This window comes from Salminus brasiliensis, chromosome 8 (genome assembly GCF_030463535.1).
Source record: "Salminus brasiliensis chromosome 8, fSalBra1.hap2, whole genome shotgun sequence".
NCBI lineage: Eukaryota > Metazoa > Chordata > Actinopteri > Characiformes > Bryconidae > Salminus > Salminus brasiliensis.
This window is the reverse complement of record NC_132885.1, coordinates 34,803,312-34,925,207: the sequence shown is the minus strand read 5'-3', so window position 1 is coordinate 34,925,207 and position 121,896 is coordinate 34,803,312. Positions and strand designations below refer to the sequence as shown.

The 121,896-nt window shown below is 39.7% G+C and overlaps 3 protein-coding genes across 5 annotated transcripts; all 3 read right to left on the bottom strand.

Moving 5' to 3' along the window:
- Positions 1-3,750: 3,750 nt before the first annotated feature.
- On the bottom strand, positions 3,751-25,987 carry LOC140560723 (high-affinity choline transporter 1-like). 2 transcript variants are annotated; one of them, XM_072685237.1, is made up of 8 exons: positions 25,215-25,423; positions 23,350-23,463; positions 22,791-22,946; positions 19,262-19,410; positions 10,809-10,952; positions 10,156-10,309; positions 6,742-6,959; positions 3,751-5,652 (listed from the first exon to the last, which is right to left on the bottom strand). In XM_072685237.1, the coding sequence occupies exons 1-8, from the start codon at positions 25,396-25,398 to the stop codon at positions 5,008-5,010; spliced, it is 1,764 nt and encodes a 587-aa protein (XP_072541338.1). In that variant the 5' UTR covers positions 25,399-25,423; the 3' UTR covers positions 3,751-5,007. The 2 variants fall into 2 exon arrangements, with proteins under 2 accessions (XP_072541338.1, XP_072541339.1); XM_072685238.1 differs by lacking the exons at positions 23,350-23,463; positions 25,215-25,423 and adding an exon at positions 25,954-25,987.
- Positions 25,988-32,695: 6,708 nt separating this feature from the next.
- On the bottom strand, positions 32,696-33,722 carry LOC140560722 (claudin-14-like). The gene has a single exon (XM_072685236.1). The coding sequence runs from the start codon at positions 33,644-33,646 to the stop codon at positions 32,984-32,986; it is 663 nt and encodes a 220-aa protein (XP_072541337.1). The 5' UTR covers positions 33,647-33,722; the 3' UTR covers positions 32,696-32,983.
- A 7,724-nt stretch (positions 33,723-41,446) lies between these two features.
- LOC140561310 (uncharacterized) lies at positions 41,447-64,723 on the bottom strand. Of its 2 annotated transcripts, none has more exons than XM_072686438.1 (17): positions 64,539-64,723; positions 64,198-64,280; positions 62,257-62,314; positions 58,577-58,662; positions 58,186-58,247; positions 57,087-57,216; positions 56,686-56,750; positions 56,418-56,575; positions 56,147-56,256; positions 54,456-54,553; positions 53,625-53,644; positions 53,091-53,222; positions 50,829-51,058; positions 48,724-49,737; positions 46,783-46,944; positions 42,472-42,538; positions 41,447-41,846 (listed from the first exon to the last, which is right to left on the bottom strand). In XM_072686438.1, exons 1-17 carry the CDS (start codon positions 64,666-64,668, stop codon positions 41,671-41,673), a joined length of 2,781 nt encoding a protein of 926 aa, XP_072542539.1. In that variant the 5' UTR covers positions 64,669-64,723; the 3' UTR covers positions 41,447-41,670. The 2 variants fall into 2 exon arrangements, with proteins under 2 accessions (XP_072542539.1, XP_072542540.1); XM_072686439.1 differs by having other exon boundaries at positions 64,625-64,722.
- Positions 64,724-121,896: the final 57,173 nt, after the last annotated feature.

Below are 121,896 nucleotides of genomic sequence, written 5' to 3'. Positions count from 1 at the left end.
TGGCGATATGCCTCTAGAGATGATCTTGCTTGAAAGGCTTGTCACAACCTTACCTTGCGGTGGAAGGGCCCTGAGACGAATGACTGGAGTCAATAACTTGCACAAACTCTCAATTCCTCAGTGTCAGGTTGGCAAATTAAAGTTCATAACCTCAGGAAATATATGACCACAGTATTGAACACAAGGTATAATGTTACTCTTTTGGTTGAAAAAAGCTGTTGGATATGAATATCTATTCATTTCTATGATTATAATCACAATAGTCACTGCAAACATATTTTATATTATATTTAATTATGTGTTTTCAACACATTAATAAACTTGCTATAATTTACAAAGTTAAATAGTTTTTAAAAATCCTGGGTTGTTTTAGCATAATCTATACTCCTCCACACATTTTTGCCTGATTTGAGAACTACCCCATATTTGGCAAAACACACTGTCCCACTTTTCAAAACATACTTCCTGAACAGGACAATATAAATTCTTATCATAACAAATATATAGGATATTGTCACCATATTTCATGCTATATATTTTGTCAGAAACATATCATAAACAGAACCTGCTAAGAAGAAATTAGCAAGAAATGTATACCCTTTAATATTAATTATGTCTTATGTCAAACGTATGTGGTGATTGATCTTAAAGATGTCAGATATGCCAAAGAAATAGAGAAAATCTGTACCTTCATTTCAGACATTTTCTTCCTCAGTGCACTGCTTCTGTCAGGTTGAAAAATTGATACGGATACAAATAGCACCAATCTGACTGAACAAAGTTTCAGTTTCTGTGTTAGAATAAATAAATACTATTTAATTTAATAGCAGGTAGTCAAATTGTGGTGAACAATTTGATATTTTACTTTGATATTTTTTGGATTCTGCACGATCTATGTCTATGCTTTATCTCTGTTTTGAGATTACTCCACCCTAAGATTGGATATATTATCACATTTTTTAAACCTCTATAAATAAAGCTGAAGGTCTACACTTTATTCAGATCTTAAAAGCATCATTTTAATTTCCTCTGAGGTTGTATACAGAAGCAAAATTGCAAAAAAAATGCTTATGTTCCTGACTCTGTATATACAGAAATGCTTTTCTTTTTTTCTCTTAATAGTTATTTGAATCACAAACACACTACTATCTACATTTATAGAAAGGGGTCAAACACTGGGTCAGCCATACTACAGTGTCTCTGAACTACATATAATTCAAATGCTCTGTCCAGGGAGACATTAGTAGGATAGGTAGGTAGTAGGAAATAGTATGAGCAGATCAAATGGCTTTAAGGACAAAACCATGTTCATTTACCTTTCAGTTCCGTTCAGTACCTAAACACAGTAAGTGATCAAGACACTTATGCATAGTTTATAGGAGTGCACTGCACCATAATCAACTTCACCTTAAAAAAACAATAACCAATAAGGGTTATCACCTAGACAATTATACCATGTGGTAATTAAATGAGTGAGAAAGAAACAACTGAGCAGGACCTCTTCACTTAAACACTTCCTCCTGCTGTCTCCACACATTTCCTGCATCCTGTGCAAACGGTCTGTTCAGCTTTTAGTCGCAGCAGCTTCTACACATAAATCTAAGTGTAATTTATACTGTTTTCTGCACCCACTCTTCCTAATAAACTCTGAGGCTGTCACCTGTGGGCAGTGGAACTGACTCAGGCTCAACTACTCAACCAACTCTTCACTTCAGGATTGATGGTGAACATTCAAGATTTTTCAGATAAGATAGTTGTTGGATCCGCTGGGGAATCGCAGTCTGTTGACTGAGATCTTAGGTTTGGACTCAATGTGGTAATGTTGGGTGTGTTGCTTGTAAATTGAATCTCATCAAATAAATAGGGCATAAGTAAAGAAATATGGTGAAATATGTATGAATATGTTTAAAATCATGTATAGTTTGGCCTGTTTCTGTGTGAGTCTTGTATTGTTTTATTTAGTAATCTCCTGCGAGTACATCTGCCTCTGTTTCCAAGCGTGACAAAACTGTGACAGAAGACCAGAACCAAAAATGGACGTAGCGGATAATCACTGGGCCAGATGTGCCCTTAGACAAACCTCCCTTCCGGGCCCCCGTATTGGGTATGTATGGAAGAAGATGGAGCCCTCCTCCACCCGAGGCCGCAGGAGACTGCGAAGGCGGGGTTCCTGGGTCTCTCCCTCATTTGAAGGCTTTCCCCTATGGAATGGGGGAAATTCCAGGACACCTATAATTACAGCTTTCTCGGCACCAGGCGCCAGAGATCCCTCGTACTGATGGAGACCGGATCTGCTTCTTGACCAATGGCAACCTTTTAAAACCCTAAAGTAACCAACATATCTTATGGCCAAGAGGGCCATCATGGAGCCAAGGAAAACTACCTTTTTGGCAAGAAGAATCTATCTTTTTACATTTTTTTCTTAACTTTATTAACAAGTTGCTATTTAGTTTATTGGCTTTGTACTATTACATGTTTATAAAGTTACTGGTCTAAAGTATAACTGTTTGTTTTACCCATTGTTGAGAGTAACAACCTTTGGGTCTGTGTGGGACACGCACATGCACAGACACACACCCCCCCCCCCACACACACACACATAGTGAAACAAACTAGGGTTCATGTAAATGGTACTTGTTCTCAAGTCTATTTAGTATTACATTGTTTCTTTTTCTTTTGGTGAAATTCTAGCTTGTGTATGTTTGACCAAATGAAGACACCTGTTTATTTGTCTAAACCGGCAAACACTTTCCTTTCCCTGGTAATAAGAGACCAGATATTCATTACCTTACCTAAGTGGGTAATACAATATAACATACTAAGTGAATGTAAGCTCTGTCTGAAGTTGCGAATCTATCATTGCATATCAAATGTATTAAGGTGAGTCATTTGAGAACATAAGTTAGTTAATACCTTAAATAATTTGAACTTAGGATATTTGATATGGGAAGATACAAGCTCCCCTTTCACTCAAACATGCCCCTTTTCTACGGTAGGGACGACCCCAACCAGACACATAAATAGACACCTCAAGAAGAATTGCTCCCACAGTTGATTTATTCACACCAACCTGCTTGCATATTGTAGATTCACTCTTCCTAGCCTGGTGCAGGTCTACAATTTTCTTCCTGGTGTCCTTCGACAGCTCTTTGGTCCTGGCCATGGTTAAGTTTGGAGTCTGACTGTTGGTGCCATTAATACAGGTAACAAGTGGAGGACAGAAGAACTTCTTAAAGATGTAGTTACAGGTCTGTGAGAGCCAGAAATCTTGTTTGTTTGTGGGTGACCAAATACTTACTTTTCCACCATAATTTACAAATAAATTCTTTATAAATCCTACAATGCGATTTCCTGGATTTTTTTTTTCTCATTTTGTCTGTCATAGTTGACGTGTACCTATGCAGTATAACATACAATAGAAGACAAGCTGTGCAAACAGTATAAACAAGGGGAAAAAACAGAAATGATGCAGAAAATAAGAAAGAATATAGATTACTATAGGCCGTATACATAACTGTATAACACATAGATAACTCTAAGTATATTATCCATCCAAGTGTACAATATAAGGAAATTAAGGCAATTGTAAAACCAACTATTTAATATCAAGATCAACATCAACACAGTTGCAGAAGTGTGACAATGCAAATATCATCTAGTGGACATACACACATTTATTTTAAAAAAAGACCTAGTCGATCACTGCTCTTTTTCTGATAAATTGTAGTAACACTTTATTTTGTAGTATACTATGATGTTTAATATGTACATATTAGCATTAGCATAAATGTAAATAACAGTAGTCAACAATGGCTTGTACATATTTTGTAACATATTAAAGAACAACTAAGTACCTCATATTCGGCCCATTATTTATTATGTATTCATATATGCAACTAGTGAAGTACAGTGAGGTGAAAAAATATTTCCCTCTTTCCCAATTTCTTCTATTTCTTCTAAGTTTGTAACATCTTTAATGGATATGATACTTTAACAACTGCCTTGTGTATTTACATGTTATATTAAAATTATTTGGATGGATCTGAAACATTTAAATGTAAAAAAGAGAAGGAAAATTGAGAAATACTTTTTCACAGCACTGTATGTACCATATACTACATATTTATCTATTTAATTCTATAAATTCTGAGCAATTATTGCACTGTTGCAGCCTGTCCTGCTGTGTATAGGTAGACATAGTGTTGAATATGTATTCTTATCTATTAAATACTTATATAAAGTGTTACAAATGTCTCCTCTTGACAGAAATAATGTCTAAAGCAACCAGTCAATATTGCACACAACTACAGAAATTATATACCTCCAGCAGGCTAAATGGGCTTCTACATTCGACTGGCTTGTACACATTAATATCATAATACACAATACAAATGTTTCCCCATTTTAGAGCAAAACTCTTTTTATTCTATTGAAAAGCTCTGTATACTATAGAGATTAAATGATTAAACACAATGTAAACTGATGCTGTGTTTATAATAATGCTTCTTATGATGTTTAATGTTACAGTTTTTTTTTATTTTAAGCTAGGTTTTGGGTGTAATATAACAAACCCAAAGACTTGCATACCTGGGCCTTGTAAAATAAGTTTAATCTAGTAGTCTAATTTATTAAGACCATACATTTGCAATCAACTATTTATGTCTCTATTACATATATCTATAAAGTCTACTCAGTCATTATAAAATGTGAATGGGTTTGCTAAATTAATGCACAGCATATATTTACTATTAAATTACTCATTAAACAAGTACTGCAATTCTATATAGAGTACAATGGCTAATGGTATCAAAATATTATTTAACCTACATATCCTTGTTGTATATTGCACTTAGTTTACTTAGTTTGCAAGTTTGCTCTTGCAGTTTTGCATCAACAGCTTACATTTGAGTATTAAAAAGTAATTCCTCGTGGTACTGATTTAGAAGACAAAAGGGGAAAAAATCACTAAACCAGCCATGGATTTAAGGAACAGAGAATAGGTCTTTACTAATGTTCATTATTTGAATCTGGACTGATCTCACCATCACTAAGTGGCTCTGTGTTCATGAACATGTCTGCCAATGAGGATCCAATCATTGGCCTAACTGGGGCCATCTCTGCTAGGATAATGTTGTCACTTCCAACAAGGGTTGTCTTGTCCATTATCTCCCTGCTATGCTTGGAAACTACAGCGTCCAGAAAGTCATACTTGGGGGAAAGCATACCACTTTCAAAAAGATACTTGGTCATGTAAGAGCAGAGAGCATTGCCAGAGAGAGAGGCCAACATGGCGATTGTCTTAAAGGGAAACTTCTGTATCACAACATGCTCCACTTCTTTTGTCATATGGTGCACTTTCTCTTCTTGCATCCAACCTGGGTAGTAGATAAAAGGTGGCAGTTTAAGGTAGGGTTCCCCTCCACCAATGCGAAGAAGGAGGCCAAATACATAGCCAGCTACTGAGCCATAGGTATTTGTCCCCTTGATGAAGAGCACACTAATCAGCTGGGGAAAGATGATAACATAGACCAGGTCAGAGCTCAGGTACCACAGTCCATACACCGTTCCTGTCAGGAGAGCCATGGCAGTCGCCAAAGCGCCAAATACAAAGATAGTGATTCTCATCACCCAGACGATCTCCTGATCAGATGCCTGCAGAGAGCCACAAAAAGCAATGACAAATGTAGTGCACAGTTCTCTACAGTAATGTGTAGGCAGAAGAGTACCCAGATAGTTGTTGATAGTGTAAATATTATTCATAGTAATACATTACAATCCTTGATAATATCTGATTTTCTCCAAATTACTTCAGTGCAGTATTAAATAAATAAATGTCTAACAAAAGACACAACAAAAATGTTTTTAAAACTAGCCGTAATAAGCACTGTTGCAGTGGTGGTATACAGGTAAAAGATACTTTAAGCTTTGTACATCAAATACATAATGATATGACAAAAAAAACTCATTTTAATATCTCATACTTTATTTTATGGTTAATGTTGTGCATGGCAAGCTACTGTTAATTATCCACTACTTTAGTAATCCCTTTGCATTTACTCTGATTTGCAGCTATTAACACAGCTGAAGTATCTTTGCTTTTAAAAATACAAATTATGGAAAAATAAATCAAATTAAAGTCCAGTGGAGGCTTTGCTGGGGAAGTATTTTTCGTGCCCAGTTCAAAAGTATAACTGTTGATGCTATATGTTTTATTATAGTATTATTACAGTAATGGTCATGTATCTCTAGATTTTACGTCTATAAAACATTGTATTATGTGCAAAGATTTCTGCACATTTCACTTTAAAAGGCTCTATAGAGAACTGTCCATTGATGATGCACAAGTAGTTCTTCTGTGGTATTTTTCCCCAAAGATGCAAAATGTTGGCACCTTTATTTTTAAGAGTGGCGCTCTTAAGGAATGCCTACTTTCATCAGCCATTTTTGTAGCTCTACCTAACTAGTGTCCAGTTAGACACTTGTTGCCCATGTTAAAATCCAATGGACAATATGTATAAGACACCATGGTCTCATTGCCTAATAAAACTAACAAATGATGTCTGGAATTTCAAATGTGACTGTAGTCTAAAATGAGTCTGTAATTGTACACCTACACAGTGGTAGGTGTACAGATGGTCATTTGAGCTTCTTAACATTGAGAAGAAATGCAAGGTTTCTAATAAAGTGTGTGGCAAGTGAAGCAGAAAAAATATTGGATGCTGTCGTTCATGTAATCCTTACCGACTGACGGAAGGCAAGTTGGTAGATATTCCGTGCAAACATGGAACTGGCTGAAAGGATGGAGGAGTCTGCTGATGACATCACAGCAGCAGACACTGCCCCCAAGCCAAAGAAGGAGACAAATGGCGGACAGAGGTGTTGAAGTACAATGGGCAGAATCATGTCTGATTCATCTTTCTCCATTGGCGGTACAGAGCCATAGGATGTCTGGTTCCAGTCTGTCTCAAAGAAGATATAAGTCTATACATTACAGAATATTAAATATCGTCTGATATGCTGATGATCCACTAAATTAGAAGAATATTTCCTTCTACTCCTGCTACATATAAATATACAGACCATTTTTAATGCACTTGATTTATCTGGCCACATGACTATGGTGACCCTGAATTGGAAAAATCACAAATCACATCACATAGAACAGTGAGCAAATAAAAAATAACCCCTTTTAAAAAGGAGCAACAATAAATAAAACCAAACACACAAATAAAAAGGACAAAATGAAAAAAGGAAAAAAAAGATGACCCCCCCCCCCCCCCCCATTTAAAAAAAGGAGCAATGTTAAGTTTAACCAAATGACAGTGAAAAAAAAAATGGACTGCCACTTAAGGAAAGGTATTTAAAAATATAACACATACCAAAAAAATTTACAACTTTAATAATAGGGAGATGTTTCTCCCCCCAAAAAAACAACACTATGTTGTGTCCAAAACTGAGCCTGTTTACTATATGGAGCACTACCTTGGAGGTTTTGCCATTTTGTAGTGGTGTCCGAAAAACAATAATAACAATCTTAAAATGCACAGAAATAAGTAGTTTACAAACAACATATACTAGCAGACATGGAATATCCAGATTTCATTGCATTGTTTGGTTTGAAAACTTGCATACAACATGCTCTCGCACAGCAGTGAGTTCATACACGAGGTGTCTGAAATTAAGCTTGTTTGACTTAACCTAGCAGTGCGCAGACTGATCACCGCCCAGTGCGGTAGGATGTATGCCTGTTAGTTTGTGCCACACAGTGACATAAACCATTATAATCTGGCAATTGCAAGACAGTTGCAGGTTTCAAAGCCAGTCGCTGCAATTGCTCTTCACAAGTTCTGAGAGATGACTTGAGGATGCCAGCACTTATTTCCTCATTGACACCTATGATTTTGCTTTATTTTCATTCTAAAATGTAAATCTTCGTTATCATCTGATGTGTATTATATTTTGTTTTTAAAAAGCTCTCTCTTAAAAACCTAATATGTATGTTATCTTGCTACAGGTGTGCATTAAGACCACGGTTTCATGTTATATGCATCATAATAAACATGGACAAACCCTTATCCTATGAAAACTAGGCTGAAGAATGGTGTGTAAACAATATAAGAACGCAACTGCAATGGTTTTTGGAATATTTGATTTATATTGATGTACTTCTGCAGATAAAGGCCTACATAATAAATAGTAAGAACTACAGGGTATACAAAAAGCTCTATACAGGGTATACAAAAAGCCAACTTTTAGGCCGTTAACCATGACGTCAGCCACCAAGACGATTCCCAGGCTGGCACCCCGAACCTCACCTCAGCCTTTTGCCAGTCCTGGGCCTAACACTATGTTTGTCCCTATGTCTGTCCCCGTTCTGGTTCCAGTCTCTGTGTATGTCCCTGTGCCTGTTTCTGGGTTTGGTTCTGTCCCTATACCAGTCACTGTGTTCCCGTCCCCGGTACTGTCTTGGTTCCTGTTTCTACATCCAGTCTTGTCCAGTCTCCCATCATGTCCCTTGTCCAGTTTCCAGTCCAGTCTTGTGTCCAGTCCCCAGTCCAGTCCTGTGTCCAGCCTCCTGTCCAGTCTTTGTTTATACCCAATGTTCAGTCTCCTGCTGCTCTCCAGTTCAGTCTTGCGTCTAGTCCTTGGTCCAGTCTCCTGGTTCTCCTCGTGTCTGGCCCCCAGTTCAGTTTCCTGTCCATGTCCCTGTTCCATCGCCTGTCTGTTCCCTTCTTTGTCAGCCACATGCTTTTCTGGCCTTTTGCCAGCTCCTGGGGGGGTTGGATTTATGCGCCCCGGGAGTTGCGCATTCAGATGGGGGCGCTACTGTCATCCCTGCCTCTGTTTTGTGTCACCATGTGCTCTGTTTGTTTCTTGTCTGTTCTAGCACCTCCTGTTCATTAGTGTTCCTTCTTGTTAGTCCCAGATGTTCCTCGTTTGTCCCTGTGTTCCTCGTTTGTCCCTCATAAGTACCCCTCTGTTTCAGCCTTCCTTTGTCTGGTCTTGTACATGATCATGTCAGTATGTGTTTATGGCAGTTTACAGTGTTTCAACTTGACCTGTTTTGTTTTGTTCAGTTTCTGTTTATTAGTTTCAGTGTTTGGTTTGTTTCCTTGTTTGTATCTTTTTGTGTTTTGCTTAGTTTTGTCTTGATTAATTTGACAATGTCTTGTTTTTTGTAAATGTATTATTTAAAACTTTTCATTGTGTGTATCAGCTCCCAACTCCTCCCAGTCACAGGTTTGTTGTGTTTGCCATTTTGATTGTCACGTTCAGGTTCTGTTTCTTGTTTTAGCCCTAGTTGCTGCTCACGTTTTTCATACTCCTTGTGTTTATGCTCTTTTTGGTTAATAAACCCTCTTGCTTTGATCTCCATCTCTGCAAGTGTTTATCCCTCTTGGTCTGGCCGTACACGCCATGAATTCTCAGCCGAATACCTCTGAACAGCGGAGATGGAGCCCGCTAGTTCCCCCTGCCCTGAAATATGACTGATTTCTCTATTATACCTGATTTTGTATAATACATTTGACCAAAACATAGCTAACATTACCAAGACAGCTTTTTTGACACTTGTTTTGATTTATCTTAGCAAGGCTAATGGATATTTCAATAATTCATAATTGTTTTAAGGGGATATTCAATATTTTTTGGCATTGGGCAAATGCTATTTTTTAAGCTTTAGACAAAACAAATACTAGTTGGAAAGCTTATAGACATTAACAGGGTAAATATTACAGCTTATGCTTATATTTACCTTATGTGATCTGGGTGAGCTAATGGATTATGTAGACACCCAAAACTAGAGATAGTAAATTTCTAAATTTTTAATACCTTGATTAACTGAAATACTTACTACTAATCATCCTTAATTGACCTTATTTAAGGCTGAATGTGGGCTTTAACATGGCCTTTATGTTTACAGTTACACATGTGGAGGAATGAAACTGTTTTAAACAGGCTTAAACTGGCATTATTGTTGTACTGAAAAAAAAAATACTGACATTACTGCATCACACAGTTTTTAAAGATTTGAACTTTCATGCTGCAAATTTCCTGTTCCGTCAAATTTGCCACTAAAGAGGAAATCAAGATTCATCAGACCAGGCTACTTTTAGCAATCTTTTTCGAAGTGCAATCTAGCTTCATATATTTTACCTGTAGATGCTCCTATAGCTCCAATCAAGACAGAAGGAACGGCCATAATGAGGCAGCCGAAGGCAGCCAGGAAGGAGAGGACCTGGGCATAAGTAGCTGAAGATGCAGAAAGAACACGCTGAAAATAGACCTGCCAGGGAATCCCCCCCAACACCTATAAAAGCACAAAATCACCATAATAAATACAAATAACTAAAACAGATACAGATTTTAAAAATATCATAGACAAAGAAAATAAATAATAGCATTAATATTGTAGACAGGTGTGTAAGACCATACCATGAAGCTCAATATGACAAGTTTATAAGTTAAAGAGTTTATCATTTGATAATTTTTGAATTTGATAAAGCCTTTTGTGCACACAGCTTTGTTTTGTGGGAAATCAAACCTTTACATTTTCGCTGTGTATTAGTTGTTTAAGCAATAGAACACAAGAGGGAATGTGTGGCATCATACAATTTTAGTGTGAAAAGGCCATCCTTTTACCACAAATATTAGCTCGATTAGAACATTTCTTAACCATCAGATTGGTTGTAAGAACTCGGAACTATGTCGGAACTAACTGTCGTATAAACTTTATTTTGACAGGAAAAAATTAATAATCTCCACGTGAGCTACATTGATATCAACAAAAAGGTCCTCAGAGCACTTACTAGAAGGCAAAAGTTATCTGCCCACATCCAGCTGTCTGAAGGTTCAATTTTTCCCAGCCATGGTGTCTGAAACACTTTTTTTACTGCTGTGACTCCTATATCTGACACAGCAGGGTTGACCAAAGCAAAAGGTACACTGATCCACTACAAAAGAGGGAAAGAAACAGTGTTATACAACATTTTTAAAACGCAACATTTAAAAATGCAACATTTCAACATCATTCAACAGTTTAACCAATTGCCAAAACATTATATTGCATTTTGCAAAATATTAATTGTTCTACATCTTTTTATAATCTTTGGGCACTATATTTGCTCAATAAATACTATATAGTACAATAATACTAGAAACTATAAGTGCATTTCTTGAAGGAAATATCAGGGCTCGCAAAGCAAAAAAATTAAAAAGGTGAAATAAAAAAGCAGTTAAAGAATTATATGTTCTTTAAAATAGACAGACATATAGATGGTTGCTAGACAAGACCAAGGAAATGGTTGTTGACTACAGGAAAACAAGACACGACCACTTTCCGCTCAGCATCAATGGCTCCTCTGTGGAGATCGGTAAGAGCACCAAGTTCCTTGGTGTCCATTTAGCGGAGAACCTCAACTGGTCCCTAAACACCAGCTCTTCAGCCAAGAAAGCCCAGCAGCATCTCTACTTCCTCCGGAAGCTGAAAAAGGCCCATCTCCCTCCACCCATCCTCACCCTCTATTACAGAGGGACCATAAAGAGCATCCTGAGCAGCTGCATTACTGCCTGGTTTGAGACCTGCACAGTCTCTGACCGCAAGACCCTCCAACATATTGTGAGGACAGCTGAAAGGATTATCTGAGTCTCTCTCCCCTCCGTCATGGACATTTACACTGCAAACAGCATTGTAGATGACTCCATCCACCTCAGAAGGTACCTCAGCATCCGGTCCAACACGACCAGACTCTGCAATAGCTTCTTCCCCCAAGCCATCAGACTTCTCAACTCCAGAGACTGAACTGAGGGTTTTTTCTGTTCCATACACACACACACACACTCTCTCAGACTCTCAGGAAGCATTCTGCACTAACAACTTTACTACCTCTCTGGATTCAATATTTATTGCACACTGCATAATTTGCACAATACCCATAAATCATTTATTATTCTTTGTCTGTATTGTGTTGTATTGTCTGTCTGCACTTGTACTGTGTTGCACTTGTGTTCTGTATGCACTGTGTCTATGTTGCACCATGGTCCTGGAGGAACGTTATGTTTCACCGTGTACTCTGTATGTAGTTGAAATGACAATAAAAACCCACTTGACTTGACTTGACTATGGTGTTGCATTTGGGTTTTTATGATATTTTAAGTGGTTGCTATGGTATCCCTGGTGGTTGCTAAATGTCCACATTCTTCTTCTGAAGTCACATCCCTTTCTTTCACCAGGATTGTTTTTAAAGTCAGATATTTATATTAGACACAAATGGAAATGGAAAACAATTCCACTTGCCTATGCCTTTGTCACATTTGCACTTTGTGTTATCATATTGTGTTGTTTTGTTACCATCATCACAAACATCACATAATTGATCTCCCTCTACAGGTAAAGGGGGTGTTCCAAGACCTTTAATGGACTACCAGGCCTTTGGGTAGGGGTGGAGGGCAGCAGCTGAGACAGACATTGACCATGTGGTGCACCTAAGCAGTGTGTAAGCAATGTCAAGCCAACAAAGATACTCCATGAAATACTTTTTTTTATTAATAGTAAATCAATTAAACAAAAAATAAAAGTATCAGTATTAACTCAACATATGCCTGGAAACTCTCTTACTGTCCATCTGTCTATCCATCTCTCTTTTTAGCTTTTTATCTATCTATCTATATACCTAGAGCATACATTGATTTTGGCATTGCTGGGGACAGCACTCCACAGCAGTTTCCACAGGTTCCCCTGAAATCTGGTTTTTTTTTGCATTTAGGATAGGCTTCTAACCACAAATTCATGTCATCTACAGATTTGTTTATAGACATGGTAGCCAGCACACTCATACGTTTTGTTTCCATCAGTATGTTCCTGTGATAATAATTGCACAATTTTGATTATGTTATAACACCAGAGTTAACTTTCTGTTCGTTATGACAAAACACATAAACAAGTAAACATTCCTAATAAAAAAAAACAATGCTATTCATTTGGGTTTTTTGGTCTATGCTGAGTTCAGTTATCATTCGACTTTACCTGCGACCCTGCCTCTCCACTTTCCTCTGCCTGAGTAATAACACAGTTCGGTAGTTTTTGTCACCTGACAAAATAACAGATGAAAAACAGGCTTTGTTGAGTATTATTATTACCAGAATTGTTGCATTGTTGCAGTATTGTAACATTACACATTAGCAACTGAGATTTACACTTTAACTTAATAAAATAGCTCCTAATGTCCACCATTCCTTTTGCCTGCCATCTTTACTAACATCCTATTCCAAAATTAGGCCAAAAGTTTGCCAAACATACACATAGACACGTACATTCTAACATTAAGAGTTGCCACATGTTCTATCTAATAGCCAAGTTAGCAAGAAACAACAAAGCAAATCCTTTAATAATATGGGTTAGGAAGGTGGGACTCATAGAAGAGAACCGTTTGTGTAACAAATACATTGACTAGACACTAATGAACATATTTGAATTTGAGTATCTATCCATCTATAGCTCTATCTATCTATATATCTATCCATCTATCTATCTCTCCACAGCTCTTTATAAACCCTCTATTACACGGCACGCTCCACACCACATACTTCACACACAGACTATACACCACTTCCACACCACACAAGCAACACTTACTCCACTGTACACAAAAAAGTGCATACACACACACACACACACACACACACAAACCACATGTTCCACACCACAAACATAATACATCAAAAGCATACTAACCATCAGGAATAACTTAGCAACTACCTAGCAACACCTTTAGCAACAACCTAGAATACCTTAGCAACAGTGGTGGCTCAGCGGTTAGAGCTCCGGGCTGTCGATAACAGGGTTGTGGGTTCGATTCCCGGGCTCGGCAAGCTGCCACTGTTGGGCCCTTGAGCAAGGCCCTTTACCCTCTCTGCTTCCCGGGCGCTGGAGTTGGCTGCCCACCGCTCTGGGTGTGTGTGTGTACTCACTGCCCCTAACACGTGTGTGTGTGTGTGTGTGAGTGTGTGTTCACTACCAGATGGGTTAAATGCGGAGGACACATTTCGCTGTACACTGTACAGTGACAAATACCTTTACCTTTAACCTGTGATACCTGAACAACCACCTAGAAACCACTAAGCAACTGCATTGCAACCACCTTGTAGAACAACCACTTAGAATACATGCTCACAAACCACATACACTTTGACAAGCCAACTTAAAGTTCATTAACAAACTTTACCTTAGGTTTTGCTTGGCAAGCACTGGTATTTCTTTCAGAAAATGCTTCAGAAAATGCTTGTCTAGTTATTATCAATATGTTTTATGCAAAAAGTTAAGATTTCAAGTAAGTGAAATATTCACTCAACTATTTACATCATTTATTTAAAGAAGTCCAGTATTGTTTGCAGTCATCATTTAAAGTCTTGGTTTATCTAATTACTGTTTCATTGAGGTAAATCAGCTGTGTTGGTGGTGGTGTGATGGTTTGGGATTTACACTATTCACACTGGATTTGGTTTCAGGCTTCTGTTCGATGTCCCATACATAATTAGCACAAAAGATACATTTAGATGTAGTGCACAGTTACATTCAATAGACATTCATCTATATTCAATTTAGACTTCAGTTGTATTCAATACATATTCAGTTGAATGTTAGTTGTCATCGACCATCAAAGTAAAGTGATTCCTGTTTTTTAAACAAAGATTGTTGTTACTTTCTACTGCATTTAATTGCTACTACTGCTACTTAACTACAAATATAATGAATAGTTACAGTTATACACTTATTGGACTGTCAAACATTCTACAGAGATGCAAACTCAGACTCGTCCATCGGATTGCTAGACGGAGAAGCGTGATTTGTCACTCTAGAGAACACGTCTCCACTGCTCTAGAGTCAAGTGGCAGCATGCTTTACACCACTGCATCCAACACTCTGCATTGCGTTTGTAAGCCTTGGATGCAGCTGCTCGGCCATGGAAACCCATTCCATGAATGTACAGTTGTGTTAACATTTCACTGACAATGTGTTAGAACATGTTCATCTTGAAGACGAGTTCGTTTAGAATCAGGTACTACAGGTACAAATCAAATTACTCAATTTAGTTAAATTCTCATAAATTCTTGATGAAATCATCTCAGGGATCATGTTTTGTCTGGTCAAAATTGGGTTATAGGGATCTATCTAACTTTGACCGGACATATAAAAGACATGAAAACATACAATCAATGAAGGTGCTCGCATTCAAGTGGCAAAACATAATGAAACAGACAAACAAAACAGGGACTTTGTAAACCGCCTTAATAATATGACTTTCTTGCTTGGCCGGCAGGAGCTACACACGTGGACAAAATTGTTGGTAACTGTCACGCCCGACTTCATGAGGCGGAACGTTATTTCGTTTTAGTGTGTGTGGACAGACTCTTTAGTTTAACGGACACTCTTTTGTGAACGGACTTTTATGTTGATATAGTCTGTTTGGTTTCTGTCTTGAGTTTTGGTTCACACTTTGTTAATGTGTTTCACCTGTGGGCTAACATATTTAAGGAGGGCTAGCGCAAGCAGCCAGTGCAGAGGATTAGCTCCATAGTTCCCTAACGTGTTAGTTCCCGGGAACTGCTGGACCAAAAACGATCTTGCCATCACCTTTGAGAACTCACTGGTCACTCCTTCTACAGAAGCTCGAAGCCTTGGTGTAGTCATGGATGATCAGTTATCGTTCTCAAGTCATGCTGCAAATGTAACTCGGTCCTGCAGATTCCTCCTGTACAACATCCGGAGAATTCGACCCTTCCTCTCCAGAGAGGCCACCCAGGTGCTTGTTCAGTCTCTCGTCACTTCCAGACTTGACTACTGCAACTCTCGTCTGGCTGGTCTTCCTCTGCAAACCATCAAGCCCCTGCAACTCATCCAGAATGCAGCGGCACCGGTCGTCTTCAATGTCCCTAAATTCAGCCATGTCACTCCACTGCTGCGTTCTCTTCACTGGCTTCCTGTAGCTGCCCGCATCAGATTCAAAACCCTGACGCTGGCCTACAAAGCCAAGAACGGACCAGCCCCTCCATACTTGATGGCAATGGTCAAAAGCCAATCTGTACCTAGAGCCCTTCGAGCTTCAAGTACGGCTCGGCTCGACCCGCCATCCCTCAAAATCCGCGGAAGGCAAGCGTCCAGGCTTTTTTCCGTCCTGGCACCGAAGTGGTGGAACGAGCTTCCCCTGGGTGTCCGAACTGCCGAGTCGCTCGCTGTCTTTAAACGCAGACTGAAGACCCACCTCTTCACAGAATACTTGGACGAATAGAGTACTATGGTCACCTTATTGTCTTGTGTTTAGTAATGTCTAAGCTTAGAGGTATCTTTTGAATTATTAGTCTATTCTAACTAGCTGAGGTTTTTCTAAATAGCAAAGCACTTTGTAAGTCGCTCTGGATAAGAGCATCTGCTAAATGTTATAAATGTAAATGTAAATGTAACGACTTTAGGTTCTGTAGACCTTAGTGTTTACTCCGACGGTGTCCCTTGTGGTATCGGAGGCACCGTGGTTCAGCGTGGATCCGTTGGGTATGCCGATAGCCTCATAGCTTAGAGACTAACCTCTTTAGCTTAGGGTAACCTGGTTAGCTACCATCCGGCTTAGACTTTCAGCTCTCTGCAGTCTACTAATCGACAGGTTCTGGAAGGGTTCGTTCAGGGGACTTAGCCTTGCTCCCGTAGCTTCAGGTAGGAAGCTACGTCTCGGTCTTTGGTATAAAGACAGCCTCTAAGAATCCCCAGTATTCATGGGACTTATCCTTGCTCCCGTAGCCTCTGGTAGGAAGCTACGTCTCGGTCTTTGGTTTAAAGACAGCCTCTAAAGATCCCCGGTACTCAGGAGAGTAAGCCCTCGCACTCATTCAGCTCTGTCGTTCAGGTTCGGTAGCGGTTCCCTCAGCTCTGGAGTCTCGTAAGTTCTGAAGCGCCTGACAAGCGCGTATTTGTGTTGATGTCCCTGTTTTCACTCAGGCACGGCCTGTTGGTTTTGGTTAGCGGTTTCTCTTGCTCAGACCTCTCCCTCAAGCCTAGCCCTCGTCTCGAGTCAGCCCCAGGTGTGCTCTTTTCATTTGTCCAGTTCATTTGTCACTGTTTCGTTCAGTATTATCCCTGGTTAACGGTTGCTGCTTTTGTTTCTGTTCTGCCCTGTTTATTATGAATAAACTCTCTCGCTTTGGTCCATCCCCTGCAAGTGTTCACCCTCTTTGAGTCAGTCCCAGCGGATCATGACAGTACCCCTCGGTTAATGAAAGAAAAACCCACAATGGTCACAGAAATAACTTGAATCTGACAAAAGTAATAATAATTAAAAATTCTATGAAAATGAACAAGTGAAAATCCGACATTAATTTTGAACCATGCTTCAACAGAATTATTTTTAGAAATAAACTCATGAAACAGGCCTGGACAGAAATGATTGTATCTTTAACTTAATATTTTGTTGCACAAACTTTTGAGGCAATCACTGCAATCAAACAATTCCTGTAACTGTCAATGAGACTTCTGTACCTCTCAGCAGGTATTTTGGCCCACTCCTCATGAGCAAACTGCTCCAGTTGTCTCAGGTTTGAAGGGTGCCTTTTCCAGAAGGCATGTTTCAGCTTCTTCCAAAGATACTCAATAGAATTTAGGTCAGAGCTCATTGAAGGCCACTCTCCCAGACGCTTTGGGGCTTGTCAACATGTAGTTTGGCAAATTCCAGTCTGGCTTTTTTATGATTTGTTTTCAACAATGGTGTCCTCCAAGGTCGTCTCAAGTCCACTTTGGCTCAAACAACGATGGATGGTGCGATTTGACACTGATGTTTCTTGAGTTTGAAGTTTACCTGTAATCTCTTTAAATGTTTTTCTGGGCTCTTATTACCATTTGTATCATCCGTCTCTTTGATTTGTCATCAATTTTCCTCCTGCAGCCACGTCCAGGGAGGTTGGCTACAGTCCCATGGATCTTAAATTTCTGAATAATATGTGCAACTGTTCACAGGAACATCAAGCTGCTTGGAGATGGTCTTATAACTTTTCCTTCGCTTCCTCTGGTCCATGTTGAGTGTGGTACACACCATGTCACCAAACAGCACAGTGACTACCTGTAGCCCTACTGTAGGCCTACTGATTATAAGATTGTAGACACCTGTGATGCTAATTAGTGGACACACCTTGATTTTACATGTCCCTTTGGTCACATTATTTTCAGGGGTATGATCATTTTTGTCCAGATTTTCATTTTCATAGAATTTTAATTTATTATTACTTTTGTCAGATTCAAGTTAATTTTGTTGTCCATATTCCAACAAGGGGAATTACAGGGAGTTCGGAGAAACATTATCTAAAGATGATATATATATATATATATATATATATATATATATATATATATATATATATATATATATATATATTCTAAGCAGCCTGGCTCTGCTGGCCATTGAGATGACACTGGTCAAGTCCCTGGAAAAGACAGCTACTTGGTATGACAGGATCACAGGCCATTTTCTTGAAAAGAAATGGAGGGCAGAATTGATGTATAAATAAAATGGCGAATTTTATGATGAGTTTCCCCTCTTTGGAAGAGCAGCAGCCGCAACTGCTATCACGGTACCATGCTTAGCTCCTGAAAGCGACCCATTCTTTCACAAATGTTTGTAGAAGCAGTCTGCATGCCTAGGTGCTTGGTTTTATACGCCTGTGGCCATTTAATTCATTGGAACACCTAAATTCAGTGATTTGGATGGGTGGGTGAATATAGTGTAACTACTATAAATGTAAAGACATTTAAGTCAGGGATTACTAACATTTAGCATTAGTACAAAGCCTACAAACTTTGCTAATTTATTGTCATATACTATGTGACAATGTTGAGGGGCAAAGGGTGCGTGATCTTCTGAACGTGAAGATCGAAATACGAAGCGGAAATCTCTCTAAATGGCTACGTGTTTCTCACTAAGCCCTGTCTCTGCACACTTGTTATTGGCCCCTAATGTTTGTTTTTAACTGCGCAGAAAAGGTGGGAAACCAGCATACAGATAGTTGATACAGATAGGTTTGTTTGTTTTTTGTAAAGGAGTTTAGATTTAGTGTAGTCATGTAAAACTGGATCATGGCTGTTTTTCAAAGACAGAAACATAAACCTATACAAATGTACCTGGAGTTGGGAAATAAAAGAAAAATGTAGGAAATGGGCCCTTGATCACCTTCCTTTTTTATAATATAAATAGTGCTTACATTAAGAATCTCCTTCAATACTCACCAGGCCCACGAAAATGCAGAAGAGTTGAACCACATCCGTGTAAGCCACAGAGTAAAGCCCACCTACCAGTGTGTAGAAGATAGCGATAAGGGCTGAAATCATTACAGACATGTTGATTTTGATGTCCACTATCACACTTAAGGTAGCACCTATTAAAGAACAGTAAGACTAGAATAAGGATGGGAAACAACAATGGCAAAATATAGAAAAAGTACATAACTGTTATATTATATCTGTTCTACAGTTTCAAGTACTTGGCCTGATCACTTTTGCACAATAGCATGCTATAAATTAGACCTTGAATATGAACAAATATAGAGCAGTATCTGTCCCTTTAAAGCAACACTATGTGGTATTTTTACCTTAAAATAAAAGCGCAGCACATTGCTAACTGCAATATGTTACCTTAGAGAAATGGCAGGAAAACGGTGCATAACTTGAGTTATATTTGAGTAAAAAACTCAAACCTTATTCTAAAATGGAGACTCGACTTTCAAAGGCCTGTAAATCCGACCAGAATACACTGATTTCTATTTTTTTGCAAGGAAAACGCTGATTGAAGAATTATATAATAATCTATTAATCAATTAGTGTGCACAGACAATGTATGAAATATATCTAATAATATATCTAGTAATATATAAGAAAATCATGGTGAATGTATATGAGACATATTAGTAAAATGTACATTAATAAACAATGGTTCCACTAAAAGATTAATACAAAGTAAGAGTGTACCAGCAAAGATTACCTGGGGACAATGGTTGAACAAGCAGGACCTGGGAGTTTGACACCTCTCACCAGGTTTTATTCATCTTAAATATTATCATCATAAAACTAGCATTGAACTAACATGGTCTGATGCATTGTTAAACTAACATCTGAATTACAGCCATTTTCCAAAACTATCGCATTTTGTTGTAATACATTTATTCTCAAATATGGGGAATTATTAAAAGAGATCTAAATTCATAGGTACATATACACAGTAAAGATGCACTTGGACATACATCTTTTTTAAACCAAAAACTAGGACTAGAAATTTTAATTGGACAATGTCATATATGTTTATTAATTGATGTACATTTTCAGCTTTCTGACATAATTAATTATGATTGCATCTTCCATCATCGAAGTCACCAGGAACTAAGCTTTTAACCACGGTTTAATCTTCACAACGTGGTTGCAAATGTTCGGTAAAACTATGGTTAAAACAGACAACACAGACAAAATGCCTTTAGGCAGAGCAGCCTCGGACCAAATGGCCTCCAAGCTCCAATCCAACTGTATGGAACTGTATGAGGGGAAACAATTTGCAATGCTTGCTTACGTTTTCTTTCATTTGAGGGAACGACTTGTAATTTGTGCTCACGATCTTCTTAATTCGCTTCCTGGTCCTTGTATGTGCAACACTTGGCAAAAAAAAGAAGATTCTGATTCTGGTTTGAGACTATGTCCAATGATGAGTTTATTAGATTTGAGTAATCAAATCTAGTATGAAATTAATTAACAGATATTTTGTTACATGACATACATTTCTTTTACTTTTATAATTAGAACATATCTAGATTGAGGACCATTTTCAAGACTGTGGAATACATGACAGATCTAACCCTTGGATAACCAATGAAATATCCTCCTTGCTGAATGCTCTTAATAATGAGATCTTTTACATTGGAATTTTACATACCAAAAGTATCTTACTTAGCCCAAATTGTAGAATCATTGGAGAATGTTAAGACGTTTCTTCATGTAAACTCAGCCCTGTCAGACTACCAATCTGGTTTTAGAGAAAAGCATAGCACAATCTCTACCACTTCACTCATTCTGATGATCTCTTAACTGTCATTAAAATAAAGGAACATTGTACAGTGATCTTTATTGATCTCTCTAAAGCATTTGATACAGTTGTTCATTCTCTATGTTTAAAAAACTTACAAACAACTGCTACAGACTGGATCAGCAATTACCTCTATCATAGAAAGCAGTGTGTGGCCCTGGGACAAAGGAAGACGTACTACCAATTACTAAGGGTGTCCCTCAAGGATCAGTTCTCTGGCCAAAATAATTGAATATCTACAGTATGATAATGATGACTGTAAAATACATTTATATGTTGTTATAATTTTGTACTGCTACACTGGAAAAAAAACTGCAGTACATTTTAATGCCTTTTTATAAAAATGGGGAAAAACTGCTTTTCGCTACAGTGTACAATCAAGCTGGAATTTGGGAATATGGAAAACTTTAAATTTCTACTCACTGGTTTCAGCTCAAGATTTTAAACTCTTAGTCTTTAACCACCTCTACAGCCTGTGATTGTTGTAATGTTCGCACTTCACTTCTATCAAATAACACTGAATTCTGGTCCAGATTACCTTAAAGGGGACACTACAGCACATTTAACATGTTAAAAACACATTTTGAAGTCTACAAATAAACTATTGTTGACCTTTTGACATACAAATGGATATATATTTTTCATTGCAGTATTCCAGGCAAATTTGTAAAAGTAAGTTGTCAGATCACCTCCTTTTGGCAGTTTGTAGGTAAATAATTAACAAAAAAAATCTTTAAAATTATTATTATTTCTTAAAAAAAAATCTTACTCAACATGGCTTTCCTGTATCAATCAATCATTTCAGCCTTGGCATTTCTAACCTAACATGCTATAACCTATCAGCAATTGGTCTGATCATCAAACACTTTCAAGCACTTCCAATAATGTTATGTTAGAAACTGAACTCCATTTTCATGATTATCAAAATTGGTCGTGAAACAGTCTGTGGACTCTAAACATAAATAATTATTAAAAACATCATGACCTATAGTCAGAGCATGGATGAAGGGTTTGGAACAAATTGATGTGACCTGCCTTATTCTGACTTAAAGAGCTATACATTACAACTGAATTTGAAACTTTTGTAGACAATGACAATTCAGAATATAGTCCCACACTGAGACTATATTCGGAATTTATTTTCTATTACTCAGTAATATGACAATGAAAACTCAAGGTAACAGTTTCCAGCTGTCTTTTCCCCCTATCATAACAGGGTTAACAAGTAGATGTGGTCAATTTCTATAATGATTTGTTTTGAAATATATATGCATTGAAGTAAAATCAAACATTTAATATTTATCTGTGGTTTCATTATGTATTGATTACCTCATTTTAAGATAAACCATTTTATCTCATTTGATGCTTTGTCTCTGATTTAATTGATCAATCTTAGGAATCGTAGCTCATTTCTTACTATTACTTTTTTATATTTAGTTTTATATCTTAATATCTTGTTTTATTTATGATGTTGCAAGCACCTTCTTCAAATCTCACCAAAAACCTTAACATCTGTAAAATACTTCTTTATGTTTCAGTCTGCCACTGCACACAACTGGAACAAAGTTCAAAAACATTTACATTGGAATCCTGTATCTCAATTTCTAATTTTAGCATCTGCTGTTTCCTAGGCTACCATTGTAAATAAAAATTGCTTCTTAAAGACATGCCTGGATAAGATTTACTTACCCAAGGCTGACAAAATGGCTGCTGACCAGAAAATCTCTCCCATTAAGGCTGGAATAAAGAGAAGACCACCCATTCTCTTCCCATAGAGCTGCTGGAATGGGTCCAGCATTGTCACATAACCCTTAGAGCGCATAGGCTTGGCAAAAAACAGGCCACCTGAAGAAAAGACAGGAGAACTTAAACACAAAAAATGCCAGTTTAAACCCAAAAACATATTCTAAAAGAGTAGCATGATGCCAGGTCAGCAGTGCAGTGGACGAAGACCTAAATCCCTAGAAATCTAAACTGATTTCCACTGAAGCGCTTTTGTCTGATTGTATTACATTTTACCGGCAATGTAGACAACGAAAAAAAATCTACACTATAACTATAAAAACTATAAAACATTTTTAACAGAATTTACATTACATAACTAACTACATTACATAACTAATATTACAACTAAGACAAATGTCTTTTCATTTTGTAAAGACACAATTTCAGAGATTTCTAATGGAATCAGGTAGATCATGAAGTAATTTAAGCAAAATACTGATCAACATTTTTAAAAGACTCGTACCTACTACCAAGCTCAGTGCATAACCAAATGGTGCCTGTGCCCAGGCCAAGCCATAGTTGGGCAAATATACATATTCTGCTGTTCCATTGATGTAGCCACCCCCCACCCATGTGGCTAGAAAAAGCCAGAAAAACATGAGGTCAATAAAAAACAAAACAAAACAAAAAAACATCAAATTGACATTTTCACAATTCACAATATTAATCATAATATTAGTTTTTACAATACATTGAGGTATACAAACAAGTTGCAATGTAATAAAATCACCAACACCCGCAAAACAATGTTGCCACATTTTCAAAAGGCTATGAAAAGGACACCAATTTCATTACTTTAAGATTGGAAAAAACAAGCTGTTTAAAACAATATACTTAAGTACAATAGAGTAAAAAATATCAGACAATTGGTCAACATTAATAAATCTAATATAAGGGCATAATGGGTTGAAATTAATTCAGCTTTTTGTGACTATGTAGTCATTAAATATAGTCATATGCAACGTTTGGGCACCACGGTCAACCTGTTTTGTTGATTTTAATTTTCTAATTGAAAATAATTTTACCAATCTTCTACAGAGAACATACGTCTGCACTTTTAATTGCATTAAATTGGTATTGAATTTCACTGTTTATGTGTCTAATTTCAACTAATGTGAAACAAATATTAATATAAATATGCAATGCACCAACATTATGGCACACTTTGTATGTCCTTCCTTCCATGTGATAAGTTCAGCAACTAACTAGAAATTATAATATGAAGAACTGCATCCATATTTAAACCAAGTCATCACTGATCCCACGGGCTAATGTTTTTCTTAGCATGTATTTTTTCACTGCTCCAGAAATTAATAATTGAAGACTTCCTCAAAGAAAATGCTACAGCCTTGGGGTCTATTTGCCTCTAAACATCAAAGACATTTCATTCTGAGATACTACTTAATTAATTATTTTAATGAGCTGCTTTTAAAGGGTCAAAATACATTGTTTAGCATTAGCTTATGGTCTGTAACATTGTTAGAGCTCATACACTCTGCTATAAATTGTTGCTCATTTGGGCATAGTACTCTTAAGAGTGGAACACAGCATTACCTTTGTAAGAATCTATGCTTGAAATATATATAATGTCTGAAATGTGTCATTTAATAATGGTAAAATGTTATCTATTATTCTGCACAGAAACAGCTACAAACAAGGTTTTTTTTATACTAGCTAACATATATTTAGCTACATTCTGACTAAATAAATATTATACATTGTATTGTTATTTTAGATTAGATTCACTCCATTCATGTATGTAGCTAAGTAATGTATCTTCAGTTTAATGCTAATGTCCACTTCTACTGTACCAACAGACAAAGACAAAATCTTGAAAAAAAAGGGTTCTTTGGACCAATGCAATAAATGCCCAAGAAACAAATTATTTTAAGTTATGTGAGAAAACAGAAATAATTGACGTTAAGTAGGGGAAATGTGATTTTACCAAATACTTCACTGAAGGGCACGTTTGTGAGGTTGCATGACACGCACACATGCCATTCATGACAACTGACAAAACATTTATAAAGCATTATTTTAAAAAGACTGCTTTTGTCCGTTTTTTTATGTTATTTCACATCAGCAGTAAATTACAATATATGTACAAATGTTTGTGGACACCCATTCTATGAAACGCATGTGTCCCAATATTTTTGTCCAGATAGTTTATGACAACTGGCGCTTGTAGGAATAAGCCTTTATAATGATCTACATAGGTTTATGTCATTTGTCCTTAAAGGTTTACGTAGGTGGCTTGCAGCCTTATTAACGCTGCCTTTCAGTAGCGTGTCAACAAAGGATTCCTACGGGCGACTACAGAAAACTCACCGGTCATGGTAAATCCTCCAACAAACAGTCCAATGTCCCGTCCACCCACCATAATGGATTCACTTCGGTCTGAACCTCCTTTCACCCCGGAGTTTTTGTTTTTCCACGCGGCCCATATCCCAACGAACAGGATGATCACGTAAAAGATTACAATCGCCAGCAGACCTTCCACATGCAGCGGCATCTTTTCAGCGTCAGATTCAGTCAGACTCAGCTGTAAACCTCAAGCGGATAGACGCTGATAAAAAGTAGCCTACTGGTTCACGCCATGATGATTTCGAAGAATGTGGAAAAACCTGCATTGATATATTGATTAAAATATAACGCCCCATAAACGTCTTGAGTTTTCAATGTATTCTGGACAAGCGACAAAACGGCATTGGACGTTTAAGCATTCGACCTAATCAATAAAGTGTACAAGGTGCGTTTTGATAAATGAAACTGCAAGCGATGTTTCGGGCAAAGAGATAATAAATGGACACACTGTTTAGCCTTATTTGACTAAATAACGGCTACGCCAACTATTGGATTTCTGATACAAATGTACTTTTTCCTACAAATACAAATCTCGTATTCCTCTGACATAGACACATTCATTTAAATGAAACAAAACCAAAACAAGTATTTCAAATGTTTAAAAGGTTAAACATTAGAAAATTGCCTTTTAAAACGCCTGGACACCATGAAATGACCCTTGAATCTACCAGAGAAGACGATGGAAAAGCTGAGGCTACAAAACCTGGCAGTGTTCCTGTCCGCCGATACCCAAGACAATTTTCTCCCACCTGCATTCCGACAGGCCACGCCCCCAACGATAGTATTGGCGAGGTGTTTACGTTCAAGTGGCACAACTCTCCAACTCTAGCGCAGCGATCAAGGATATTTGTTCGAATACGGGTGTTTAAAAAATGCGAGACAACTGCTTAAGCTGAAACACACATTTAACACCACCGATCTTAATGAGGTGTAATGACACAAACTTGCACACTGAAATGCTTTGGTCGTTTTTCAAGAAACATACAGACAGACAATTTGGATTTGGGTAATCAATTACTAAAGGCATTCTTAACATTAGGATGGGCGGACTGCACAATATATATATATATTTTTTTTTTGCTGAAAGTTTTGAACAAATTTTTATTTTAGCCATTTGCTCAAATATTATGATTTCAGATAATATATACTTTAAGAAGAAAAATGATTGCAGTCCATACGTGTTTATGTGCCTGTTGTTTGCGCAGTGCGCAGCATATCTTACACAGAGTAGTTGTATTAAGCTTTCGTGGGTGTCTAAGCACCAGCTTAAAACCTTCAGCAAATGAACTCGAAAGCGAAGGGGTATTCCGTGCTCTTGTTGCCACCTTGTGGAGATATCAGTTCTTTTACAAAAATTAGTACACTGGCAGTCAAAAAACGGATCAAATACCGTTTTGTATGCATCACCATTACACACCATTAAAAATTAGATGTAAAACAACAGACTAAGAGCTTTGTTATGCTAAATTGCTAAATAGATTGGCTACGCTAAACTGATCCAAGATGTGAGTGTGTGAGTAACTGGGCATGTGTGTGTTGTCCTGCAATAGACTGGTGCTCTGTCCAGGGTGTATTTTTGCCCAAAATATAATTATTTAGTATTCCTATACTAAGAGATATCGGTAATATAGTCATTTTATATGCAATTACTTTACTTAAACCATTGCCATTACATTGTGTGTGTTATCCAATGAATAAAATGATCAATGATGCTTATCTACAAATCTGTAATACTCTGGTGCTTTCGAATTTATGCAAAAAAATAAACATATATAAAACAATGAGCATATATTTTGGCCCCAAACTCCCTACTGTTGAAATTCCATTGACAATTCTATACTTACATTTCCAAATGCTTAAAAGTAATTAATTACAGATATGAAATAAAAGTTCATTTCAAGAATTTGCTTTTGGTAGTTGTTCATGGTAACTCTTTATATGTGGTGATGCAAATGAAGAAGGCCACCATTAGGCTTAAAAAAAAAAGAAAGATAGCAAGATAGCAGAGACTAGAGACTTCAGCAACACCTGTACAATGGAACACAACAAACACAACGGAAGTCTAGTCAAGACTACTTTCAAGGAGGTATAATTTCCAATTTCCATTTCCACATTTTGCTGCCAATGAAACTGGGCCACTAGTGATTATTAGTCATGTAAATGCTGTTAAAAGTAACATGATTTTAGACTCCTTTTTTTTTTACTTGAGACAGGATTTCCTTCCAAGTCTTAAATTATTTCTTTGTTTTGTTATATTTGTTGTTATTATGCTAGTGTGGTTGTAATTCCTAAATGGTTAATACAATACTTGTTAAATCCCTCAAATTAAAGCTAAACACCAGTGTGGTGGTGTACAGACATAAATTATGTCACCGTCCAAATACTTAAGGGCATCACTGTGCATTCTAAATTCTGCAATGGCCAAGACCAAGTATTTTGTTTTTTCTATAAACTTAAGCGTTTGCGTTTTGGCACAAAAGACGAATCTAAGACAATAAACTTATTTTTCCTAATATTTACATCTAGATGTGTTAAACAACTTAAATGATTAACACATGCCCAACAGGTGCTTCCTGATGCTTAAATGTGTTAGCTAGTTTGACAGTTTAAGATTGTTTTAAAAAGATATGTTTCATATGTGAATACTGCATTGTTCTAAAAGATAAACTAACATAAAGACCAGAGGCTCGTCTTTGACAAAATAGTACATTTTTAAGCTGACAAAACAGGGGGAAACTATCATGGTCATTGTAGAAGCATTAGGAATACCCAATACAACCAAGTAGAAGTACAAGAATTACTGAACAAGAAAGAAACAACAGGTTTGCTAACAACACACTTTAAACAGGACAACCAATTAAAACATATGGAGTTAATTTTGTGCCAAACATTTTATGTAAAATAATAAAACCTGCAAGCCAAATGTTTAAATCAAAATGAAAAAGTATATGTTGTAAAAGCAAAATTTAAAAATACATTAAACATGTACAATTTAAATATACCTGACTATTACTCTTTGAAGTTATGTAATACTCATTTTGGTTTGTATTGTGTCTGTCTGTGCTTTCATTGGTTCTTTTTTTTTTTTAATATTTTGTTCCTTTTCCTTATTTTGCTACCGAGTTTTGGCCCATTTTAACGAAGCGGTGGCTTCAAGGAGAAGGCGTTCATTTTGAACCTCTATTGGTCAAGTCTTTTTGAAGTGTCTGAAACCTCTGAAACCTCTGAAACCTCGCAACGCCTACACCGCCTTCTTTGCGTGTCGTGCGTTCTCTAACATGGCGGAACGAACGGGTACACAGCAGCAGAAAAACTGCAATTCTGAATTTAAATTTGACAATACTGTAAGTAATTGCTGAATTGTTTGCAGATGCATTGTCTTATAGCTCATGCCTAAGTGTTTCACTCTAGTTTAAGTTTAAACGGCTCACATTAGGTAGGTGTGTTAAAGGTTGTAGTCACGTTAATAATAATAATTCATTTTCTTGTTCATTTTGAATGGGCGCGTTTGCTCATATCACTAATCAAACACGGAATTTCGTAATGAGAAATACTATTGTGTACACCTACATTTTTCTCTCCACTGACCATATAGGTTCACTTCGTAGTTTGTAATTACAGTGATCACGTATTTGCATGGGGGATCATCTCTGCACAACCGTGACATGGGATTGGCGTGTTTGTATGTGGAAGTAAGCAGTATTGCTGCAACTTCCAAACACTACGCACACGCACTTTCCACTCTATTGTCGCATCGAGTTCGTTGGTCCACTTTGTAACCTATATGTTTAATTATAGACTAATAGCTCGGCAGGGACAAAACTACAGCAGCACTGCTATATGATACACTACGCGCCTGCCACTATCATGTCAGTGTCACTGCTGAGTTGAGAATCTACGTACCTGCTTTGTCTTGTGGCGGTCCTGGGCATTGATAAAGTGGGTAAAGGCTATCAGAAAGACCACCGTCTGTAATTATAAACTACAATTTGCAGCTATAAGGTCAGTGGATCTCATAATTTAAGTGGCTACGACCAATAATCCTTACTAATAACCACCTCAGCATCTACAACCAATTTAGCAATTAGCCACAATACTACTGTAAAATGCAGAAATGTTAGAATGTTAGAATGTTAGGCGTCATGGGCGTGGCTAGGGTTTTAGACGCGGTGTCAGAGCACCCGTCATTCCAAAATCAGTTGCTCATGAGAGATTCGAGATGAACGTCTTTTTCACCCACGTAAATAAAATGTCTCAGAGAATAAGAAGAGAAAAATAATATTTTGACAGCAGAAAGTTAGAGGTCATACTACAATATGCAAGCCAAACAGCAGTAAGAATCAGAAGGTCAGTTTGGAATTTGCAAATAGAAGACACAAATGTTAAACCTCTACCAAAGCAATGGTAAGGCCAATGTGCGGAGAAAGAAAGAATCCACTCATGATCCAAAGCAGCAAATCAGTCATGCACATGTCTTTGCCATGTTTGAACACATCTAGAAGTAAATATCTGGAACTAAAAACTAAAATTGTGATCTCAGAGTGTGACATAAAAATGAAAAATGTAAATCAAACGTATGCAATTATGAAGTAATGTTGCCTCGGGTGACATCTTACCTGTATAAAGTGTGAGATTTCATCTTGTGAAGCTGGACACTGGCCATCTTGCTAATCGCAAGGCGACATGAATTATGAGTTCGAGCAGGGCATGATAGTGTGTGCCAGTTAAATGGGACATTCCATTGTGTGGGCAGTTTACATTCCTCAATACACAGTGTCATGTGTGTACCAGGAATACATCACAGAATGCATTAACACCCACAGTGGACTGCTCAGTGGCCACCATGGGTGGTTTATGATGATCGTGATTGGCAGCGTCTGGCTACAATTGTACATAAAAACAGACAACTCTGACAGAAGCTTTCATTTGATATGAGAACAGAACACCAGAGTGCCTCTGTTAAAACCATACAACTAGACACACCGTGTCACTTCAGCTCATTAGGTTGCTAACTGGTCCCTGGAGAACTGGCAACATGTGCCATCGTCTAAAGTGTCACAGTACCAATCATTTTAAGCACAGACCACATAAAGCTAACTGGACATGTAGCACCACACGTTCTGATGAATGGTGAGGCCTGCACATCAAGTATTTATGGAATGTGGTGGAAAGAACCATTCGTACATGAGATCCTGCACCTACATATACTACCGAGTTGTGGGTGGCTGTCCAGATGACATGGTTCAACATCCCTCTAGACGTTTTCTTTTCACTTGTGAAATCAATGGCAAATTAAGTTGCTGCACTTCGCTGGGCTTGAGGGGGTCCAACACAATACTAGTTTCTGTCCCATGTCTATTGGCATGTCAATGTATATTTAAATGTACAGTGCATGCAAAATGTGTTACTGTTACTGTGAAGAGCTAAGCAAGTAAAAAGGAACCTGATTTCCAAAAGACAAAGTTCAAGATGATTTCTTTAATAAAAAGGTTTTATTTTATTTTAAGATTTTTTATTATTTACAGTTTAAACATAACAAAAAGGAAAATGACCTGCTGCAAATGTTTGGGCACCCTGCATAGAGGTGTGTTGTTTTTTGTAATTGTAATTCTGCACCCTTTTTTCTCCAAGCACTTGTATCTAAGTGGCCAAAACGTTCTACTGTAATATTATCATTCCACAGTGATAAATCAGTCCTAATGCTATATTTTGAATTGACAATGTAGAAAAGCTTCCTCTGATGATCAAAATTGATTCAGATCTATCATTTGACCAACATATCTTATATTACTAAGACAGCTTTACTACATATTTGGAACATTAACAAACTAAGAAATGCTTTATCTATGTATGATGCAGAAACATTTGTACATGCTTTTATTACCTTACCTTATTACCATACCTTAATGCAGGCACCTCAGTAAACTAATTCAAAATGCTCTAGCCAGGGGTACCAGGGCCCTGCATTAGCTTCCAGTTAAATTCTGTTTTTATTAATAGAAAATTCTGCTTTTAACATGCAGCTCTACACAGCCTGCAAGATCTCATTTTGTATTATGAATCTTCGCAATTACTTCGATCACAGAGTGCTGGCTTCTTACTAGTTCCCAGAATTCAAAAAGCTTCAGTAGTTACACTCTGATAATGTTCACATTCGCTGTACATCATAAATCCAAATTCAATTCTATGTCTGTACCTTTTCAGAGTTAATGACTGCCCACTTATCCAATGGAGGGCTAACCACTGGGCTCCACTGCTACTGCATCAGCTGCCCACCCTCCTGCCCTTTCTATCTGCCTAATGACTACGTTGAAGTTTACATAGACTCAAACTATTTGCTATTATCATTATTATTACCACCAGTACTTTCATCAGTTTACCATGATTATATCAGCACACCTGAGCATAAGAACAGTCTAATGTGGTGGTATTAACAGTCATTAACTATATATTGTTAAAAGACTCACCGCTGGGGTCCCCTCTATCTGTGTCAGACCAGGCTCCCCCACCACCCGTGCAAGACCAGCTGCACACCCTCCTGCCACTGCTACCTGTCTAATGACCTTGTTATAATCTACATGGACTCTTAACTATCTGACACTACTAATAGTACCACCATTACCTATCATTACTCTCATTACTCTTCCCATCACTGCTATGATTCCATTAGGTTATAGTACACCATGATTATAATAGACTTATTAAGATTATGTTGCACACCTAAGCAGTACAATGGTGTTAATGGTTCTGTGACTTTTATCAATAATTTATAAATAGATGGGTCCCCCTTGTGAGTCTTGATTCCTCACAATGTTTCTTTCTCCAGCTCTGAGGGAGTTTTTCCTTGCCATTGTTTGCCTTTGGCTTGCTCACTGGGGGGCTTAAGTTTTTCTGTCTTCTTGATTTCGTGTTATTTTACTGATTACTGATTCTGTAAAGCCGCTTTGTGACAACAGTTGTAAAAAGTCCTATACAAATAAATTTGATTTTATTTGATTTGGTACGGTTTCCCAGGGGTTCTTCCTCCAGCTCTTAAGTAATTTAATTGCTGGCACAATGACATTTGAGTCAGAGTATTTATAAAGCTTTGAAATTTGCATTACCTAATAATGACTATAAACATTCCCATAGACGTCACCCCAAAAAAGCTATTTAATAAAAGAGATTTTGGTAAACATTATCTGAGAACTCAAATATCCTGGGGTGCCCAAACATTTGCTTGATGCTTCTTTCTTTTTCTGTTAGTGTAAAATTGCACAAAACAAATTACATACACCATCATACAGTTGCTTAAAAACTTAAAACTAAAACTTTAAAACTAAAAAGTATTCATCTTTTAGGGAAAGGAAATGTATTTTGTAGATCAAACATTTCCATATTTAACTACTATATTTCAATATATGCTTTAGGTAAAAATAATTTGCTATATTTTAATGGTATGAGTAGGTCTGGGCTAATGTTTTTGTTTAATTATGTAAATGTTATTGTAGTATTACAAAAGTACCTGTATGCTGTCCTGCACGTCATTGGCACAAATGGGAAATACACTGATTTTAGAATCACATTAAGCCTTTGGCCTCACATTGGTTCCTAATTTGTGGGGAAGAACTCAAAATGCAAACTTAAAACTCAGCACAAGTGTCTAAAAGTTAATAAAAAGGTGCCTTGATTCATTTCACATTTCAAAGCCTTCATCCATCTTCACCCACATTTCCCTTAAACATACTCACTCGTCACACATTGTGGGATGAGTGTGCTTGGTAAGTCAGAGACAAATGCTGTTGGTCATTAAGAGCTAATGGTTTTCGGGGAGAACCATTTGTCGTGTCACCACAAGTTGCACATAGCACCCCACCACCAAAAATGCTAAAAATAGCAGAGGCAAAGCCAATGTACACACACAGGCCGACCCCATAGTTCATCCCACTGGTGGAAAACAGATCATAGGCACTGTTAATTATATTGATGATTGTCCAGCACACAGTAATGAGGCAGAAAAGGCCACCAGAGACAAAACAGACTCCTCCAGTCATAGCAAGAACATCCTTGGAGCGTGATTGGTGAAGGCAACGGGTGCACTTCATCCCAATAGCAGAGATAATGGTGCCAATGGTAGAGATAGCAGAGGAAAGCACCATGAGGGCCCGGGCAACCTGCAAATCCTGGGGCAAAGAAAGCATTGACCGATTTACCTCACATTGGTAGATGCCAGTGGTGTGGCTAACACACTCCATCCACAAGCCTTTCATGTATGATGTGGCAGTGATAAGGTTGGAGGTGAAGTAGGCCGTATGTCGCCAATGAGGGAGTGCCGTGGCTACCAGTGTTCCAGTCAACCCCAGAAGACCCATGAAGTATGCCAAGAGTTGAGCTGCCATGCTAGCTGTTGCTGCCATTTAAAGGTTTAGAGACTTAAATGAAGATAAACAATATAAAATAGACACTTAAGTGGTGTTATAAATACTGCCAGCTTCAAAAGTATTCCCAAAATTAGAGTTCCTTGTTGATCAGGCTTGTCCCCGTCACTGCCTGCATGTGAGTGTGACTAATGTGGCCAGCTTTGTGTCCTCTTGTGAATGCTTAACAGCTTCCCCTTTACAGCTACACAAACCCTGAAGGGTAAGGGAAAAATAGAACATTTAAACACAAATAGAAAATATTTTTGGACACACTGCTCTACAAAAAACATAGATAATAACAGATGCAGTTATTCAGTGGTTGTTTCTAACAGCATAGTCTAATACATCTAATACATTTTGTTTCACCTAAAACACATTTCAACATTCAGCTCCCTCAACTCTTACTATTAACATAAGCCAGAATCATGCTAGAATGGTATCGTAAAAATGTTCCTAAAAGGTTTATTAAGAATAGTGCTATTCATGTGCTAGTGATATTCATTATTTTCTATATAACTGCCTACAAATGGTTTTCTACCAATCCAAAAAGCACTTTAAAAAAAGAACAAAACACTGTAAGGATATATAGGACCACTGCCTTTCTTAAAGAACCCTTGAAAAGGTTTTTTAAAAGGTGTGTATTCATTCCAGTCAAGAAAACTAAATGCTTTATTCGGTTACCTCAAGATTTACCACTGATTCATAGGCCTTCAGTTTTGTTTAGGTGCTTCACAGAACAGAATCAAAAAGATTCTGTGGCTTGTCTTGATCATTTCAGAGCTGACCTGTCTTGTGCTTTTGGGTCAGCAGAGGCATGGAGGGCATGGAGACTTTACTGTGCAAACTAAAACCTCAGTGCCTGCTGCCACCAAATCTTGTTTGTCTTGTTCAGTCACTTGAGGGTTTTTGACCACCTGCCTTTTTTGGCAGCTGGTGATGGTTTCCTCTTTTTACTAGGTAGTGTAGTCTGTGTTCCATTAATGTTGACCTTGCGGACTATGCTTTCAACTGTACCTCTAACATTTTGTGCCTTTGCCATCTGTTTGTATCATATTCCTTGTTTGTGCAAGGCAATGATCTTTTCATTGAATTTGCCATACAGCTTTCTTGCCATATTTCTAACATACCAGTCAACAAACCCCTAGTACAGGTATTTGATGCGTTTTGTCTCAAGCACATCTGATGCAACTAATGATGCCCTTGGCCTGCAAATATGCGCTCTAATGAGGGATTGAACAATTCTGAAACTACAGTAGTCTGTTGATCTATTTAAAATTGTTCTTGTTTGATTGGTTTATCGCAAACAGCTGAAAGTTTGGACATTTTGTTAATGAACCTAATTTGCAGTTTTAATTGCAGCTGTATATGTCGCAAGCATAGATGATATTCATATTGGAAAGGTTAATAGAATGAATTGAAAAGCAATCTATACTGAAGTGTACAAATGACGTTCAAAAGGAGAATTTGCAGTGTAATCTGCTGATACTAGTACTAGGTCAAAAGGTCACTATTGCATACAGTTTTTTAAGCATTACTGAAATATTGCATATTTACTAACATTGCATATTAAAGTGTTATTTATTAATTTATTACAGTAATAGCTGAGAGAAAAGTATAGAGCTAAATGTAGTTTAATGTAGTTGAAACCCCACCATGCCTAGATCATCAAACTCTTGCCTAACTCTATTTTTCCAAATTGATTTATATAGTGTGATGACTGAAGCATACATTTTGCATGACAATCAGCAGCACCAAAGATGTGTTAAATAAATGTATGAACATTCACTAAATGTACAGTAGGGTTTAATATCCAGACCATCAGGATATTTCAGAGCCCTTGCAAGTTCTTCCCTCAAATGTTGAGACTGCATTCTTGTTTTGGGTGTTGAAGCCTTATGCTGTGAAAGTCTCAATACAAGCCTTGCAGTGAAAGACAGAACACAAATATCCTATTGTGTCCAGCTGAAAAGATGGCAGAACAGAAAGGCTTGTGTTCAAGACATGGAATGAATTGTAAATGAGAAGTAGTTCTAATGCTTCCGCTAATGCATTGTAAATTTTACTGTTCCTAAATTACTCAAACAATAGTTGAATCCAAACAAGACCAAATATGTTCAATTAACAATTAAGACCGAATTGAATTTGTAGAAAGACACAAAATCTTACCTGAAATCCTTTGCTCAAAAAGGATGTAAATACAACTGGCCCACCTCTCAATGTTTCAACTGCACAGTGCAGCCACTTCTCTGGCTGTGGTCAGTGCAGAGCACTTTCCGCCTGCCTTTGCATATAAACAGGTCATTGTACTGGCTGTGTGCAGTGCTTCGTTAGCACATCACTTACAGGCATTTCCTGAGTTGTCACGATCAGCTGGATGAAGTACGCCAACATGGTAATGACTGAAACAAAGGACCTGTTCCACAGGCCCAGGCACAAAGACCTAACAATGCAGGTCACTGCCCTGTACCAAACAATGCTGTACTGCTTAGATTGTCTTAAGATGTGTTTCCAGGTTTTTTTCCTTTCTCCAAATAGTGCGGAGTAACATAGTATGTATAGTATGGTAACATACTGATTGTGTGCTCACAGGTGTACCATGCTTTCAACTGACACTTTCTACAAGAAATATATTTAGTAATTATAACTATAATTATAGAACTGTAGAAAGTGATATTGCATACTATCACAGGACACTAAATTTTATTTAAAAAATAATAATGCTGACTGGATCATAAATGACCATAGCACCAGGAGACATAGGAAAGGAGGTGCCTATCTGATAGATTTTAAAACATAGGTGATCAGGTTTTTGTGTATTATTTCACTTGTAACATTTTGGTTGTGGCAGGCAGGGACTTTATAAGGGCTAAAGCAATACTTGTCAGGACAGGCAGAGGTCAGGAGACAGGCAGGCAAGTATAAGTGATTTCACAAAGAACATGCCAAACTGAGGTGCTTAAGAGGAGTCCTTATCAGTCCTATAATGAACAGCACTTGTGTGCTGGAGATAAGCCTCAGGTAATGGGCAGAGCTTAGCATTGGAGCACATAACTTGTGAGAACTGTGATCACAAGACCAGCAGAGGGAGACCTTACACTTGATATGTACTGGGTGAGTAGTGTATGCGGAAAGGGGATGGGCTGGGCCCTATGTGCAACCACAATTTTAAAGTGCAGGATTTTGTCATTATCCTGTAATATTTCACTTGATACATAGTAGAACAAGTGAGTACTGTTAATAGGGCAGTTAACAACAAGTTAAAGAGTGGGAAATGGTAACCCTCCAAACTGGAATGAGGTGGTTGGTGTGGCGCAACAGATAACACCACTACCTGCCACTGGGTTACATCACCATGTGGGAGACCAGGGTTTGATTCCCGGTCTGGGTGACTATGCTGCGCTACACCAATAAGAGTCCCTGGGCAAGACTCCTAACACTACATTGGCCCTCCTCTGTAACATGAGTAACCTTGTAAGTCGCTCTGGATAAGAGCGTCAGCTAAATGCCATAAATGTACAGGATGTGTTTTGGCGTGCAAAAGTAGTCTTATTGCGAGGGCCTACTGGCATGACGTATCAAGTATATAAAAGTGCACCAGATGTCTTGAGGTTTTTATGACAGACATGGCTATAGTGTGGAAAAAAGGGATTATCCCAAAGGTGGGATAAAGGTCAGAGGGTTTACTCATTCCAAAAGAGGAGGATTCTGTGACTATAGTGCAGTTTTGTCCTATACGTTTGCTTAATGTTAAGGGTAAGCTTTTCTTTAATGTGCTGGCACAGGTCTTGCAGCATACCTGAAAGCTTAAAAACTAATTGATACTTCAGTGCAAAAGGCAGGGATTTCAGGTTTTCTGACCACTACCTAATCATGTTTGAAGTAGTCTCAAACCACGATATCCACCTGCTGCCTCACTTTATTAGGAAACTCACCATTACAAACAACAGCTAGTGCATTCATTAATAACTTTCCAGATTTAACCATCTCATCCTTTAGATCTTGAGCATGTAACAGATGATCTGCTGACTGTGCTCCACACTTGCAGCAACTAAGATCAAACTAATTAGGGAGAAAAAGCTAGCACCTTGGTATAACAACCATGCGTATACACTAAAAACAGATCACGCATAGCAATGAACGTCAGTGGTGACATTCAAAATTAGAATCTCTCAAGGGTCAATCCTGGGCCTGCGACTATTTACTGTTTAAATGCTGCCGCTGGACAAAATAATCCATAACCATAAGACCATTGCTTCTAGCTTTACAAGCTTTACAATTTTCTTTTGCTTAATCCAGAAAAATACAGAGGGCTAATTTATTAATCAAAAATGCAAATATTGCTGTAAATTTAGCACTGTTAAAAACCCAGGAGTTGATTTTGACTCTGTCCTCTCATTTGATGCACACATCTGCTATGTAGTTAAAACAACCTTTTTCCACCTACATAATATTGCCAAACTGCACAGTATATAGATCACAATTGAATTGCTGTAATGCCCTTCTGTTTGGAAGTTCAAGCAAATCATAGTTTTAGTAATCATAATCTAGTTCAAAATGCAGCTGCTAGAGTTTCTCTCGTCCCTGCACTGGTTACCAGTTCAATTCCACATTGATTATAAAACATTCCCTCTGACTTGGACATCACTGAACAGTTTGTCCCCACAATATCTTGGTGAACGTCCTAAATCATACAACCCATCATGTACACTTTGTTCGCAGGACGCTGTCCTTCAACAGCTGCCCTGTTCTGGGGTCTTGCATTGATTTATCCTCACCTCACTGCATGACTATACTTGTGACTGTTTATCTGCATGGACTTTATCATCTCACTCACATTTTTAACTTATATGGCCTGACTGTACATTTACTTTTTTTTCTTTGATTCAGCATTGTTGTTTTTTTGTTTTACTTATTATTGTGCTATCCCTCAAGTTCCTCTCAAAGTTTCTTCTAGTAGATCCAAGGGAGTTTTTCCTTGTCACTGATGCCACTAGTATGCTCAAAAGAGGCTCGGACTTGGATCTCTGTAAAGCTGCTTTGTGACAACATTTGTTGTGAAAAGTGCTATATAAATACATTTAAATTGAACTGAATTGAAAGGCCCAGATGCTCAACCTCACCACATTAACATATAAAACATACATGCATGGAAGCACAATCATATTTATGCACACATACTCAGAAATGACCAGGAATGCATGCGCGCGCGCACACACACACACACACACACACACACACACACACACACACAGTATGAACATGGTCGGGATGTTGGATGATGGCCAGCCCAATTCATCCCTAAAGTACTGGATGGAGCACATCCGCCCTCTGGTAAGCCCATCTATTGACCCTCTCCAGTTTGCCTACCAGCCTGGCATCTTCTACACAGAGCTCTTTCCCACCTGGAGAAGCCTAGGAGCACAAACTGGATGCTTGACTATCTCACCAACCAACCACAGTATGTGAGGGCATGGGACTGTGTCTCTGATATGGTGGTCAGCAGCACAGGGGCCCCTCAAGGAATGGTCTTGGCACCGTTCCTCTTCACACTGTACACTGCTGATTTCATGTACAGCTCACCTGTCACCTCACGAAGTTCTCTGATGACTCTGCAATCGTCTGCCTCATAACTAACTCATTCAGGACTTTGTGGACTGGTGTCTGCAGAACCACCTTCAGATAAACACAGGAAAGAGCAAAGAACTGGTGGTGGATTTCCATAGGTGCAGACCCCCCTCTCTATCAGTGAACATCCAGGGTATAGACATGGAGAGAGTGGACTCTTATAAATACCTGGGTGTTCATCTAAACAACAAACTGGACTGGTCAGTTAACACTGCTGCACTCTACAAGAAGGGTCAGAGCAGACTCTATCTAAGGAGTGAAGTGCACTATCTGCTAAGTTATACCCACGACTCTCGTTCCAGCTAGGCGACCCGCTGCCACGCAGCATTTCCAGCTCTTGCCAAGTAGCTGGTTCCCCAGCTATACCCCTGGTCTGAGGTCTGTTTGTTTTCACCCACTTGTTTGCCATGTTCTGGTTGTGTTGATCACGGTGTTCACGTTTATGTCTTTTAGCTGCTGCATCTGGTACCCCCTGCCACCTGTCTCAGACCATCTGTCTGTCCTTCTGCCACTGCTACCTGCCTAATGACCATGTTAAAACTGACATGGACGCTTATCTGACACTATTATTATTATTACCACCTATTGCTATTATTAATCAATTTGGTTAACTGGTTGATTAAGTTACTAATTACTATGTTTTAATAAATTAAATAGTATAACCAGTATGTTTATGTTTTTTTACTTTACTTTTGTGGGTGGGGTGTTAGAAATCCAGCATACAAGAGGCAGATTCAAGAGTCAGGAAACTGAATCTTTAGCGTTGGAGTTTTATTCACGCGCAGACAGGATGAAGGTGAGGACAAAGAAAAGGAGTTTAGGGAGGGGTAGGAGGGATGAAGGTGAGGGTACTTGGAGTATCAACATCAGGGAATATTATTTGATGTCTTTGTTTCAGAGAGTGAATTTGCTGAAAGGTGGGTTCAGCAATTGCACAGGCTTATGTAGACCCTGGGTTATCACTGTAAACTGAAATGTACTTTTACCCTAAAGGGAAGCAACATTTTGCACTATTCCTCAAGCGTGTGTTTTAAGGCTTTGTAGGTGCTGTTCATTGTGTATAAAGATTTTGTAATGTAACTACTTTTTTTTAATAAATATGAAGAGGCATTCTTGGCCCATAAAACTCAGTTGACTGTGTTTGTCCCACTAAATGCTTTTACCACATTCTCATTTATTATACATTTATATTTGGAGGTATAGTGTGGCCAACCATTTTTATTCTCAAAATAAAAAAATCTCAACATCTTGTATTATATGGGATGTATCTTGTTTAATTGCCACAAGTTTCCACAGCTTTCTGCCCCCAATGTCCATAATAATTTATCTTTAACCTAAATAATGTATATTTTGCATTCTTATTCTAACTTTCATTGAGATGGAATTTAAACTTACACAATTCTTGAAATATTTTATTTGATTACATGCTTGAAAGCTCTTTTTCTAATTTAGACATTTCTGTCTCAAGCAGCTGTATTCTAATAATTGTTTCTATTTTTCTTTCTAAAGAGGTGGGCTATAATCTCTTTTAACGAATGCCTTTGAGAATTCCCAGAGTGTTGAGATTATTGGTACTTCCTACTTTGTTTCTTTGTAGTGACATCCCTGTAACCTGGCTTTTGTCAGAAATAGCATTCATCACATCATTAAAATCTCTTGCCAATATTATACTTTTATACTTTTTTTTTTAAACTCCATACAGTTTGCCCATATTGTCCTTGAACTCCATGACCAAAACTAAATTAATATTAATGAGAATTACCCCGTTTTGTTTAGTAAAGGAACTATGGAAAACCATTTCCATCTTTTCTCTCTTAAATGTAGCTGCCTCCCCAGCTGTCGAATGAGTCCTCTGCAGAAACAATATCAGTGAGTACTTATTTAACATGTAATTTTCACATCCATTGCAGCTACAAGCCACTTAAAGACCATAAAAACAATAGACTATGAAAGACACGGAGCTTCAAAAAAATGTAATTTTTCAAAGTCACAAAAGACAATTACAAAACCTAACTGTGTTGAAATACTAACACATAGGTTTTACTCGAAACATAATGACGGATGAAGTCTGGAGTGAATAATTAGGTCTAACCTGTATTGAGAATTGATTGGCAGCTTTTGTACAGAAACACCATCTTTCATTCCAGTAAATTGCAACTTTATCCATTTAAATTACTTTAAAAAGGTTTTAATGTTGCATATAGATACCAAGGTGTGCATTAGTCCAAATTGACAAGGAGTATCAAAACAGAACAATCACAATCAGAAAATCCTATTTTTAACATAACATAAAAAGCTTCTTTTTAGTGAAAGAAGCTTTCAAAATGTTGCTTAGTCAAAAGAATAACTGCAGATATAAACATTAACAAAGAAGGATTCAAATTAGCTCTGACTCTTCAGAAGAAATCTGCAGCCGTTGCTCTCTTCTTTAGTGCAGTTTTTTTCAGACTGACAGACGGAGATGACATGGGTGACTTCAGCACACTGGATGTGGGTTTTTTTTGGGGGTCAAAAGCCACACGGGACGAGCCAACAGGACTTACCAATAAACTCTGGTCTGTTTTCCGGAATTCTGCGAGAGAAAAAGTCAAACGTCAATACAGTATCTAAGGCTGGTGTGTTAAGGGTCACAGAGCACAAGAAAGGGGCTACAACAGCTGCACTCTTGATATCAAGCCACTCCTAAAAGTAATAGTAAAGTGACAAATGAGCTAAGGAGAAAAGGTGCTGAAAGTACTGTTTCCCAGTCCTATTTTCAGATTAAAGTTTATTTTGCTCTTTTGAGAAAGAGTGGAAAGGCACATAATCCAATGTGTCTGAAGTCCAGTGTGAGGTTTTCACAGTTTGTAACAGTTCGGGTGCCATGCTGGTAACATTCCACTGTGTTTTTTTTCCACATAGCCATCTACCTGAGGGTCTTAATCAAAGTAACCTTGGTTCGGGAACATTCTTTGCTGTGTCAGAAGGTGATTGCCTCCATGCCACACTGATGTAATTTGTGACAAAGGAGCCCCAAGTGCATTTAACTTTTAGATTGAAAACACAGTGCTAATGTAGGTACTAGCAACCGAAGCTTGTGCCCTACAATTTCAAACTGTACCAACCACAAACGAGATAAGCGAAAGCATGTGTAAACTAGATTTTTCTCCAGAATTAGGGGAGAAATGAAAGGTAATAATCAGTTTAACGGAACTTACCAGCGGTTTTGTTGTTCTTGAGCCCAAAAGTGACTTTTTTAGTGTCTGACTTTGGAGTCCGCAATGTCTGTGCAAGAAAAGACAGACTGGTTATATGCACACTGCTCCAAAAAAATAAAGGGAACACTGTAACACAATATAACAAGTAAATCAAACTTCTGTAAAATCAAATTGTCCACTTAGGAAGCAACACTGACAATTTCACATGCTGTTGTGGAAATGGAATAGACAACAGGTGGAAATTATTGGCAATTAGCACGACACACTCAATAAAGGAGTGGTTCTGCAGGTGGGGACCACAGACCACTTCTCAGTACCTATGCTTTCTGGCTGATGTTTTGATCACTTTTGAATGTTGGTGGTGCTTTCACACTCGTGGTAGTATGAGACGGACTCTACAAACCACAAAAGCAACTCAGGTAGTGCAGCTCATCCAGGATGGCACAATGAGAGCTGTGGCAAGAAGGTTTGCTGTGTCTGTCAGTACACCAGGAGATGTGGAGGAGGCCGTAGGAGGGCAACAACCCAGCAGCAGGACTGCCAGAGCCCTGCAAAATGACCTCCAGCAGGCCACAAATGTGCATGTGTCTGCACAAACGGTTAGAAACGGACTCCATGAGGATAGTATGAGGGCACAACGTCCACAGATGGGGGTTGTGCCCACAGCCCAACACCATGCAGGACGCTTGGCAATTGCCAGAGAACACCAGGATTGGTAAATTCGCTACTAGCGCCCTATGCTCTTCACAGATGAAAGCAGGTTCACACTGAGCACGTGACAAGAGTCTGGAGACGCCGTAGAGAGCGATCTGCTGCCTGCAACATCCTTCAGCATGACCGGTTTGGCAGTGAGTCAGTAATGGTGTGGGGTGGCATTTCTTTGGAGGGCCGCACAGCCCTCCATGTGCTTCCCAGAGGTAGCCTGACTGCCATTAGGTCCTCAGACCCCTTGTGAGACCATATGCTGGTGCGGTTGGCCCTGGGTTCCTCCTAATGCAGGACAATGCTAGATCACATGTGGCTGGAGTGTGTCATCAGTTCCTGCAAGATGAAGGCATTGAAGCTATGGACTGGCCCGCCCATTCCCCAGATCTGAATCAGATTGAGCACATCTGGGACATCATGTCTCGCTCCATCCACCAACGTCACGTTGCACCACAGACTGTCCAAGAGTTGGCGGATGCTTTAGTCCAGGTCTGGGAGGAGATCCTCATCAGGAGCATGGCGTTGAAGGGAGGTCATACAGGCACGTGGAGGCCACACACACACACACACACACACACACACAATACTGAGCCTCATTTTTACTTGTTTTAAGGACATTACATCAAAGTTGGATCAACCGGTAGTGTGTTTTTCCACTTTAATTTTGGGTGTGACTCCAAATCCAGGCCTCCATTGGTTAATAAATTAGATTTCCATTGATGATTTTTGTGTGATTTTGTTGTCAGCACATTCAACTTTGTACAGAACAGTGTTCAATGAGAATATTTAATTCATTCAGATCTAGGATGTGTTATTTGAGTGTTCCCTTTATTTTTTTGAGCAGTGTATTTAAAAAAAAGAAGAAAAAAGTCTCATTTTTAAACTTAAGACAAAAAAAAGTTACATAGCAGTCTAACAGTAAATGTTTCATTGTCAAACAACAATTTGTTCTTCTGAACATTTTGTTTAACAATTTGTTCTTTTGCATCCAACTAATGATTTTCTGAATGTGTAGCCAGGAGCTGCTGATTTTAATTTCAGCATTTGCCAGAGGAAAAGATACCTGACAGATAGAAACATGCCAGTGGACTGTTTTCCAACCACATGATTGGACAGCTTTAAAAAAAAAAAAAAAAAAAAAAAAAAAAAACGTCCAAAACGTAATGGAACAATCACATTACGTTACTTAAATATAGACACGTTTCAACTACATTGGAAATAGTCTCAGACAGTCCTTGAGGTGTCTGCATGCATGTGTGCTAGCCAACTATTGCTAGCAACACAGCGCTAATCGTTGGTGTTTTTTTTTGTTTTTTTCTAACACGTCCAACAGATCTCTTTTTGTGTTGCTGTACCAATTAAAACAAATTTTAAATGGTAGACTGAATGAAGCAGCATGTCAACCAGTACTACTGATAAGATACATTATCGAGTAGGTAGTTGCACTTTGTATGTTTAAAATTAGTGGGATGATGCCCCCACTCACACATTCCAGCACCCAGCCCCCCTGCTCCGACCTGTCCTTCACAACAACCCAGGTGAGAAATGAGCTGAGGAAGATCAAGCCTAAGAAAGCTACAGGTCCTGATGGAATCAGTGCCAGGCTCCTCAAGTCCTGCGCTGATCAGCTGTGCAGGGTAGTTGAGCATATGTTCAACCTGAGCCTGAAACTGGAAAGAGTACCACAGCTGTGGAAAACATCTTGTGTGGTACCTGTGCCCAAAACACAGCACCCAAAGGACCTAAACAGCTACAGGCCGGTGGCACTGACTTCCCATCTGATGAAGTCACTGGAGAGGCTGGTCCTCAACCACATCCGCCCTCTGGTGAGCCCATCCATGGACCCTCTTCAGTTCGCCTACCAGCCTGGTGTCGGGGTGGATGATGCTGTCATCTATCTTCTACACAGAGCTCTTTCTCACCTGGAGAAACCCGGCAGCACTGTGAGGATCACCTTCTTCGATTTCTCCAGTGCTTTTAACACCATACAGCCAGGGCTTCTAAAGGACAAGTTGGGACATTGTGGAGTGGACAGTCACCTATCAAACTGGATACTCGACTACCTCACCAACCGACCCCAGTATGTGAGGGCACGGGACTGTGTCTCTGACTTGGTGGTCAGCAGCACAGGAGCCCCTCAAGGAACGGTCTTGGCACCGTTCCTCTTCACCCTGTACACTGCTGACTTCATGTACAGCTCACCGACCTGTCACCTCCAGAAGTTCTCTGATGACTCAGCGATCGTCAGCCTCATATCCAATGAGGAGGACAGCGAGTACAGAGAACTTATTCAGGACTTTGTGGACTGGTGTCTGCAGAACCATCTGCAGATAAACGCTGGAAAAAACAAAGAACTGGTGGTGGATTTCCGCAGGTGCAGACACCCCCCTCCATCAGTGAACATCCGGGGTATGAACATCGAGAGTGTGGACTCTTATAAATACCTGGGTGTTCATCTGAACAACAAACTGGACTGGTCAGTCAACACTGCAGCTCTCTACAAGAAAGGCCAGAGCAGACTCTACCTGCTGAGGAGATTGAGGTCCTTTGGAGTGCAGGGAGCGCTCCTGAGGACGTTCTTCGACACAGTGGTGGCATCTGCCATCTTTTATGGAGTGGTCTGCTGGGGCAGTAGCATCTCGACGGCAGATAAGAAGAGACTGGACAAACTCATAAAGAGGGCCGGCTCTGTCCTGGGGTGCTTCTTAGACCCAGTGCAGGTGGTGGGAGACAGGAGGATGACAACCAAGCTGGCATCCATGCTGGAGAACAGCTCCCACCCCATGCATGAGACTCTGGCAGCACTGGGCAGCTCCTTTAGCGACAGGCTGCTTCATCCCAAGTGTGTGAAGGAGCGGTATCGCAGGTCCTTCCTTCCTGCTGCCGTCAGACTACACAACCAGCACTGCTCCCAGCGGACCACATACACACACACTTAACCACATACACACACACTTAACTACACACACACACATGTTCATGTTCAGGGAATACTATGTGCAATATCCCACCCCCATGTGCAATTAAGAGTCTTTTACTGTAAATAATATTGTTTATTGCTTTTTTAATTCTTATCTTTATTGTGTGTATATAGTGTAAATTATTTATTTATCTAAATTTTTGTAACTGAGTGTCCTGCTATCCCTTTCTGCTGTCACACTGAATTTCCCCACTGCGGGACTAATAAAGGACTATCTTATCTTATCTTATCTAATCCATACACTGCCTGTATAAAGTTGGGTGGGACCTTCTGTAGAGGCTTTACAAAATGCTCAATAAATGTTTTCTTTTGCTGTAACTTGATAAATTATACTGAAGGAACTGATAAAAGCCCTATGTAAAGGTAAAAATCGACTGATATTGCAATTTCAAAATTTAAAGGTTCAAAAGGTGGTTTTAAAATATTTTCTTCAGAGCAAGGAACAGAGTCAATAAACATGAGGCTGAAGCAAAATATACCCTACTGTCAAACAGATGACGTTTATGCTCGCTTATCAAACCTTTGCATAGCTATTTTATTTAAACATGCTTGTGTACTCCCTACATCGTCCAAATTTCAAAATGCAGCTTTTCCTGTCAGCGTTCTAAAAATGCCATAAAAGGTACCTTTAGACTTGACAGAGGTGCACTGGGACAGCCTTTAGGTTTAACTTTACAGAAGAGTGGCATGGGAGCTTTTGTTTGACCCTGAAAGGAGGCGAAGTCAGATTCGGAGGAGGCCTTCTTCGTCTTCTTTTTGGGCATTACAGAAGTGAGAATCTCAAGACCCTGAAGTAGAAACAAAATGGAAAATCAGAATTTCAAGTTAATATCTGAAGTCAAGAGCTCAGAAAGATTTACAATATTAACTAGAGCTGCGCTTTACAGACAAAATTCCTTATTTTCTTAGCATATTGCTAAAATAGCAAATTATGTTAAAACACATTTGTGAATGACATGTTTAAAAACTACACTGCATTACTATAACCCATTATTGGATTACACAAACCATATAATACCCAATTCTGATAATGGCTTGCTGTGGCAGTTGCGTGCATATTGTTGTGGACCACAAGGATATTTTCTTCATCATCATAATCCAAAATCTTGTGGTCAATTTGATCTAACAAGCTGTCAGCTAGACAGCTAACAATTGCCTAGTTAGACATTCTGGGCTAAGTCCAACTTCACCGGTGTGCGGACTCTCGCAAACGCAGCTCCAGCAGAGTTAAACTGGACCGTCGCCACTCTCTGTGACAAACAGAGCTGAGCGCTGGGTCTATCATTTGATGGAAACTTGAATATGTCATAATTAAGTGTGTGTAAACCCACAATGAGAAATAACCGTTAGTCTTGTTCCCTTCAAGTTTTTTTTTTCCCCCTCAGCTGCACATTTATGATTTCAAGTTGTGTTTACAGATTTAAGCGGAACTTACAGGGTTGTTCAGCGAGGTAAACCGATTTTTTTTCCGTGATGATATTCATTCAATTAAATCTAATTTTAATTAAAAGTTTGTCTCAAACTATTTAAGCTCAGAACATAGAGATTTGAAAAATGTGACCATCTACATCTGATCATTTATACCACTGCACTACATCACTGGAACAGAGACCCAGTAGAGATCAAGAGAGGTTTACACTTGTTTAATTTGCATATTCTGATGCTCACTATTTAAGAACAAAGATTTGTTAATGCAAATGACAGCAATATTAAAGACTACTGAAGGCCACTTTATCTTTGATTCAAATGCAATAATAAACTCAACTTTCAAAAATCTTGTGACATTTACAACCAGTCATTGGGAGTAACAAAGGCAAAATGAGACAGGTTCTGTTACATTAACACAATAGAAATTTGACACATCAGACCTGTCAACATCTGCCTCAACAGCCTTCTCTATTTAAGGCACAAGCTGACTGGCTCTTTTTGTGGTTTTTTTTTTTTTTTTTTAAACCTATCAAAATGTCAACTAACAATACTTGCGCATGATTCAGTTTTAATCAAATTTCTTATACTGTGTGCAAACATCCTACAATGTGTATTTCTCAAACATATTTTCAGTAACTTGCAATTGAAAAGTTCATATGGCAGTTGTGTTTGATTTGGTTGTAACTGCCTGTATATCCTTCTACAACTGGCGTCTGTCCGTCCATCCATCTCTGTACATCTGTCTACAACTTTCTATTACAGACACTGCACACTCCACAACACACATACTGCCAATTCCACACCATAAACTCCACACACAGCTCACATAGCAACTACCTAAACACCTCAGCAACCACAAGATACCATAGCAACCACCTGGCAACAGTTGTAAATATTGACAATATAAAATAGTCTGGACTGTGAATAGGTCAAAAGGATAAAGACTGGATTATTTCACACTCAACACCATAGGATAACCTGGAAATATTTCCTAAAATCCAAGAATTGTTGGAAGAGGTGAATCAGACTCAAATGTCTTGTAATGTGGGTCAGGTACTAAAGGTCTTCTCTGAAACAGCAATAATGTTTAGTCCTAGTACACATATGTATTCAAAACAGTAGATTTTAGCATCACCCACCTCCTTTACTGTCTGTCCATTTATCAGAGATGTTTGTGCTTCGTCTGCCTGCATCTTCCTCTTCTTTTTACCTTTTGTCAGCGGGGTATAGTCAGTTTCTGGGGTTTCTGCTTTAGCTTTCTGCTTCTGTTTACTAGTCTTCATCACCAGTTTCTCTGTGGTATCTGCAGACTGACTTTCCTCATTCACATCTTTGGTTAGATGTACCAACTGCCTTTTTTGTTTCTTTTGAGTTTTCTTTTTGGGTGTGCATGTTGTATAAGCATCATCTGCTTCCAACTTCCTTTCAGATTCAAATTTGGGTTCCCACTTCTCATGGTTGGATCCAAAGACAGCATTGTGTGCATCGCCTTTACCTGTGGGTTCATCAATAGCCACCTCAGGTTTTTTGACCTCTACTTTTACTAGAGTATTTATATGTACTGCCATTTCTTTCACTTTTCGCCTTTTGTCCTTTTTCTTCATTGTGGGAGGGATGGCATCCGATTGCTGCTTGACAATGGTGTCTGAAGCAATACCCGTTTGATCACTTGAATGGCTTTCCTCTTGTATTCTGACAATTTTTATATTATCTGCCTCAGGTTTCTCTTCATCTATAGCCTTTATCTTTTTCCTCGAAACAGCACCTTCAGGCCATCCTGTAACACGTGGGCTGGTTTCAAATATGACAGTTACTTTATCAACTGTTGCACAGTCTTGTTTTTGTTTCTTCTTCACTGGAGTGAAAGCATTGATGTTCCTTTTAATGTGTTTTTTACTCTTCTTCACGCTTTTTTCCCAACCACTAGGTGCGGCAGTGGTTTGTTGTGTTTCACTGTCCACCTTTTCTATTGTCTCAGGATCAAGGCATTTTCTGACTTCTTTATTTATGTTTGTGTGCTCTTCATCTGTGCCCTCTGAATAAGCGTCACATTTCTCAGCTGCTTCTTCTACAATCCTCTGCAAGTTGAACTTTTTGCTTTTTCTCTTCCTTCTGGCACCAGGCTCCAATTCACTTTGTAAGTCATTGTAATCCTGGGAATTAGAAATAGGCCATGTTCTTGTTATCATGATAAAATTGTCACAATATGTATGTAGTGCTCAGTAGTTTCTATAATGTAATGTAGAACAGAATGAATGTGAACCAAAGTAACTGTATAGACTTACAGTTTTAAATCTGGTATTTTGCAACATGGTCATTTTTTTTCAAGGTCAGTAATATATGTTAGCCAGTACGTGAACATTTATTTCCTTTAGTCAAAGGGGTGCAAATTGTTCAAAGTGTTGGGCCCATGAGGTTAATCGAAGCCTGATTACCATGGTATTACAGAGAAATGCATCCCATTCCACAATGCACTATGCTTTGCTGTGTATGGTGCGGCATACATGCAGACCGGTCAAAGCCCATGCAACCCCTGTCCACCACTGAAAACGCCTACAATGGAGAGCATGCATTGGACATGGACCTTGGAGCAATGGAAGAAGGTCCCACGGTCTGTGGATTTTCTTTCACATTATGTGGATGGCTAGGCTCAGCTCACCCATAGGTTGTCCTGGAACAGTTATGATCTGTAGCAAATCCATCTCACAAATGCTTAAAGGATTTGCTGCTTCATTGGTTCTAAATACTACAGGACATCTTTAGAAGTTTGTAGAGTGATCGGCTTTGGTGGCACATGTGCCAACAGCATTTTAGGGCAGTCAATGTTTTGGCTCATTATACACACCCAAGCCAGCACTTCAACCACATGGTAAACTAGCTTCTGTCTTACAACACCTTGCATGTACTGCTATAAAATAAAATATGCTTTTAGACAAAAATATTTCAAATTCTGACTTGGTTTGTTTCTCTATAACAGCACTTCACACCAAAATGACTATGAATGACTGTGCAATGTAACAGTTTAATATTAAGGTGTAATATTTAAAAATCTGGAATTAAAACTTGAAGTAAAATCAAGGTTTGGTAACTTAAATGGAATAAGGTACCGTTAGTGTATTCCTGATGGAACCACACCAGCGGAAAGATTTGTCCTCTGTATAATAAGTTTTTTTGACATTATATTTTTGTGCATTATGAAAGAAGTAGTATCAATTTTATATTTTGTTATATACATCACCCTTACCTGGAATTGTGATTGGCTCTTAGTATCTACAGCCAATTGTTCCCGCTTATTCTTCCCTTTTAAGATACCTCCTGCTTCCACTGGAGTATCTAGTGTAGACCGTGTTGTTTCTGTGGACCTTTCGGCATCTGCTTCTGGAGCTTGGTCATCTTTCTTCTTTTTTTTGATGTTTTCTGATGATAGTTCTTCAACCTGGTCTGGTTTACTCAGTGTCTGCACATCTTCACAAGCTGTTGTAAGCATGTCACAAGTGCAGAGAGGACACAACAATATCATCATATTACTGCGATTTCCACCAACACAAAAGACTCAAAAAACAAAAAAAGACCAGATCAGATGATCAAATGATCATTTAAAAGAAAGGGGTGAAAAAAAAAAAAAAAATCCAATGAGTCCAGAATGTCACATTACATAAATTGCCTAGCATCCTGCTGGTAATCATGCATATTTATATTGCTCCAGTCAGTATCTGCAAATATCTTTAATACCTGGCTAATGCTGTGCATTGTTCCAACATGCTTCAAACAGCCTGCCTCAATGACCTTTGCCAAATAGCCTCATATCAGTTGTGACGAAGTGCTTTGAAAAGCTGGTCAGAGAGACCTCTTCACTGGTAAAAATCCATGGATCCACAATAGCCAGAACAACTCAGATGATACAATCGCACATCTACTCCACTAGGAGCAAAATGTATATATATATATATATATATAGATAGATAAATAGATAGATAGAGATAGATACAGTGTTGGGGGGGGGGTATTTAGTCAATTGTGCAAGTTCTCCCACTTAAAAAGATGAGAGGCCTGTAATTGACATCATAGGTGGACCTCAACTATGAGAGACAAAATGAGAAAAAAATAAATCAGAAATTGTCTCACATTGTCTGATTTTTAAAGAATTTATTTGCAAATAATGGTGGAAAATAAGTATTTGGTCAATAACAAAAGTTCATCTCAATACTTAATGTTATATATCCTTTGTTGGCAATGACCGAGGTCAAACGTTTACTGTAAGTCTTCAAGGTTGGCACACACCGTTGCTGGTATATTGGCCCATTCCTCAATGCAGATCTCCTCTAGAGCAGTGATGTTTTGGGGCTGTCGGCGGGCAACACAGACTTTCAACTCCCTTCAAAGGTTTTTTATGGGGTTGAGATCTGGAGACTGGCTAGGCCACTCCAGGACCTTGAAATGCTTCTTACAAAGCCACTTCTTTGTTGCCCTGGCAGTGTGCTTGGGATCATTGTCATGCTAAAAGACCCAGCCACGTTTCATCTTTAATGCCCTTGCTGATGGAAGGGACTGATGCCGGAACATCCAAATGACGGTAGCCTTTGTAACGTTGGTCCCAGATTTCTGCAGGTCATTCACTAGCTCCCCCTGTGTGGTTCTGGGATTTTTGCTCACCGTTTTTGTGATCATTTTGACCCCACGGGCTGAGATCTTGCGTGGAGCCCCTAATCGAGGGAGATTAGCAGTGGTCTTGTAGGTCTCCCATTTTCTGATTATTGCTCCCACAGTAGATTTCTTCACACCAAGCTGCTTGCCTATTGCAGATTCAGTCTTCCCAGCCTGGTGCAGGTCTACAATTTTGTTTCTGGTGTCCTTCGACAGCTCTTTGGTCTTCACCATAGTGGAGTTTGGAGTGTGACTGAGGTTGTGGGCAGGCGTCTTTTATACTGTTAACGAGTTCAAACAGGTGCCATTAATACAGGTAATGAGTGGAGGACAGAGAAGCCTCTTAAAGAAGAAGTTACAGGTCTGTGACAGCCCAAAATCTTGCCTGTTTGTAGGTGACCAAATACTTATTTTCCACCATTATTCGCAAATAAATTCTTTAAAAATCAGACAGTGATTTTCAGAATTTTTTTCTCTCATTTTGTCTCTCATAGTTGAGGTCTACCTATGATGTCAATTACAGGCCTCGTTTTTTTTTTTTAAGTGGGAGAACTTGCACAATTGGTGATATATATATATATATATATATATATATATATATATATATATATATATATATATATATATATATATATATATAGTCACACACACACACACACACACACACACACACCCCCAACAGGCAATTGGTTAAAGCATTTTACTGCTAGTTGTACCATGCATGACTATGTACGTGACAAAGATTTTGATTTGATTTTTAGTCATGCAACATATTTTTGTCTGTTACATAACCATTCATTACTACTCCTTACAGTAACATGGAGTATGTAGAAATCAGGTGCCAAAAATGGTACACAACTACCTTTACACTTCTTGGCAGAAGACTTATCATTTGCCTGGGCCTCATTTCTTCTCTTCTTTTTGCTCTTATTTAATGACCAATCCTTATGCTTCACTGCAGTGTCATCACCGCAATCATCCTGAGGGAAGATACCTACGCAAAATGGCAGAAGACACCAAGCATAACTATCTTTTCAGTTGCATGTGATTTAAGACATTATCACTATTCCCCCCCCTCTCTCTTCACCACATTGTGACAAACATGAAAACTTTTAATCAGACAAACATCTTTTCAAACATAGTTTGTTACATGGCACATTGTTGACTAATGACTATACAGTCAACTCTGAATTCTCAAACATAATTGTAAATTCATCATTCAATTTTTTTTAATTACAAACACTGGAACCTTTAAGTAACAAACTTAAAATAAGCCACTCAAACCCCAAACCATCAGCTTCAGAGCCAAAACTGTAAAGTGACCAATTGTATTCATTCTACAGAAAAAACTGAATAAACAGAATTAATGTATCCTGTTAAATTTAAAATGTCTTACCTCCACTTAAGTCACGGAATCTGCATTGGAAAACGTAAGATCACAGGGACAGAGAGAAAAAAAATAAGCAATATGTCAAATAGATGATTTTCTGAATAAATACGTGTCTGGTATTTTGGTAACTCTTTACTGAAGGGCAGCATTTATAACACTACAAGGCGCCTCCAAGCCATAACTGACAAGTGACACAGAGGCATAATACACTTATTCCAAGTGGTGTTAGATGTAAAAATTACATAGAAATACAAAAATGTGTTTTTGGAAGACAAATGTTTATGTAGGTTTCCCTGCATTTCTAGCCTCAATGGGTGTTCCACCTAGAACGTGGCCAGGACTACATGCTACGAGACTCTAGACAGACACAAAATAAATAATAACACATCCTGGAGCATCTTACAATTATGCTATATTTAACCCAAACAAAATCTATAGCAGCAGATGTAGCTTAAAATTCACACTAAGAAAGCTGTTTATTGAAGAAAAAAAAAAAAAAATCAATTGCCAATTAGTTAGCAGATACCAAATTGGACACATTCACCAAATCAGTTTTATCTGAACAGTACTTATTGGTGCTCAGTGGTCGGTGCTTTAAGCTAGCTGCAGCAGTCTTCCCATACACAGATATAAAACCATTACATTTTACATTAATAGTCTCTTATAGCTCAAATTAAGTGTTCGGGTAAAATTTAGCTTTTTGATTGTTCAGGTTTAAGTTAAAGAATAGATACAATAGAACACTACATTCCACTTGCTATTCGGCTGCATTTATCAGAATTAATTTAATTAATTAAAAAGAAAACTTTCAGAACCATTTCGAAGGTTGGTACTTACGTCTTTACCAGCTTATACATTTTAGTGCGATTGAAGTTAGGTGTCCTCTGGCGACTGCCCAATTCAAAGAGTCGATCTGCTATTGCTCCATAGTCAAACTGCAACAGAACAATGTCACAACAATACAGTTTTCAAAATAATAGCAGTGTGTTTAAAAACATTAGTAAAGCAGAAAATCTTGTGTCTGCATTTGTCTTTACAAAAAAATATGTACTCTTCTTTTAGGATTTAGCATTCCTGTGAATCACTAACCTAATATTTAGTTGAATAACCACAGTTATTTATAACTGCTTCACATCTGTGTTGCAGAATCAACCAACTTCTGGCACCTGTCGACTGGTCTTCCAGCCCAGAATGCTTTGACTACATCCCGCAATTCATTTGCATTTCTTGGTTTTTCTTCAGAAACGACATCTTTGATGTCACCCCACAAGTTTTCTATCGGATTAAGGTCCGGGGATTGGGCTGGCCACTCCATAACCTCAATTTTGTTGGACTGGAACCAAGATTTTGCTCGTTTACTGGTGTGTTTAGGGTCGTTGTCTTGTTGAAACACCCATTTCAAGGGCATCTCCTCTTCAGCGTAAGGCAACATGACCTGTTCAAGTATTCTGATATATGCAAACTGGTCCATGATCCCTGGTATGCGGTAAATAGGCCCAGCACCATAGTAAGAGAAACATGCCCATATCATGATGCTTGCACCACTATGCTTCACTGTCTTCAGAGTGTACTGTGGCTTGAATTCAGAGTTTGGGGGTCGTCTGACAAACTGTCTGCGGCCCTTGGACCCAAAAAGAACAATTTTACTTTCATAAGTTCACAACATATTTTTCCATTTCTCTTTAGGCCAGTGGAGATGTCTTTGTACATGATGTACATGTCTTTTTTTTAACAGTGGGACTTTGCAGGGACTTCTTGCTAATAGATTAGCTTCACACAGGCGTCTTCTAACGGTCACAGTACTCACAGGTAACTTGAGACTGTCTTTGATCATCCTGGAGCTGATCATTGGTTGAGCCTTTGCCATTCTGGCTATTCTTCGATCCATTCGAATGGTAGTCTTGCATTTTCTTCCACGTCTCTCTGGTTTTGCTCTTCATTTTAAAGCATTGGAGATCATTTTGGCTGAACAACCTATTATTGTCTGCACTTCTTTATAAGTTTTACCCTCTCCAATCAACTTTTTAATCAAAGTTCGCTGTTCTTCTGAACAATGTCTTGAACGACCCATATTTCTCAGGCTTTCAAAGAGAAAAGCATGTACAGCATGTGCTGGCTTCACCCTTAAATAAGGGCCGCCTGATTCACACCCGTTTCCTCACAGAATGATTGACCTCACTAATTGAACTCCACACTGCTATTATTTTGAACACACCCCTTCCAATTAATTATTCAAATACACAGACTCAACAGCATGCATATCATGAATGCGGAGTCTGTTGGTTTTCTAAGAATCTACTGCACCAACTGGTACATTGTTTGTCATGTGGTAATATAATTTATACCAAAAACAGTGATTATCTGGTTAGTCATATTGGACTGTTATTATTTTGAACACAACTGTACATTTCTTTTTATATCTTAATGCTTTAGTACAGCACACAGACAGGAGGAGGAGGGGGGGGGGGGGAGGCGGAGAGGAAAAAAAAAACAAAAAAAACATCCTTCACTCAGTCAATTGTACTCACTTGGAGAACAGGACCAAAGTCATCACTTGTATTCTCCTCAGGATACACATTATCCATGTCAAGAAGTTCATCTTCACTGCCCTCGTCACATTTCTCTACTTTTGGAATGCCTGGAGAACATTGATATATGATATGATTTCTCACTCATGGCTAATTGTAGCAATTGAGGCAGCATTGTGAACTTTCAACCCTAATCTTGTATGTTTATAAGCAGTACATCAACAGCTTGACCATCTCTGTACCTTATAAAATGTTTCGCTTTTTGGTTCACCTTTCTCTATACTTATCTCCTCTTCCTCGGATGCTTGACCCGAGTCGGAGTCTTCTTTTCCGTGACTCAACTCTTTCATCAGATCCTGTACAGCATAGGAGGCATGGTCCAATATGGTGGAAAAGATGTGTTTCGAGATATAAATCAACAATGAGTGACTAAAACAGAAAAAAAAAACATTGAGACAAATTGGTAAAAGCAGGTAACAGAGGGGAAGGATATAAAACACATTGTTTACTTTAAAGCTAAAACTGTTCAGGGAACTCACTCTCTGGTTTCACCCATTGTTCTGCAGAAAGGGTCAATGAAAGTCAAGTTCTGCTCAGCTGTTAACTAAAGGAGAAAGGTATCTTCATTAGCTCATAAAGGTTTTGTTGTCTTTCTTTCATGTAGTTAACTAAATACACGTCATCGGAATACCATTATGGACACTCGCATATCAATATTATTAAGAATGCACATACATATTAGCTACATTGGCCTCAGTGCAAAACTAAATATGCAAACTTTTCTTGACTACATGGATCCAAAAGGGAAAAAAAATGTAAAATTCTCTTTTAATTAACCACCAGTAAAAAGTGCTACACCATATAAATGAGCAAATTATAGTGAGATCAACCACAGTTACAAACGCCAGATTACCCCACAAAACTGGCAGCCATCTCTTACCTCTGCAGAACCCACATGGGCTAACTCAGTCATGTACAGCTCAAGGATGTGCAACATCAAGCCGTCTGGAACATGTCTGGTGCTTTGCAAGAGCTGTGCTGTGAACACTGCTAAAAAATGACTGATCAGACTATAAAGGAAAAAGAAAGCATGAGATTACCATTGCTAAAATAACCCATTTAAAAATAATTAAACACCCAAACTAATACTAGTGCTGCACAACATATTTTTTGTTAATCACGGTCAACATGTAATAAGTAAATGCATTATGCATTACTGTGAAATAACATTTTTGCGCACTGTTCAAACGTTTAACAATTTCTTGCCTTTTGTGGTTTGTGATTACCAGGTGTGTAATTGCTTCAGTGCAATTAGTGCAGGTATATGAGAGCATCTATTCTGGGTTCTGTGCTTTTGATCACGATTAGTCTGCTTTGGCTGTTTGACAACAAGAAGAGTTGAACTAATGCAAGTCAAGGAAACCATTATATGACTAATATTATTTTGAAAAAAAAGGAAAAAAGGGACTAGATGCTAAAGACAGCAAAAACACAGAACCAAATAGATTTCACTATATTTCACTGCACTGTTTACATTCCCTCGTTCAGGCACATGATGAAAAGTAAATGAAAAGTGATGGTCAACCATCAATAAGGCCACCAATAATGTCTTAGTATCAAATGTTCTCCATAAAAGAATATTTATTTTCTATATGGGTCTGTAAAATCATTTATTATATAGAATTAATTATTCTTATTGTGATGCCTTTTGGTGCACCAGCAGCCATTATGGCTTCCCAGTAAGAATACTAACCAGCATTTTTACAGACAAGTAAAAAAAAATATGGTAGTGGACATGTTTTTAAAACTGCAAAACAGTTAAATCAGCAGCTTATGTGGAGGTCATTGTTTGAGCAGCATGACACTGTTGTTCTAATACTACACACTGCTACACACCAGTCACTTCTGCACATCATGCACAGTGATGCACAGCAACACTTGAAATACCAGTGTGTAATTAATTTATTTTATATTTATTTCTTTATTTTCATTATTTTTATACATTGCATGCCTTGAGTCATTAGAACAGTAAACATTACCTGGACTCCCAATTTCTCCTCTTGAGAATCTCAAAGACTTGTCTGAATACAAAACGAACCAGCTTTTTATGGAGTGGCAAGAAGAAAAAGAACAGATATTTAAAACCTAACACACAGTCACATCTATTTGAGATTCAGCACAGTTTTAGGGCAAGTGTGTGATTTCCACATGGACAAGGCTTAATGCAGAGTAATACATTTCCATTCTTTCTTTATACTAGCCTGTGTAAAACGTAGTAAACTTGGGATACCCAATGTATATCAACTGGCTGTATCAGTACAGGGTAAACTACTTTCTTTATAAGAAACCGTAGCTCAGTTTTTTGTAGCTTGTGACACAAATTTTAATAAGTTACATCAAGAACAGCTGAAAGTTTGTTTTCGGACTGACCTGGAAGTATTTATCCATACGAAGTCTGTCAATGCCATTCCATTCTCTCTTCAGAGTCTGAAGAAATGTTTCAAAATAAAGAAACTCTATACAGAAAATGAAACACACAGATGTGCCAAATCATTTGAAGTGAATAACACAGATTCCATTAGCCCAAAAACACTGATCAATCCACCTCTTATGTTCACTGTTTTTACAATTTTCAATGTACATTTTACTTGTTAACACACAACAGAATGTTCCAACTTCCTTAAGAGAGACTAAACACAGTGGAACACATTTTAAGCACTACTGTCTGTTACACAATACACTATGGTCCACACTTAACTGATATGACCTATAATGTTTACTAGAAATCAGACTTTAGAGCAGACTGTAGAGCCTCAAAACCCAAAATTCAGTACATTGATCCAGAAGTGCTGGTGTTGATGTTCTCAAACAAATTTCTTGCCAAGATTTTTAAGGTTTGAGTCCCACACAACACATATGCAGACATGATACCCATGACATCAAACAGCTTGACTCACTCTATCCTACCAGCACCCTCAACCAGTCATCAACTTCTCAGGGAGCAACTTGTCCTAAGGTGCAAGGACACTGTAAATTGCCACTTGCTACAGCTTTATTTATTAGGGAGCCAAGCACCAAAGGTTTTTGCTCGGGTTTGTATTATTTTTAATCAGCTAAAACTGATTGTGGAGCCCAAACCAAATGTTGAGGTGAGGTATAGCCTCGCAGGCCCATAAAAAGACACAAAAAGTGGCACTATAGAGCAATGTTTGTAACTTTGTAGTCATGTCTATTTTTTTAAAAATGCATGATTTTTCCCTCATTGTGTAAAAAAAATAAGCACTAGTCCTAATAATCTAATCAAGTCAAAATGGGTCTTGACAACCTATAGAGCCTGGAGGTAAATGATCAAAACTGTTGACATTTTAACCATTTGTGGTGCCAACACATTGATCAGATGGCTACATAAAAGGCCTTTGAGTGCTACTGTCAAGGTTTGTAAAAATTAGGCAGAATGATTCAAAGTTACATTAAGGACACCGGCCAAGTTTGAGCCAGACCAGCCATTAGAAGGCCCTGCAGAGCCCAATTACCTACCCGTCATATTGACACCTTGTGTATTTAAATTAAATGGACAGAAGACAAATCATATCAACTCAGAATGTTACACACATTCTGCAAGTATTCACCCACCTAGGCATTTTTTGGTGTTTTGTTATCTTACAATCTGAAATTGATTATTTGACTGCTTGCATCATTTAATTTACAGAACATGCTTACAATATCTCATTTTTATTTTATATTTTCATTGCGAAGCAAACAACAAATAGGACAAAAATAAAATAAAAATAAATAAAAATATTATAAAATAAATTAGCCCTAGGCCTAATGATTAACACCTCAGTGTACACTAGAGATTCATTTAATTGTTTACGTTAGCAGGCCTATATATAATGCTTTTGTTTTTTGTTTTTTTTTTTTAAAGTAGGGCACACTTTGTTTTGGAAAAACTGTCTAGTCTAAGGACATTTTACTTTGTATGCTGTAGCTAATTTAATAGAGGATGTAAATGAAATAAGTAACCAATATAACTGTGTAAGTAACAATATACTGTGTGAGTGAGTGAGAGAGAGCAGGTGGGGAGGGACTGTGAGCAGAGTAAAGCAGATAAGCTGAGCAGAGCACAGACTCACTGAGAAAACAGAATAAAGGTGCTGTACAAGATTTAGACTTGACCAATCAAATATCAATATAAACGATATAGCCTCACTCCATATGCTGCTCTGTTTAAATGCTGATATATTTTAAATATCAATACATCACTACAGCGCACCATTACCTACTTATGCCTACATTACCTACTAATAATCACTGGCCTCGCTATTTCAAACTTCAATACATAGACAGCTATAAAAACATACAAGACATATAAGGAGTATATTGTTGACTGCCAAGGTGAAACCAGATCGGCCATGTCGTGTAATTTTGAGAAGTACGTAGGCAGATTAAGAACGTTAGAAACTTAAATATATCAGATCATTTTTGGACAGCAAGAGTTTCCTCTCTGTACACCTCAAGTGAAATCAAACTTGTGTAGTCTCTTTCTGATGGTAGATGCTGCACTTGATCATCAACTGCGGCAAGAGTTACCTGTAGGTCCTGTGATGTGGATTGTTTGGGCCTTCTTTACGCAACTTGCAGCCTGTTGTTTAGCTGAACTTGCTAGGACGACCTATTTTAGCCACGTTGGCCATGTTTGCTAACATGTTTTACTTGTAAATGTTTTTCCGCCCAGACAGTAAAAGTGCTAAATCTCACACTGGTGGGTTGTGGGTTTGATACCCAGACTTGGCAAGTTGCCACTGCTGGGCCCTTCACCCTCTCTGCTCCCTGGAGTTGGTTGCCTTACCACTTGACAGGACTTACCATTTGAATCGTGTCACAGTAACTTGGGATTTGCTTGAGAATTAAAAGATTAGAACTTGCACATGTGGCTTACTCCCACCTCTGGTTTCTAGCCTATTTACAACAGAACATATGTAACTTATTTTGATCTTCTGTGTTCTGGGCAGGCTACAGCTCACACTTTTTTTTATTGCATTTAAATAGTGCTGTGGCACTAGAGTCCGGTCTCAAGACCATAAATGAGTAGTCTTAACCTTATTTGGAAGTGGTTTTGGCTCTGTCCTGAAATTTTTTGTAGAAACCAACTTGTTCAACATGTATGTCTGAGGTAACATTAAATTAGAAACGTACCAAATATACATATTTAATTTAACAATGTGCTTAGCAGCTGAACTGTTTACTTTCTGCATTAAAGCAACCAAACACCAGACAATGGACCAACTGAATAATGCCGTTCAGCGTTATGTAGTGTAATACAGCAGATATAAAACAAAGAAGGAAACTGGACATTTGTTTATAACATTTGAAAGAAGCTTACTACCCTTGTAGCTCAATGTGTTTACAGGTATAAAAGACCAGCAGCCAGTTGCACCAGTTAAACATGTTAGATCGTAAGTTAGGGAGCAAAGCATCGCCTAAACCATGCGTTGAATGTAGTAAGTTTAAACCTAACAGTGTATAGATTTTCAGTTGCACCACAAACATTTAAGGTGCATCTTAACCAAAACTAAATAAATGTTATATTGACTAAGCAGTGAAGTCACTCATTTTTAAGTAACTTTTCTGCTTTTTATATGATAAAAAAAAAATCTAAATTTGAGCATGCCCTAGACAACACAACATGAAACTATATTTAAACTTGTAACTTGCTTGATACAAAATGACATATCTACCAGAGGTAGACTTTATCGACACAATATCGTCGATCGTACTCCAATCTTGGATTCACTGGGCATTATTAATATAACATGTTGGATTATCATTGCAGAATTTGGGTAAAAATGCATTTAACATCACAATATAATACACTGCAGGACAACAAAATCTCAATTTTTTTTCATTATCCTAAGGCCCTAATATGCAAGTAATAGTGTACGTGTGTACATATTTCACACACACACACACACACACACACACACTTTTTAATATGACATTAGTAAATGCTTAATCTGAGGCACACATTTCATATTAAAACATGTATATACATGTCAATATGTCTAAAACCAGTAGACAGGGCTTTAAGCAAAACCAAAAATAGTACTTACGGTGGTCAATTGTGTGGAAGCTATGGATCAGACAAGATACTCTAGCTGAAAGCTCCTCCTGAGAACAAACATGAACACATAATTTAAAGTTAAAATAAAAAATGTTGGTTTGCTCAAAATAAAAATCCTATTTTTCTTCTGTCAAAATGTTTCTCTAACACGTTTGCCTATTTCTAAAAAAAATCAAAAATGCAGATTTTTAGTTACATCATTATTAGTGTTAAAAGTTGTCATACATGTTAAAAGTTGTTGTTACATGCAGGGTATAAAGTATTTTTTAACACTCTAATTGCATGAGCATTGCGTCCACAAAACTAATCACAATCACCACTCAGCAAAAAAGACCTTCCTTCCTTCCAAATATCCTGTTTGACTGGAACATCATGGTACAAAAGGAAAATGAGTAATGGTTTCTGATTTAGCAGGGCTGCATTGGTAACTGGTTTAACACTAACGGTTATTTTTTAACAACACTGTCTTATTTATTTGTGTATTTTGCTAAACTGCCATGGTGTCATCAACTGTTTAGATTATCTTGGCTATTTATGTATGTAGTGGCAATGTGGACGATACAGCAAGTTACCCGTATTATGTTGTCAGTACATTGGCACATCATTCTATACCTATAAATCCCATCCTTGTAGTATCATACTGATGAGTGCCAATGAGCCGATTTTTGCTGAGGGGAGCATCTCATTCTTTTGTTCATCGCCATCTACTCTACATATTTACTTCTATTCCTATCTTGTGTTTAAACCCCTGCAGTAATCAGGACAGACAGGCAGGGCAGGGGGTCACTTGTTTATTTAAAAAAATAAATAATTTTGTGGGGACTACAGCTGTTGTAGAGATTCAGTTGTACACCTTAACGAACAAACAGATTGATAATGTCTACCTAGAAAATTAAGCACAGAAAACAGTCATTGGTGTGCAAATGTGCTGCATTTGAACAGAACAAATATAAATTGAGAATGAAATGTGTTATGAAAGCTGTTGTGTGGATTACTCACAAAAAGACACTGTTACAACAATTAACAGATAATTGACCATACTACAAAGTTGTTAACCTGCCAAAATGTTCAGACAACAATGCCTTAACTTTAAGGAACTACACTTACATACCAAGCAGACAATGTTGTGAGCACAAAAACAATAGGTTGTCATGACACTGTACACTGTAACGGTGTTTGCTAGGTTACGTTTGCTGTTGACTGTTGCAGTTCATCAGTCAAAATGTAAACCAATCCTGCACTCATGAAACGATCAGGGGCTTTATAGTTTAATTTCAGAAGTGTTCACAAGTATTCTACTGATGTATATACTAAAACAAGACAGCAATAACAGCATCCTAACTTGTAGCAGTCAGATTGTATGCATTTGTATGCAGTTTTTAATAGATTACAATTTACACAAACTGTCCCAAGGACCTTTCAGTTTTGTTTTGGCATGGTATCTCATTAATTTGCTTCTGCAGTTTGCGTTACCAAAAATTATGAAATATGTCTTTTAATACTTTCATTGTATTGAACACAAACAAATACCACTAAGACAAAAAAGACCACCTGATGTGAACAAAATTACAAAGCGCAGACAATACTTTTGACCGTTTATACTGCTAGGAAAATGAATACTGTATATTACATAGTAACATGATACATATGATTACATGGGTGAATATCCAGCTAAAATGGCGAACCTGTAATTTGTATGTTTAACTACTCCTGAATTTGATCAGCATATAGTGGACGCATTTATGCAATCAGTAAAACACTTCATTTACTTTACTATACCTGAAGAAAATCAGATCACCAGCGTGGCTGATGAGATGCAATTTTACATTTTTAGTGGCGGGCACGTGGCTTCAATACGACGGCTGACGAAGATTTTCAACTTGAAGACTGTCAGTTCTCCAAATAGCTAATCTTACGAGTATTAACTCACCTGCAAATCTGGCTTATCCTGCATCCACAAAGAATAGAAAAGTCCTTTCCATATTTTCAATAAGTCATCACTCGTGAAACCACCTTGGGGGAAAAAAAACTCTGTTAAGCATTACTTCAAGAAGATACGGGGTTGATCAGATAACCTTTAATAGATCGATTAGCGAATTTATCTAACTGTCTTAGGAAACATAGAGGGAAACGTTTCGTGCTACTATACTTACACATCGCACCAAACTTTTTACTTTTCACTGTTAGCATACTAGCACGAAGCTATTCCCTCCACGTTTCCTACGACAGCGAAGCGTGCTGGCTAAACAACCCTTCTCTCTTCGACTTTACCTTCTTTTTTCTGAGAACGAAGATTAATGTATTTCCTCAATGTCTTTAAAGCTTTCGTTCTGACAGACCTTTCATTCGCGGCTAACCTTTGAGCGAGGGCTACCTCTGGCTCCTGTGTTACCGATGCCATGTTTCTACGATTTTCACGTGGATGCCTCGCCGATTTTTTCCCCAGAAACTCGCCGAGCACGCTTCTTCAGCGCAGTTTGATGACGTATCCGTCTCTAGATTTTACCATGCTCTACTAGATGGTAGTGTTGCTACCCGATAAGCCTTCCCTGGACAATTTGAAATGAAAGCGACCGATTAAAAATTAGTAACGTCAAAATTATTAACTCTTTCTTGTCACCTGAAAATCTCTGGTAACATATTCTGGATTATGACAGATTTTATATCGTTAACACAGCTGTTTATATTGCTGAATTTCTGTATTTCCACATACAAGTCGCATTCAAATACTCAAAGAGATTATATTATTATAATAATATATTATATATATATATTATACAAGAGATAATATTATAATATTACATTTGTGAATTTCATAGCAGTGCTTTTCGGCATTATACTGTATTTGTTAATGTGTAAATCATTTGTCAACTACTAGAAATATAGCAGGCGACAGAAATTTAATATGTGGTGAGAAGTAAGACAGCCATTTTTGGAGTCGCTTCAGAAAATGTTAGCAAACAATAATAATCGTTTTCAAAAAAACTGTGTGAGAACTCAAATTCTTAAAAGCAGAGTGGAATTTCCAGAAGGGATTATCTGAAGAAGTTGGTGACTCCTTTGTTCAAGTCAAAGAAAAACGAGGAGGTGGAACCAGGCACCTTTTAAAACCAGACAGCTTTAAAGACTACTACAATAGCAGAGTGTGGAAAAAACTAATTAAGTGACATAACTAAATTTAAAATCACAGTGAGAGACATTACTAAAAAAGTCAGATCCACTGACCACACTGGGTGAACGATACAAAATGAGGAAAGTGAAGGGACTTCATATGTCTTGCAAAAGGAAAGACACAACCACAACCCAGAAAGCACAGGAATCACAGGCGACCTTTCATCTTCCTCTGTTGGGACAAATATGCCTTTAGCAGAGAGCAGCAATGTTACAAAACTGCCTCTGTCCCCAATGAGGCATGGCACTGAGGAGTACAGAAGACTCACAGTATTAATCATGTGGGCTTTATAGACAATCAGTTAAAGTCTGAAGGTACTTTATAGGTAGGGATGGTGTCCACCACCCAATGGAAGGGCTGCCTTACTTTCACGCAGCATAGTCTAGAAGATCTAGTCTTCTAGTTAGTTGGCAGAGAAGTGTTGTAAATTGCTGACAATCCAGAGCCGGAAACAGACAGGCTGAAGCGATCGCCTGTGAGCTGCCTCGAGGCATCACTTAGGTTAATTTGTATAAAAAGTAGTAGATCACTAAACCACAAGCAGTCTTTGTAAATCAAATGATAAGTGATTTTACACCCTCAGAAATTACACCCTCAGTTAAGTAATGTAAACACATTACAGAAAAGTACATAATGTGATAAAATGATTTCACCTGATGTATGTGGAAATTGGCTAAATTAATTATTTGATGTTAATTATTTAATGCCTTCATGTCTTCTTATGTTATTTATTTTTTGTCTCTTGTCTTTTCTTAATTACTAATTATGTAAAGCTGCTTTGTGACGACAACAGTTGTAAAAAGCGCCATACAAATAAATTTGACTTGACTTGACTTTTATTTTACGTTTATTTTTGTCTGAATGTTGGAACACTCTTGGCTGGTTTCCTAGACAGTACATTACATCAAACCTTATTGTTAGCTAACATAGAACTTCTGCGAAGTCTGGAAAAAAAGCTTTTAGTCTAGGATTATGATCAAGCCATGTCTGGGTTATGCTCTAAATCACCTGATCTGATAATGTGTTGAATTACACAGAGCATTAAAATGTTGTGGGTCACGTAGAGTAGTAGGCGAAGGTAGTGGGTGTATCACGTGATTTCAATTTTAGATAGCTGTTACTGAAGACAATGATAATTGCTCAGTTTTGAGGTCTGGCATGGCTGTTAGTGGAAAGGCTGTGTGTACCCATGTTGTCCAATGTTGGCCTATTTCTGGTTTTAGTGTGGTGATATGGACTTAATTTTATTCTTAAAATGACTCACTAATGAATGTATTTTATCAGATTGAGAATCCGCAAAATATCCCACCCTGTTCTTTCCATATTTTCTGTGAAGCTAATATAATCACTTTTAGTCCTACTTGTTCATTGTTTTTAACTGCAAAATATCATGTTTATCACCTTAGGACATGTAACTTGTCAATCAAGATTAGACAACAATGATTCATTGTACAAATGTGAATTTCAAGCTTTTGCCCTCAGAATTTCCTACTATTATAATTGTCAAAATTCACATTAAAGGTTGCTAGAAACCCAGATACTTTTGGAAAATAAATGCTCTTTTGCAATCCATTTATTCTGTGTTTTAAAAATGTAATTGACTGATTTTTGTTTTTAAAGGTAGCTTATCTTGTGTGTCAGTCAGGTGTTACAAATGGCTGACAAAGGATTGCCTGAAATGTACACCAAAATGTGTGGTCCATAACCATGCACCACACATTTAAAAAAAAATACATTGATCCAAAACTGCGGCAGGAATCTTGGTCAATAAAAAACCCCGAAAACGATGGGTACCCAGATGGGTATGTTTTGATGTTTTTGATGCTTTGAGCTGTGCAAATTATTACATAAACCAAATATTTTTTTAAATTCCTTTACTCTAGAACAATCTGGAAGAGTGCCCTCAGCCACTGCTTATACAAGTAACCCACAAGAAATAGAGCTTGGTAAGCTTTTTTCATTTGGTTAATTCAATTTATAATCATGGAATTGTTGTCATTTTATTTTTATTGCCAGATTTACAACTACAACTACTCCAGGAGACACTGGACTGTGATGCTGTAGAACCCAGATGCACAGCATTTTACGATTGGGCCTTAAGACAAATTCTGTCTGAAGATCGCTGGCAGGAAGCAAGCTCCTTAACAGTTTGTTAGCTTTAGACCATGTACATCATTGTCCATGTGATCACTGTAACCTCTTCCACCATCAACTTGTGCTTTTGCGACCAAATATGTCAGGTCCGAAGCTGACCTGGAGTGTCGCCGTCTGTTTACAGTTCCTAAGCCGACCTGGAGTGTCAGCGGCTGTCTTCACTTGCTAGGCCAACCTGGAGGGTTGGCGTTTCGTTCGTGATATCCTTGGTCTAAGTTGTGGTTTTCACAAGGACATCTGAGAGAGTCCATCAAGTTCATGTGCATATTGCTTTTCTGGTTTCTATGTGGTCACCTTGAGGATTCGGCGACTAATCCCTAAGCTCCTGTAAGTAAGTTTAGTTGTGCCTGACAAGCGCAGGGTTTAGTTTGTTTCTTTTACTGGCCCTGCCAGTGTTTTTTTGATCTAGCCTTACCCCCCTTGTTTGTTTGCCCCATCACGCCTGGCTCCCTGGCTATCCTCCAGCCTCAGGTGGCTTTCATGTTTTTGCCCATGTTCGTTTGTCACGTTTGTATTTTGGTTAATCATTATCCCCTGTGTTATTGCTGCATTCTTGTGTTTACCCCTGTTTGGTTTATTAAAGTCTTGCATCGCACCGCCCCTGCGAGTGTTCACCCGTCATTGATCTAGCCAGTCATGACAAAATATAGCGGTAAGCGGATCTTAACACTATACTCCAGATCAGGGCATAATACTTTTTGCTATCTGGGTAGTGAATGGCATTGGTTGATATCTACAGGCTAGAGGGAGTAGTGCGCTTCAGGTACTTATTATTGTTCGAAATAATTATTGTTTTTTCTTATATTGTCTCACATTAATAATGTCCATAATTAATTTCAAGATTTAAAAAAAAATAACTAAAAATAACCTTACATTTTATTAACATTTTATTAAAATTTTTTTGTTACATTTACAATTATTAATCATGTAATTTTTTTTATATTTCAAGTCCACTGATAAAGATGCATACTCATTTTATTATAAAAACAACCAATTAACATAATCCATGAAAGTTTCTCTTCACAGTTTTTCAAATATCTCAATCAGGATAGCTGATTTCTTATTTTCTAATATATATACAAAAATCATTTTCTAATACACTTAGATTTTCTAATACACTTAGCCAGAGGTCGACCGCAGCTGATATGTCGCTTATCTGGAGCTGATCAGGAGGAATATAGCAGTAAGCGGATCTTAACACTATACTCCAGATCTGGGCACAATACTTTAAACACAAAACTTTTAATTAATTATTGTAATCCATCCAAGTTTCTCTTCACAGTTTTAGGTAGCTTGTGAGAAATGGCTGATGTGTACCTAGTCTTGGTGTATGCATTATTATGCCTCACAAGTTGTTTTGATGAATAGATTTATTTCTTTCTGTCTTCTCTAGGTTGCTCCTCCTCCCTCTTCTCTGACCTGCTTCTCTCCTCTTTCCACAGATGACCTCCTACATCTTCTCACCTCCAATAATCCTACCACCTGTCCACTAGACCCTGTTCCATCCCCTCTGTTCCAAACAATCACTCCAAACCTCCTTTCCTTCATCTCCTCTATCATAAACAGCTCTTTGTCGTCAGGTCAGGTACCATCGGCCTTTAAGTCTGCCAGAGTCGTGCCCATCCTAAAGAAACCAACTCTAGACAGCTTGGACATCGGCAACTACAGACCTATCTCTCTTCTCTCTTTTCTCTCAAAGATTCTCGAACGTTCCGTCTACAACCAACTGTCTCTCTTTCTCACTCTGAACAATCTTCAGGACCCTAACCAGTCTGGCTTCAAAGCTGCACACTCTACTGAAACTGCTCTCATTGCAGTTACAGAGAAGCTCCATGCAGCTAAAGCTGCCAGACTGTCCTCGGTTCTGATCCTTCTTGACCTCTCCGCAGCTTTTGACACAGTGGACCACAAGATCCTCCTGTCTATCCTTGCCGGTCTTGGAATTACCGGCTCTGCATGGCAATGGTTTGCATCATACCTGCAGGTCTGCTCCTTGTAGTCTCTCCACTGTAGTCGTTCCACAAGGCTCAGTTCTTGGTCCTCTTCTTTTCTCACTCTACACTCACTCTCTTGGTAAAGTGATATCCTCTCATGGATTCTCTTACCACTGTTACGCCGATGACACTCAACTCATGCTCTCTTTCCCACCGTCTGACACACAGGTTTCTGCCCGTATCTCAGCATGCCTCACCGACGTCTCTTCTTGGATGGCGGCTCACCACCTCAAACTCAACCCCAGCAAGACGGAGCTGCTGTACATCCCGGGAACTGCTGGACCAAGAAACGATCTTGCCATCACCTTTGAGAACTCACTGGTCACTCCTTCTACTGAAGCCCGAAGCCTTGGTGTAGTGATGGATGATCAGTTATCGTTCTCAAGTCATGTTGCAAACGTACAGTGCATCCGGAAAGTATTCACAGCGCTTCACTTTTTCCACATTTTGTTAGGTTACAGCCTTATTCCAAATTGTATTAAATTAATCTCTTTCCTCAAAATTCTACACAAAATACCCCATTATGACCATGTGAAAAAAGTTTTCTTGAGAGTTCTGAAAATTTATTAAAAATAAAAAACTAAGAAATCACATTTACGTAAGTATTCACAGCCTTCGCCATGAAGCTCAAAATTGAGCTCAGGTGCATCCTGTTTCCACTGATCATCCTTGAGATGTTTCTACAGCTTAAATGGAGTCCCCCTGTGGTAAATCCAGTTGATTGGACATGATTTGGAAAGGCACACACCTGTCTATATAAGGTCCCACAGTTGACTGCATGTCAGAGCGCAAACACCAAGCATGAAGTCAAAGGAATTGTCTGTAGACCTCCGAGACAAAATAGTCTCGAGGCACAAATCTGGGGAAGGATACAGAAAAATTTCTGCTGCTTTGAAGGTCCCAATGAGCACAGTGGCCTCCATCATCCGTAAATGGAAGAAGTTTGGAACCACCAGGACTCTTCCTAGAGCTGGCCGGCCATCTAAATTGAGCGATCGGGGGAGAAGGGCCTTGGTCAGGGAGGTGACCAAGAACCCGATGGTCACTCTGTCAGAGCTCCAGCGTTCCTCCGTGGAGAGAGGAGAACCTTGCAGAAGGACAACCATCTCTGCAGCAATCCACCAATCAGGCCTGTATGGCAGAGTGGCCAGGCGAAAGTCACTCCTTAGTAAAAGGCACAAGGCAGCCCGTCTGGAATTTGCCAAAAGGCACCTGAAGGACTCTCAGACCATGAGAAACAAAATTCTCTGGTCTGATGAGACAAAGATTGAACTCTTTGGTGTGAATGCCAGGCGTCATGTTTGGAGGAAACCAGGCACTGCTCATCACGAGGCCAATACCATCCCTACAGTCAAGCATGGTGGTGGCAGCATCATGCTATGGGGATGTTTTTCAGCAGCAGGAACTGCCAGACTAGTCAGGATAGAGGGAAAGATGAATGCAGCAATGTACAGAGACATCCTGGATGAAAACCTACTCCATAGCGCTCTTGACCTCAGACTGGGGCGACGGTTCATTTTTCAGCAGGACAACGATCCGAAGCACACAGCCAAGATCTCAAAGGAGTGGCTTCAGGACCACTCTGTGAATGTCCTGGAGTGGCCCAGCCAGAGCCCAGACTTGAATCCGATTGAACATCTCTGGAGAGATCTGAAAATGGCTGTGCACAGACGTCTCCCATCCAATCTGATGGAGCTTCAGAGGTACTGCAAAGAAGAATGGGCAAAACTGCCTAAAGAGAGGTGTGCCAAGCTTGTGGCATCATATTCAAAAAGACTTGAGGCTGTAGTTGCTGCCAAGGGTGGTTCTACAAAGTATTAAGCAAAGGCTGTGAATACTTATGTAAATATGATTTCTTTGTTTTTTAATTTTAATAAATTTTCAGATGGTCAAATGGTCATAATGGGGTATTTTGTGTAGAATTTTGAGGAAAGAGATTAATTTAATACAATTTGGAATAAGGCTGTAACCTAACAAAATGTGGAAAAAGTGAAGCGCTGTGAATACTTTCCGGATGCACTGTAACTTGGTCCTGCAGATTTCTTCTGTACAACATCCGGAGAATTCGACCCTTCCTCTCTAGAGAGGCCACCCAGGTGCTTGTTCAGTCTCTCGTCACTTCCAGACTTGACTACTGCAACTCTCTTCTGGCTCTTCTCTCTGCGCACCATCAGGCCCCTGCAACTCATTCAGAATGCAGTGGCACGGGTCGTCTTCAATGTCCCAAAATTTAGCCATGTCACTCCACTGCTGTGTTCTCTCCACTGGCTTCCTGTAGCTGCCCACATCAGATTTAAAACCCTGACGCTGGCCTACAAAGCCAAGAACGGACCAGCCCCTCCGTATCTGATGGCAATGGTCAAAAGCCGATCCGCACCAAGAGCCCTTCGAGCTTCAAGTACGGCTCGGCTCAACCCGCCATCCCTCAAAATCCGCAGAAGACAAGTGTCCAGGCTTTTTTCTGTCCTGGCACCAAAGTGGTGGAACGAGCTGCCCCTGGGTGTCCGAACGGCCGAGTCGCTCGCCGTCTTCAAACGCAGACTGAAGACCCACCTCTTCAGAGAGTACTTGGACGAATAGTTCTATGGTCGCCTTATTGTATTGTGTTTAGCAATGTCTAAGCTTAGAGGTATCTTTTGAATTATTAGCCTATTCTAACTAGCTAAGGCTTTTCTTGGGTAAATAGCAAAGCACTTTGTAAGTCGCTCTGGATAAGAGCGTCTGCTAAATGCCGTAAATGTAAATGTAAATGTAAATGCTTAAATACAAAATGATACACCATGTCAAGTAATACAGGTCTCATTCTCCAAAAATGGTCTGATCATTGAAGGCTCTATACAGCTAGCTGCAGGTAGAAATCAAGATTTCTGACACTGTATGTTCATGTAGTGTGGAATAAAAATTCATTTTAAAAAAATGACTGTTGATTAAAATTTCAGACAAAATCATATTTAAAAGTATTATATGTTTAGAGAGTACTATATTCATGTTTTAAAATCTAGTTGGGAGATATAATCTAATACTTTCTTAGCCTAATTCACTTTGAAATTAAGTAAAAAAAATTGTTGCAAGTATTAAAAACTAGAACAGAAAAAATCCAGGCAGAATACATTTTGCTATCTGGGTAGGGAATGGCATTGGCGATGTCTATAGGCCAACTTAAAATGCTGTAGCTTGGCATACAGGCTTATACAGGCTGCAAATCCGTCACTGTGAACATCTAGCAGTATATCTGAAGCATTACAGGTCCAATATACAGTGCCCTCCATAATTATTGGCACCCCTTGTTAAGATGTGTTCTTTAGCTTCTAATAAATTGAGTTTTTTTCTAAATAATATAGGACCACAATGGAAAAAAGAGTAAAATCCAACCTTTATCTCAAGTGAATTTATTCAGTAGGAAAAAAATATACATTAAGAAATAATTGTTTAACATCAAATCATGTGTGCCACAATTATTGGCACCCCTGATGTTAATACTTTGTACAACCCCCTTTTGCCAACAAAACAGCACCTAATCTTCTCTTATAATGTTTCACAAGATGGGAGAATACAGATAGAGGGATCTTTGACCATTCCTCTTTGCACAATCTCTCTAAATCATCCAGCGACCTGGGTCCTCTCCTCTGCACTCTCCTCTTCAGCTCACCCCACAGGTTTTCAATGGGGTTGAGGTCTGGGGACTGAGATGGCCATGGGAGGAGCTTGATTCTGTGTGTGGTGAACCATTTCTGTGTAGATTTGGTCATATGTTTTGGGTCATTATCTTGCTGAAAGACCCAGTGACGACCCATCTTCAGCTTTTGGGCAGAAGCCACCAGATTTTGTTTTAAAATGTCCTGGTATTTCAAAGCATTCATGATGCCATGCACCCTAACAAGGTTCCCAGGGCCTTTGGAAGAGAAACAGGCCCACAGCATCACTGATCGTCCCCCATATTTCACAGTGGGTATGAGGTGCTTTTCTGCATACTCAGCTCTTGTGTTACGCCAGACCCACTTAGAGCATTTGTTGCCAAAAAGCTCTATCTTAGTTTCATCTGACCAAAGCCAGTTGAAGTTCCAGTACTGCTTAGCAAACTCCAAACGTTTGCGTTTATGATTGTGAGTGAGAAGTTTTTTTTCCAGATAGCGCCTGATGGTTGTTTTGGAGACTTTGTGACCCCAAGAAGCTACCATTTGTTGCAATTCTGTAACAGTGAGCTTTGGAGACCTTTTTATTTCTCTCATCATCCTCCTCACTGTGCGTGGTGGCAAAATAAACTTGCGTCCTCGTCCAGGCTTGTTTACCACTGTTCCAGTTGTTTTAAACTTCTTAATAGTTAATAGACAGTAGATATGGACAGGTGGAGGTGAGTGGCTATTTTCTTGTAGCCATTGTCTAACTTGTGGAGGTCAACACTGAGAGAAAATATGGTCTTTTCTAACATTACTTTCATGTGGTTTCAACTTGTTATCAAATGGTTATCTTAATCCTTTGTTCTCACCTTTTGTTACCCTTCGCCTGCCGGCCTAAAGTGGTCACTCTAATAACCCCCAAAAGGTGACAACAATCAAGTGAGCATACCGATGACCTTTGATGTGTGATAACCCTCAACCCCCCCCTCAACTTCACCCACCTCCTACCCCTCTTTAAAGTGATAACTATGACCCCCTATTGTTGATACTCCAAGTGACCTATCCTTCATCCCCCTCATACCCCTCCTTAAGCTCCTCTTCATCAACCTTTCTCCTCCCACAATTTCCAATGTATATAAGGCCCTCTCAAAAAACCCCTAATCAGACTGGGTTGACCGTGACCGATCGAGTTGTACATCTCTGTGTGTACCAATAAACTCATCAACACTGAAGATCCAGTCTCCTGACTCCTGAATCTGTCTCCTGGACGCCGGATTTCTAACAATTTGGTGCCGTGACCCGGATGGCCTACTGAAACCTTCTTGGTGAGTAAACGCCATTTCGAATCGAAGAGAAATTCTGGTTTCCTAAGACAGAGGAGTCAGTAATTGTTAGCCTCTCTGAAAGAAGAGAAGTTATCTGTTTGTCACTGATAGAAACCTAGTGTTTTGTGGCTGTTATCCTCTCTGTTTTTGAGGGAAGTTTGGTTGTTTGTCACTGATAGAAACCTAGTGTTTTGTGGCTGTTATCCTCTCTGTTTTTGAGGGAAGTTTGGTTGTCACTGATAAAAACCTAGTGTTTTGTGGCTGTTATCCTCTCTGTTTTTGAGGAAAGTTTTGTTGTTTGTCACTGACAAAACCTTAGTGTTTTGTGGCTGTTATCCTCTCTAAAGGAGAGAAGTTTGTTTTGTTACTGTTAAACGTAACGTTTGTAACCGGAATCCTCTCTGAACAGAGAGAGGTCTGTTTGTTACTGATGAGTAGTGTTTTTGTTCTTTTATAGTTAATAAGAAGAAAACTTTTTTGTTCTCCTGTTCCCTCACCATGTCCAGAAAAGGCCAACATACTCAGAATCTTGGTAAAGACTCATGGAAGCCTCTTAACTATAAAAGCAGCACCTTAGTTAAGGGAGGGACTGAAATGCCTCAGTGGACTGATTCTGATTTTGAAAAGGTAATCAATAGCATAGTGAAGAAACATATTAATGAGCAAAAGATAACTCAGTACTTTTCATCCAAAGGTTTCTCTGCTGATAGAGAATGGACTTTTGCTGAGTGTAAGGTAGCTTTAGGTTATGGCCTTAAGCATGACTCAGTGAAGAAGTGTCTTTTTGTAATTAAGCAATATTGGAAATGCAAGTTAAAGTCTATGGAAGATGAGTTAAAGGAAGCTCAGGGAAAGATCTTAGAACTAATTAGTGAAGGCCGACGGCATAAAACAGCTACCATAAATGCCAATAGAACATGTAAGACACTTCAGCAAAACCTGACAGAAGTTGAACAGCAGCATGCTAGTTGTAAAACTAAATCAAGGTCCCAGTGTCCTTCTGTTGCCCCTCCAGCAGGTCAGCCATGTTACACAGAGGATGGAGATTCTCAAGTAACAGTAAGGCTGTATCCTGAATTATCTGTAAACGACAAAGGCAATGAGACTGTTCATTCTGATGGATCAGAATCTTCATCTTCTGACGAGGGTTCTGAACATCCTAGTGCAAGGCGAGTTCAGATGAGACCTGTAACCATTGTATCTTCTGAAGTACTTAATCACGCAAAATGCCGAGGTACTGAAACCAGTGTAGAAATTGGTCATGTTCCTTTAGATGCAGATACTTTGGACAAGTTGTCCAAGGAGTTTAAGCATCCAAGGAAAATGGGGCTTGATTTCATTGACCTCATGCATAAGAAAAGGAATCTCTACTCTTTGCACCCCAATGATGCTGTAGCTATAGCAAGCCAGGTACTTAACGTTGCAGACAGTAGACAGCTTGCTAAAAAGGTGTTAAATGCTATGGGTAACAATGGCCAGAACCTTGAAGGGGGATGGAAAGCTTTCAATGATTGGATTAGCTGTCAATGCCATAAAGCAACTGACTGGACACAGATAACCAAATGTAGACAAAGAAAGGGAGAGTCTGCAGCAGACTTCTGTGAGAGATTTGAAAGAGTCTTTTTGCGTCACTCAGGCTTTTATCAATACAATGGTGATAACATTGACAGTACAACTGATGGTCCCCATTTTGGACAGCTGGTTGAGTCACTACGGACAGATCTAAAACAAGCTCTGGTGACTGCTGTTCCAAATTGGCGGCAAACTAAGTGGAGTGACCTTAAGAATGAACTTGACCGATTGGACATTGATCTAGAACCATGCCATGTTCCAGCATCAATCCATGTCCTCAAAGAGACTAGCTCTAACTCAGATGCAAGCAAGAGGTTCTCTAATCAGAAGAAACAATGTCATTACTGTCATCAAATTGGTCACTTTTCTAGAGTATGTCGCAAAAAGCGGGCAGATAGCCACAATAAGGGTGCAAGGTTGAGAGACAACCTAGTGGGAAATTATTCTGGGGGGTTTTCACAGGGAAGCCCAGCAGGGATTTCACAAGAGCAATTGTCTTTGACGTTAAGGACCTTGCAGGGAGTCACAGAGCAGTTGTTTCTGATATTCAATGGAATACAGAGAGTCATAGGGACATCAACAGTCCCTCCTGCTGTGGTTTAAACTAAACTGTCCACAGAATTGAACTCACCATACTTACTGTAGCATGTTAATGACACCCAAGTAGTGTGAATGAGAAAATGCATATCAAATGCATAAATGCACTTTTTTTTTATTATTCTTTTTTACTGTTTTTTATGTAAGCAAGGGACATAAGGTCAGTCCTGATGCAGTTCAGTTGTGGTGTGATGGTGTACACACTCTGGACAATTTGTTACCCAGGGTTCTAGAGGAATTGTGCCTTGTAGAGAAGCTGCAGTTATCGCAATGTCACCGCCAAGCACAGTGCACTAATTGCCAAGCTTTCTTAGGCCTTGTAAGTAATGCTACATTTTTAAAAACCACTATACGATCTGCTTAAAGATAACCCTGGGCAACATGGCCCTATTGTAGATTTAGAGTGAACACTAGAGTGAACCACTGATCTGTGGAATAATAGATATGGCTAAATAATGGTGTGAAAATTTCTCCAGATGATGTGACACTAGCATTACACTACCTGGTTACACTAGTGTTTCAGAAATGTTTTCAGAACTAACAAGATTAGTTAGCCAAAACTGTGCTACTTGCTGAAAGGTCAATGGATCTTGGTGAGGAAACAGTGACGAACAGTCCTTAGAACTTAGATGGGGTGGCCCATTTCAGGTTATGGTAATCACTGATTCAGCAGTGAAATGTAAAGGAAACAGTTATTCATGTTTCTTACTGTAAGGTTGTATCTGCTCATCAGAACGAAATAATAGGGTCAGTAAAGAGAAGAGGTGGGTAATGCACAGAGCCTCAGGGAAGAACTATGGTTTTTATGCCATAGGGGCCAACCCTTTGGTGAAGACTTTCAACACACTATGCATTACCATAGCAGCCTCCTCTGAGGGACAGATAGTGGAGATGAGCAGGTAAACTAATGGTGAAAAATTCCCAACAACAATGAACAGTTTACTGCGCAATGTTACTTCTGTGTTACAGATCAGTTGGAGCCAGACAGTGCTCCTGTTCATTGAGAATGGCAAGAATAGTTTTTGACACATTGCACCCAAGCTTCAGACTCGAAGAACCAACTGACCACTGGACTACTTGGATGATCTACCATCGACTGATGTTCACAAACATAACTTGGACACACACTGTGACTGCTCACAGACACAGAAGAAAACTCTCTATGGTATTTTTCAGGAAGTTGCAGCCATGGACAACTTCAATGTGACATTCTTTAGCATAATAATATAGAAATAGGCACTGCCCTGTTTTTGTATAGTTATTGCCTTTTATTTTGTTTGTTTTTGTTTTCGACTTCTTATTGTACATATGTATTGTACTTAGTAGTCTTAATATTGTTTTGTGATTCTCCATGAGGGAGAATCAAAGGGGGAATTGAGAGAAAATATGGTCTTTTCTAACATTACTTTCATGTGGTTTCAACTTGTTATCAAATGGTTATCTTAATCCTTTGTTCTCACCTTTTGTTACCCTTCGCCTGCCGGCCTAAAGTGGTCACTCTAATAACCCCCAAAAGGTGACAACAATCAAGTGAGCATACCGATGACCTTTGATGTGTGATAACCCTCAACCCCCCCCTCAACTTCACCCACCTCCTACCCCTCTTTAAAGTGATAACTATGACCCCCTATTGTTGATACTCCAAGTGACCTATCCTTCATCCCCCTCATACCCCTCCTTAAGCTCCTCTTCATCAACCTTTCTCCTCCCACAATTTCCAATGTATATAAGGCCCTCTCAAAAAACCCCTAATCAGACTGGGTTGACCGTGACCGATCGAGTTGTACATCTCTGTGTGTACCAATAAACTCATCAACACTGAAGATCCAGTCTCCTGACTCCTGAATCTGTCTCCTGGACGCCGGATTTCTAACAACACACATCTGCCTTACTTGAATGGTATGTTCCTTTGTCTTTCCCATGTTGAAGAGAAATGGCCTCTGTGTCACATCATATTTATACCCCAGGGAAACAGGAAGTTGTGAATTACTAATTAAATGTTCCTACATACTCTGATCAACTTCGTAAACTACTGTAGAATTGACAGAAATACTTTAATTACATTTATTTCCTAAGAAATGTTAGGGGTGCCAATAATTGTAGAACAGGTGGTTTTATGAAGAATAATTATTTCTTAGTCAGGGATTTTTTTTTTCCCCTTAAAATTCACTTGAGTTAAAGGTTGGATTTTACTCTTTTTTCCATCGTGGTCCTATATTATTTAGAAAAAAACTTAATTTATTAGAAGCTAAAGAACACATCTTAACCAGGGGTGCCAATAATTATGGAGGGCACTGTATCTTTAGTTGCTTTCAGAAAATATATATTTTGTGTGGAAATATTTTTACAAATGGTACAATATGCATATTCATATTTTTCATGAAGCCATTTGTAGCCAATGTGTACCTAATTGTATACCGATCCAATGGGCAGACTCTCAGGATTACAATCATGTAAGCCAATTTTTTTTCTAAAATTTTATTCAGACATTTTTTGGTACCCTTGCTACTGAAACGTTTTAAATATATTTTCATATTTTTCATATATCAGAAGGGTTATGAAAATGTGCAGTGTTATTAAAATACATTAATATTCTATCCAAAATTAAATTTTGACAAAAAAGAAAACCCATAATTAGGTAGATTCTGATTTCAGTAGGAATAGTAGAATACCTTAAACCTTCCAACATATTTTCATAATCACAAGCTCAATCACAAATAGTTATAACAGTATAAACAAGACAGCTCTTTTAGAAAAGGAACATTACTAGTCCTTTATACACTGTGATATATGCAGTCTTGATTTTGGTGTCTGTAGCACAGTGACCTTTTTTTCTATAGACAGTACAGAGGCTTGAAGAAGCAGTAAAAAAAGGTTTTGTTAGGGGAAAAGTATTTTATGAAAGTATTTTAAGATGTTTTCATCAAGGGAACTGGGTGACATTGTTTAGAATGGTTCTTTTTTTGAAAGGCTCAAAAATAAACTGCATAGAGCTGTATTTTGAGACAAATACCACAGTTATTCATAGGAAGGTTTTTTGATTTAAAAGAAAATGTTGGAAACTGTGGAAAGTGGAAACTGCTAACTGGGGTCATTTGTTCAGTCCTGTGTCTTGGTGTTTCTGTCAGAGATAAAATACATTTCTGGCTCAAACTCCTTGAAGTAGCAACAAAGTGTAAAAAGCAGTATTTTGAGGTGAAAAGGATAAAAATGACGAAATGCTTCAAAATAGCCGTAGAGGTAATTAAAAAGTACTATAAGATCAAAGTCTCCGTTACTTTCATGAATTATTTACCTACCTTAAAACCAGTTTTATCGCATTGCAACTGCACAATTATTGGGTTTTTATTAAAGATTGACCAAGAAGGTTCACCTGGTTACTGAATTTTGGAACTGATCTGTTGGTGCTTCTGTCATTGTGAAAAGGCTTTTCTGAAAATGAGAAAGTGACTAAAGCGCTTCTCGTTGCTGCCGAAACCATACACAAAGGAATGTTTTTTGGACTTTTAAAATGTGTTTTTGAAGTGCAAACTGCCAAAAGGGTTGCTGACTTGTAATGGCTTGGTTTTTCTATCATGGATAAAATACATTTCTGCACTCTGGAAATTAATAAAATAATTAAATAGCAACAAAGTGCATTGAGCAGTATTTTGATATGAGAAGCTCATGCACTCATAGTAATGACTCACTGTATTCATTTGCTTGTTGCATTTTGGATCTGATCCGATGGATCTCACTGTAAAAACGTGTTTCTGCAAACAGGAAAGTTCCTAAAGCGCTTCTAACATGCCTAAATGCTTAACGTTGCAATAGAAAGAATTTGCACAACAAAGTACAGTCAAAATCATACACACAGAAAGTAAGGTTTTTTTTTAGACTTTTCAAACATGTTTTCAAAGTAAAAACTGTCAATTGGGTTCATTTGTTCAGTCTAGTGTAAAACTTGCTGGCTTAGTGTTTCTTTCAGGGAGAAAATACGTTTCTGCACTCTGCAGAGGAGCTAAAATGTCTTAAACAGCAACAAAGTACATTTATTAACAATGTGTTTTATTACATTATTTTGATATGAAAAGCTCATGGACTCACTGGAATTACTTTGTTGAAAATGGGTCTGCAACAAAGGGAACTGCAGAAAATGTTTTTATTTTATTACAGATCGACCCACTGGGTTAAATTGCTTATGTAATTTTGAATTTGATCTGTTGGTGCATCTGACACTGTGAACGCAGGAAAAATAAGTTTAAGCACTCTGAAGATAGCCTAAATGCCCTGAACAGAAACAAAGTGCTTTGAGCAGTATTTTGATATAAGAAGCTCATTTACTCATAGGAATAATTTAACTGTTTAAAATGGGTCATTAAACGTGTTTCTGCAAACATGAAAGTCACTAAAGCGATTCTAAAGTCTCCAAAATGCTTAATGCAAAATAACATAAAAAATATTTGAACAGTATTGTGAAGTAAAACATCCACTGCAAATGAGAAAGCTCCTAAAGCACTTCTAATGTGTCTAAAACACATTAGAATATAAAACAAATATAAACAATATATTAAAGTCAAAACCTTACACACAGAAAGGAAGGTTTCTTTTAGATTTTTAAAACTTGTTTTCAAATTACAAACTATCAATTGGGTTTGTTTGCTCAGTATTGTGTAAAACTCGCTGGCTTAGTGTTTCTTTCAGGAAGAAAATACGTTTCTGCACACCTTAAACAGTCACAACGTGCATTGAGCAGTATTGATATGAGAAGCTCATGTACTCACTGGAATGAATAAACTTCCTTTAAAATGTGTCAGTAACAAAGGGAACTGCAGAACAATTTTTTATTGCAGATGGACCCACTGGGTTCATTTTTTTTTTTTCTTTTTTTCTTTTTCATTTGGAGATGCCCTCTCAGGCATCTCAGGCCATGGACTAGGGCCTTCGGATTTATGCTCGGAAGATCGAAAAATAAGAACAAGTACCAGAATGAAGCGCTAGATTCAGCTTCTACATTAAAACCAGCTTTCCAATCCATGCTCAGTACTCCAACAAAATGCTAAGCTTATTTTTTCTTGCAAGACATATTCTCTGTTAAATAGAGCAACAGAGAGTGGACAATGACTAGGCCGCATTTCTGTTCCTTAGAAATAGAGCCACAGGACATGACTTTTTGTGGACCAAGAACAGAGTATTGAGGACAAAGGGGCTTGAACTGAGACTATCAAGTCATTTAATCTATTGCAGTACTTGGCCTTATACAGTGGGGCAAAAAAGTATTTAGTCAGCCATTGATTGTACAAGTTCTCCTACTTAGACAGATGAGAGAGGTCTGTAATTTTAAAGGTACACTTCAACTATGACAGATCAAATGACAAAAAGAAATCCAGGAAATCACACTGTAGGATTTTTAAAGAATTTATTTGTAAATTATGGTGGAAAATAAGTATTTGGTCACCCACAAACAAGCAAGATTTCTGGCTCTCACAGACCTGTAACTTCTTTTTTAAGAAGCTCTTTTCTCCTCCACTCGTTATCTGTAGTAATGGCACCAGTTCGATAAAAGACACCTGTCCACAGTCTCAAACAGTCAGAGTCCAAACTTAACCATGGCCAAGACCAAAGAGCTGTCGAATGACACCAGGAAGAAAGTTGTAGACCTGCACCAGGCTGGGAAGAGTGAATTTACAATAGGCAAGCAGGTTGATATGAATAAATGAAATGTCAGAGCGATTGTAAGAAAATGGAACACATACAAGATCATACAAGATAATCTCCCTCGATCTGGGGCCCTACACAAGATCTCATCCCGTGGGGTCAAAATGATCATGAGAACAGTGAAAAAAACCCAGAACCACACAAAGGGACCTAATGAATGACCTGCAAAGAGCTGGGATCAAAATAAAAAAGGCTACCATCAGTACACACTATGCCAAGAGGAACTCAAATCCTGCAATGCCAGGCATGTCCCCCTGCTTAAGCCAGTACATGTCTAGGCCCGTCTGAAGTTTGCCAGAGAACATATGGATGATCCAGAAGAGGATTGGGAGAATATCATGTGGTCAGATTTGGTAAAGAAAAACAACAACTCAGGAGCGGTTCTGTAAAAAGCATTTTAAGGTAGTGGAGTGGCCTAGCCAGTCTCCAGACCTCAACCCCATAGACAATTTGTGGAGTGAGTTGAAAGTCTGTGTTGCCCAGCCACAGCCCCGAAACATCACTGCTCTAGAGGAAATCTGCATGGAGGAATGGGCCAAAATACCAGCTACAGTGTGTGCAAACCTGGTGAAGACTTACAGGAAATGTTTGACCTCTGTCATTGCCAACAAAGGTTATGTTACAAAGTATTGAGCTTAACTTTAGTTATTGACCAAATACATATTTTCCACCATAATTTACAAATAAATTCTTTAAAAATCCTACATTGTGATTTCCTGGATTTTTTTCTCATTTTGTCTCTCATAGGTTTTTATAATGTAGCAAGAACCTGAGACAAACTTTCACATGTGAATATTCAAATGAGCTCTATTGGTCAGGATTTCATTTAAAGATTATATTAGTGCAGTTTACTACTTGAAATTGTGTTTGTAAATTGTATAATTCATTTCTCAGAGTTAGTGCGGATTTTACTCCAAAATATCTATTATATATATTTATATTTATTTATCCACATCCGCCATTCAATGGTTAGAGTACATCTCTGAAAGAGACAAGATTCCCATTCTACACGCCCTTAACAAAGGTTAAGTCAAGTTCGGAAACTACTATGTAGATGGTTACTTTGAAGACTGTAGTGTGAGAAAAGCTTTAGAGTTTTTAGGATGTTTTTATCATGGATGTGATAAATGCTACCCTTCAAAACTTGACCCAAAAAAATGACCCATCCTCTGAGTAAGGAATCACATTCCTTTGGAGACATTCGCCAACAGAGTTTGGAAAAAATTCAGGTATTACGACTTGCACGTAACAACGATGTGGGAACATGCGTGGAACGAGATGAAAAGATCAAATCAGGATGTGAAACGGTTTCTTGATCGCCTTGGATTTTCCCGAACATTAGAACCCCCAAGACGCTTTGTTCAGCGGTCGGACAAATGCTTTACACCTTCACTACGTAGCTCAACCCGGTGAGAGAATACGATTTCACACCTCTCTATCCGTACGTGAATAAGACAAAGAGCTATCCGGTGGGACATCCCACCATCATCTTTCACAATTTTGAACCTTTGAAAAATTACTTTGGTCTCGTCAGAATACAAATTCTGCCTCCTAGGGGGTTGTGGGCTCCCGTCCTTTCCTATCGGGTGAAAAAGAAACTTAATGTCGAACCTTTATGTCCTTTATGTCGAACATGCGCAGACCTGCAACAGCAAAGTTGCAACCACAGGCAGGAGGAGAGGGCTCTGACGGTTACCTGGTATAGCGTGGAGGTGATGAAAGCTCTGGAGAAGGGGTACAGAGTGATGAAGGTGTTTGAAATCTGGCATTTCCCCAATCGGACAATTGAGTTGTTTGCAGACTACATCAAAATGTTTCTAAAGACGAAACAGGCTCAGGTTATCCCTCCTGGGCGGTTGATGAGTCCGGTAAAAGGGAATACGTTGAAAAGTATTGTCGTCTCGGTTCGTCTTCTTCTGGAGATGGACTTGTTATTCAAAAAGGAGAGTCTGTAGCCACCGTCTTTAGTTGTAACAATAATATATTTTATTGCAATCGAAAGAACAGTGTGGAGAGAGTCTGCCAATTCTGGGTGCCCTTCGGTCTCTCTCTCTCCGACTTAGGAATACCTTGAGTTTTTATACCTTATTTCACGCCACATTCTGTTGGAATGTTGCCATATATGGAATGTTTACATTTCATCCATAGGGAACAGCCATTAGCTCCCCCATTACCTAAGTGGTCCATGGTCACTTCTGGACAGCGTTTAACTCACTGACACGTCTGCCCAACGGGATGTCCAAATCTAAACAGCATCTTATGTCTGTTCAATTTGTGTATATTTGGTCAAGAAACGGGACCCCCTTTCTTTTCTACATCTGCAAAGCCAATGAATATACTACATTTGCCCCCTTTGAGCCTAATCAGAGGCTCAATAAAATAAAAGAGCATCACACACATGGTTACATGTGCTTCTAAAGACCTATTCCTTCTATGTTTGCCTTTTTTAACACTTATTTCCCAGAATGCGAGAGCGAAAACCTGCCAGGCAGCTATCTCACTTTTAATATCCCTCAATCATCCAAGACAGGAAAAACTCTCTCACGGTCCCTCTGCCCCAGGCGACCACATACTGTACTCCAGGCCAATGTAAAAAGAAGGAATGTCTCATTGATATATATATTGAATATGGACATCTGCTAGTGTGAGTAAATACATTTGGAACCCCATTAAACCAAACATAATGTGTATTTTCAGGCTGGTCGACCCATCGGACCTTCCAATACACCTGTCCCTGCCTACCATTACTGACCCTAGTATCGAGAAAAAATCAAAACCCCTGGGGTCACGCTGTGCTTACTCACAATAAAACACATCATCTTACAACTCATTTACAAAATAATATCAATAGATTATACATATCAAAACTACTATTTGTACATGTAGTGTATTTAGAGTACAGACAGTAATAATTGACAAATTTAAATGTGGCACATTGGAGTTCATCAACAACGGTGTTCCTTGATGGTGAGTGTTCCTTGATGGTGAGTCGGGATAGATGAATTTACAATGTCCTTGTTCAAAAGATCTTTAGATCTCTCGATTAGTAATGTCCATCAACATCTGACCCCTTTTCTGCCTCTTGGGATCTCTGAATACCAGTCCCCCACAATGGTACTCCCCACGCTAGTCTGAAGGGAAAGATAGAAACAACAGCCAATATCTTTTCTTCAAAACATCAAATGCAGATTTCACAACAACAGTATTATACGTGTCAAACTATTACTACTCAGAAAATCATCTTTCAAGCCACCCTTTTCAGCCATACTATCATATACTTAAATCCCCTTTTACATAAGCTGTGGTAATATAACATAGGTGTTATAACTTATGATAAAAGACTTGATTCACTAAATTAAAGTCATAATCCAAGTAGATACTCAGAATGGATATTTATCCACCAAATCACCTTCTAATACTAATCCCTCATCTTCTTCTGAATCTGTCCTAGGTAATAATGGCAGTTGCATTTGTTCCCCCGGCATTACAATTCCAACCCATCTTAAAATCATTGCCTTAGCAAAAGTCAATATCAGTGTGCAACAACAGAACATTACACATAGCGACAAAAGCGCAGCACCAAACAACTGAGCCAACAATGTTCCCATTGGTCCTAATCTTTCCAGCAACCATGCATTCACAGACCATCCTGCTCCTTGAGATGGGCCAAATGCCTCTCTTATCTTTTTTAGTGCCCCTATTACATTAGTCATATTATCAGAATTATCAGGAATTAAAGTATAACAAGCATCTCCTGTTAAATTAAGAGCTACACATAACCCCCCTTGCTTAGCCAGAATGTAATCAAGAGCCATATCATGCTTTAATAACGTCAATCTGTGACTCTTCTGAGTATTTGATAAATATTCAAACCCTCTAATAGTCTCATTAGCAAATCCCTGTAAGGTGTAAGTGATGTTATCAATATGGTCTGCTAGGAAGGTCACACCGTACCATGGAAATAAGCCTATTCCCCATTTTTCTCCTATACTTATCCTCCAGTGGTAGGCCTCTAAATTATGAAATTGAGCCATTTCCCTTTTATGTCTATACCCAGGAATTACCTTAGCTTGGGTGTCATCAGGTGCTTCACCTTTCTCAATAGTGTATACTTCATATGGCAATTTTAATGTTGCCAAATAACAACATCCTGTCCACCCATATGGCAAAAATATATATGCCTTATCATCACAAACCCACCAAAGATCTTTAAAATTTCCTAGGGTCACATTACCTGGCAATGTTTCATGATGCACCATCACTATTTTATTCTGGCCACGTGGTAGCCGGAACACCACTTCAAACAAACCATCCCTATTTTTATGTTTATCATCCAAATATATCATATAGCTGTCACAATCTGAAATTCCCATGAACGTTCCAGACCCACCATGAGTATTATTAGAACAAAAACAACCTTTAGCCTTTACTGCCTTTACGTCCATTGAACCAGGAACTGCTGTCTGTACATGTTCATGCTGATCAATTATGTTTACATATGGTAATTGCCTCATCCAACTACACTTCTCTCCAGGTCTAAACAAACCCACTGATGTAGCCATCCATATATCATATGCTGCCTGCTGTTTGTAGAACAGCCATGATAATGCATAATACTGACATTCTGTACTTAAAGGTTCAGGGACTGTTTCCAAAATAGAAGGCCAAGTACCTGGTGTCGGGACTTTAACCACACATGGACCACTAATTTGTTTGCTTGTTCTTACAGAATGTGTTATCTGCTGAAACCATAAATTCCTGGCTGCCCACGGGTCTGATATTTGCAACACAGATGAATCAAATCCATATGCCTTCCACTTAGCTTCTCTCTTTTTCAGTGCTCGATTCTGATCTATCACATCACCTGGAATCCAGTCTAAGTCCTGTAATACATTTGTCACCTTGGTAGAAGGTTCATGCATCATTACATCTCTACTTACTTCACTTTCTACCACTCTATCTCTAACACTCTCATCAATATTGCTCTCACCCCGTGCTATGGTTACTAACAATTTCTCAGTTTTATTTACTTCATCTTGCAGTGTTACTAATGTCATATTAGATGGCTGGGTCACTTTTGCTACTTCCATTACTGGTGTTGTTATCCCTGTATCATTCACTGCAGTTGAGCTTGCTATATTCTCACTAGCTCTATTTCCTAAAATAACACCTACAGGCGTTTTTATCATCATTGTGGTTCTTATAGGTTCTGTATTATTTATGATTATAGTAGTAACCTGACTCGTAACATTAATACTTGTGGTTGTTTCTGGAGCTACAGTTGTAACCTGCCTTGGTACAGTTTTTACCCCTGAGATGGTTACTACAGGAAATTGTTCCTGGTCCCCTTTATCTCCTATGGAGCTCTCCGTCATGCTTGAGTTTTTAATGGTAACTATCATCTTACGAGTTACATACTCCTGTTTCCACACTTTTTGCACTGGTACAAAGCTGAACTCTGGCTCAAAGTAAGTACATGTATACTCTCCTTGATCTTCCCATGTAATATTACGCATAAGAATTGAACAATCATATTTAACTCTAAACCACCTCATGTCATTGGATAGAACATACTTTCTTTGATTGTAAGGCACCATATCAACTGTAGGTCCTGCTAATACAATCTCTTCACCATAACTATTTCTCCACTCAGGGGGATCATTACCTCCAGTATTAAATCTCCCACACCTACATGGAAGAAGAACCGATCTACCTAGTTTGGCTGTAATTACCAACTGCACAGGAGTTACTGTTACTGGAATTACCTGTATAGCTAATTCTGGTGCATGTGACACATTTATGCCTTTAGTAATATTTAATGTTAATAAAGTGGAATTTCCCACTAATACATTTAACTCAATCTTCGTATCGTTTAGGTTTGACCCTTTTTCGAACTGGTCTTGGATTTCTATTTGACTCTCTGACTTCCCCTGTAGAGGAATCAGTGCCCTCAGCACCCTTTGGTGCTTTACACTCCCCTGAAATGATTCCTGCTGTTTCTGGGACATCCCTAACCTCAATGTTCTCAAACCTTCTTTCCTGCCTCATCTCACATCCCATAAAAGAGAAAAGGAGAATCACGCCAGAGTTCATATTGTCATAAACTCTCAAGGTCCATAACAATTCACTGTAAACATACATTTTCCATCCTATTTCCATCCACTTTCAATACATCTTCCTTCTGTTCCTACATACTAACATACCATCTTGAACCATTCTTCATATCCCCAAGGGACTCTTAGCCTACTGCCAACATAGTTTCTCAACTATCATCATAAAATAGACTATTCCGCTTAAACCAATTTAACACTCTTCACCTTCTTAAACCCAAGTGTATATTTATGTTGACATGCCTGACTCTCCCTTAGCCAGGGGTCATAGGTCAACCAGAAACATATGTGTGCAAAGCCTATCTTCACACTAGTATGTATGGTGGATAGTCCCCTTTCTCCCGCTGTGCAGAAAGGGAGAGAAATACCAACAAAACAGAAAAACTAATTTAACCCATTGAGGCTCACTAGTTCCTCTCATAAAGTAACCCTGTGTAAGGTAACTACCAACATGAGTGATACTAGTAAAACAACATTATCATCATAATGGTCTGTTATGCACCCTGAACAATTTGCATAACAGTTCATACTGGGTCTAATAATCACTTAGGTTTAATGCATTCTCAAAGCATAACCAGCACTCCAAGCCACACACTCACTGCACTCACTGCCACAGAACATCAAGAAAATCACCACCTCCATTATAATAATCCCAAAGATAGTTGGCTAGAAGCACTATAATAGTCTATTCTTCAACACAAGCCATACCAAGAACATCACTGGACCCATTTCAACACAGGAAAAACAACAACCTTAGACATCTTTTAACCCATACAAACCAAACCAACCATTCTACTATTACTATTCTCTAGTCATACTTCTTATGAACACATATTTAACAAGACTAATATTATTATTATAATATATTATCTCATATGACACCACAACCAAACTCTTAACCATGAACCATCATTCCTCCTCATAGGAAAAATCTCACTCCGCCAGGCCCCTGTGCTCCTGCATATCTTGTCATTAACACTGCATTACACATCTGGCGCTCAGCCACGCCTTAGCCATTGCAAAACACAGTATCACAAACCTATTACTAAATTCCTTTAGTAACCACTCGCCTTTATATAGTTATATGCAAACACAAAGTGTATATTTAATACACTCCTCTACTTATCTCATATTATGGCTATCATATTATATCAACATTCTACAATCAGTATTAATTTCATTTATTCCTTCTCAACAGTAGCATACCAGAGACTATTCTCCTACATTGCTGACCAATACTACTCATCTCAACCATATATAAACTTTCCTTCAAATTAGACATACTACTAATATCACCTCTTCTACATGCACATATATACATATATATATATATATGTATATGTAACTTTGAATTGATTTAAATTTGTCTCTCAGATGGTAGGTTGAAATTACACTTTTAAAAAAAAAAAAACCCACTTTCCAGGATCCACACGACAATCACAGGACTTATTAACAGTATTCTTGTACTGTACATGACCTGGTGCCAATATGGGCTGTTTTGGTGGTTTATGAAATTTTACCCTTACCTATCTCCCTCTCTGTTATCCAGACAGGGCTCATTAATTTTCCTATACCTCATTCCAACCCACACATCTGAGAAACCTATTTATTTAACACTACTGTTCTACAATCATTATCACTTAACTATGTTTATGGGATCCCTTTATCTATCATTTGCCATTAAACAATAACACAAACTAGACATACAACACATAACAAACTAGACATACAACACATACCATTCACTCCTTTTTTTTTTTTTTTTCTCTCTCTCTATGGGCCCCCATATTTTCCTTTAAATTTACAACCTCCCACAAAGGTACACATAGTCTGAAACAATATCAGAATTAATTTAAATTGCATGTCCCCTTTAAATCTTTTCATAACCTCAATTAATCTGGCTTTTATTGCTTCTGGTGCACAGACTCAAATACAGCTCCTCCTCCCCGTAAGGAGTGACTCTCAGGCCCCATACTTTTGTCAGAAGAGACCTCCTGCAAGGCATAGGATCTCAGAAAGCCAACGAGATCGGGTATTTGACCATATGCATGTTTTTTTTTTTTTTTTTTTTTTCAATAAAAGCCAACATTATGGAGAGTTTGTGAATTACTCTCCTCTTACCAAACATACCCCTTTTTAACCCAGACAAAACATGACAAAGAAAGGGAGGAGGGTACCAGCCCCTCAGCCTCCACACACAGACTGACACACACACATAAATCCCTAGGCACGCGCACACACACATACACACCCCAAGTCGACTGTTTTATGCTAACCCTTAAGTCTTCTCTTCTGTGCACTATACCCTTTTCTCTTTACTTCTGACACTTAGATAAGTACTCACCCCTCTTTTCTTTTTTCTCTTGTATTACCCTTTTTACTCTAAAAACCCCTTCTTTTCTCTTTTCTCTTGTATTACCCTTTTTACTCTAAAAACCCCTTCTTTTCTCTTGTAACACCCCGTCTTTTCTCTTGTAACACCCCTTCTTTTCTTCTCTTAAACTTCCCATATTTCTCTTTTTCTTCTACAACACCCCATATTTCTCTTTGTTTTTCCGTAACATCCCATAGTACTTGTCTTCTTCTATAACACCCCATGTTTCTTCTCTTAAAAAAAAACCCCACATTTCTCTTATATCACCCTGTTAAGCTAACTTTCACACTGCAACCTGAACCTGCTCACGTCTTACAATCCTAAGAGAGACAAGGGCCCTAGCTCTCAAAGCCTGCGTGGCGCAAATTAACATGGCCTTATCAATGTTACTCACTGCTTTTTCAACAACACCCCTTTTGTGTTCCTCATTTTCCTTATACCTTTGTCATTACTCTTGTTCCTACGTATTTTCTCATTCCTTACACCCCCGTATTGTGGTGGCACAACCCACAAACGACCCAAATTTAGAACAGAGTCTCCTCCCAAATAATGTCACAACCTCAAATTTTACAATTAACACGCCAGTGCAGCCTCACTGCACACATCTCAGCATAACGCGGAAACCCAAGCTCGAATAGTGAGAGAAGTGCTCACCGTGTATTGTTGGCTCACGAGCAAAAGTTTTCCACGTGGTACCGTCTGGTGCCGCCGGAAGTCACAGCTGGGTCCCTGTTCGGGCGCCAAAATTTGTCGTCTCGGTTCGTCTTCTTCTGGAGATGGACTTGTTATTCAAAAAGGAGAGTCTGTAGCCACCGTCTTTAGTTGTAACAATAATATATTTTATTGCAATCGAAAGAACAGTGTGGAGAGAGTCTGCCAATTCTGGGTGCCCTTCGGTCTCTCTCTCTCCGACTTAGGAATACCTTGAGTTTTTATACCTTATTTCACGCCACATTCTGTTGGAATGTTGCCATATATGGAATGTTTACATTTCATCCATAGGGAACAGCCATTAGCTCCCCCATTACCTAAGTGGTCCATGGTCACTTCTGGACAGCGTTTAACTCACTGACACGTCTGCCCAACGGGATGTCCAAATCTAAACAGCATCTTATGTCTGTTCAATTTGTGTATATTTGGTCAAGAAACGGGACCCCCTTTCTTTTCTACATCTGCAAAGCCAATGAATATACTACAGTATCTTGAGAATGAAGGGGTTAAGCTATACAAATCTCGCATCGTCGTAAATCTGGCCAAGAGATCTGTGGCTAAACTGGCTTTAAATTATTTGTGGGGTAAGATGTGTCAGAGACCCGACAGGTCAAACACTTCCCTAATCAAAGACCCTAGCGAGTTTTTACAGTACATGTTCTCAGATATGTACGACGTGAGTCATTTCTCATTTTTAAACAATGAGGTAGCTATGGTGCAGTGGAGGCATGCAGCAAGCTAGCATCATTCTCGGTATTTTCACTACGGCCTATGCTAGACTCGACCTGTACAGTGTGATCGATCGACTGCAACCGAGGTGTTTGTACACCGATACCGACAGCATCATCTTCAAAAGTAAACCGGGTGATTGGATGCCGCCTCTGGGGGATTACTTGGGATGTCTCACGAGTTAACTGGACCCGGGCGATCATATAGTAGAATTTGTCAGCGGTGGACCAAAAACCTACAGTTACAGAACTTTCAAGGGTAAGACTACGATGAAAGTCAAAGGCATTACTTTAAACTATGCTAATGCTAAAGTTGTAAACTTGGAATCCTTGACGGAACTGGTTGATGAAAGTGTGAAAAACCCCCGTCATAACGATGAAATTAATGACCTCTCACAATCAAATTGTCAGAGATAAAAGAGGCTTTCACTTGAAAAACAAAGCTCAGATGAATGTTCGATAAACGCGTTCTATTACCAGACTTTACAATCTTACCTTACAGGTATTAATCGATTTTTCATTTGTCAAAAAAAAAAGGACGGTAAAAAATGGTTTGATGAGAACCATCAATTTGATGAGAACCATCAATTTAAACACCAACTACATGGTTCTTTTTAAAAATCCTAGGGACAAGTTACAGATTAGCGTGCTGGCGCGTCAAATGTATCCGGGTAACAGCAAGTACTTTTTAGAAAGTTTCATTACATTCGTTACATGAAAGCGTCGACGCCAGAAGAACTTCGTCTCGGGTCAGGACTGTTTTCCTGGGAGAATCCGGTAGTGTATGTATGTAATGCAATTCTTTTGCCTTTGTTAAGCGTCGCAGGGCCCTTCATCAGTAGTTTAATAGCATCGCATCGGAAATAACATGGAAACATGTATTTGGTACCTCACCACCAACTCGAAAAACTTAAAAACTTAAACGCTCAAGAAAATGTTAGAAAGACTGTGGAAAACGGTATAGATGAAGAGATGCGTCATATTCTGACTAGGACCGTCTTGAATCCTTACGAAAAGGCAAAACTTTACGCCGTAACCTTGCAAAGATTTCTAAACCTAGTCAAAAGAGGGGATGAAGAAACGGTTCGGAAGAGGACGGTCGTTTGATCGAAGGTGAAATTATCAAAGAGGTCGTTGATAACGTTTCGTCCAGAACCAGATAAAATTCTTCCTACAACATGGAGAAAATTTCAAAGTCTAGGGGCGTAGCTTTATGGAACGCCGACGGAGAGTTTATTTTCGACGGAGAGTTTATCGCACATGTTGTCTAAAAGTATCCGATGACTGGAGACCCCTAGGATGGTCCGAAATGTTACAAACCGTAGCTGACTTAAACATTATCTTATCAACCATTCTTATCGCGGGGGTTCGACGTAAAATATCCGACGTAAAGAAAACCAAGTCATTGTATTCTCAGGTAGTTTCAAACAGCTCGGATCATAAAAGAAGCGACTCTGACTCATCTAGTCACGGTACCCTCAACCCCGTTTTTAAATCCCCCAGTCTTACTTCGTCAAGCTGGTTAAATTTTTAATGACATGTATTCTTTTGTTGATATAAATAAATGATGAGACGATATAAAGTTGTATAATCTTGTAAGTTGTTCTTTATTTGAATAAACATTTGATAAATTGTTTTCTCGTTTCCTGCGTTGTTATTTTACTATGCATTACATTCTAAATTTTTCACCGCAGTCAACGCATTGAACATATTTCATGACGCAAGATTAATTTACTCTAGGATACATTTGTTTGACGAAAGATACTACCACGTGATCGTTTCTTTTCAAATCATCGGTATACATAGACATAATATGATTAAACGAATATCCTTTAGCTCTGTGACATAAAAAGAATACGCAGTGGTGTCCGCAGCAAACCGATTCAAACCTTTGAACTTGCTTTGAGTTGTGACTTAATATAAATATCTTTTTTACTGCGGGGCAACTTCTCATCACATCCAAAAGTTCTCCGGTATCCATATTTACTGATAATCGATGAGGACGTTTCGCCGATTATTGATTTCCAGAATCGAATCAAAACTGGCGTATAAGATTAGGTTTACGGTTCTCGGAAGAGGGTTTCGAAATCTTTGCCAGTCTCATATTTCCAAACTTTATTAACGATAGATGTTGTCAGCAGTCATCATCGGGACTCAGATTGAATGCGATCAGGGTGTAGCCTTGCGCGTAGTCCTGTCTGTTTATGGGCAATCCTTGATCCTTAAGATGTTTTCCGGATGCTTAAATTAATGAATGAAATTCGTTTTCTGATTCAAAATTAGGCTGAAACGGCTTTGCCGGATACTGTGTTCCGTCTATGTAAAGAGCGACAAACTCTGTTACTGTAATGTTTAAAATGGAAAGGGGTTCTTATCCGTCACTCCACTGAAAGCGTCGTCAACCATTCTGGACATGACGGTTTTAGGGAGAGATCCCAGGAATAGATTCTCTTGGGTGCATATACGACTCCCTGCCGGTAGACTGAAGGTCTTTATGCTTACTCTTTCGATCGGGTATTTGGCTGTGGAGTTGAGCAACGCCTCGCATGTCCCAACTTTACAGCCAGAGACACCGTTACTTTTTTCACAAACAGAGACACCGAAAGTAATTTAAGATTGTAATCCCTGACTTCTTCTTTCATTGGGCAAAATTCATCTTTATTTCGAACCATTATAATTTCTAAATCAACACTGTTCAGTAACAGTTTATACTGAAAAAATATATCGGAGTCAATATGACTGACCAAGTCAAAGGTTTTGCTTTCGGAGCTAAAAAGGGCTCTGTTTCTGAGTCCATTGTTATGGCCTTGCGGGTCCGTCGCGTCCATTTGTCCGGCGGTATCTTTGTAAAATAGCCCCACGGAATATTGCGTTTCCAAAGCAGTTTTGCTAAAATTTAAAATCAATTCCATAATTGCTCTGTAGGGTACGTTTTACTCAACTGACTGATAAGCGATCTCCCAACGTAACGTCTACTTGAGAAAAGAGAGACACTATGGGGTAGTTTACAACTCCAACCTTAGCATTGTTAGCTATGTCGGTAAAAAAGTGTTGTTCAAGTCTAGATAGTCTTTACCATTGCCCGCCACGAAAAACTCCAAGGGTCCGTTATCCGTTACGGCTAAAAGCGGGGGTATTTCAATGTAAACGTACTTTTCAGTGCTTGTTTGAGTGTACGGTAGCGTAAAAATATCTAATTCTGACTTTGCAGGCTGTGCAGGAAAGCCATGGCTTTAAAAAATGTTCACCTTTCTTTGTTTGATGGATGTGTCATGCTGGCTAGGCGAGACAAGGGAACACTCGCAGGAACAACAGAAATGGGGCTTAACCTGGGAAGACTACCTGAGGCTGGAATGTAGCCCGGGAGCAAAGTGCGAAGGGGCAAATCAAACGGAGGGAGGAAGGCTAGAACTTAAAGAAACCTGAGAAACTAGCAAAACAAAACCTCACCCCAAAACCGCGCTCGTCAGGCGCTAGTAAACTTACGTGACTAGAGTGCAAGGGAACCGGATGCCAAATCTCACTGGTGACCAACCGGTGAACCAGACAGCGAACTCCTTCTGAACGTGAAACAGCTCCGATAGAGCATACACACAACATGGCGTCTTACATCGACCGCTGTGATTCCACCCATACATTGTCGGGCTTCCTTAAAATCCCGGATGTCCATTTCCTGCTTGATGCTGATAGTAGTCCACGTAGACCTAAGGGTCCGCTTACCTTGGGCGAACTCATTGTTTAATCACGAAAAGAATGTTTTGCGGGTCTAAAGTGAAGTTTAGCCACAAATTTCCCATAAAGAAAAGGAATATGCAGATCTTGGTCAGTTTTGACTTCGATGATTATATCGCTTATCAGATTCTTACTTACAGGTACCTAGTGTGGCTTATTGTAGGTTAATGTGACAATTCAACACCTCAACAAAGGTACAAAAATATCCCCTACTCTTTGATAATGAATAATATCTGTATACACAAACATTGTGTAAATTCCCCTGTAAATGTCAGACAGATAGGGGGCCTCTGGGTTCTCTGAGTTCTTTTTTTTCTTCCAGACCCAGCACATGCGCCAGTTTTCCATGAGTAATTAGTGAATAGGGCTTCTTTGTGTCCAAGTGGATTTTGTTGGTCTGGGGGTTGTATTTTATGACACATTTTTATTATTATTATTTTTGTATTTTTTTTATTATTATTACACATTACATCATCTGCTCTCAGTTCAATCATTTTGCGGAGCAGAGAATTTATTCCGGGTCCTCAGGCGTTTCTTGGAGAAGGATTTGGCGGAAGAGACGATGATACCCATGTCAGAGACGGCTCAAGGGGGTCCAGAGTGCAATGAAAATTCCAAAAGTCGATAATATCTTCTTTCACTCCATCGTTGTAAACAGTTACAGTTTTATCCTTGATCTCTTGCAGAGATGTCTTGAAGTCACGTTCATCTCGTAATTTGCACACGACTGTTTCAGCAACGGCTTGGAGTTTTTCCAAAGTTGGAACGTTCGAGATTTCGCACAACTTTAGAGCCCTGGCTAAGGTGTATTTCAACCAAAGTCTAAAAAGTTTTGTCAACAGCCTTTTAGTTAAGGTGTAGGTACAGATCTTTAGGCTCAAATAAGCAGGTGTGCTGTAATTGGCTAGGATGGTCGATGGCGCATCTGTTGCAGTTTTCACGCATATCACTTTCAATGATTTTGTCCATCAGATCACCCGTCACAGCGCGGATGATGGAAAGCACAGCCGAACTTACACACCCGTCGATTTCTACCATCGCTTCAGTCTGAGGTAAATCAACAGAAATGTTTTCCGTGTTAGGAATGTAGGAATACAAGTTTAAGAGTTCTTGAGCCATTGCCGATGAGATCCCCGTCGTCACTGCATGTAGGAAAAAAAAACTTTGTGACTCTTTGATGACCGGTACAAGGATCTGATGTGATCCGTCAGGTGGTAATCTTTTTTTTCATGCAAAATGCCGCTCGCTGAGCGCTTGCGGTTGTGCAAGGTAGACAGACATATGACGTTGGATCCGTCATTATCGCCGAAGGCTTATAAGCCAAAAGTGTACAACGATGCTTGCCCTGATGGTTTCCAAGGTGTTATGAGTATTGTAAATACAGGGCTAGTACCCTTAGGTCTGTTTTTCACAAAATTGTTCAATTCAATGGTGTGCTTCTTGAAATTACCCCAGTCATAGCAGTGCAAGGTAAAATGGGTAGCTGTGTCTTCCACACTCGACGTCACCCCACTGTACAAGACGAGTCTGTAATTTTCTTTGTCAAAATAGAACCCTAAATAACCGCTGTTAGACAAACGCCACACATGAATTGTGTCCGTGTCTTTCAAGCGCATTTTTGTTCTAGCTAGAGTCAGCCGTATTTTTTTTGGGTGCATCTGTGACAGAAGCCATGGTTATTACGGTTATCGGTTATATGGTTATAACCCTAACCGCCGCACAAACACTGACCCTTTTAAATCAATTGGCCTACAGGGTCTGTTGAATGAATGGGTGGAGACTTATGATGGTGCATACTCTGATTTGCTTGATCGTATGTATCTCGGTCACCTGATTGGTCGCCTTTTTAAAAAGATGTTACCGAATCATTGCGTGTAATACGTGATTGAATCGTGAATAAAAGTCTAAAAATCTCTGATCAAGTCTCTCTCACTCTCTCTCTCAAACGTGGGCACAGGGGTGGGTTGTGAGAATGGGTAACAGATGTCCGAACAGACCTGTAAAAACATTTTGCTGGATCAGGGTCTGATTTTGGGCGTAGGGTCTAGGTTAGGACCTTTTGACGCCTACTAGGCTCCCCATTACATACAATGTTTACACACACACGTACACATACACAACATGAAATGAGATCCTTGTTTACACACACACACACACATGTGGCACAGATTTGAGGGGAGAAAATCAGTAAAAGATGTCGGAAGGGACCTGTTAAAAGTATTTTGCTGGATCAGGGTCTGATTGAGGGTCTGGGGTCTAGGTTAAGACCTTTTGACCCTCAACTAGGCTTCCCATTACATACAATGTTTACAGAATGGGAAACAGATGTTGGAAGAGACCTGTCAAACACGTTTGATGAAACGTGTCCAGCCATCCGATTGGAGGCCGTCTTTTAAATCTGGCGGGAAAACACACTAGGCGGGACTTCTGGAAGGTGGGACTGGAAGGTGAAAAGGCACGCTTATGATTGGTCGAGGGGAGGGGCATCCGGGGCCGTGGTTTGATCACATGGCACGATCTGATTGGACGAAAGGACCTGTCAAAACTAGTTAATGAAAAGTGCTTCCTATATCTCTCTCTTGTACTCACAGGAATGAATAAACTCTGTTTAAAATGGGTCAGTAACAAAAGGAATTGCAGAAATATTTCTTGTGATTTGCAGATCAAACCACTTGTGTTCATTTGCTTTTTTCATTTTAAATCTAATCTTTTGGTGCTTCTCTCACTCTGAAAACATGTTTCTACAAGTGAGAAAGTTGCAGAAGAAATGCTTTAGGAACTTTCAGAAACACGTTTTCAGAGTGGGAGAAACATGATTTCTGTTTATCATTTTTATCGCTTACAGAAACACGTTAAAAACGTTAAAGTCCCTAGAGCGCTTCTTCTGCAATAGAACGAATTAACAAAATATAGTAAAGTCAAAACCTTACACACAGAATGGAAGATTTTTTTTTCTTACTTTTTCATCAGTTCAGTGTAAATTTTGCTGGCATGTTGTTCCTTTAAAGGACAAAATACGTTTCTGCACTTAAACGCCTTAAACTGTCACAACGTGCTGTGAGCTGTTATTTTATATTTATTTACAAATAGGAATAATTTAACTTGCTTTAAAATGGGTTAGTAACAAAGGGAACTGCAGATCAATTTGTGTTTTATAACAGATCGACCCACTGGGTTCATTTTCTTATTTCATTTTTGATATGATCCGTTGGTGCTTTTCTCGCTGTGAGAATGTGTTTCTGCAAGCTAGAAAGCCACTAAAGCAATTGTAAAGTCCCCAAAATGCTTCACTTTGACATAAAAATGATTTGAACAGGGAAAAAGCATACATTCACAAATGACTGTTTTTTTAGACAGTTAAAAAAAAATTTCAAAGCAGAAACTGTTAAATGGGTTCATAATTGTTCAGTTCAGTGTTAACCTTGTTGGATTGTTGTTTTTAGGGAGAACATATGTTTCTGCACTCTAGAGAGAGGCTCAAACGCCTTAAACAGTCACAACGTGCGTTGAGCAGTATTTGGATATGAGAAGCTCATGTACTCGCAGGAATGAATAAAAAAGTCTGTTTAAAATGGGTCAGTAACAAAGGGAATTGCAGAAATATTTGTTGTGTTTTGCCTAACTCATGCACCAACCCCCTGAACCAATTCTGCTAAACTACAAGCACAATTCCTGCTTTACACTCAAATTGCAGTTCTAATACACACTTTTTTTCAAAACACTACACACAATTGCCATGAAGAAAATATCTTGTTTTCACAAGGAACACAGTGTTATTCAAAACAAAAAGTTAATTGCCCTACTATGCACACTGACTCAACAAAAAGACGTAGGAGGGGAAGGAATATTGTCGCCCAGCGTGCCATTGTTGAAGTCCCTGGCCACCCACACTTTTCAGTTGTTTATCTCCCTCTATATTCTCAATTTCTCAATCCTATTGAGGAATTTTATTCTGCCTGGAGTTGGAAAGTGTACAACCTAAATTCACAAACGAGTATACCCCTTCTCCAAGCTATGGAAGACGCATGTGGAGATATAGCAGTTGATGCTTTTCATGGCTTGCTTGGCCAGGGAAAACATTGCTTGTGATGTAGATGAGGTCCTGTGGCCAGACCCAAACAGAAGAGAGAATGCAGCGTAGTTGTTTTTTGTTTTGTTTTGTTTTGTTTTTACTGTAACTGTATACAGTACATTCTTCTGTTGTTTTGTATGTAGACTGTATGTGCACTGTATGTCCAACTTTGTGTTGGTTGGGATGTACACTGTACATTGTTTTTGTGGGAAAAATAAAATATATTTGTTACAGTATTTGTATTTGTGTGTTCTGAATATTCTAAAATATTTTACAACACACATGTATTACACATGCTATAATTAGACTTAGACATGCTATAAGGAACTATAAGGTGTTCTGTAAGGTATTACACGTGCTATAATTAGGCTTAGACATGCTATAAGGAACTATAAGGTGTTCTGTAAGGAATATGATGTTCTATAATTAGACTTAGATGTGTTATAAGGAACTATAAGGAACTATAAGGAATTAGACTTGCTATAAGGTTTGCGTTACTCATAAAGGCCTCCCCACCATGTACTGTCTGTAGTAAGTGTAACACTGAACAAAAAAAGGCCTAAGTCATTATGATGAATGGAGATTAAGTGTTTTCCATTCATCATAGTGTTTTACATTGAGCACATCAGTGTTCAACTGGTTCTTATAAATGTCTATTCATATAATAGTTTGTGTGTGTCATCTGAAAACAAATTACCATTTTGAGAAGAGATAACTTTGTTTTGAATGTAAAGTTTCATTTTGCAGGAGAATTGAGGGGTTTTGCCCATTGTGTGTGTGTGTTTTTTAATTTGTGTGTAGAGTTCTGAGAGTATGAGGCATGCTTTCAGAAAATGTGTGTAAACAATCAAGAAAAACTGTAATGGCCAGTAATAGATAAATGGATCCAATAAATAGAATTAAATGGTGATGATTGTAAAACAGTAGTGTTAAATGAATAGGTTTCTCAGGTGTGTGGGTTAGAATGAGGGATAGAAAATTAATGAACCCTGTCTGAATGTCAGAGAGGGAGATAGGTAAGGGTAAATCTTCACAAACCACCAAAGCAGCCCAAACTGGCACCAGATCATGTGCAGTACAAGAATACTGTTAAGTCCTGTGGTTGTCGTATGGATCCTGGAATGTGGATTTTATTGTGTAATTCCAACCTACCATCTGAGAGACAGATTTGACTAAGTTCAAATAGTATATATATGTGTATATATATATATATATATGTGTGTGTGTGTGTGTGTGTGTGTGTGTGTATAGAGAGAAGGTGCATTACTAATATTATCATCATTATTATTATTATCCTTATGTCAAGGAAAGTCTTTATATGGTTGAGATAAGTATTATTGTTAAGCACTGTAGGAGAATAGTCTCTGGTATGTAAATGTTAAGATGGAATAGATGAAATTAACAATGATTGTAGAATGTTGATATAATATGATAGTTATAATGTGAGATAAGTAGAGGAATGTATTTAACATACTACACTTTGTATTTGCATATAATTTATAATGGCGAAGCAGATAATGGAGGTTTTAGTAGTATGTATATGTGTACGGCTCTGTTTTGCAATGGCTAAGGCGTGGCTGAGCGCCAGATGTGTAATGCATTGTTAATACCAGGATATGCAGGAGCACAGGGGCCTGGCGGAGTGAGATTTTTCCCCATGAGGAGAAATGATGGTTGATGGTTAAGAGTTTGGTTGTAATGTCAAAAGTCTAAAGAGTTTGGTTGTAATGTCTAAAAAGATTTAGTCTAAAGATTAGACTAAATCATGAGAAAAGTATGGAGTTAATTGTCAGGTCTGCGTCGCCGCACCCGCCCCGAGGGCGGTCCCGAGCCGTGGACCACAGGCTTCATGTTCAAGGACTTTTATGTTGACAGCCGTTTTCATGTTTGTTCATGTGTTGTTCATCCCTGTTATCATGTTTTGATTTGGGTCACCTGAGAGCTGGGGTACAAAAGGGGAGCAAACGCTAAGGTCTGGGCTGAGAATAACTCTTGCGACGCCAAGCGTTAAGACAAGATAAGATAAGATAAGATAGTCCTTTATTAGTCCCGCAGTGGGGAAATTCCCAGTGTAACAGCAGAAAGGGATAGCAAGACACTCAGTTACAAAAATTTGGATAAATAATTTACACTATATACACAATATGAATAAGAATTAAAAGAGCAATAACAATACTATTTACAGCAAAAGACTCTTAATTGCGCATGGGGGGGGGGGGTATTGCACATAGTATTCCCTGAACATGAACATGTGTGTGTAGTTAAGTGTGTGTGTATGTGGTCCGCTGGGAGCAGTGCTGGTTGTGCAGTCTGATGGCAGCAGGAAGGAAGGACCTGCAATACCGCTCCTTCACACACTTGGGGTGAAGCAGCCTGTTGCTAAAGGAGCTGCCCAGTGCTGCCAGAGTCTCATGCATGGGGTGGGAGCTGTTCTCCAGCATGGATGCCAGCTTGGCTGTCATCCTCCTGTCTCCCACCACCTGCACTGGGTCTAAGAAGCACCCCAGGACAGAGCCGGCCCTCTTTATGAGTTTGTCCAGTCTCTTCTTATCTGCCGTCGAGATGCTACTGCCCCAGCAGACCACTCCATAAAAGATGGCAGATGCGACCACTGTGTCGAAGAACGTCCTCAGGAGTGCTCCCTGCACTCCAAAGGACCTCAATCTCCTCAGCAGGTAGAGTCTGCTCTGGCCTTTCTTGTATGTTGGCCTCATGTCACGAGACTTCCAAGAGAGTCTATAGTGTTTCGATAGTATCCGCTCTAAAGGAGCCGTTTCATGTTCAGAGGGAGTTCACTATCTGGTTCACCGGTTGGTCGCCGGTGGGATTCGGCGTCCCATTCCTTCGTAGTCAAGTCATGTAAGTTTATCCGTGCCTGACGAGTGCGGTTTGGGTTCCTGTATCTGTCTTCCTCCCTCCGTTAAATTGGCCCAGCCTCGCTTTGCTCCCTGGCTACCTACCAGCCTCAGGTGGCATTCAGGTTTTGCCTGCATTAGTTTGTCACGTTTGTCTTGTTTAGCCTTCTCTGTTATTGCTGCACTCTTGTGTTTTCCCCTGTTCATTTGAATAAAACGTTATCATGCATCGCACCGTCCCTGCGAGAGTTCACCCGTCCATGTCTCGCCTAGCCAGCATGACATTAATGAATTGCACTTAACATGTGTAAAGAGTATAAAGAAAAAAAATAGTAACTCTATATAAATAGAAAGGTTATAAAACACACTGAGAATTTCCTTATTCTTTTCTACTTTTCTTCCATGCTAAGAAAGGAGTGTAGAGAGCCCTCTATGGGGATATCCTATCTCATCTGTAGAGCAAAGTGGTCTCTGTTGTGTAGGAGTTGAGAAACTTTGCTGGCAGTAGGCCAAGAGTCCCTTGGGGATATGAAGAGTGTTTCAAGATGGTGTTATAATATGTAGGAAAAGAAATTATGAAATGGAAAATGTACGTTTACAGTGAATTGTTATGGACCTTGAGAGTTTATGACAATATTAACTCTGGTTTGATTCTCCTTTTCTCTTTTATGGGATGTGAGAGGAGGCAGAAAAAAAGGAAGTAAGGAGGGGCAGCTGGTGAGCAATGGGCCAGAAGCATCACATGGACTGAGTGGAAGAAGCTGTGCTGACTTCAGATCAGCCTAGTGTGCTTATCCACAAATTACCTCCCTGTATATACCTGCATTTAAACACATGTGTATTCACATTTATAGTACTATTAATTACATAATACTTACTTACAGTGTAGAGGACTCTGCATGAAGCTTGGCAACAGAGTGATTGGTCAGTGAATTTGATTACTTTGGAGAACTGTCAGGTCTGCATCGCCGCATCCACGGTTCACGTTCTGTAATGAGGTGCTCACTAGCAGCGGGGTTTGAACCCAGGCCGCCGTGTTGGAGGGCCAGCGCGCTACTGAGTGAGCTACCACGATCACGTGACCAACGGGCCCAAGTGCAGAGTCTTTAATCTTAGAACAGGCAAAATGGAAATGAGAAATAAACCACCCGGGACTCGAACCCAGGCCGCTGCGTCGCGAGACCGAAAAAGAAACGTAAAGGGGTGGTCGCGTCTAACGCGAAATAAAGGAGGGAAAACAAAGGACGCCAGGGGAGAGCTGGCTACCTCTTTAACACTAGAGGGAAATACAACTAAAAAAGGATCAAAAAGGATCTCCCAAAAGAAACAAGAAAACTGAGAAGTTACAGGGAAGACAGACACTCCTGCCTTCCTCTGTAAAACAAGTGTATGTGTGCAAACACACACAGGCACACACACACACACCGGCACACACACCAGGGAAGACAGGCACTCCTGCCTTCCTCTGGTACACGAGTGTATGTGTGCTACACGCACACACACAGACACACACACTGCACAGACACAGGGAGACAGACTCGGGAGAGACACATGAAGGGGAGTGACACACACTCAGCCTTCAACTCGAGATCTACACAGACTGACACACAGACACACACACCACCAGAGTCAAAAGATCCAGCAGTGGGGCAACTGGATCGGTGTGCCTATATAGCCTACTGCCCAGGTGTGGAGAATTGGGCTCAATTACTGGCTGGGGTGACTCGGGGCCTCCCCCTGGTGGCAGGGGGAGGCCTTGCCCTAGAGCCACCCCTTACAGGACCCCCCCTGAGGGGCGGCACCCGACATCCCCAACCCAGCAGCACGGTCCAGACGAAACGCCCGGATGAGCTCAGGGTCCAGAATGTGGCGAGAGGGCACCCAGGACCGCTCCTCCGGGCCATAACCCTCCCAGTCCACTAGATACTGAAGCCCGCCCCGAACCTGACGGACATCCAGAAGGCGCCTGACCGTGTAGGCAGGCGCACCACCAACCGTACGCGGGCCCGGCAAATCGGCGGGACCCACGGAAAACACGACAGGCTTGAGGCGGGACACGTGGAAGGTGGGGTTCACGCACATCGAAGGGGGAAGAGCAAGGCGGTAGGCCACGGGCTTGACCCGGCGAAGGATCTTGAATGGGCCGATGTACTGATGCGCCAACTTGCGGGGAGCACCATGCAAGGGCAGATCCTTAGCTGAAAGCCAAACCCATTGCCCAGGACGATAGGTCGGAGCTGGCCTTCGCCTCCTGTCCGCATAGCGCCTCTGAGCAGCTACTGCAGACAGGAGGGACCTGCGGGCTTTCTGCCAGGTTCTCCGACAACGCCTGACCATCTGTTCCGCCGACCGAACCCCGGCTCCTGCCTCCTGTCCTGGGAACATGGGCGGAGCGTACCCATACTGGCACTCAAAGGGTGACATTCCCAGGGACGAGTGCCAGAGGGTGTTGTGTGCGTACTCCGCCCAAATCAGTTGGTCAGACCAGGTAGAGGGTGAGGAGGAGGCCAGACAGCGAAGGGTACGCTCCAGGTCTTGATTGACCCTCTCTGTCTGGCCGTTAGACTGGGGGTGGAAGCCAGATGTGAGGCTGGCCTCTGCCCCCAACAGTCGGCAAAATGCACCCCTGAACCGGCTGGTGAATTGGGGCCCACGGTCTGACACAATGTCAGAGGGGAGTCCGTGAACCCGAACCACCTGGTTGAGTACAAGATCTGCTGTCTCCTTAGCTGACGGCAGCTTTGGAAGAGCCACAAAGCAGCCATCCTTGGAGAACCTGTCCACAATGACTAGAATCACAGTGTTGCCACGTGATCGGGGCAATCCTGTGATAAAGTCAAGGGACAGGTGGGACCAAGGACGCGTGGGGACAGCCAGAGGGAGCAGCAGACCAGTGGGCCTGGTTCTTGGATCTTTGCATTGGGAGCACACCAAACAGGAAGCTACATGAGCACGCACGTCGCCTTCCATGCCGGGCCACCAGAATCGCCGGCGCAGAAGCTCGAGTGTGCGTGTAGTCCCTGGGTGTGCTGCCTGGGAGGATGCATGGCCCCACAGAAGCACCCGTTCCCTTACAGGCCCGGGTACGTATAGCGCCCCCCCGGATCGGGTTCAGTGAGGTGTGGGTGTGCTTGATAGAGGAGGGGGCTCCCACTGGCGAGAGAGAGCATCGGGCTTGGTGTTCTTCGAGCCCGGTCGGAACGATAACACAAAATCGAACCGAGTGAAAAACAATCCCCACCTGGCCTGGCGTGGATTAAGACGTTTGGCCTGTTGGATGTAGGCCAAATTCTTGTGATCCGTCCAGACCAGAAAGGGATGTTTTGCTCCCTCAAGCCAGTGTCTCCACTCCTCTAAAGCAAGCTTAACCGCCAATAATTCACGATCACCCACATTGTAATTCCGTTCAGCCGGGGTAAGGCGGTGGGAGAAGTAGGCGCAGGGGTGCAGCTTTTGGCCAGGACAAGACCGCTGGGAGAGGACTGCACCAATGCCTACCTCAGAGGCGTCTACCTCCATGATGAACGAAAGGTCCGGGTCGAGCAACTGGAGAACCGGGGCCGTGGTCAACAGGCGCCTTAGAGCGTCGAACGCTTCCTGGGCCTTCGTGGACCAAACGAACCCCCCTGACGTCTTCCTCATCAAAGCAGTCAAAGGGGCTGCCACAGAGCCAAAATTTCTCACGAACCTTCGGAAGAAGTTGGCAAAACCCAGGAAGCGCTGGACAAGGCGCAGAGAAGTTGGCCTGGGCCAGTTTTCCACGGCCTTGATTTTGGCCGGGTCCATGCGCAGGGTGTTGTGGGACACAGCAAAGCCCAAAAAGGAGATTGACTGCGCATGGAACTGTGATTTCTCCAGTTTAATGAACAGGTGGTTCTCCAGGAGCAACCGGAGAACCCGCCAGACGTGGGCGACGTGTTCGTCTACGGACTTACTATAGATGAAAATGTCATCCAAGTAGACGAACACGTACCTGTCCAAAGCCTCCCGGAGGACCTCGTTGATGTACCGTTGGAAGACGGCGGGCGCATTCATCAAACCAAATGGCATAACTAGGTTTTCGTAATGCCCAGACGGGGTGATGAACGGCGTCTTCCACTCATCACCCTCTTTGACCCTGACCAGGTTGTAGGCACTGCGCAGGTCCAGCTTGACGAAGATGGAGGCCTGCTGCAGTGCCTCAAAGGCTAAGGTCATGAGGGGTAACGGGTAGCTGTCTTTGACCGTTATTTTATTGAGGCCTCTGTAGTTAATACAGGGCCTCAACCCTCCATCCTTCTTCCCCACGAAGAAGAAGCTGGCCCCAGCCGGGGAAGTGGATGGCCGGATGAACCCTAAGGCCAAGGCCTCCTGGACATAGTCCTCCATTGCCTGACGCTCTGGTGCAGACAACGAAAACAGCCTACCCCTGGGGGGGGTAGTGCCAGGGAGGAGGTCAATAGCAATGTCAAAGGGTCTGTGGGGGGGCAGCAGCTGGGCCTGCCGCTTAATAAACACCTCCCGAAAGTCCCAGTACTCCTTTGGGACTCGTGAGGAGTCAAAACCTTCGGGACTGGTGTCAGTACCCACAGTAACCCTAGGAGTCTTGAGGCATGAGGACCGACAGACTGGCCCCCATGCCAAGACAGACCGGGATAGCCAATCCACATGAGGGTTATGACGCTGGAGCCAAGGGAACCCCAGCACCAACTGCAAGTCAGGAGCACTGATAATGAAGAACACTATCTGCTCGGTGTGAGGACCGACTCGCAGCGTGAGAGGGTGGGTTTGGTGGGACACCACCCCGGGCTCCAGTGACCGACCGTCTATGGCTGCTATGGGCATGGGCTCCCTCAAGGGGACCAGCGGCAGAGCCAACTTCCTGGCGAGGCCGGCATCTAAAAAGTTCCCTGCCGCTCCCGAGTCCAAAAAGGCAGGCAGGCAGACCTCAGACAACCCTGACACCCCCTGGGCCCGAGGGAGAACCGTCAGGTCCGTCAGTGGTCTCCCCTCCCCTGGCGGACGTTGGCATTTCCAGAGAGTTCGGGGCACGCAGAACGGAGGTGCCCGGAGACCCCACAGTAGAGGCACCTGCGCATGCAGGCCTCGCGCTCCTGCCGTGGCAGGCGAGTGTGCCCCAACTGCATGGGTTGGACACCACTGTTGGGAGGCTCTTCTTACCCCCGAAAAGAGCCTGAGACAGCAGGCAGGCCATGAGGAGCTCAAGGGGCCTTGCCACTCCGCGCCCAAACCGGGCCGCGGAGGCACATATGTCAGGTTGGTACTCCCGCACCGGGGTGGCCCAGGCTAATGCCCTACCGGTGAGGAGAGAGATGATATACGCCACCTTAGCACGCTCAGACGGAAAGCGGGATGGCTGCTGCTCGAATGCCAGTGAACATTGGAGGAGGAACCCTCTGCAGCCTCCAGGTTCACCAGCGTAGCGCTCTGGGGTCGGTAGAGAGGGTTCAGCACGAGGCACCACGGCTGCTACAGCTGCTTCAGCAGCCACGGCTGCTCCGGCAGCCACAGCCTTCAGGAGGTTGCCGGACAGTGAACTGAGCTACCAGAGTTGTCAGACCCTGCAGCTGAGAAAGAATCTACTGCAGGGCCTGCTCATGCCTCCCTACGATTGCCCCCTGACTAACTAGAGCAACCTTTGCCTGCTCTAGATCAAATGGCTCTGCTGGGTCCATGTCTTTGGCTGGATCTTTCTGTAATGAGGTTGGCCCACCGTTTGCAGCAAGAGTTGGCGTGCCGAGGTGAGGCGCTTGAGCTGGACGAGCTCATAGCACTCACCATCAGGCTTGACCAGCTCTCTGGTCATCCCACTTCCACCAGGCCCAGGGTGCTGGGGCGCCAGGTGCTGGTGGAGAAGGGCCAACCCCTCCTGTAGTTTCTAGTCATGCCACGTTCCCTCGCCATGTCGTCCAGCCCGCAGCCACCTCAGTCAGAGGACCTCTGGACAGCGAATCCATGGAGGTGGGCTTGTGCCACCTCATGCCCTCGTCCGCGCCCATGGTCCCAACCCCCAGTGTCAGCGCCCAGCACCTCGCGCCCTCCGAAGCCATGGCAGCGCCCAGCGCACCCAGTCAAGTCACGTTGGCGCCCAGCGTGCCCAGTCAGGTCACGTCGGCGCCCAGTGCGTCCAGTCAAGTCACATTTTGTTAAGACATTTAGTCTGAATAGAGCTGTATTGGGGAATTTACTGTTGTAATATGTTGTGTTTTTAGATTCAAAATTATTTGGTGGCTTAAGTCTTACTACAGGAGAACTTACTATTGTAGAGTGGTCATACATTTTTAGGGTTTGGGGCTGTTCTGGAGTTGGCAAACCTCAGCATAATTTTAATAACCCATCTAATTACAAGTAATTTACAAATAAAAAAATATAGTATAATTCTAAGTAGACAGTGACAGGGTAGTAACTTCAATCTTTTTTCACACTCAAATAACATAGAGAGGCCATTATTATGCCAACTATGGGTACAAATGCTTCAAAAGGAATTACTCCTGTTGATGTGGTTAAGAAAAATAATCCATTAATTAAAGGCATAACTAAGACATCAGTGAAATGGCACAAGAGTTGGCCTGACATTGACCAACCATGGCCAGTGGAGGGGACACTTAATCCAGATGTAATAAGGTAATGCAGGTGCTCGTGGCCACGTACAAGGCAAACCAAAAGAAAGGTAAGAAGGGCGAACAACATAAGGAGAAGAGACAGATGGAGCTTGGCATTCTTCAGTTGTTTGAACAAGAAGGACAGAAATTGGTCAGAGCAGCAAAGGATAAGAGAGAGTGGAGTGCAGAAGAAATGGAGAGACAGGTAAGGGGGAAAGAAAAGCAGATGGCAGAAATTAGTGCACCATTTTCACATGTTGACCCAGTAAAGAATCCCCCACCATATGAGAAGGAAGTGAAGTTTGAGGAGATCTATCCCCAGCTCCCAGTGATCACTCAAGAGGGCCACTATCGCATGATGAAGACCAAATAGTGGAAGCAGGAAAAGCAGAAACAATTATAAAGATGTATCCAATTTCCAAGAGTATGAAAAAAACAACATGTCTGCAAATTAAAGGTGAAGTGAAGACCAGGAGGACAAAAGCTGGAGATGATGTGGATCAGAGTGCTTGGGAAAAAGCAAGAGCAGTCAGGCGGATCCTGGTGAGGGCAGAAAGGAGAGGAGACAAGACGAGAAAGTATGAGGACTCTCTGAAAGAGTTCTGATGAAAGTGAATATGAAGGTGATGATCAAGATAAGGAACCCAAGAGTCTTTCCACCTCAAGAGGATTCTTTCAGACTACAGCCAGTACAAGAATGGAAGAAGACATAGAAAGGGCTATGAGAAATGTAGAGAGGTGTATAGACCAATGCCTTTCTCACATGGATACTGCTATAAGTTTAGAGAAGCAGAAAGCACTGGAGAAACAACTGAAGGAGCTACAGATGCAGAAGAAAGGAATTGAGGATGGAAGGCTCTCAGAAAGCAGACAAGGCATATGCATTGTGCCCAAAAAAAGTAATGTCATGTGACAAGATGTGTCCAGTGATTATCCGAGGACAGACATTAGAGTACAAGCCTTGGCAGAATACAGACATGTCTGATGTCCTGGTAAATTTCCCACTCTTCAAGTTGGAAGAGATCATGGTGGGAACACAACCTGCTGTAGGAGACATTAAGAGACTTCTTGCTAATCTCCTGGGAGTTCCAGCCATGGAAGAAATTCTGCAAAAAGCTAGATTCGATCGCTATGTGGGAGCAGTGGTAAATGATCCAGAACTGTTTGCTGCAATTAGAGGTCGGGTGTGGACAGCATTGAGAGACACATTTCCAACAAATATACATCCTGATAACATTCTCATTGAACCATTGGGGGAGGAAGAAAGTCCTAGAGCCTATGTGTCAAGAGCCCATCAAGTGTGAAGAAATGTCACAGGGCATGACCCGGAAGCGAATCAAATGGAACAATCCATCCTTCGAGCTAAAATATAGAAAGGACTGCCTTTACGAGTGAGAAGCAAACTGGCAGAAGTTGTAGGGTTAGGAAGTTTGGCAAAAGGAGTTTACACAGACCACATTGCTCATCAAGTGGAGTTGCACAGGAAGAAAGAACGGGACCAAAAAGAGCAAGACCAAGAGACCCTCAGAAAACTGACTCACATACAACTGGTGGAGAACAAGAAAAAAGAAAAGAAGCAAGCTCTGGTTATACCAAGCCAGCCTCCACAAAATCAGCAAGATCAGCCCTCACAACAACTACAGCCAAATCAGGTTCATCCTCAATTGACTCAACTGTCATCAATGGGTCCAGGTGTCTCCTGGCCACAGCCAGTCTTTGGTCAGGTACAGGTCTGGAGAGGTTGGGATCAAGGAATCATAGGAAGAGGAAGAGGAGAAAGATGTGATCCGACCTTTCAACAGTCTCTTGAAGCATGCTATAACTGTGGAATGATAGGTCACTTTGCTCGAGAGTGCTACTGAACCATGGTAGATACACATTGACTATGCCAAGGCTTAGAGATTAGTATAGGCTTCTAGAACAGAAAGATTTCAGCCTAGTAAGGTGTGCCACAGTGAAGCCTGTTTCAGCACAACTTGCGAGTCAACAGAATCATGTTTATTGGCAGAAGGGGTCCAAAGCGTGAGTTAGTAGTGGACTTTGTTGACATGATAAAACCAATAGGAGATAATATATATGTTAGGTGGACTGATTTTCAAGATGGCCAGGGGCCTGTCCAACCAAACAGAAAGATGTATATTCCGTTGCCAAGTTTCTGTGCAGAGAAGTCATAAGCAGGTGGGGACTTCCAGATCAGACATCCTAAGATAATGGGAAGGAGTTCGTGGATAAGACAGTGAAATTCATTTTAATTGGGGATTAAACAGTCTTGGGGCAGTGTATCATCCTTAAAGTTAAGGAATTTGTAAGAAAATGAATAGTGTTCTGAAGAACTGCATTGTGAAAAAGAGTTTAAATAGTTTGACAGTATAATACTGTTGTTGTGGAATTTGTATTTGATGTTTTGAAGAAAAGATATTGGCTGTTGTTTTCTATTTTTCCATTTAGACTAGCAGTGGGGAGTACCATTGTGGGGTGACTGGTGTTCAGAGATCTCAAGCTGCAGAAAGGGGTCAGACATTGATGGACATTACAAATCTGAAGATCTGATGAACTTTTGAACAAGGACATTGTAAAGGCATCCATCCAGACTCACCATCAAGGAACAACGTTGCTGATGAATTGCAATGTGACACTTTTAAACTTTCATTGTTCTCAACTGTCATTTATACAAACCAGATTCCAAAAAAGTTGGGACACTAAACAAATTGTGAATAAAAACTGAATGCAATGATGTGGAGATGGCCAATGTCAATATTTTATTCGTAATAGAACATAGATGACAGATCAAAAGTTTAATCTGAGTAAATGCAACATTTTAAAGGAGAAATATGTTGATTCAAAATTTCATGGCATCAACAAATCCCAAAAAAGTTGGGACAAGACCATTTTTACCACTGTGTGGCATCCCCCCTTCTTCTTACAACACTCAACAGACGTCTGGGGACAGAGGAGACCAGTTTCTCAAGTTTAGAAATAGGAATGCTCTCCCATTCTTGTCTAATACAGGCCTCTAACTGTTCCATCGTCTTGGGCCTTCTTCCTCTTTATGATGCGCCAAATGTTCTCTATAGGTGAAAGATCTGGACAGGCTGGCTGCCATCTGCAGGCTGGCCATTTCAGTACCCGGATCCTTCTCCTACGTAGCCATGATGTTGTGATTGCTACAGAATGTGGTCTGTCATTATCTTGTTGAAAAATGCAGGGTCTTCCCTGAAAGAGATGACGTCTAGATGGGAGCATATGTTGTTCTAGAACCTGAACATAGTTCTCTGCATTAATGGTGCCTTTCCAGACATGCAAGCTGCCCATGCAACAAGCACTCATGCAACCCCATACCATCAGTGATGCAGGCTTCTGAACGGAGGGTTGATAACAACTTGGGTTATCCTTGTCCTCTCTGGTCCGGATGACATGGTGTCCCATAAAGAACTTCAAATCGTGACTCATCTGACCACAGAACAGTCTTCCATTTTGCCACACTCCATTTTAAAAGACCCCTGGCCCAGTGCAAACGTCTGAGCTTGTGGAGCTTGCTTAGAAATGGCTTCCTCTTTGCACTGTAGAGTTTCAGCTGGCAACGGCGGATGGCACGGTGGATTGTGTTCACTGACAATGATTTCTGGAAGTATTCCTGAGCCCATTCTGTTATTTCCTTGACAGTGGCATTCCTGTTTGAGGTGCAGTGACGTTTAAGGGCCCGGAGATCACAAGCATCCAGTAGAGTTTTACGGCCTTGACCCTTACGCACAGCGATTGTTCCAGATTCTCTAAATCTTTTGATGATGTTAAGCACGGTTGATGATGATAACTTAAAAGTCTTTGCTATTTTACGCTGGGTAACACCATTCTGGTATTGCTGCACTATCTTTCTGTGCAACAATGGTGGAATTGGTGATTCTCTTACCATCTTGGCTTCAGAGAGACACTGACACTCTGAGAAGCTCTTTTTATACCCAATCATGTTGTCAATTGACCTAATTAGTGTTAATTGGTCTTCCAGCTGTTCGTTATATGCTCAATTTCCTTTTTCCAGCCACTTATTGCTACTTGTTCCAACTTTTTTGTGATTTGTTGATGCCATGAAATTGTGAATCAACATATTTCTCCTTTAAAATGTTACATTTACTCAGATTAAACTTTTGATCTGTCATCTATGTTCTATTACGAATAAAATATTGACATTGGCCATCTCCACATCATTGCATTCAGTTTTTATTCACAATTTGTTTAGTGTCCCAACTTTTTTGGAATCCGGTTTGTAACTGTATATACCCTAAACAAGCTAATTGTTGACATAGTAGTAGTATGTTTAACCTATTGTTATTATATCATAAACAAGTTGTAAGATGATGTATTTTATTGTGAGTAAGCACAGTGTGACCTCAGGGGTTTTGTTCTTTTCTCGACACTGGGGATAATAATGGTAGGCAGGGACAGGTGTATTGGAAGGTCTGATGGGTCGACCAGCCTGAAAGTACACATTATTTTTGGTTCAATGAGTTTCCACATGTAGTTACTCACACTTGTAGGTTTCCATATTCAGTATCTGTATTGGTAAGACATTCCTTCTTTTTATATTGGTCTGGAGTATAGTACATGGTCGCCTAGGGCAGAGGGACCGTGAGAGAGTTTTTCCTGTCTTACAGTTTTTCTCGATTGTTTACACACAAATACTGGTACTTGAAACACAATGACCACAACATGTAACTCATGCACCAACCCCCTGAACCAATTCTGCTAAACTACAAGCACAATTCCTGCTTTACACTCAAATTGCAGTTCTAAAACACACTTTTTTCAAAACACTACACACAATTGTCATGAAGAAAATCTCATGTTTTCACAAGGAACACACTGTTCAAAACTCTAAAGTTAATTGCCCTACTATGCACACTGACTCCTCACATGTGCAAACACTTAACACACGTTAACACTTAGAAATCAGAGCTTTAGCATAAAAGGGCAACAGGTGAGCTCTTCTGTTTTGGAGCAATGGATGCCAATGTTGGAAACAGAGGCAGAGTCAGAGCCAGAGGAGTGAGAGTAAGAGGAGGACGATGGGGAGGACGAGGACGAGGAAGGCATTTCTGATGAGATCCGAGCCACTTTGGTTGACCATGTGGTCAACCATGGTCTAACAATGAGGGAGGCTGGGCAAAGAGTACAGACAAATTTGAACAGGTATACTGTAGCATCCATCATCCGGACTTTCCGCAATGAGAATAGGTAAGAAATATACTCTCACTAGAAAACTGCAGTACTGTACTGTACTCAATGAGTACAGTAGTGCAGTATTTTTCTGTAGGACATTGTGTTTCAAGTATTCGGGAAATGTATTCCTACTTTGTATTCCTACACAGTATTTACAGCATTGTACTCTTTTTTTTATTGCAGAACTGAAAGATTACCAACACAAGGTGGATGGGGACGTCTTCTGTCTCCTGAACAGGAAACAGAGATCATGAACATGGTTCTAGAAAATAACGCCATTACCTTACAGCAAATACAAAGAAAAATAATAGAAAACAATGAGATATTTCAAAATATTGATAGGGTAAGCTTATCAATGCTGGACCGTGTCTTGCACAGAAATAATTTGAGGATGAAGCAGGTCTACAGGGTGCCATTTGATCGCAATTCTGAAAGAGTCAAAGAATTGCGATATAACTATGTGCAAGTACGTCCTATACATTTCCAAAATTTATGCATACTGTCAACATTGTATAAATTATACATATTTCTTTCTATTATATTGTAATCATAATGATTGTGCTTCACAATAGTGACCACTCCATGTCTACTTCTGATATCGTCATGTGTGTTTTAGAGAGTCCTTGAGCTGGAGGTGGCTGCAGTGGAGCACCAGTTCATTTTCACTGATGCTGTGGCCAGACCGAAACAGTAGAGAGGATGCAGCATAGGGTTTTTTTTGTTTTGTTTTATTTTACTTTAACTGTATACAGTAATTCTGTTATTTTGTATTTAGACTGTATGTGCACTGTATGTGCAACTTTGTGTTGGTTGGGATGTACACTGTTTACATTGTTTTTGTGGGAAAAATGAAATATATTTGTTACCGTGTATTTGTGTGTTCTGAGTATAAAAACAATATTCTAAAATGTTTTACAACACACACATGTACTGTCTGTAGTAAGTGTAACACTGAACAAAAAAAAGGCCTAAGTCATTATGATGAATGGAGATGTTTTCCATTCATCATAGTTCAGTGTTTTCCATTCATCATAGTGTTTTACATTGAGCACATCAGTGTTCAACTGGTTCTTATAAATGTCTATTCATATAATGGTTTGTGTGTGTCATCTGAAAACAAAATACCATTTTGAGAAGAGATAACATTGTTTTGAATGTAAAGTTTCATTTTGCAGGAGAATTGAGGGGTTTTGCCCATTGTGTGTGTGTTTTTCAATTTGTGTTCTGAGTTCTGAGAGTATGAGGCATGCTTTCAGAAAATGTGTGTAAACAATCAAGAAAAACTGTAAGTGATTGAGGGATATTCAAGGTGAGATAGCTGCCTGTCAGGTTTTCGCTCTCACACTCCATAAAATTGGTTCTGAAGAAGGCACGCATTGAAGGAATAGTGGAATAGTGTAACCATGTGTGCGATACTCTTCTATTTGTTTGAGCCTCTGATTAGGCTCAAAGGGGGGCAATATCTGATATATTTATTGGCTATGCAGATGTTCATAGGCCTGAAGGAATAGTATGGAGTTGAGGAATAATATGGTGAGGCCCATGGGGTAGACTTGGAAAAGAGAGTGGGATCCGTTTCCAGACCTAATGTGAGAAACTGTACATGAACTAAATGACCATAAGATGTTGTTTAGATCAGACATACTCTTGGGTGTACGTAACTGAGATGTTAAGGGGTCCAGCTGTGTCTGCAGCACGTAGACCACGTAAGTAATGGTGGGGGCTAATGAATATTTCTTATGGATGAAATGCAGACATCCTGCATATGGGAACAGTCCAACAACATATGACATATAGTAGGGTATAAAACATAAGGTATTGTCTGAGGAAGAGAGAGAGAGAAGAGGGGCACCCAGAATTGACAGAATCTCTCCACACTGTACTTTGGATTGGAATAAAATGTTTCATTGTCACAGCTGAAAAACGGTGGTCACGAGTCTCCTTTTAAAAGAAGTGCTCCTCCGGAGAAGAAAGAAACACAACACTTTTTAGGGAGAAAATACGTTTCTGCACTCTAGAGAGAGGCTCAAATGCCTCAGTCACAACGTGCGTTGAGCAGTATTTGGATATGAGAAGCTCATGTACTCACAGGAATGAATAAACTCTGTTTAAAATGGGTCAGAAACAAAGGGAATTGCAGAAATACTTGTTGTGTTTTGCAAGTCAAACCACTTGGGTTCATTTGCTTTGTTCATTTTAGATCTAACCTGTTAGTGCTTCTCTCACTCTAAAAATGTGTTTCTGCAATAGAGAAAGTCCCTAGAACGCTTCTTCAGCAATAGAACCAATTTGACCAATATAGTAAAGTCAAAACCTTACACACAGAAAAGGTGTTTTTTTTTTTTTACTTTTTCATCAGTTCAGTGTAAATTTTCCTTTTAAAGGACAAAATAAGTTTCTGGACTCTAGAGAGAAACTTATACGCCTTAAACTGTCACAACGTGCTCTGAGCAGTTATTTAATATGAGAAGCTCATTTAAACATAGGAATGATTTAACTTGCTTTAAATGGGTTAGTAACAAAGGGAACTGCAGGTCAATTTGTGTTTTATAAAAGATCGACCCACTGGGTTCATTTCCTTATTTCATTTTGGATATGATCCGTTAGTGCTTTTCTTGCTGTGAGAACGTGTTTCTGCAAACGAGAAAGATACTAAAGCATTTCTAAAGTCTCCCAAAATGCTTTACTTTAACATAAAAATGATTTGAACAGTTCTGTGAGGGAAAAAGCCCACATTACAAAGGACTGTTTTTTTTTGGACGTTAAAAACATGTTTTCAAAGCAGAAACTGTCAACTGGGTTCATATTTGTTCAGTTTAGCGTTAACTTTATTGGATTGTTGTTTTTAAGGAGAAAATACATTTCTGCACTGTAGAGAAAGGCTGAAACGCCTTAAAAAGTCACAACGTGCGTTGAGCAGTATTTGGATATAAGAAGCTCATGTACTCACAGGAATAAATAAACTCTGTTTAAAATGGGACAGAAACAAAGGGAATTGCATAAATACTTGTTGTGTTTTGCAAATCAAACCACTTGGGGTCATTTACTTTGTTCATTTCAGATCTAACCTGTTGGTTCTTCTCTCACTCTGAAAATGTGTTTCTGCAAGCGAGAATGTCCCTAGAGCATTTCTTCTGCAAAAGAAGGCATTGACTGGGTTCATATTTGTTCAGTTTAGTGTTATCTTTGTTGGATTGTTGTTTTTAGGGTGAAAATACAATTCTGCACTGTAGAGAGAGGCTGAAACACCTTAAACAGTCACAACGTGCATTGAGCAGTATTTGGATATGAGAATCTCATGTACTCACAGGAATGAATAAACTCTTTTTAAAATGGGTCAGAAACAAAGGGAATTGCAGAAATACTTGTTGTGTTTTGCAAATCAAACCACTTGGGGTCATTTGCTTTGTTCATGTCAGATCTAACCTGATTGTGCTTCTCTCACACTGAAAACATGTTTCTGCAAGCGAGAAAGTCCCTAGAGCGTTTCTTCTGCAAAAAAACGCATTAACTGGGTTCATATTTGTTCAGTTTAGTGTTAACCCCCATTAACAGTTTAGTTTTAACCCCCATTAACTGGGTTCATATTTGTTCAGTTTAGAGTTAACTTTGTTGGATTGTTGTTTTTAGGGAGAAAATACATTTCTGCACTGTAGAGAGAGGCTGAAACGCCTTAAACAGTCACAATGTACGTTGAGCAGTATTTGGATATGAGAAGCTCATGTACTCAAAGGAATGAATAAACTCTGTTTAAAATGGGTCAGAAACAAAGGAAATTGCAGAAATACTTGTTGTGTTTCACAAATCAAACCACTTGGGGTCATTTGCTATGTTCATTTCAGATCTAACCTGTTGGTTCTTCTCTCACTCTGAAAACGTGTTTCTGCAAGCGAGAATGTCCCTAGAGCGTTTCTTCTGCAAAAGAACACATTAACTGGGTTCATATTTGTTCAGTTTTGTGTCAACTTTGTTGGATTGTTGTTTTTAGGGAGAAAATACATTTCTGCACTGTAGAGAGAGGCTGAAATGCCTTAAACAGTCACAACGTGCGTTGAGCAGTATTTGGATATGAGAAGCTCATGTACTCACAGGAATGAATAAACTCTGTTTAAAACGGGTCAGTATCAAAGGGAATTGCAGAAATACTTGTTGTGTTTTGCCAATCAAACCACTTGGGGTCATTTGCTTTGTTCATTTCAGATCTAACCTGTTGGTTCTTCTCTCACTCTGAAAACGTGTTTCTGCAAGCGAGAATGTCCCTAGAGCGTTTCTTTTGCAAAAGAACGCATTAACTGGGTTCATATTTGTTCAGTTTAGAGTTAACTTTGATGGATTGTTGTTTTTAGGGAGAAAATACATTTCTGCACTGTAGAGAGAGGCTGAAACGCCTTAAACAGTCACAACGTGCGTTGAGCAGTATTTGGATATGAGAAGCTCATGTACTCACAGGAATGAATAAACTCTGTTTAAAATGGTTCAGAAACAAAGGGAATTGCATAAATACTTGTTGTATTTTGCAAATCAAACCACTTGGGGTCCTTTGCTATGTTCATTTCAGATCTAACCTGTTGGTTCTTCTCTCACTCTGAAAACGTGTTTCTGCAAGCGAGAATGTCCCTAGAGCGTTTCTTCTGCAAAAGAACGCATTAACTGGGTTCATATTTGTTCAGTTTAGTGTTAACCCCCATTAACAGTTTAGTTTTAACCCCCATTAACTGGGTTCATATTTGTTCAGTTTAGAGTTAACTTTGTTGGATTGTTGTTTTTAGGGAGAAAATACATTTCTGCACTCTAGAGAGAGGCTGAAACGCCTTAAACAGTCACAATGTGCGTTGAGCAGTATTTGGATATGAGAAGCTCATGTACTCACAGGAATGAATAAACTCTGTTTAAAATGGGTCAGAAACAAAGGAAATTGCAGAAATACTTGTTGTGTTTCGCAAATCAAACCACTTGGGGTCATTTGCTATGTTCATTTCAGATCTAACCTGTTGGTTCTTCTCTCACTCTGAAAACGTGTTTCTGCAAGCGAGAATGTCCCTAGAGCGTTTCTTCTGCAAAAGAACGCATTAACTGGGTTCATATTTGTTCAGTTTAGTGTTAACCCCCATTAACAGTTTAGTTTTAACCCCCATTAACTGGGTTCATATTTGTTCAATTTAGAGTTAACTTTGTTGGATTGTTGTTTTTAGGGAGAAAATACATTTCTGCACTGTAGAGAGAGGCTGAAACGCCTTAAACAGTCACAATGTGCGTTGAGCAGTATTTGGATATGAGAAGCTCATGTACTCAAAGGAATGAATAAACTCTGTTTAAAATGGGTCAGAAACAAAGGAAATTGCAGAAATACTTGTTGTGTTTCGCAAATCAAACCACTTGGGGTCATTTGCTATGTTCATTTCAGATCTAACCTGTTGGTTCTTCTCTCACTCTGAAAACGTGTTTCTGCAAGCGAGAATGTCCCTAGAGCGTTTCTTCTGCAAAAGAACACATTAACTGGGTTCATATTTGTTCAGTTTTGTGTCAACTTTGTTGGATTGTTGTTTTTAGGGAGAAAATACATTTCTGCACTGTAGAGAGAGGCTGAAATGCCTTAAACAGTCACAACGTGCGTTGAGCAGTATTTGGATATGAGAAGCTCATGTACTCACAGGAATGAATAAACTCTGTTTAAAATGGGTCAGAAACAAAGGGAATTGCAGAAATACTTGTTGTATTTTGCAAATCAAACCACTTGGGGTCCTTTGCTATGTTCATTTCAGATCTCACCTGTTGGTTCTTCTCTCACTCTGAAAACGTGTTTCTGCAAGCGAGAATGTCCCTAGAGCGTTTCTTCTGCAAAAGAACGCATTAACTGGGTTCATATTTGTTCAGTTTAGCGTTAACTTTGTTGGATTGTTGTTTTTAGGGAGAAAATACATTTCTGCACTGTAGAGAGAGGCTGAAACGCCTTAAACAGTCACAACGTGCGTTGAGCAGTATTTGGATATGAGAAGCTCATGTACTCACAGGAATGAATAAACTCTGTTTAAAACGGGTCAGTATCAAAGGGAATTGCAGAAATACTTGTTGTGTTTTGCCAATCAAACCACTTGGGGTCATTTGCTTTGTTCATTTCAGATCTAACCTGTTGGTTCTACTCTCACTCTGAAAACGTGTTTCTGCAAGCGAGAATGTCCCTAGAGCGTTTCTTTTGCAAAAGAACGCATTAACTGGGTTCATATTTGTTCAGTTTAGAGTTAACTTTGTTGGATTGTTGTTTTTAGGGAGAAAATACATTTCTGCACTGTAGAGAGAGGATAAGCGCCTTAAACAGTCACAACGTGCGTTGAGCAGTATTTGGATATGAGAAGCTCATGTACTCACAGGAATGAATAAACTGTTTAAAATGGGTCAGAAACAAAGGGAATTGCAGAAATACTTGTTGTGTTTTGCAAATCAAACCACTTGGGGTCCTTTGCTATGTTCATTTCAGATCTAACCTGTTAGTTCTTCTCTCACTCTGAAAACGTGTTTCTGCAAGCGAGAGAATGTCCCTAGAGCGTTTCTTCTGAAAAAGAACGCATTAACTGGGTTCATATTTGTTCAGTTTAGAGTTAACTTTGTTGGATTGTTGTTTATAGGGAGAAAATACATTTCTGCACTGTAGAGAGAGGCTGAAACGCCTTAAACAGTCACAACGTGCGTTGAGCAGTATTTGGATATGAGAAGCTCATGTTCTCACAGGAATGAATAAACTGTTTAAAATGGGTCAGAAACAAAGGGAATTGCAGAAATACTTGTTGTGTTTCGCAAATCAAACCATCGGGTTCATTTGCTATGTTCAATTCAGATCTAACCTGTTAGTTCTTCTCTCACTCTGAAAACGTGTTTCTGCAAGCGAGAATGTCCCTAGAGCGTTTCTTCTGCAAAAGTACGCATTAACTGGGTTCATATTTGTTCAGTTTAGAGTTAACTTTGTTGGATTGTTGTTTTTAGGGAGAAAATACATTTCTGCATTGTAGAGAGAGGCTGAAACGCATTAAACAGTCACAACGTGCGTTGAGCAGTATTTGGATATGAGAAGCTCATGTACTCACAGGAATGAATAAACTGTTTAAAAT

Coding starts and splice junctions, on each gene's coding strand:
- LOC140560723 (XM_072685237.1), bottom strand. CDS start 25,398: ATGCCGCTGCATGTGGAAGGTCTGCTGGCGATTGTAATCTTTTACGTG. Junction 19,411..22,790: donor AGCCATTTTGTCAGCCTTGG/GTAAGTAAATCT, acceptor GTTCTTTAATAG/GTGCTACCTTAAGTGTGATA. Junction 10,953..19,261: donor TCTGCATTTTCGTGGGCCTG/GTGAGTATTGAA, acceptor CCTCTTTTGTAG/TGGATCAGTGTACCTTTTGC.
- LOC140560722 (XM_072685236.1), bottom strand. CDS start 33,646: ATGGCAGCAACAGCTAGCATGGCAGCTCAACTCTTGGCATACTTCATG.
- LOC140561310 (XM_072686438.1), bottom strand. CDS start 64,668: ATGGCATCGGTAACACAGGAGCCAGAGGTAGCCCTCGCTCAAAGGTTA. Junction 64,281..64,538: donor TCGTTCTCAGAAAAAAGAAG/GTAAAGTCGAAG, acceptor TTTTCCCCCAAG/GTGGTTTCACGAGTGATGAC. Junction 56,257..56,417: donor GGAGATAAGTATAGAGAAAG/GTGAACCAAAAA, acceptor AATGTTCTCCAG/GCATTCCAAAAGTAGAGAAA.